At 50.2% G+C, this 134,065-nt stretch overlaps 11 protein-coding genes, 1 long non-coding RNA gene and 2 other non-coding genes across 32 annotated transcripts; 5 read left to right on the plus strand and 9 right to left on the minus strand.

The window, feature by feature from the left end:
- Window positions 1–14,073: 14,073 nt before the first annotated feature.
- Man2b1 (mannosidase alpha class 2B member 1) lies at window positions 14,074–35,113 on the minus strand. Of its 3 annotated transcripts, none has more exons than XM_052727008.1 (24): window positions 34,021–35,113; window positions 32,879–32,938; window positions 32,659–32,800; window positions 31,987–32,180; window positions 30,978–31,110; window positions 30,604–30,749; window positions 29,069–29,185; window positions 24,779–24,864; window positions 24,575–24,695; window positions 24,428–24,506; window positions 23,804–23,913; window positions 23,454–23,561; window positions 23,099–23,215; window positions 22,264–22,449; window positions 19,043–19,140; window positions 18,828–18,945; window positions 16,516–16,634; window positions 16,332–16,433; window positions 16,111–16,198; window positions 15,926–16,006; window positions 15,258–15,485; window positions 14,846–15,001; window positions 14,649–14,751; window positions 14,074–14,268 (listed from the first exon to the last, which is right to left on the minus strand). In XM_052727008.1, the coding sequence occupies exons 1-24, from the start codon at window positions 34,291–34,293 to the stop codon at window positions 14,159–14,161; spliced, it is 3,075 nt and encodes a 1,024-aa protein (XP_052582968.1). In that variant the 5' UTR covers window positions 34,294–35,113; the 3' UTR covers window positions 14,074–14,158. The 3 variants fall into 3 exon arrangements, with proteins under 3 accessions (XP_052582968.1, XP_052582967.1, XP_052582966.1); XM_052727007.1 differs by lacking the exon at window positions 32,879–32,938 and adding an exon at window positions 32,967–33,069 and having other exon boundaries at window positions 24,779–24,861; window positions 32,659–32,832; XM_052727006.1 differs by lacking the exon at window positions 32,879–32,938 and adding an exon at window positions 32,967–33,069 and having other exon boundaries at window positions 32,659–32,832.
- Window positions 35,114–35,228: 115 nt separating this feature from the next.
- Wdr83os (WD repeat domain 83 opposite strand) lies at window positions 35,229–36,642 on the minus strand. 2 transcript variants are annotated; one of them, XM_052727028.1, is made up of 4 exons: window positions 36,462–36,633; window positions 36,245–36,350; window positions 35,676–35,773; window positions 35,229–35,604 (listed from the first exon to the last, which is right to left on the minus strand). In XM_052727028.1, the coding sequence occupies exons 1-4, from the start codon at window positions 36,509–36,511 to the stop codon at window positions 35,538–35,540; spliced, it is 321 nt and encodes a 106-aa protein (XP_052582988.1). In that variant the 5' UTR covers window positions 36,512–36,633; the 3' UTR covers window positions 35,229–35,537. The 2 variants fall into 2 exon arrangements, with proteins under 2 accessions (XP_052582988.1, XP_052582989.1); XM_052727029.1 differs by lacking the exon at window positions 35,676–35,773 and having other exon boundaries at window positions 36,462–36,642.
- A 128-nt stretch (window positions 36,643–36,770) lies between these two features.
- Window positions 36,771–44,270, plus strand: Wdr83 (WD repeat domain 83). Its single transcript, XM_052727024.1, has 9 exons — window positions 36,771–37,001; window positions 37,081–37,201; window positions 37,285–37,390; window positions 37,668–37,716; window positions 37,799–37,925; window positions 41,774–41,841; window positions 41,939–42,047; window positions 42,138–42,252; window positions 43,959–44,270. The coding sequence occupies exons 1-9, from the start codon at window positions 36,899–36,901 to the stop codon at window positions 44,106–44,108; spliced, it is 948 nt and encodes a 315-aa protein (XP_052582984.1). The 5' UTR covers window positions 36,771–36,898; the 3' UTR covers window positions 44,109–44,270.
- On the minus strand, window positions 44,150–48,612 carry Dhps (deoxyhypusine synthase). 3 transcript variants are annotated; one of them, XM_052727019.1, is made up of 9 exons: window positions 48,302–48,610; window positions 47,728–47,892; window positions 47,131–47,252; window positions 46,955–47,051; window positions 46,782–46,868; window positions 46,210–46,315; window positions 46,029–46,132; window positions 44,449–44,574; window positions 44,150–44,375 (listed from the first exon to the last, which is right to left on the minus strand). In XM_052727019.1, exons 1-9 carry the CDS (start codon window positions 48,506–48,508, stop codon window positions 44,280–44,282), a joined length of 1,110 nt encoding a protein of 369 aa, XP_052582979.1. In that variant the 5' UTR covers window positions 48,509–48,610; the 3' UTR covers window positions 44,150–44,279. The 3 variants fall into 3 exon arrangements, with proteins under 3 accessions (XP_052582979.1, XP_052582981.1, XP_052582980.1); XM_052727021.1 differs by lacking the exon at window positions 48,302–48,610 and adding an exon at window positions 48,092–48,164; XM_052727020.1 differs by lacking the exons at window positions 46,029–46,132; window positions 46,210–46,315 and having other exon boundaries at window positions 48,302–48,612.
- Gng14 (G protein subunit gamma 14) lies at window positions 48,257–53,218 on the plus strand. 3 transcript variants are annotated; one of them, XM_052727030.1, is made up of 3 exons: window positions 48,257–48,382; window positions 52,532–52,624; window positions 52,712–53,218. In XM_052727030.1, exons 1-3 carry the CDS (start codon window positions 48,380–48,382, stop codon window positions 52,835–52,837), a joined length of 222 nt encoding a protein of 73 aa, XP_052582990.1. In that variant the 5' UTR covers window positions 48,257–48,379; the 3' UTR covers window positions 52,838–53,218. The 3 variants fall into 3 exon arrangements, with proteins under 3 accessions (XP_052582990.1, XP_052582992.1, XP_052582991.1); XM_052727032.1 differs by lacking the exon at window positions 48,257–48,382 and adding an exon at window positions 48,637–49,205; XM_052727031.1 differs by lacking the exon at window positions 48,257–48,382 and adding an exon at window positions 52,016–52,430.
- A 113-nt stretch (window positions 53,219–53,331) lies between these two features.
- Window positions 53,332–61,968, minus strand: Fbxw9 (F-box and WD repeat domain containing 9). 3 transcript variants are annotated; one of them, XM_052727017.1, is made up of 10 exons: window positions 59,634–61,968; window positions 57,930–58,069; window positions 57,727–57,855; window positions 55,953–56,065; window positions 55,776–55,867; window positions 54,501–54,649; window positions 54,302–54,415; window positions 54,109–54,198; window positions 53,940–54,005; window positions 53,332–53,860 (listed from the first exon to the last, which is right to left on the minus strand). In XM_052727017.1, exons 1-10 carry the CDS (start codon window positions 60,118–60,120, stop codon window positions 53,786–53,788), a joined length of 1,455 nt encoding a protein of 484 aa, XP_052582977.1. In that variant the 5' UTR covers window positions 60,121–61,968; the 3' UTR covers window positions 53,332–53,785. The 3 variants fall into 3 exon arrangements, with proteins under 3 accessions (XP_052582977.1, XP_052582976.1, XP_052582978.1); XM_052727016.1 differs by having other exon boundaries at window positions 59,598–61,968; XM_052727018.1 differs by lacking the exon at window positions 54,109–54,198 and having other exon boundaries at window positions 59,598–61,968.
- A 123-nt stretch (window positions 61,969–62,091) lies between these two features.
- Tnpo2 (transportin 2) lies at window positions 62,092–82,515 on the minus strand. 6 transcript variants are annotated; one of them, XM_052727011.1, is made up of 25 exons: window positions 82,382–82,515; window positions 80,875–80,986; window positions 79,077–79,152; window positions 78,843–78,992; window positions 74,935–75,041; window positions 74,718–74,851; window positions 74,550–74,631; window positions 74,355–74,477; window positions 74,135–74,253; window positions 72,393–72,453; window positions 72,125–72,290; window positions 71,831–71,983; window positions 69,322–69,547; window positions 68,955–69,126; window positions 68,473–68,559; window positions 68,292–68,399; window positions 68,051–68,209; window positions 66,113–66,200; window positions 65,819–65,917; window positions 65,261–65,356; window positions 64,888–64,993; window positions 64,595–64,694; window positions 64,443–64,517; window positions 64,230–64,357; window positions 62,092–64,154 (listed from the first exon to the last, which is right to left on the minus strand). In XM_052727011.1, exons 2-24 carry the CDS (start codon window positions 80,971–80,973, stop codon window positions 64,250–64,252), a joined length of 2,694 nt encoding a protein of 897 aa, XP_052582971.1. In that variant the 5' UTR covers window positions 80,974–80,986; window positions 82,382–82,515; the 3' UTR covers window positions 62,092–64,154; window positions 64,230–64,249. The 6 variants fall into 6 exon arrangements, with proteins under 6 accessions (XP_052582971.1, XP_052582970.1, XP_052582973.1 ...); XM_052727010.1 differs by having other exon boundaries at window positions 80,875–81,029; window positions 82,382–82,513; XM_052727013.1 differs by lacking the exon at window positions 82,382–82,515 and adding an exon at window positions 82,067–82,165.
- LOC128103005 (uncharacterized) lies at window positions 64,606–72,217 on the plus strand. Its single transcript, XR_008215611.1, has 3 exons — window positions 64,606–64,717; window positions 67,204–67,379; window positions 72,107–72,217. It is a non-coding gene; the product is annotated as an uncharacterized LOC128103005 (long non-coding RNA).
- On the minus strand, window positions 65,995–66,068 carry LOC128104864 (small nucleolar RNA ZL2). The gene has a single exon (XR_008216157.1). It is a non-coding gene; the product is annotated as a small nucleolar RNA ZL2 (small nucleolar RNA).
- On the minus strand, window positions 69,205–69,274 carry LOC128104854 (small nucleolar RNA SNORD41). The gene has a single exon (XR_008216148.1). It is a non-coding gene; the product is annotated as a small nucleolar RNA SNORD41 (small nucleolar RNA).
- A 5,927-nt stretch (window positions 82,516–88,442) lies between the features above and the next one.
- Trir (telomerase RNA component interacting RNase) lies at window positions 88,443–91,839 on the minus strand. 3 transcript variants are annotated; one of them, XM_052727026.1, is made up of 3 exons: window positions 91,425–91,834; window positions 89,074–89,151; window positions 88,443–88,854 (listed from the first exon to the last, which is right to left on the minus strand). In XM_052727026.1, the coding sequence occupies exons 1-3, from the start codon at window positions 91,758–91,760 to the stop codon at window positions 88,747–88,749; spliced, it is 522 nt and encodes a 173-aa protein (XP_052582986.1). In that variant the 5' UTR covers window positions 91,761–91,834; the 3' UTR covers window positions 88,443–88,746. The 3 variants fall into 3 exon arrangements, 2 of the variants coding, with proteins under 2 accessions (XP_052582986.1, XP_052582987.1); XR_008215610.1 differs by having other exon boundaries at window positions 88,809–88,854; window positions 89,074–89,267; window positions 91,425–91,837; XM_052727027.1 differs by lacking the exon at window positions 88,443–88,854 and having other exon boundaries at window positions 89,075–89,151; window positions 91,448–91,839.
- Window positions 91,840–93,393: 1,554 nt separating this feature from the next.
- Window positions 93,394–101,998, plus strand: Get3 (guided entry of tail-anchored proteins factor 3, ATPase). Its single transcript, XM_052727022.1, has 7 exons — window positions 93,394–93,572; window positions 94,312–94,459; window positions 99,822–99,970; window positions 100,052–100,202; window positions 100,822–100,929; window positions 101,010–101,207; window positions 101,657–101,998. The coding sequence occupies exons 1-7, from the start codon at window positions 93,412–93,414 to the stop codon at window positions 101,786–101,788; spliced, it is 1,047 nt and encodes a 348-aa protein (XP_052582982.1). The 5' UTR covers window positions 93,394–93,411; the 3' UTR covers window positions 101,789–101,998.
- Window positions 101,999–107,193: 5,195 nt separating this feature from the next.
- Window positions 107,194–112,107, plus strand: Best2 (bestrophin 2). The gene is made up of 9 exons (XM_052728868.1): window positions 107,194–107,345; window positions 107,443–107,537; window positions 108,497–108,730; window positions 108,805–108,959; window positions 109,253–109,330; window positions 109,831–109,983; window positions 110,071–110,151; window positions 110,293–110,447; window positions 111,580–112,107. Exons 1-9 carry the CDS (start codon window positions 107,194–107,196, stop codon window positions 112,001–112,003), a joined length of 1,527 nt encoding a protein of 508 aa, XP_052584828.1. The 3' UTR covers window positions 112,004–112,107.
- A 4,771-nt stretch (window positions 112,108–116,878) lies between these two features.
- Hook2 (hook microtubule tethering protein 2) lies at window positions 116,879–128,725 on the minus strand. Of its 3 annotated transcripts, XM_052728513.1 has the most exons (22): window positions 128,550–128,725; window positions 127,993–128,078; window positions 127,850–127,922; window positions 125,441–125,491; window positions 125,225–125,357; window positions 125,039–125,106; window positions 124,654–124,716; window positions 124,163–124,243; window positions 123,894–124,054; window positions 123,677–123,817; window positions 122,706–122,907; window positions 121,685–121,795; window positions 121,512–121,599; window positions 121,313–121,382; window positions 120,623–120,760; window positions 120,458–120,545; window positions 120,227–120,261; window positions 118,712–118,794; window positions 118,531–118,634; window positions 117,515–117,625; window positions 117,375–117,446; window positions 116,879–117,285 (listed from the first exon to the last, which is right to left on the minus strand). In XM_052728513.1, the coding sequence occupies exons 1-22, from the start codon at window positions 128,592–128,594 to the stop codon at window positions 117,136–117,138; spliced, it is 2,154 nt and encodes a 717-aa protein (XP_052584473.1). In that variant the 5' UTR covers window positions 128,595–128,725; the 3' UTR covers window positions 116,879–117,135. The 3 variants fall into 3 exon arrangements, with proteins under 3 accessions (XP_052584473.1, XP_052584474.1, XP_052584475.1); XM_052728514.1 differs by lacking the exon at window positions 127,850–127,922 and having other exon boundaries at window positions 128,550–128,707; XM_052728515.1 differs by lacking the exons at window positions 127,993–128,078; window positions 128,550–128,725 and having other exon boundaries at window positions 127,843–127,893.
- Between the last annotated feature and the right edge of the window lie 5,340 nt (window positions 128,726–134,065).

Genomic DNA, 134,065 nt, shown 5'->3' on the forward strand with positions numbered 1-134,065 from the left:
AGTGCTGAATTTTCATCCAAGATGTCAGAAAGAATTGTCGGACCTGCTGGCCTTGGTGTCACAGGCGGTCATAGCCATGTTGGGCCAGCTTGACACAGCCTGTGGCTGGTAGGAAGCACAGCAAACAGGGTAGCACCAGAGATGCCACTCAGGGCACTTAGGTCCCTTCCACCTAGACTAACCTATTATTCCTCAGATCAATTCCTAGATCTCTAGGAAGAGAAGCCGCGCTGAGATGACTGCCTTGACAGGAGCCTGTTACTGCCATCACCTTAGCAGTCCTTCAGGGGTTGGAGCAACGGGAACAGGCACAGGAATTGCCTCTCTGGTCCTGTCCGACCAACATTACTCTGAACTTCGACTGTCCATAGACGAGGATATTGCCCAAATTGAACAGGGAATTTCTGCCCTCGAGTCATCCCTTTCCTCCCTAGCTGAGGTAGTTTTACAGAACAGGAGAGGCCTGGATCTCCTCTTTCTACAACAGGGTGGCCTTTGTATTGGGCTCAAAGAGGAATGTTGCTTCTTTACAGACCACACTGGGGTAGTCAGTATGGTAGGTTAGAAAAGGACTAGAAAAAGAGAAAAAGAAAAGGAGAATAAGAGCTTGGGTGGTTCTAGAATTGGTTTTCCAACTCCCCTTAGCTAACAACCCTTCTTCCCTCCCTCCTAGGACCTGTTGTAGGCCTGCTCCTGGTCCTTGCCTTTGGGCCATGGGCACTTTCCTGGCTCACTCGGTTCATCTGAAGCCAAATAACAGACCTGCCAGCCAGGCAGATCCAGGTTCATTGCCACTGCTTTGATATGCAGGACTCCAGGGTTGAAATTTCCCCTGACGAGAGATGCCCCACACAGACCCCTTCACTCGGGGGAGGCTGCACCTGTGTGTGGGAAAAAGGCTCACTCAAGGCATAATTGGAGTGCAGCTGGGACTGCACAGGCTGGGGACCATGGTACCCCAAAATCCCAAGAGCCTGGTTTACATGCCCTGTTGCATAGCGGTTGTGCAGTAACAGCCTTGCGCTTACCCATTTCCGCTCCCTCAAAAAACTGCACGGTCCATTGATTCCCGCACTATGGGGACGCCTGTGGTGCTTGAGTCTGGAGAGACATTCCCTCTCGGACCCTTTTTTCACAACCTTTAGAGGGATAGGGCCTCTGTAATCCTCCATGCAAAGCCTCTTTCAGAGCCCTCCTTTTAGACCATTCGAACCTGGTTAATGTTGGCCCTTAGATATATTACTAAGAAGGGGGAGATATCAGGGACAAGGACAGAATCTCTAAGGACAGGCAACTAGATCATCTTACAGTCAGGTTGCCTAGCAATAGGACATTGAGGCAGAGCCCTTGACCCTTTCACCCTGTAAACATCCTATACAAACATCCTGATAGCTTGCCCCACCTTATGCAGATGACAGCTTCTTGCTCCCCCCCACCCTGCAGGAACTATATAAACCCTCTTGGAGAAAAATAAAGTTGCACCTTGATCAGAATCTAGACTTGGTGTATTTCCTTGTATCTCCTGTCCCTATCATTCCGTCCTTAGGGTGGTCAAGAACCCGATGAAGCCCTGCAGGAGGGGCAGGTAAGCACTGAACTACACTCACACTCACTTTATTGGTATAGAGAGTCTCATGCAGCCCAGGCTGGCCTTGAACTAATTTCAAGGGCTTGAACTCCTGATCCTCCTACTTCAGCCTCCCAAGTTCTAGGATGACAGAGTCCACCACTATGCTCAGCTTCAGGGTTACTTTTAAGAGTGTCCACAAACAACGAAGATTAGGAATAACCTCCTAGCATTAAACCAAGCCTCCATCCCTGGAGGACATGAGGTCCTCTTGCAAACACTATGAACTGTTCTGGATGACACTAGATGTTGCACCATCTGGAAGGTGGAAATATTTGCTTTCCCTTAGTTCGAAGCTGCTGTGGGAAGACACCAAGCAGAGCATCACCAGGTCACCTTAATAGCAGAAGTCCCCACATATCCCCTCTGCCTCCTAATCAAGAAAGGCAAATCTTCCAAGGTGTCTGGCAGGGAAGCAGGAGTGGCCACGTTGCACACATTCGAGTGACATCATACAGGAGCTTATGCATGAGCCACTGGAACTGGATCCCTTTCCCTGAGGGAGAGAAGGCAAAGTCTTGATGCCCCAACCCCTGCACTGGAGAGAACAGCCAACTCCAAGAGAGGGGAGAGGGGAGGGCTGCTGGTCTTTTCAGCTCAGGGACCAGACCAGCAGGAGTGGTCATTAGGCAGCAGGGCTCTGGGCTGTGCATGTCTCTGACAGGATTTGCACACCTGAAGAGCTAAGCATGCGTGGCCTGTGCCTCAGCTCTCCTCAGGGACACTGGTGCCCTGCAGTTCTCTGAGGGTGTTAAAAACAACCCCAAATTAGAGAGCTTGGTCTCTGATAAAGCTCTTTCTAGAGCTCGAAGTCAATATCTAAATTTCCATCTTCTATTACCTGTACTATCTTGTCACAGCCAGTCCACTGCCCCTGCTCTGTTGGACTGGCGGCACACTCTGACTCCATGTTCACCAGGAAGTCTGATCTGGCCCAGTCCAGATGGGAATCTCTCAGCAGACTTCCTGCACAACCAGCTCCCCCCCCACACACACACACATTCCATCTCACACTACATACACCTTGCTGAAGCTCAACTCCCAAGCTATGATGTGGAGTCTCTGATGTCTGGACACTTGCCTCTAGAGAACTGAGACTTGTGTGATCTTTTCCCATGAAAAATGTCATGGTGACTAATGGGTGGATTCCCTTCGTCCCTCGGAAGCTCTTATGAGCAGGTCTGTGACCCCTCTAAGTCCTGCACAGCCTGATTGGCTTCACTGGGGAGATGAGCACCTTAGCTGCCCCAGGTCACATATGTGGGACAACAATTGGTGGGAGTCATCAATGGAATTGTCGTGAGGAGCACAACAAAAGCATGGTGAGTGGCACTTGGATTGTTTCCAGGCCATATTCATAATAAACACAGGAGGAAATATAAATAAAACCATGACATTGTTACTCATAGACTGTCCCAACATTGAAGAAAAGCTAAGGATTATTTCAAGAAAATCCGCATGGTTTAAACATTGTCCATAGCATCCAACACCCCTGAAATCTATGGCCACTCCTCTCTTCTCATTGTGTCTTTAATATGGGAAATGGTGAGTGTGTGCCTAGCCTTGTGCACATGGGAAGCAGAGGCCTGGTGACATTGCAATTTGTCCTCATCAGACCCTGAAATAGTACTGCTACCCAGCTACAGGAGCCTGAAACTAAAGCAGAAACCCTTTGAAGGACACCTGGTCAGCCAGACCTCTAAGCACATGACCTAGCTCTTAGGATCCCAGCAAACAGCAGCCAGCCACAACTATCTGTATTTCTAGCACCTCTCTCAGGCATTCACCTGGTCTCTGTCAAGGCAGTGGCTTTTGCCTCCCTTTCTCCAGGATGGTCTGTCTCTATGTAGCCTCTCACGGAACCAGTGTGGTCTGCTTAGGAAAACTGCTAGGCCCTGTACAAGCATGCTGAGGGGACATCACAACCACAACTTAGACAATGAAAACCAAACAAACGATTTATTAAAACCAATACTTAAACTAACACAATATCGAAAATAACCAGAATAATAAAAACAGTTCCTCAGGGGATGGGGAGGCTGGCTGTGGGGCTGAGATGCTGGGGGTTCAAATCCGGGAGGGATTCTGTGGGGAACAAGAGAACTGGTGCTGTCTGCAGAGCAGATACTGGTGGTTCAGCAGAAGGGAAACGGGTGGCAGGGCCATTCCCTGGGGAGGGAGACCCACTGCAGCAAAGTCAGATGTGCAAAAGCTGCAATATCTGCTCACATGAGGACACTCAGTATCCACAGCTGCTAACCCGTGTGGTGACCCACCGCTGCTGCCACATCTCACGGGTGTCACAGAAACTTTTGTTGCTTGTTGTGGTCTCCAGCTCCAGTGTAGCTGTCTTCGTTGTTGGTTAACAGACTTCAAGCTCCAGATCTGTGCATGTGCAGCTCCCCAGATCTAAGGATGTGCTGCTGCTGCAGGCATCTCTAGAAGGGGAAGAGGCAGTGGAGTGCAGGAGGAGACAACATGCCCAGGACGAGACCTCCTTCTCAGCCTTTCCAAACACAGAGGAGATCATGTCGGCCTGGAATCCCAGACCGTATTCTACAAAAGGACATGTGTCCAGGCTAGAGTCCAGTAACAACTCCTGCAAAGAGGAGCCTCTCAAGGATCCCCCCAGCTCTCCAGGTACTGAATCCTCCTGACAGGGTGTCAAGCACCTACCTGAGGCTTCCTCAGTGCTGGCCTCTGAGTCACTGGCCACTTCTGCCTGCAGCTGGGTCAGGAGTTCGTTGACACGAATGACAACATCTGAATGGGGAATGTTGACAATCAAGTAGTTCTTCACTTGTTTCAGAATGGACAGGTCCTCAGGGAACTTCTCAATCCGTATGTCCAGGAGGGTGGAGATGGCTCTGGGTTAGGAGACAGACAGCCCAGTCGGTGGCCTGGACTCTCCTTTGCCACCCCTCTCAAGGCTCCATGCATGTGAGACTGCAAGGAAGAAGATCTCCAGCCCTTATGCAAATGAGCACAGTGAGCAAGGCTGTGAGGTCCATGTGAGCAGGGAGCTCCGCACACTCCTTTCTCAGGCTGTAACGGAGCACAGCTGACCAGGCCTGGATGACATGGGCTGAGATCAGGCTAGTGTCTCACTGGGGCACCGGAGGCCACAGGCTTCCTCCATATTCCCACTAGCAAGGACCCTACACAGGCAATTCTTCTACCCTCCAGGAAATACTCTGACATCAGTATAGAAAGCAGGAGTGTGAGACCCAAGCATCAGTCATCCCTGACCCTTAGAACCCAAATGTCCCGACTCTGGAGAGCCAAGGCCTTTCTCTTGTTGCAAAGTCCACTTACTCCATAACTTCTTCATCCTCTTCACAATCAGGGTAGAAGTATGCATACCTAGGGGAGACCAGGAAGGATGTCATCTGTAGAGTCTCAGGTTCCAATCCAAAAGACCTCTAGGGGGACACTGATACCTGGAGAGGAATCTAAGTCCAGCACCTAGACGTCCTGTCTGCTCTCAGAATTATGAATTCACCCTGATACAGTAGGTGCTTCAAATATGTTTGTGCAGTGGGTGATCACAAACATCTCTATACAGACATCCCAGTGCACAACAGGTTCCTTGGATTACCCTCCACGGGTCTCCACTCTGGACACATCTCTATTCGGTACTCCAATAGGAATTCTAGAACCTCCTTTACAATAGGAGAAGTGCTTTGATCAAGGCTCAGAAAAACTGGGCCAAGGATAGAGAGCTTCTTGAAGGTACAGAGAACATCCACACTCATTAGAGTCTCAGCTCTGGACACACCAGTCCCTAAGGCCGAGCCTGGAGGAAGCACTTTCTGACTTCATGCTGTTGGGTGAATACTCAACAACACTCTAGAACATAAGGAGGCTCAGAGGAAGGCAGAGAGCTTCCCATAACCAGGAGAGGATCTGAGGCCTCTGAGCTTGGAGGTGGGCACCACTTGGCACAGTGAAACAGGCACTTCCTACCCCACTGCTCCCAGGGATGTCTGGGTACAGGAAGCACCTCAGCTTTGCAATCTGAGTCCCTACTGTTGACCTGCATCTGTTATGTTAATCCTAAACATCCCTAATTGCCCTTGACCACCATAAACCTTAGACATGTCTCTCTTCTAGACTACTTTGTGTGTGTTCTGTGTGAAATATGAGCACAAATCATCTGGGTGTGTCAGGACTTCACAAGAACTACAGAGTGGGGCTTTTTTTTTCAATTTTTCATTTTTGTTTTGTTTTGTTTTTTGTTTTTTTGAGACAGGGTTTCTCTGCACAGCCCTAGCTGTCCTGGATATCACTCTCTAGACCAGGCTGGCCTTGAACTCAGAGAGATTCACCTGCTTCTGCCTCCGGAGTACTGGGATTAAAGGCATGCACCACCACTGGGGCTCAGAGTGGAGCTTTTTCATAGTAATTAAAATCATGTGCTTTGTTGAAAAAAAGTGCAACTGTGTTAATTCTTCCTTTACTCCTCTTTGCTGATTTCTTGATTTTTTTCCTACAGACTCCTTCAGCTCTATGCACCTAGGCATCGCTGATGTCACCTCCTTTATTCTGAAAGTTTGCCAGCAATGCAGGGAAAGACACTGGAGAGAGATCCAGACCCTAGGCTGGAGCCTTCAGCAGCTCCTCCCACTTCCCATCTTTCCCACTGGCTGCTGAGCCTCACCACTGCCCCCATGTGGAGGAAAAGGACACAGCAGATAAGAATCCCAGTAGAAAAGTCACCTTGGGTGCAGTGTCATCATTTACTGTAAACTTTCCTTTTAGGGCTGTCTCGGCTGTGTCTCCGAGGTCTGATAGGTTCTGTTTTTATTATTATTTGTTTCTGGAAATCTTAAAATGTCCTGTCTGATTTCTTGAATGATCCCCAACTGTTCATTCAACAACGCATCCTTCAGCCTCCAAGTATTTTTGTGGTTTGGGTCATTTCTCTCATTGTTGATTTCTAGTTTTATTTCATTGTGGTCTGATAAGATGTAAGGAATTATCTTAGTTTTGTTGTTTGTTCTCTGTTTTGTTGAGGCTTGTTTACTTTGGGAGAAGGTTATGTGTGCTGCTGAGAAAAATGTGTATTTCTTATCTGTTGGGGGAATATTCTGAATGTCTCCTAAGTTCAGCTCATTAATTTTGCCTCAAAGTTTACTTTTCCTTCTAGAAAGATAACAACATCTGCTTGTTTATATTTTTAATTTGCTTGGTATATTGGTCAGGGTTCTCTAAAGGAACAGACTGATAGAATGAACATGTGTGTGTGTGTGTGTGTGTGTGTGTGTGTGTGTGTGTGTGTGTGTGTGTGTGTGTGTAAATTATTAGAGTGGCTTCCACGCTATGGTCTAAGTAGTTACATAAGAAACTGATAGTTCTTCAATCCATAGACTGGATGTCTCGTCAATCCCAATTGCAGATGGAATCCCCAGGAAGTCCTAGAGAGCTGCTAGTCTTCAGTCTATGCTGGAATTCTGAAGAAGTAATACCAGCAAAGGAAAGCCTCAACAACAGGATAGATGAGCTTGCCAGCAAGAATGAGGGCAAACAGGCAAAAAGCAAAAGCTTCCAAATTCCATTTCCTATTCTATGGGCTGCCACCAGAAGATATGGCCCAGATTTAGGGTAGTCCTTCTGACCTCAAAAGGTCCAGATTTAGGGCAGGTGTTCCCACCTCTATTCAGAGAAACGCCTTGCGTGTGTGCCCAGATTCTTGGGTTTTAGTTGATTCCAGATGTAGTTAAGTTGACAACCAAGATGAGCCATCACACTTGGTAGTTTGTTTTCCATCCTTTGACATTGTGGATTTGGTTTCTTTGCTGGGTAAGTGTGTTTCTTGGAGAGAATGTATAGTTGGTTCTTGCTTTTTAATCCAGTCCATCAGTCTGTATCTTTTTAGTGGTAAACTGGGGCCATTTACTGCTGTGGAATAATCCTCTACACTATGAAAGTGTGTTGCTCTCATTGTTAATGAAAAGCTCATTGGCTGATAGCTAGGCAGAAAGAGATTGGGTGAGACAGCCTGAGACAGGGAGAATGCTGGGGTGGGAGTGGGAAAAAGGGCAAAGTCAGGAAGTCATGGGCAGACACACAGAAGCAAGACAGACATGCTGAACTGAGAAAAGGTACCAGGCCATGTGGCAAAGCATACTTAAGAAAGATGGGTTAGCCAGGCGGTGGTGGCACACGCCTTTAATCCCAGCACTCGGGAGGCAGAGCCAAGTGGATCTCTGTGAGTTCAAGGCCAGCCTGGTCTACAGAGGAAGATCCAGGACAGACACCAAAACTACACAGAGAAACCCTGTCTTGAAAAACCAAAAATAGAAAGAAAGAAAGGAAGAAAGAAAGAAAGGAAGAAAGAAAGAAAGAAAGAAAGAAAGAAAGAAAGAAAGAAAGAAAGAAAGAAAGATGGGTTAATTTAAGTGTAAGAGTTAGCTAGTAACAAGCCTGAGATATCAACTGAGCATTTATAATTCATATCCACTCTCTAAGTCTGTTATTTAGAAGCTGACAGGCAGGAAAGAAATGACCACGTACAATTTACATTTAAGGTTACTATAAGAAGGGACTTGGGCTGGAGAGATGGCTCAGCGGTTAAGAGCACTGGCTGTTCTTCCAGAGGTCCTGAGTTCAATTCCCAGCAACCACATGGTGGCTCACAACCATCTGTAATGAGATCTGGTGCCCTCTTCTGGCATGCAGGCATACATGCAGGCAGAACACTGTACACATAATAAATAAAAAAAAAATTAAAAAAAGAGACTTGCTATTTCCTCTAAATTTGTGAGGTGATGTTCTTCTGTTTTGCTGGATTATTGGTATTTCTTTTCTTCTCCCATGTATGCTCATGCATCACACGAAGACAGCTGTCCTCCATTCTTCCTGTGAGGTATTCCATTATAAACCTTCTTCAGTATCTGGCTTGGTTGTTGTGAATGGCCTTAATTTGTGTTTGTCTTGAAAGACCTTTATTTCTCCATCAATGTTGAAAGAGAGCTGTGCTGAATACAGAATTCTTGGGTCACAGTTTGCTTTCAGAGCTTGAAGTAACTCTTTTCATGTACTTCTGGCCTTTATGAAGGCAGATGAAAAGTCTGGGGCGATTCTGATCTTTCTGCCTTTGCCTGTGAGTTGTTGTCTTTTTTTTTTTTATCTTTTTTTTTTTTTTTTTGGTTTTTTGAGACAGGGTTTCTCTGTGTAGCTTTGCGCCTTTTCCTGGAACTCACTTGGTAGTCCAGGCTGGCCTCGAACTCACAGAGATCCGCCTGGCGCTGCCTCCCGAGTGCTGGGATTAAAGGCGTGCGCCACCACCGCCCGGCTGTCTTTTTTTTTAAACTGTATTTTTCTTTTTTTTTTTTAAGATGTATTTATAATGTATAGTGTTCTGTCTGCACATATCCCTGCAGGCCAGAAGAGGGCGCCAGATCTCATTACAGATGGTTGTGAGCCACCATGTGGTTGCTGGGAATTGAACTCAGGACCTTTGGAAGAGCAAGCAGTGCTCTTAACCTCTGAACCATCTCTCCCGCCTGAGTTGTCGTCTTTTTTCAAGCTGCTTTTACAATTATTTTTTCACTTGCATTTTTGACATCCTGACTGCTGTATGTTGTGGAGTGTTTCTTCTCTGTTTGTCTTTGGGGAGTTCTATACACCAATTTCTTTCTCTAATTTGAGGCCTTTCTTTCTATTTTCTTTTTTTCTATAATTTCATTAGTTTTTCTTTTTTGGAAAAAAATTTTTTTGAAAAATATCTTTTTTTTACTTAACTTCTTTATTGACTCTTTGGGAGTTTCACATCATGTACCCCAATTCTGCTCACCTCCCGGTCCCCCCATATCCTCTCCTCATCCCTGCCACAATCCTACCACAAAAGAAAACAAAACACAGTAATCAAGAACATTAAAAAACAAAACATAAAATTCCCTTTGCTTCTCCTTCTTTCCTCCCTCTCCATCACTCTTCCCTCATCCCAGTGGCATTGGAGGCCTCGGTGTGCCATAGCGTATGCCACTTTGTCCCATCAGCTTGACTGGCAAATGTTCATTGCAGTGAGTCACTGGTCTGGTTCAAGGCCTCTGGTTTCTGGTTCACCATCCTCACTGGATCCTCACCTGAACTCCTCTGGGGTATCCTGTGGCCTCCTGAGGCTTGGAGATCTTGCCAGTATTGTTCTATAGAACCAGTCCCTTCACAAGCTCCAGCAGGTCCTAGATGGGGTAGATGCTAGGGTGGGTCAACCCAAGGCCCAGCTGTGTCATTCTGGACCACTGGGGCCATCCTTTTTGGACGAGGTGGTGGAGGCAGCTCCCCTACATGCCTGCCCTCAGGGTGAGGGGAGGGGGCCAGCTCTCCCGAGTGCAGGGGCCAGCTCTCTTGTGAGGTGTGGGCCAGCTCTCTTGCTGCAGTGTCTGGCAAGAGGCAAGGCCAGCTTTCTCAGGGCAGTGAAGGGTGGGGCCAGTTCAGCATGTCACTCTGATTTCATCTCCCATGGTTCCTAAGGCCTCCTGAGGTGACACAGGCCACAGACATCAACACAGACCTCAGCTGCAGCTGGACCATGGACCCAGACATGGCCATTGGCAGAAGCTTGAGTCCTGATGACATCCTGGCTATGGGTAGAAGGAATGGCCACTCAGGTGGGAATGGTTCTAGCAGACATACGGCCATCGGACACCACCAAGGCCTCAGTTGCAGCCCCAGCCCTGGGCCTCTATGTGACCTTTGGTGGCAATATAGGGCCCGGACTTCAGCACAGACCCCAGCTGATGTAGGACCATGGACCCAACATGGTTCTCAACAACAGCTGAGTCTGGATGTCACCACTGCCCCAGTGGCAGTATGGCTCTGAGACACCAACATGGCCCTCGATCTCAAGTGTTTGCATGGCCTTCGATGGTAAGAGGAGCATCGGACATCAGCACAGAGCCTGGCTGCAGTAGAGCCACAGACCCTGACATGGCCCTCAGCTGCAGCTTTTCCTCTGTAGTTTACACTTTCACCCTCAATTTACAGTAATATGAATTCACTTTGGAGACTGTCTTCTCAAGATCCTGGGTACTTTCCTTAATTCTTACATTTGTTTGCCTTTTCTAGATAATCATTGGTTCTTTTCAAAAGCAAAACTCTGAGTTCTTCCTCAGACATTCAGCTAACTCTGTAGTTTTAGATTCTCTTTTATGGCAGCTGGTTATGGGTGATGGTTGTGACATATTCTTTCTGTTCCCTTGCTGTGTTTCGTGAATCCGTTGGAGTAGGTTTGTTCTAACTTCCCTTTCCCCCAAGCCTATTGGGATATTTTGTTTTCTTTGTCTCTTTCTAGAGGAATATCTGCATGAAGCTCAGCTAGGGGGACTGGTGAAACCAACCCACCCTTCCCCAGTGTGGACATTTGTATTCACTGTAGTCATCAACACTGCAGTTGTCTAACTTCTGTCCTGCTAACCAGTATGAAGTGTGATCTGCTTGTCTTTTATTTGATAATTTTTCCCACCATCACAGAAAGGAAAGGGAGATGAAAGGCTCTGGGAAAACAGCCCTTAGCTGATTGGGAATCACTTCCTTCTGCAGCCATAGGAAGGGAATCCTTTGTTCTTTTGGAGGAAAGCATTGCTAAACGTTATATTTCATATTGATGAATATATTCACCATCAAACTACTGTGGCCATCAATAAAATAATACACAAAATGGTACTTTTAACCTACCTAAAGGATAGCTGGATGCAGGTTGCACTGTTTGGGTCTGCCAAAACATATTGTTCCTATGGTTTATCTAAATGCATGTTTAAATATGTGTTGTTTGGAAGCAGCTCAGAAGTACAATGATTCTGTGAAGATCTAAGCTTCTCTGCCTTAAGTTCCCAGAAACTTCCCATACCTGTGCAACACACAGAAATGGAGGAGGAAATAGTCTAATGTACAAACAAGTCTAAATTAATGCTTCTCGAAGACACAGTGTTGTGGGGTATCCACCAGAGAAGACTGCTTGGACATGGGTTTAAGCCAATCAAAAACCTATATTGTCAGCCTGGGTGTTTGGGATCCCTTTGTAGCTCTGAGTTTTTCTCTGGTGACCTTTTTAAAACCACATCCTGGGTGGACACACTTCAGCTAGCAAGAACAATTAGCCAGAAGCAGAAGTACAGGAGCCAAAAAGCAAGGTTAGTCCATTTAGAACTTTCCCAGAACTATGGACTGCGATGGATTAGATGGTGCTGGCTACATTCTGAGTTTTACGGCCTGAATGGTACTTCCATCACAGAGTCAGGTGTGCTGAGGTCTCAGAGCCTGTTACAATTCCTCAGGATGAACTTTGGTGGGATGGAACTTTGGTTTGTCATAGAAACCCTATGAAGGAGGAGTGGACATTGTTTATCCCATGTCTCCCCTAGGGATGTCAGGCCTGATCTGATGGTTAAGTACAGGGAGCCCTACTTGGGCCTCCTAGCAGATCTGGCCTATTCCTTCAAGAGAGAGACTTAGAAAAATGGAGGCATGTTTTGTGTCATGGTCCACAGCAGAATCCACGGTGTTTCCTTCTACCTAACTCTAGTATTAAACTGCCCATTTCAGTGTTGGAAACATTACAAGGCCAACATGGATTTACCAACCCCTGGCCTTCCTGTCCACTCAGGTCCAGTCCTTGTCATCAGAAAGATAAGGAACAGCCCCTGTGTAGGCCTGTATCCTGGTGGCCTTCCTAGATTTTGGAATTCTGTCCAAAAGGCACACCCAGAAACAGCACCCCACAAGCTCCTCCTCCCTAACCCATTAGATCCCTGTCAAGCCCACTTTTGGTGGGTGACTGCAAATTGCCAGGCTACAGAGGGGCTTGGATGTTCTACCCTCCACAAGCCTTTGAGGCAGTGGTTGTCAACCTGTGGGTCATGATCCCTTTGGGGGATTGAACAACCTTTTCACAGGGGTCACATAAGATATCCTGCATATCAGATAATTATATTACAATTTGTTGGAGAACCCTGCATCTAAGGTTGCAGTTTACCGTGTCCGGATAGCTCTCTGAGCTCGGTGCAATATGGAGGACTCCCTTTGCAGCAGGACTCCCTCTCTACATTATTTGGATAGTGTCTCTAGGCATGGGTGCCTGACTTATTTGGAAGCTGTCCCTGAGCTTGGATGCCTGACTTAAGTGTGACCTTTGACACAGTTCCCTGCAAATGCTCTCCCCCTGCCCCCCATATGATAACTAGGTGTTGTGCTCCAGCTGTATGATAGGACCCTGCTGCCAAACACAAATTAGGTGATGCCCCAGCTGCTGTCCCCATCCTACATATTCCCCTCACCCTGAAATAAAGTTGAGCTGAAGCTGAGTCCCAGAAGCTGACTCCATCATACTCACGGGCCACACAAAGCCCTGCATGACACCTCTGCTCCCTCTGCCCTCGAAGACTGGTGGCCAATGGACCATGAGAAAAATGGAGACCCCACAATGATTCATAACAGTAGCAAAATTACAGTTATGAAATAGCAATTAAAATAATTTTATAGTTGGGATCACAACATGAGGAACTGCATTAAAGGGTTGCAACATTAAAAAAGTTGAGAACCACTGCTTTTTTCCACTGATTTTGTTTTTCAAGACAAGGTTTTTCTGTGCAGCCCTGGCTGACCTGGAACTTGCATGCGCTCTATCTATATATACATATATATTCATATTCATTCATTCTATAAGTTCTATAAGTTCTGTTCCTCCAGAGAATCCTAATACATTGATCCTACTCAACCTCCCTCATGCTGGAATTACAGGCTTGAGCCACAACACCAAGGCTTTATTTTTATTTATATATTTGTTTGTTTGTTTGAGAGACAGAGGCTCTCACTAACCGTGACCTAGAACTAGAACCTCCTGCTTCAGTCTCCTAGGTACGGATTACGCACCAGCTACAACATCTCTGTGCCAGTCCTCTGCATATATGTTATAGTGTTAGCTTGGTGTTTTGTGGGACCCCCCTAACAGTGGGAGTGGGGGTGTCTCTCACTCTTTCACCTGCTCTTGGGACCCTTTTCTTCCTACTGGGCTGCCTCACCCAGCCTTGATATGAAGGTTTGTGACTAGTCTTCTTGTACCTTGTTATGCCATATGGATATGCCTGGGAGGCCTGCTCTTTTCTGAAGGAAAATGGAGGAATGGATCTACAGGAGAAGGGATGGGGATGGCATTAATAGCAGGAGTAGAAGGAGGGGAAACTGATGCTGTGTCCTGCACAGGCCTATCCTCAGTGCTTGTTGAGACAGCTGTGTGGGGGCCTGTGTGGACAAAGGATCGAAGTGGGAGGAGAGGGAAAAAATGATGAGTGAGATGGGGAGAGAACATGCTGGTGTGGCAATTCCAGTGGGGAGGGAACCTCCAGACAGGGTCTGGGGTCAGGGCTGAGCGAGGGTCGGCTGATCTCCCTAGATCTGACACTCTAAGACCCTCCTCAAAAATAATGCACAGTCACTGGGTGACCTGAGTCTTAGTAGAAGGCTTTTAATGATGTTTGTGAGTGGTTACAGCAAGAAAAGGGGAGAGATCAGCCCCTCCTCCTGGCAGGCCTAGCTGAATTCTTGCCATTGAACCCTGGCCATGAAGGTACGTATTTCCATAGGCTGCAGTGTGACTGAGGTAGGATCCAACTTGGAAGGAGCAGGGTAGGAGATGGGACCTGGTGATCAGCAGAAGAGAACTCAGGCCTGGACACAGCCATACACACCCACCTCTCAACTCTGCCCCAGGGCCTCACATCCAGACCTTTAAACCACTTCCCTATACCTGAATACCACCTCAAGATTCCCAAAATCCTCCAACTCCATAGTGTTCATATCCCAAAGGTGACAGACACCATCCTAGAATTAGACACTGATGGAGATCAACACATCCTTGGGTTAAAATTCCATGCTCCAAACTCCAGGAGCATTGCTGGTTTGCTGAACTGCTCACTCTTTTAAGGCCCTGTCCTCAAGCTCTACATTGGCTCCTAGCCAACAACCCTCACACTCCACCCTCAGCTGCCAGCCCCAGGCAGGAATCCTGCCAGATCTTCACCAGTATTTGTTATCCACTTCAGCCTAGAAGCCCTGGACAGGGGCTGGTTGGCTGCCAATGTGGTCTCCTGCAGGTCGGTGATAGTGAAGGCCTGGAACAGGTTCTGCAGGGAATAGATGGGTCCAGGTGAGCCCCAAAGTCCAGTTTTTGCCTGTCTCTCTCTCATCCTGTCTCCTTCTCAGCTCAACCTTCCTCACCTGCAAGTTCAAGGTTACAGGGGAGCTCAGGTTGCCTTGTGAATCTTCTTTCACAGCGAACTGGTGCTCCAAGCGTAACAGCACCATCTTTGGTCCCCAGCGGGCTAGTGTAAGCAGATGTACCTGGGGAGGTAGGTCCTGGCGAAGTCCCGAGAACTGCAGAAAGAAGGGCTAAGTCTAAGGGGATTGGTCGGAGCCTGGCTGGCAATCAGCACTGACTTGCAGGAAACGAAGCTGAATGGGAAGGGGCATTGATGAGGCCGAACTCAATACTGAAGCATATTGCTTACAACACGGAGGGGCTCACTCCTAAGGGGTCAGACTTAAACTGAGGGTGAACTCAGTCCTGAAAAGAGGGGCTTCGAAGGCATCATTCGGGATCTGCCTTTCTGCTCTTCTCGCTGTCCCTCACCTGCATCCTTGGTGCTGCCCTGGAGGAATAGGGACTGCCATCACCCTGAGCCAGCACCACCTGAGGGGCCAGGACCTCCTTCTCCACCAGCAGGCGGTGCCTCTGGGCTGCATCACTAACAGAACTCAAAAGCACAAGGTGGCGCCCTCTCACAATTTTCCCGGTCCCTGAGTCCATGAGGGGTTCCGCAAGTCCGCGCTCATCATCTACCAACAGTCTTCTGTGCACCTGTGAGGAGTGGCCAGGAAAGAGTGAGGAAATAGCAAGTGATCCCAGTTCAGAAACTGGGTAGAGCCTTGCAGGAATTCCAACAGAAACTAAAGACCAAGATGGGAGTCTGCTGGTAGGGGACCCCAGCAGAAGTGAGGCCCAACTAACAAGAGTCCAGGACAAAGAAAGTAAGTGCTTAACAAGAGGATCATCACAGGACAAGTCAAGGCCTGAGCAGGGACTGGATAAGAGGAGGGAAAGTGGAACTTAGAAATACAATTCCAAAGCCAGGCACAGTGATGCAGGCCTGTAATCCAAGCACAAGAAAGGGAGGAGAGGGGAGAGGATGGAACCAAGGCCACAGGCAGGACATGGGTACCCAAAACAGCCTCCAAGCTTGGCTGGGTCTGGGTGGGCCTCATGGGAGAGACCCAGATTGGATGGGGCTCCCCTCTCACCATGAGCTCCAGTGAGCCATCCTTCAGACTGCTGCCCCCCTGGGAGCGGTCGGTCACCACGGTCAGCTGCATGTGCCCATCCTAGGTGTAAGGGTGACTGAGCATGTGGGTCCCTGGTGGGAGCCCACCCTGCCCCAGGTATCTGGGAGGTGCTTCCATGTCTGAGGCAGTGGCAGGACAGGTACCGAGATGTAGATTCGAGTGTTGACAGGATAGTAATTTCCAGCCACCGGTTCAGTCTGATTTAATCTCCAAGTGGGTCGATGGTCACGTCTGGGAAGAGGTGTGATATGATCAGATTTGGAGTCCTGCTTCCTCTTCATCATCCCACACTCATATCATCACCAAATCCCCATGGCCCTGAAATCCAGCACACCACAGACTCTCCCATGATACCCTTCCCCACCTCCTCTTCAGGATTTCCCTGCCGTTGCTGTCCGTGTAGAACTGTCCATTCGTTTTCATTGGGGTGTTAAAGCGGCTGATGACCTCCTTCCCCAAGTTATCTCTGTGCTCAATGGAAAAGGACCCTTGTGAGTCTCCTACACACTACTGTGTCTGCTCCCCACTCCAGAAAATATGCCACTTACTTCACTGGGATTGGTCCCACCGTCCACTCCAGCTCCAAGTGACGCTGTCCTGGGTACAGGCGAACCACTTGAGAACACCAGGCTGAAAAATTCTGGTGTACCTCCTGCACCAAGGCTGTCTACAGGCACATTTGGAGGGCTGGTGTGAGCCACGTTCAAATCGCTAAGAATCCCCAAAAGGGATATCCCACTAACATCCACCTCACAGACTAACTCAGTATGATGTTCTCACTGCTTCTTTGGTTTCATTGTATGGAAGATACATGTGGAGATCAAAGCATAACTTGCAGGAACTGGTTCTCCCTTTCCACCATGTGGGTTTCAGGGACTGAACACAGGTAGGCTTGGTGGAAAGCACCTGTACCCTCGGAACCTTCTCACCAGCTCCACCCTCCCACCCCCACTCCCCACCTCTACCCCTTGCTGATGGAATCCAGAGACTGGCCATGGCCAGCTCACCTCTTTTTTCACTCTGACACAGAGTCTCAAGTACTTCAGGCTAACCTCAAACTCTGCAGGAGTCAAAACTGAAAACTGGCCCTGAACTCCCGATCCTGCTGCCTCTGTCTCCCCAGTGCTGGGATTACAGGTGTGTGTTACCACGCCCAACAGGCCACACAGCCCTTGACGGAATCCACATATACCTGCTATCCACTATTGCCCCATCTTCCCTCTTTAGAACAGGATTCCAGCTTTGCATGTCTAGTCATCTTTGTGCTATCAGGACCTCTGTGGCCACAATCTGCCCCACGGAAAATGATCAAGGTAGTACGAACAGTGAATGACCCTTTCCCTCTCTCTGGCTCAAATACAGACGTGGTAGCCGGAGCCTGAGTGTCTGTTTGGACCATGAGGGGAAGTTGAACATTAAAGAAGTTTGAGGGACAAGAACCAGACAGAGAAATGTTGGCAAATGTGAGACCTCCACCTCCTTGGATGTCCAGCCAGACATTCTGTTAGAAGAATGTTTCTATTGTTGTTGTTGTTTTGAGATAGGGCCTCACTATGCAGACCAGGCTGACCTCAAACTCACAGAGATCCACTACCTCTGCCTCTCAGTGCTGGGATCAAAGGCATGCACCACCATGCATGGCCCAGAAGGAAAGAACCTTTTTGTTTGTTTGTTTTTGAGACAGGGTTTCTCTGTGTATCCCTTGCGATCCTTGGGCTCACTCTAGAGACCAGGCTGTCCTCAAATTTGGAGACCTGCCTGCCTCTGCCTCCCAAGTGCTGGGATTAAAGTTATGCACCACCACCACCTGGCCTCTGAACCATATTTTAATATAGGTATGTAGACATTTGCTTAAAGGGGAATCACATCAAATATGAGCCTAAGAAGCCTGCATCTACTCCTTTCCCACCCCAGAAGGAAACATCAGAAAATCATTAGGGGCCACTTGAGACTCTCAAGAAAAATTAAGAGTGAATTATCAAATATATACCCACATATAAATGTTTTTGTTGCAAACATGTTTTTGTTGCAAGCTTGTGTGTGTGTGTGTGTGTGTGTGTGTGTGTGTGTGTGTGTGTGTGTGTGTGTGTGTAGAAAGAGAGAGAGAAAGTCCCACTACATAGCCTAGGCTGGCCTTGAACCTGCGACTCTCCTGCCTCAGCCACCCCTGTGCTCTTATCACAGCCCCTCCCTGTCATGGTGGTATGGAGCTAGAACTCAGGCCTTTACTCATATGCAAGTGATCTAAACTACATTCCAAGACATAAACTCACTTTATAGACCTTGGTGAACTCTAAGCAATTATATGTTGCCACCCCCTTCATCTCTAATTTCCAAAGCGAGGAATGGACGTGAACATGTTGACAGAGATCTTTATAGAAGCAGGCTTTCTCCATCAGCAGTGAAGCCTGGGTCTTTACTCCATATGTAAAGGAGAAGTAAAGCCAGGCATCGTGACTCACTTCCACAATCCTAGCACACCAGAGGCTGAGAGAAGATCAAGAGCTTTGAGGCCAGGCTGGGCTACACAGGAAAACCTTTCTTGGGGAGCAGAGAGATGGTTCAGCAGGTACAGATACTTGCTGCCAAGCCGATGAACCACATTCTATCCTAGGGACCCATGTGGTAGACTCCCACAAATTGTCCTCTAACACATGTGCACACAGAAACACACATACACACACACACACACACACACACACACACACACACACACAAATAATAATAATATTTAAAATAATAATAAAATAAAGAAGATGAAATAGTTCCCACCAACACCCTACATATGGCACATCCTGTTCCCAGATTCCACATTCCCACCCCTACCCCTCAAACCCACTCATAATTTCTGGCTACAGACCTTCACCTGATGGATCCGAGCCCAGCGGCTTACAGGCAGTGGTTCAAGATGGCTGGGTCTGAAGATGTAGGCACCAGAGGCCTGAGTGCTCTCCTCATCACCAGTGCTGGCATTGTACCTGGGACCAGAGTAAATGAGCATCAGAGAGGGGCCTCAGCTCCTACCCGCCCCGGCTCTGTGCACCAACCAGCCCTGACATAGCAGCCCTTCCTCACCAAAAGAAGCCTTGGCTCACAGGGAGTGAGAGGTTCTGTTCCATGTTTTCAATCTTCATCAATAACCCCGTTTCAGAGTCAAATGTAGCCCGGATGTACTGGGTGGGGAAATGGAGCACACATGTGAACAAGGTTCTCCTCGGCAGTGAAAGCTCCAGCCCTCCCTGGAATCACTTCCTTCATCTCGCCCACTGTTGTGCCTGATCCAATAAGCAAACACTATTGTAACCACTGCGCCCGTCAACTTTAACCTCTGGCCACTTCTCTACACACCATGGTCCTCTAGGACTAACTCAGCCCTTTGCAGAGACCCTCAATTCTATACTGATCCAGTCTATACACCCCACAGCAGCAGAGCCAACTATGGTAGCCTAAAGTGACCCCAGTCCTCACCTGCTCAAGAGCTTGACCAGTGTATCATCTGACCCATGAGCCGAACGCCAGAACCCATAAGGCTTTCATTGACTCACAGAAATATTTTTATGTTGTAATAGTGATCATAGCTCAGTTGGCAGCCCTCGGCACCATATAAATATGACATGTGGTACATGCCTATAATCCAGGACTCAGGAGGTGGAGGCGGAAGATTAGGAGTTCAATGTCATTTTGAGCTATGTATCAAGTTCAGGGTCAGTCTGGGCTCTATGAAGCCCTGTCCCCAAAAATTGAAGAACATTTCCATTTCCTTTAAAATCTAAAGAAAAGTTGAATAGTAACAATGAACATGTCATAATGAGACTTGCATGGACATTACTTATCTTCACAGAAGTCTCATCCTATAACTTTTTGTGTGGTATGTCTGCCTGTGTACATGTTTGTGTGTGTACATTCATGTGATGCATATGAAGGCAAGGGGCTGAAGTTGGCTGGGTATCAATGATTCTCTACCATAATTTTTATTTTTTTAATCTTTTTCAATGATGTATTTATTTTTATTTTATACGCACTGGTGTGAGGTTGTCAGATCCCCTGGAACTGGAATTACAGACAGCTGTGAGCTGCCAGGTGGGTGCTGAGAACTGAACCCAGGTCCTCTGGAAGAGCAGCTGGTGCTCTCGACCACTGAGCCATCTCTCCAGCCCCTTTTATTTTTTTTTTTTTTTTTTTTTTTTTTTTTTTTTTTTTTTGGTTTTTCGAGACAGGGTTTCCTTGTGCAGCTTTGCGCCTTTCCTGGAACTCACTTGGTAGCCCAGGCTGGCCTCGAACTCACAGAGATCCACCTGGCTCTGCCTCCCAAGTGCTGGGATTAAAGGCGTGCGCCACCACCGCCCGGCCCCTTTTATTTTTATTGTTTGAACGAGGTTTTCACTATGTGTCTCTGGCTAGCCTCAACTCACTATGTAGACTAAGCTGTTCACCTTGTTTTTTGAGACAGAGTTTCTCACTAAACCTGGAGTTCACCAGCTCAACAACACTGGCTGGCCAGCAAGCCCCACCAATCCTAACTGTGCCCACAAAGTGTCAGGACTACAGACACACCGCACCACACCAAGGTCCACACCATCCTGATACAACTTTTAGTATGTTTTATGAAAGATGGAGCCCAAGAAGCAAATATGCCAGGTCTCAGGACAATCAGCTTTTCTTTCTTTCACTTACCTGGGTTTTTTTTTTGTTTGGTTTGGTTTAGTTTTGGGTTTTTTCTTTGTTTTGTTTTGGTTTTGAGACAGGGTCTCACTATGTAGCTCTGACTGTCCTAGAACTCACTCTGTAGACCAGACTGACCTTGAACTCACAGAGATCCACCTGCCTCTGCCTCTCAAGTGCTAAGATTAAAGGCATTAACCACTATATCTGGCCAGGACATTTTTTTAAGACTAATTATTATTATTTTTAATTATGTTTATAAGTGGGTGTGTGAACATTATTGCAGGTGCCTACAAGGCCAGAGGCATTGTTTCCCCCTTGACCTGGACTTACAGGCAGTTGGTTATGAGCTGCTAGACTTGGGTACTGGGAACCAAACTTGGATTCTCTGCAAGAACAGTGCATGCTCTTAACCTGCTGAGCCATTTCTCCAGCTGTGCTGGGTACTTTTATGTCAACCTGACACAAACCTTGGGTCATCTGAGAAGAGGGAACCTCAATTGAGAAAATACCTCTATAAGATATAACAGCAAGCCTGTAGAACATTTTCTAAATTAGTGAATGATGGGACAAAGCCTAGACCATGGCAGGTGGAGAAACTTCTGGGCTTGCGGTCCTGGATGCTATAATAAAGCAGGCTGAGCAAGCCATGAAGAGCAAGCCAGTAAGCAGCACCCTCCATGGCCTCTGCATCAGCTCCTGCCTCCAGGTTCCTGCCCTGCTTGAGTTCCTGTCCTGACTTCCTTCAGTGATGGACTGTTACCTGGAAGTGTAAGCAAAATAAACCCTTTCCTCCCAACTGGATTTGGTCATGGTATTTCATCACAGCAGTAAAAACTCTAAGATACTAGCTCTTCATTTATAACTATTTCTGAGGTGCTGGGGATGGAGCCCAGGGCTTCACAGATGCTAGGCAAGTGTCTGTCACTGAGGTACAGTCTGAGCCTTCAGCTGTCTCCTTATCAAAGAAGCCTTCCTGAAGCATGATCCTAATTATAATAAAAACCTGGAGTCAGATATTGAGGGTGAAAGCTAAAATATCAGAGAAGCAGAGCAGCCAGCCACCACAAACTTCTTACCTCTGCAAATCCTCAGAATGAATGGGGACAAGATGCTGTCTCCACCCCTCTAGTGCTGGGATTAAAAACTTGCACCACTGCTGCCTGGCTCTGTTTCTCTTTAGACTGGCTCAACCTTGTGAAGCCCAGGGTGGCCTTGAACTCCTGATCTTCCTGCTTCCTCCATCAAAGTGCTGGGATTAAAGGTGTGTGCCAACACTGCCTGGCCTCTATGGTTAACTAGTGGCTAGCTCCGCCCTCTGATCTCCAGGCAAGCTTTATTTGTCAGAACACAAACAAAATCTCACACATCACCTTCCATGTCCCCTGAACACCTACCTGCCATGGGCCCTGACACAGCTACAGCAATCTCATGGTTACACTAGGTTTACACAACTGCTCCAGAAAGGAGAGTGAGGCTCAAAGGGCACTTTCCTCACTAAAGAACACACAATCAGGAGAGACGAGTGTAAACCAAAGACTGACCCAGAACCCAAGGACCCAGAATCCAAGCAGTTTTTATAACTCTTTAAATTTGTCACAGAGGCAAGGAAGGAGATTCAAATAGAGTCTCACCTCATTTTCAATGGCCAAGACATAGGACCTGGGTCTCCTGGGGCTGGCCTGAAGGCTCTGGGCCTGGGAGTTATGGACAGTCACCTTGACCACAGAGTAGATGCTGAAGCCCAGGGCAGGCACTGAGGCTGAGAACACCAGGTCCCACCGGTACTTCTTACTGTAGGAGCTGGGAAGTATCACCACCTTGAGAGGGAGAGGACGCTAGTCAAGAGTCAAGAAGACACTTCTAAAGCCAGTCATGGGTGCAAGCATCAACCTCAGAGGGTAAGGAATAGACAGAAGAAGAAACCTAGGTGTGACTGGGAGAGGAAGAAGAGCATTTGCCTAGCACATTCTATACCTAGTTCACTGCAGAAGAAATAGGAAGGAAAGGGAGAAGAGGAGGGAGGGAAGAGAGAAGCGGAGGAGGGTGGAGGTATATACAAAGAGAGACTAGGAGTCTGGGAGGAGATAGGAAGCAGAGAGAGACAGGAGGGGGCTGAGAGGTTCAGGAAAGGAGACCTCCTGGAGGGAAGAGGCTGTCCATAAACAGAAAATCTGCTGGGGAAACAGTGAGGTTAAGGCAGGAAGATCACAAGTTGGAGGCTAGCCTGGGCTACACAGTGAAAGCCTGTTGGAAAGAAGAAAGAGGAGGGGGTCAGAAAGGGAGGGCAAATTCCAAGGGGGACATTTAGAAGGGCTGTCAACTTGTGGAAGGGAGTTGTTCATGATGTAGAGACACACAGAAGAGGAAGAAACTCACGGAGATATCTACAAGATCTGGGGGAAATGCATTGGGAAAGCAGGGGGTGGGGAGTGTTAGAGTTGGGGGGCTCTCATTGTGCAGGCTCACATTACTGGGCACAGTCTTTCCATTAGGGTCCTCCACAAAGAAGATGCCTTCACTGACTGGCAGTCGGACCATCTGATGCACCTTCCGGCCCAGGGGGTTGTAAACAGTTACCTGGAACTATGGCAGGAAGGGCAGAGTCACAACAGGCCTCCAAACCCATCTAGTGGAGCATCTTCCCACACAGTCCTGGCCTTCCAGGACAAGCCATGACCCTTGTGATGAACTATCCTGTCCCAGTTTCCCTGTACCCAAAATGGCCCTCCAAACATAACTTATGTAACTGCTCCATCCCCTTCACTGCAGGCTTCACCTTCTGGAGCTCTCTCTGTCCCACCTGCCTCCCAGCCCTACTCACTTGCTCTGAGTTCTGGCTGACTGGGCAGATGCTGATGTTGAGCTCGCGGCAGAATGAGAAGTTCTGTTTGTAGAAGCTGAGCTGTGCCAGAGCGTTGCTCACCAAAACCTGGTGAGGATCACCAAAAGACCTGCACCCAAGGTTTGCACCCCAGGAAGCCTGGTCCTGCCCTTACCAAAACCAAGTCTCTCCTACCTAGACCCAGCCCCATTTCCTGTAAGCTCCACCCCTTCTCTCCCAAGCACGGCCCCCTCCACCTCCCAAAACCCCACCCCTAAGAGTACTCTAGGGCCCGCCCATCACCCAGGATTATGCCCTTCTTAGTTCCTTCAAGGTCCTGCCCCTCACACCTCACAGGGTCTCCAGCCTGCTGCCAGCTGCCTTGCATAGTCATTTACAACGTTCTGCCTTGCAGTACCAGTGACCGCATCGTGGTGCTGGAGCACAGCCATTGCCTCCTCTGCCAACAGAACATCAGTCGGATGCCATCTCCCACAGAACTCTGAGCCCCACCACCAAGTACACACACACAAAAGCTCGGGTGCAGGTTAACAGGGTTCTTAGGAGATTTAAGAATGGAAGGCTGGAGCCATCAATGGCCCACTGGCTAAGAGCACTGACTGACCTTTCAAAGGACCGGGGTTTGACTCCCAATATCATATGTGTCTATATGTCTATAACTTCAGCTCTAGGGAATGTGACACTCCTTTCGGCCTATAAAGTCACCAGATATGCATGTGGTACACTAATACACATGCAGGAAAAACACATAAAAATAAATTTAAAAGAAAGAATCTCGAAGTCTAGGGATGTAGCTCAGCGCTCGGTGAAACAGTGCTGTCTGGCATTCAAGAGGTCCAGGGTTCAATCCCCAGCACCACCAAAAGTAAAGTGCCCTAGGGATGGTTTTGGTTTCTAGCTTCAACCCTTCTCTGTCACCCCATTCAATTCCACAGTCCACAGATGACACTCACTAAGGGGTGCACTGTCTCCTGTGCCATAGGGTCCCACGTTGGCTGCGGGACCGGCCAGTGCCTCCAGCTGGTTGCACACCTGAGGAGAAAGGGCTATATTAGGCAGCAGCTTCTCTGGGCCTCCTGGATCCCCACATGCTCACTCACCTGCAGGAAGTTGTAGCTGAGGCGCTCATAGCGTTTGAGGGCCGGTCTGCTAGAAAAATAGCCCGTCCAGAACATGTGGGGGCCATCAGCATAAGGAAAGAAGTCATCTTCCTTCACAGACCTGCACAAGGGCATTGAGAGCAATCACAGCCCACGGAGCACGCCAACCCCGCCCCAAGCTCCCCAGTCCCCTGCCCCAAATACCAGGTTAGATTGGCCTTGTTCAGCTCCCAGAGGTAACACGTAGGGGTGGAGTAGAGAACATGGACCTTGCTCCCCTCTGCCTGCTGCTGGGGAAAGGCGTGTGTGAGTCTCAGGATCTGTACCTTCCCAGGGCCCACAGGCATCCAATAGGTTGAGTTCTCCATATTTTTTGTTGTTGTTCTTTTTATTTCTCTATTTAATGTTTATATTTAATGTTTTGCCTGCATGAGTGTCCATGCACCACCTGCCTGCCTGGTGCCCTTGAAAGTCTGAAATTCCCTGGAACTGGAATTGCAGATGGCTGTGAGCCACTATATGGGTCCTCTGGAAGGGCAGCCAATGCTCTTAGCCTCTGAGCCATCTCTCCAGCCCCTAAACACCCTTTCTGAGTACAAAACAGTAGTCAAATGTGGGCATATGTCTTGGCCAAGACCAAACACTGTCCGTCACTCTTAAAAGATTTCAGGGATAATCCTATAATTCTACACAATTTTTCTTTTCTTTTTTTTTTTTTTTTTTTTTTTTTTTTTTTTTTTTTTTTTTTTTTTTTTTTTTAAATTTATTTATTATGTATACAGTGTTCTGCCTGCATGTATGTCTGCAGGTCAGAAGAGGGCACCAGATCTCATTATAGATGGCTGTGAGCCACCATGTGGTTGCTGGGAATTGAACTCAGAACCTCTGGAAGAGCAGTCAGTGCTCTTAACCTCTGAGCCATCTCTGCAGCCCTTTCTTTTCTTTTTTATTTGTTTTGTTTGAGGCAATCTCCCCATGTTATCCAGCTGCCCTGGCTGACCTAGAATTTTTGAGTTCAAATGATCCTCCTACCTGAGCCTCCCTGGTAGCTGGGACAACAAGCATGGGCAGCTGCACCTAGCTGGTTTACAAAACTTTTTAAATAATTCCAACAGGGAATTATTTAAAACAGGGAGAGGTTGGGCATGTGTAGCTCAGTTGGTATGGTGTTTGCCTAGCTCCTACAAAGCCAAGTTTAACCCCCAGGACACCTGTAACCCTAACCCTCCAGAGGGACAGGCCTAGCAAACGTTCAAAGTCATTCTTAGCTACACAGCAAGCAGAGGCCAGCCTGGGCTGCAGGAGATCCTGTCTCAAAAACAATTAATTAATTAACTAATTAATTATAGGAAAATTAAGTATGCCATTATAGGTAGAAATCATGTTTTTGGATTTTTTTAGCACTGTCAGACTACCAAAAGACATATCCACTTGTCTCTGCTCCCAAGTGCTAAAATGAAAAGCATGCACCACCATGCCTGGATATAAAATAATATATTTTTTTTTAATTTTAAGGGAATTGGAATTTCTGTCAGCTGACCTTAAACTAGAGATTACCTGGGATGCCCAGAATAATCACAAGGGTCTTGAAAACTGGAAGAGGGAGCTAGAGTGTCAAGCCCTTGCCAAGCATATATGAAACTCATATATGAATCCCAACAGGAACAAGAGGAAGAGGAAGAGGAGGAGGAGGAGAAGGAAGAGGAAGAGGAGGAGGAGGAGGAGGAGGAGGTGGGACTTTAACTCCAGCACTCAAGGGTACAGGCAGGTGGATCTCTGTGACTTCAAGACCAACCAGGGATATATTCTTTCTGTCTCTTAACAGAGAAGAAGAAGTGGTTCAGTGGTTAAGGCCACCAGCTGCTGTTCCAGAGAACCCAAATTCAATTCCCAACAGCACACGGCAGCTTACAATTATCTGGAACTCCAGGTCAGGGAATCCAATGACCTCTTCTGGACTCTGTACCAGACATGTACAAGGTACACAGATACATATGCACACAAAATACCATACACATAAAATAGCTAAACTTTCTTAAAAGAAGAAAGAGGAGGAACAGGAAAAGGACCATGTAGAAGAGAAGCAGGCGGGGGTGGACAGGAAGAGGAGAAAAGAAAAACTAGGAACAGAGAAGCAGAAATAACGAGGCTGATCAGGGTGGCGTGCACCTTTAATCCCAGCACTTGGGAAGTAAAGGCAGGAAGATCAGGAGTTCAAGGTTATCCTCAGCTATACAATGAGTTTGAGGCCCAACCTAATCTACAGGAAAGTTTGTCTCAAAAAACCTCAAGTGGCTAGGAAATGACTCAGCAGGTAAGAACGCCTGCACATAAGTGTGATGGGCTGAGTTCAATCTGCAGAACTCACAGACAAAACTGGGAACAGCCACCTATGAGCCTGTACTCCAGCACTAGAGGGGGCCCAGATACCAGTACAGTACAGGTTGGCTGACTGCCAGCCTAGCTCCAGGTTCAATTCCCAGGGGATGAGACAGACACCAATAAAGCAGGACACTAAACATCTTCCTCTGGCTTCCAAGAACAAACATGGTCATGTGCACCTGCACACACACAATTTTACAAAACTAAAACTAGGGGGCTGGAGAGATGGCCCAGTGGTTAAGAGCACTGACTGCTCTTCCACAGGACCTGGGTTCAATTCCCAGCACTCACATGGCAGCTCACAACTATCTGTAACTCAAGTTCCAGTGGATCAGACTCCCTCACAAAGACATGCAGGTCAAAAATCAAGGCATGTACAGATTTTTTTTTTTTTTTTTGGTTTTTCGAGACAGGGTTTCTCTGTGTAGCTTTGCGCCTTTCCTGGGACTCACTTGGTAGCCCAGGCTGGCCTCGAACTCACAGCGATCCGCCTGGCTCTGCCTCCCGAGTGCTGGGATTAAAGGCGTGCGCCACCACCGCCCGGCGTCGCATGTACAAATTTTTTAAAAATTTAAAAAAAAAAAAAAAAAAAGAAGAAAACTAAAACTGTGTTGGGCGTGGTAGTGCACGCCTTTAGTCCCAGCACTCAGGAGGCAGAGGCAGGCAGATCTTGGTGAGTTCGAGGCCAGCCTGGTCTATAGAGTGAGTTCCAGGCCAGCCTGGTCTACAGAGTGAGTTCCAGGACAGCCTGGTCTACAGAGTGAGTTCCAGGACAGCCTGGTCTACTGAGTGAGTTCGAGGACAGCCTGGTCTACAGAGTGAGTTCCAGGACAGCCTGGTCTACAGAGTGAGTTCCAGGACAGCCTGGTCTACTGAGTGAGTTCGAGGACAGCCTGGTCTACAGAGTGAGTTCCAGGACAGCCTGGTCTACAGAGTGAGTTCCAGGACAGCCAGGGCTACAGAGTGAGTTCCAGGACAGCCTGGTCTACAGAGTGAGTTCCAGGACAGCCTGGTCTACAGAGTGAGTTCCAGGACAGCCTGGTCTACAGAGTGAGTTCCAGGACAGCCTGGTCTACAGAGTGAGTTCCAGGACAGCCAGGGCTACAGAGTGAGTTCCAGGACAGCCTGGTCTACAGAGTGAGTTCCAGGACAGCCTGGTCTACAGAGTGAGTTCCAGGACAGCCTGGTCTACAGAGTGAGTTCGAGGCCAGCCTGGTCTACAGAGTGAGTTCGAGGCCAGCCTGGTCTACAGAGTGAGTTCCAGGACAGCCAGGGCTACAGAGTGAGTTCCAGGACAGCCTGGTCTACAGAGTGAGTTCGAGGCCAGCCTGGTCTACAGAGTGAGTTCCAGGACAGCCTGGTCTACAGAGTGAGTTCCAGGACAGCCTGGTCTACAGAGTGAGTTCCAGGACAGCCTGGTCTACAGAGTGAGTTCCAGGACAGCCTGGTCTACAGAGTGAGTTCCAGGCCAGCCTGGTCTACAGAGTGAGTTCCAGGACAGCCTGGTCTACAGAGTGAGTTCCAGGACAGCCTGGTCTACAGAGTGAGTTCCAGGACAGCCTGGTCTACAGAGTGAGTTCCAGGACAGCCTGGTCTACAGAGTGAGTTCCAGGACAGCCTGGTCTACAGAGTGAGTTCCAGGCCAGCCTGGTCTACAGAGTGAGTTCCAGGACAGCCTGGTCTACAGAGTGAGTTCCAGGACAGCTTGGTCTACAGAGTGAGTTCCAGGACAGCCTGGTCTACAGAGTGAGTTCCAGGACAGCCAGGGCTGCACTGGAAACCTTGTCTCAAAGACAAAGGAAAACTAAAGCTAAAGTAACTTTCTCTATTTCAGTTTTGTGTATGATTTTGTTTTTGAAACAGGGTCTTTGTGTGTGTGTGTGTGTGTGTGTGTGTGTGTGTGTGTGTGTGTGTGTCCCAAGCTGGCCTCCATCTCTAAGCAATCCTCAGTGGCCCTAGTACTGGGGTGTACCACTATGCCTGGCTCTTTTTCCTTTATCACCTAACTATCTTGGGCATTTGATTGCAGTGAAAGAGCTGGACAACACACACACACACACACACACACACACACACACACACACACACACACACACACAGAGGCACACTCACCTGCTTGTTGACCAGGCGGATAAGCTTGTCCATGTTCTTGAACCACATGTTGGCATTCTCATATTGGAAGTCTGAACCCATGGTCATCACAGTGTGGTTGGTTCGGTAATACTGTTGCTATAGGTGAGAAAGCAATCCTCAGGCCAGGGTGTCCTGGACTGTCCCTATACCTAAGTGTGCAAAAGAACACCTGGGGGCCTAGGGGTGTAGTTGAGTGTGAAAGTACTAGCCTAGCATGCTCAAGACCCCAGGTTGGATCCCCAGTACCAAAACAAAACAAAACCCACACTCAAGAATACATGGGGACTATGGCATGTAGAAGCAGAGGGAAACACAAAAATAACCAGTGAGGGGCTGGGGATGTGGCTCAGTCTGTAGAGTGTTGAATCTCCAGCACTGCAGAAACCAGACATGGTGGTGCACATCTATGTTCTCAGCACCCAGGAAATGGTGGCAGGAGGATCAGAAGCTCAAAGCCAGCCTCACCTACATAGCAAGTTCAAGGCCAGCTTGGGCTACAGGAGACCGTATCTGAAAATAACAACAAAAACAGCCAGTAGTTGTGAGGGACTCTAGGGTCCACTACTCAGATGAGGCTACAGGGCACTGAGCCATACTCTCTCATGCATCCTCCTCCTTCTCCTCCTTTTCCTCCTCCTCCTCTTCCTACTTCATGTTTATTTATGGAGTGAAGGACACATACTATGGTGTGCATGTTACAGCACCAGCTTGGAGACTGAAGAACAATGTACAGGAGTCACTTCCCTCCTTCCACCAAGTGGGTTCTGGAAATGAACTCAGGGTGTCAAGCTTGGCAGCAAGCACCTTTATCCACTGAGCCGTCTCACTGCTCCACTTCTTCGGTTCATTTACTTGTTTTGTCTGGAGACAGGGTCTCCCCCATGTAGTCCTAGGCTGACTTTGAGCTCACAGAGACCTGACTACCTCTGCCTACCCCCAGTACTGGGATTAAGGTGTGCACCACCACAGCTGGCCCACATCTGGTTTTCTTTTTTAAATAAGGTGTGTGTGTGTGTGTGTGTGTGTGTGTGTGTGTGTGTGTGTGTGTGTATGTGTTTACACATGTTGGTGAGGGATGCATTTGCCTCCACACACCTGCACAAATCAGAAGAGAGTGTCAGATGTCCCCCTACCATTCTCCACCTACTCCTTTAAGGCAGAGTCTCTCCCTGAACCTGGAACTTGCATTTTCTTTGCTAGCCTGTAATTCAGAAGCCCCAGTGAGTCTTCTGTCTCTACACCCCTTGGAGCTAGGGCTCCAAATAACTCCCATACAGGAATTTGCAGTCAGGATGACTGGCTTATAATGTGGGTGCTGGGATCTGAACTCTGGTCCTCATAATTGAGCAGCAAGTGCTCTTAAGTGCAGAGCTATCTCTCCAGCTCCTTGTGTATCCTTCTAAGGAAGAATAAATCCCAAAGGGAAATCCCTTGAAGGCATTCCCTCGGGCTTTGGGAAAGGTTAGGTGCCTGTGCCTGCATGCTATGGCCCATGGTCTAGATATCTGCGTTACCTGTAAAGAGGCCAGCTGCAGGAAGTCACTGACCAAAGTATCTGCATTGTACTCAGGACTTTCAGGATCCTCCACAATGGGATTGTCTGCACATAGCACATCCCAGCACAGGTTCTTCGGAGGGTCGTAATTATTGGGGAGCACACCTGTAAACCAAATTGGACTCAGCACCAGACCTGCCCTGGGGTCAGAGCCTGCCATGTCCTACCCAGAATAGAGTTCTGAATTAGAAAGGGCTAGTACAAAAAGAACACACAGAGCCCAGCTCAAAAATCATTAAAAATTCTAGGATAATTACAGTTTATCACAAAATCACACCTGGACCCTTCCAGCTTGAGGTCTTGTGTGACTCCCCTACCCTCCCACATCCTCACCAGTAAAGAGGTCAGCAATTGGGGGATTCAAGCTGGCACTGGCCCTCCACACCTCCTCCATCTTCAGTTCCTTCTTCCGAAAAAATTTATCTTGATAGTCAATGCGCCCAAGGAGGAAGCCATCAAAGCCCATCTGGAGTGCAGAAGAAGGGATGGAGTGAGCGAGTGCAGGTCCTTCTTGCCCAGTTGGGAAAGAGCACAGAGGAAGTACTCAACTAAAACTAGGTTTTGCCGGGGCTGGAAAGATGGCTCAGTGGTTAAAGCCCTATCTGCTCCTCCAGAAGACCAGGGTTCAATACCACAGCATGTATATGGCGGCTCACAACCATCCATTACTCCAGTTCCAGGAGATCCTACAACCCTCCTCTGTAGGCACTGCACACACATGGTGCACAGATATGCATGCAGGCAAAACACTCATATATAAATACATGGCATGACAGGGTCTCCATCTGAGGCCATGACAGGGTCTCCATCTTGAGGACTGAGGCCTCAAGCTCACAGTCCTCCTGTACCAGCCCCCCAAGTGCTGACATTGCAGGCATGGGTCCCACAAAGCCTGGATGTGTTCTTCTAAGCTTGAGAAGGGTCAGCAAAGAAGAGGCAGCTTTAAAGCCAAACCCTCTTCCACCTCCCTGGTTATGTCAAAGCAAAAAGGAGGCTTTTCCACTCTGCAGTCTGAGGTGAGAATAGGTCAGCACAGACATGAAGCTGGTTTTAAAGCAGGGTAGCGACACTGACCACTGTTCAGTGGTAGCCTCAACCCTAGCAGGTTCAAGGGAAGGGACCAAACCAATTGGAGAGAGGCAAAGCAGTTTAAACCTATGGTGCCCTAGGACACAGACCACTCAACTCACAGGAGTCAAATTCACCCACGAGGTGGGGTCTCAGCAAGTCAGGTGGGGTCTAGTCCCCGAAATTGCTAGAGAAGGGCAGGGTTTGAGGAGCTAATTGAACAGTTGAAGTTAAGCTAAGGGGCAGGTCCAAAAGAAAATAGGGTGGCTGGCACCTGGGCAAACAGAGAGGCCTGTTCTCGAGAGTGGCCGAAAGGGTCAATATGCCAGGCTACACGTGGACGGCCATTGCTACCGAACGTGTCTTGCAGGAAGCGTAGCCCAAGTGTCATCTGGTCCACAATAGCACCATAGTGGGTGGCTCCCTCATCATTCATCACCCAGCCACCATTGACAAACTCCAGACGCCCTGTGCAAGGAATGCAAGGGGGGAAAGGTATCTGTTAGGAACAGGGCCATCATGGGCAAGTCTAAGAAAACAGACAACACTGTTACTGAAGCTGGAGAGGAGGGGAGTTTCCAAGCCAGTCTGCTTAGATCTGCATGACTGGCTTCCTGGGAAGCCACTGTAGATGGGGCCTTGTGAGATACAGGTCTCCACATGAAGAGAGATTCTAAGCAGGTAGAACTATAGGTACAGTGTGAACACACTATGATATGATAAAAATCCCAGAGATGCTTGGTTGCCCAGGCCTTCCATTCCAGCATTAGGAAAGCCGGAGAATTTCTACAAGTTCAAGTCAGCCTGATGTACACATCAAGTTCCAGGCCAGGAAGGGCCATGTAATAAGACACTGTCCCAATAAATAATAGTAGTAAATAAATAAATAATCTCAGAGATCAAGCTGGACTGAGTTTCCTCCTTTCACTTCTTGGGGTATGCTCACCCTGGTGCACCAATTTCCGTACGATATCTTGTGTTGCATTTGTCTGCTGCTTCCACCAACGGGAAAAGAAAGCCATCTCCACGTAGATGAAGCGTCGGGTGGGATCCTCCAGTAGAGAGGGGATTACTGAGTCTAGGATAAACTGAACAGATGCATGCTGAATATCATTTAGGCCTGTGGACATGAAGGTCAGGCAGTGAGGGACCACTAGGAGACATACCTTGATACAAGAGTCCAGATGACTCACTGTTCTCACCCCAATGTCCAGGTCCCTGAAAAACTGAGAAGGGGCCCCTGACTGTACTCACTGCCATAATAGTACTGGTCCACTGTCTTCAGCCAGCCTACATCATCATGTGTATGAGGCAACAGGTGCACGTTGAGCATGCCTGGCTTCACTGTGGGACATGTCTGCACAGAGACCCCAGAACATACACATTCCCTGTCAGTAACCGAGAGGTGAGAAGCCAGCAGGTTGGGGGTTCTAAGGTAGAATCTTTGCCTAGCATGTTCAAGACCGTAGTCTTGACGGCCACCATTACAAAGCAGGCAGGGAGGTGATAAAAGCACAGGTCTTGAGTCTGGAGTGACAGAGATGTCAAAGAGCATAATCTGTCCCAGGCTGCCTCAGGTAGGACACAGAGTATTGTGCTCATAGACACAATTCCCACTTTGCACAAACCCCATAGAGCAGATTTCATAAAGTAACCACTTTAGTAGTAGCTGAGGTGAGCTAAGCATTCCAGACATCAGGCAACCAGCCTGAGATGTGGGGCAATATTAGCTCTAGTTGACAGACTGGGACACCACACCGAGGCATGGTGTAGAGAGGTGACTTGCACCCGGAGCCAGGAAGCTGAGAGGCCAAACTGGGACTCCAGGCAACCTGAAGGGAGATGAAGCTGGGGATAAGCGGCCCCGCTCACATAACTCTAGAAAGGGAAGAGGCGAAGTGCTTCCAGGTGATATAGTAGGGTTTGCAAGGCAGGCTTCCCATTAGAGCTGCCCCAAGCGGGCTTTGGGGAATGTACTGTCACCAAAAAGCGAGTCCATGCAAGTGGAACCATAGCAAGCACAACCTGTGCAAAGCTTAGAGCCCTGTCTCAAGTGACTGCTCATCCGTCGCCAGATTAATCACATTTAAGTGCATGCAAAGTCCTAGCACGCCAGCTGGAGTCACAAGAAGTGGATACAATCACATGCAGCCCTGTTCTCAGACGCACGCCAGACCTTTCCAGAGACCCAACGCACGCACTTAGACCACACCATCAGATCAGCAGCAGTCACCTATAGATCAGTGCCACCCACGCCTCTGCTTCAACTCTAGCCCAAGTACATTTCCGCCCTCAGGCCCCAGCTCACCTCGTAGCCCGCGGCCCAAGCGCCAGGTGTGGCCAATAACAACCAAAAGAGAAAGGAAACAGGCCGGACAGGCGAACCGAGGGTGCAGGAGCCCATCCAGAGCCACCCAGCACTCCCGCCACCAGCACAGACACCAGAGGCCAGCCTTAGTATTCCCATAGTTCCTGCAGCCACTTCCGCTGGCTTCCCTAGCCTAGCTAAGTACCAGCGAACGCTCCGCCCCCAGAACCCGAGCCAGCCAATCAGCGCGGAAGGGGGCAGGGCCTCGGCCATCTACAAACAGAGGCTGTGGAGTTATGTACTGAGGAATTGGAGCACAGGGAAGGACTGGGTCTGAATCCCACCCCCATTCCACTCAGGGCTCTTTTGGTTGAAGACTTTAGCTGTAAGGCTTTGATAATGAGTGTGAGCAAAGGATTCAACTTTTCCAGTAGACAGCAGTGTTTCCTAAGGAGTGGAAAGCGTAGATGGGATTCTAGGATATCACACTCTCTTTAGGGCTGGGTCCTGTAAGGGCCTAGCTTGGCTGGAAGCTGGAGTAGAAAACAGTTCTGGTTTGCCTTGTGGGGACTGGGACTTTAACAAACTGCCAGAGATGAGGCACGTAGCCGGGTCTGAACAGAAGCTGATCCTCTTATGAGCTGAAAGGGCCTTGTAGGGAAGGAAGAACCCTGAATCGTCCATACCCTTCCCAAACCCAACCAGTCTATTCACTAATCTGTTGCTCTAATAAGAAAACCCAGGGCCAGAGTTTGGTGTGTGGGTGTATAGGTGTAATCTCAGCGTGCTGAAGGCTGGAGCACCAATATTGCCATCCTAGGATATATGATTGATTACCAGCCCTGCCAGAGCTTTAGAGGAATACACAAATAAATAAAACCTAGAAATATAGCTCTACAGTATTATGTCTGTGTAAAACATATAAAGCCCTGAATTTCATACCCACCACCTCAAAATAAACAAGTAGGTTAATAAATAAATAAACAAACAAACAAAAAAGAAAACCAAAACCAAAATTAGTCAGGTTGGCTGGGACAACAGTCATCCAAGTGTGGAAATAACTGTCTCACCCCTGATGTAAGACATGAGCCTTAAGAAATATGAACATTAACTCGTTAAAAAAAAAAAGCTCAAGGGGGGGAGGGGCACACAGGCCGGTCTTCACTGGGCAGAGCACCCCATGAACAAAAGAGAAGTGATACATGCCATCCAGAGTGGAAAATTTTTTATCAACTGGTTTCAACAAGAAAACAAGCGAATACTTAGAAACATGAACAGTGTTTCTCATAACAGTAGCCAGGGGAGGGAGATAAAAGGGAAGTCTGCGGGTTTACCCCTTTGTCAAAGCAGAAGCAGGACCCCAAAGAAAGGGCCATCCTCCCTCTATTCAGCTGGGAGACCAGAGACAACACTCAGGCGAGTTTACAGACAGCAGCCAAGGGCAGGTTGGAGTCAGTCAAAGGCTAGGCCAGAGAGAAGGTAGACAGGAGTCCAGGATCCAAGCCTTCTAGTAGACATCACCACGGGGGCGTCATGGGCTGAGGATTCTGCAGATAGGACATCACTACGGCAGAGATTGAGAGCCTGAGACAGAAAAGAGGTGTCAGTCCTAGAGAGCAGGCATGGGACCCCATCCCCTTACTCAGGATCCTCACATGAAGCTACTCATCATCTGCTTAGTGTCCTCCGAGCTCCGGGAATTGGCAAAGCTGATAAAGGAACAGTAGACGGCAACCCAAGCACACCACTTCAGCTGAAGAAAGGTGGGTGGGAAGATTGGATCAGTGAGAAGTATGCCAGGAAGCCCCCACAACCCAGATCCTCAGATATCAGGTTCCACCTGCAGCTTGGACCTTGGCCCAGGAAGTACCAACCCTTCAGTACCAAGCCTACTCCAAGCTTCTGATCCCCATGTGTGTATGTATCTTGTATCTCTGACCCCACCACATTCCCAAACGCTAAGGACCCTGCCCTTTTTCCAAGAGTCCTCTGTAAATTGTTTCAAAATCAGGCCCCACCCTCAGATCCGCTCAGTTATGTGCTCATCAACTGCAATCCCAACTTCCCCTATGTTGGAAACCTCACCATAGCTCTGCTCCCCACTGACCTCAACCCCCTTCCCCACCTTCAGCACAGCCAGAGGACTCGCCTCTTTCTGAACCCGCCCCCAGGCCTCATTCTCAGGAGGAGCGACAGAAGCCTAGGGAAATTCAACCCCGCCCACCTTAAGCATGAGGCCGCACATGCTGAAAATCATGCCGAGAAGATTCATGTAGTCCGGAGTCGGGTCGTCCAAAGCTGGGTTGCACTCGCTCGGCGGAGGCTTATACCTGCGACATGTTCAAGGGTCAGGAGCGATCAAGTCCCACCTGGGCTGACAACTTGGCGTGGACCACGGCCACGACCAGAGATGCCTTGCCATGACTTGCTGGACTGCTCACCTCAGCACTTTGTTGGGTCTCCGTGGGTCGGACATATTGTTGGTGGACATAACGAACCAAAGACCACGCCGGACCTCTTTCACTGCTAGAACAGCAGCTTCCGGCGTGGGAATGAAGGGTGGCTTTTAAGAGTAACACCAGCAGTCTAAGGCTTTTGCTCCCGGGACTAGGACTGCTCTCAGCCAAAGAATGGAGAATAAGAAAAGGCCAGAATAGCTCCTGGAAAGTAGGCAATGTGGAAAAAACTGAAAGGGACCTTTAGTATTTCTAACACTGTCATTAACGCGATGAAAATTTGAACACGGAAGTGCCAAGCAGGAAATAAATCCTGGGGGACAATAATAATGTTACACCCGTGCAAAGGTTTTGAAACCCTGGAAGCAAGGCAGTCGATACAGACCTCAGCATTGCGGGTAGCGGACTAATACTTTTGAAATATGGCTTTTCCTGAGCCAAAACCGCGGGCCCCGGAGCTGCCGCAGAAACGATTGAAGACGGTGGACTGCGGCCAGGGCGCGGTGCGAGCCGTGCGATTTAATGGTAAGCGTCCTCGTCTTCATCCCGGGCCTCCCGCCTCCTAAGGCCGAAGGTCCCCTAACCCCCACCTGCTGTTCCCCAGTGGATGGCAACTACTGTCTGACGTGTGGCAGCGATAAAACCCTAAAACTGTGGAACCCGTTGCGTGGGACGCTGCTACGGACGTATAGTGGCCACGGCTACGAAGTGCTGGATGCAGCCGGGTGAGCCGGGGGCCAGGATGGGGTAAGGAGCGCAGAGGCTTGGATCATGCATTGATATTGACCTTCCCTTTCCTGCCCGCCAGCTCCTTTGACAACAGCCATCTCTGCTCTGGTGGTGGGGACAAAACGGTGGTGCTGTGGGATGTGGCAACTGGGCAGGTCGTGCGCAAATTTCGGGGCCACGCTGGAGTGAGTACAATCCAGATGATTCTCATTAACGCGTGCATTATGGAGGTCCATATTAGTGCGTAGGTGGTACGAGGAAGATCCTTCCATTGCAGTCTTCCGCCTGAGCCCATCTCTTACACCCAGGCAGTCACCAAGCACTGTCTTCCAGTTTCTCCAGAACCTTTCACCTTCCCTACCAGTAGTATGTGTTCTTGCTCTCAACTTGCACTAGGAGTCTCTCCTTTATCCCAATCTTCCAAAACTCCCCTCCTCTAAATTAGTAATTCCCGTTTCTCAGAAGGTGAACACCGTTCAATTTAACGAAGAGGCCACAATCATCCTGTCTGGTGAGTCTAAGGCCTGGACAGCGAGAAACTGGTTGTTGCCCAGAGACCCAAACCTGGCCTCACCTTCCTGTTGGCCTTACAGGTTCTATCGATTCCAGTATCCGATGCTGGGACTGCCGTTCTCGGAAGCCTGAGCCCGTGCAGACGCTAGATGAAGCCAGAGATGGCATATCCAGTGTAAAGGTGTCAGACGATGAGATCCTGGCAGGGTGAGTAGGTCCAGACGCTTACTCCTATCCTGGTTGGTACCACTGGAGATTATAGTGGCCATGGTTTTTTTTGAGACAGGAACTTATGTAACCCAGGGTGGGCTTCAATTCCTAACCCTCTTGCCTTTAGCTCCCAAGTGCTGAAATTTTAAGAATGAACCATGACATTCATGGTGCACATCTTTAATCCCTGCACTCAGGAGGCAGAGGCATTTGGATCTCTGAGTTTGAGGCCAGCCTGGTCTACATAGTTGAGTTCTAGGATGCCCAAGGCTATGTAGGGAAACCTTGTCTTTAAAAAAAGAAAGAAGAAAAGAAGCAGCAGCAGCACCACCACCACCACCACCACCACCACCACCACCACCACCACCACCTCCTCCACCACCACCACCACCACCACCACCACCACCACCACCACCACCACCACGCTGAACCCTAGCCTAGATCTCTTTTGTTTCTGACACAGGGACTCACTCTGTCCTGGAACTCACTATACAGAACAGGTTGGCCTTGTGCAATGCTCCCAGCTCTGCCTCCGGAGAGCTGCACCTCAAAGCCCGGCCCAGCTCAGATAATTAGGCAACATTTCATTCTGAAAGTCAAAATAAATATCTCAAAAAGCCAAGCACAGAGGTTAGTTTTGTTTTGCTTTTTTTTTTTTTTTTTTTTAAATTTTCTTTTTCTTTTTTAATTTATTTATTATGTATATAGTATGCCTGCATGCCAGAAGAAGGCACCAGATCTCATTATTGATGGTTGTGAGCCACCATGTGGTCGCTGGGAATTGAACTCAGGACCTCTGGAAGAGCAGCCAGTGCTCTTAACCTCTGAGCCATCTCTCCAGCCCCTTGTTTTGCTTTTTAAGATTTATTTTTGTTAACTATGGGGGATGGAGAAATTGGTCAGTGGTTAAAAGTACTGGCTGCTCTTCCAAAGAAACCAAGGTTCAATTCCCAGCACCTATATGATGACTTAAAGTTGTCTGTAAGTTCAGTTCCAGAGATCTGATGACCCTTTCCTAGCCTCTGTAGGCACCAGGCATGCACATGGTACGCAAACATACATGCAGGCAAAACACAAGTACACAGAAGACATTTGAAAAATAGATAGGGTATGTGTATCTGCATGGGGGTGGGCGGAATATCAACAGAGGTCAAGGGTCCCCTAGAGCTGGAGTTACAGGTAGTTGTGAGCTACCTGATGTGCCCAGCTTTTGGGGGGTTTCTTTTGTTGCTGTTGTTGGTTTGGTTTTTGGTCTTTCAAGACAGGGTTTCTGTGTAGCCCTGGCTGCCCTGGAATTCACTCGGTAAACCAAGCTGACCTCTTGCCTCCCAAGTACTGGGAGTAAAGGCGTGTACCACTTCTGCCTGTTTTGTTTTTTAATTTTACCTAATATTGTGTGTGTGCAGGCATATGTGTAGAGATCAAAGGACAGAGTCAGTTCTCTCCTTTAGTATGTTGAGGCAGGTCTTTCTTGCTGTTTCTCCATGCTATATACTCCAGGCTAGCCAGCCCTTAACTTTCCAAGAAATTCTTGTCTCCACCTCCCATTTCCCCAATAGGAGTGCTGGAATTTTAGATGCCTGCTCCTTCATACAGTTATTATGTGGGCTCCAGAGGTCAAACCTGGATCATCAGTCTTGCTCAGTCCCCTGATGAGCCGTCTCTCTGACCTAAAGATAGCACTTAATTTCAGTTTGGTGATAGGGACCTTTATTGTGGTTGACTCCATGTTGTGGCCCAGCTCAAGAACTTAGGCAAAGAAATGGCCTCCTGTGCCAGTCCACACTTTACACCTCTCCTTGGCCTACACCTGGTTGCCTTCTCTCATCTTCAGGTCCCTCTTCTGATGTTGCCTACTTGGACCTCTCTGGATCTCCCTTGCTCAGCACAGGCTCCTCCCTCAATGGTAGAAGCTGTTCAGGCTCTTCCACGGAAAGAGCTGCAGTTCCCAGTCCTGTCTCACAGGACAGTACTAAATGTACCACAGGGCTGGAAACATTGTTCAGTGGTTTAGAGCACTTGTTGCTCTTGCAGAGAACAGGGGGTTTAATTCCCAGTATCTACATAGTGGCTCACAATCATCTCTAACTCCAGTTCTAGGGAATCCAACATCCTCTTTTGGAGGTCCCCAGCCTCCCCAGGGAACCAGACACACACATGGTGCACATACATACATAACGCAGACATATATGTCATATATGAGATAAAAATACATCCAAAAAATTAATAAAACTTTATATAAATAAATGCAACCATGAGCCAGACATGGTGGCACACGCCTTTAACCCCAGTGCTTGGGAGGCAGAGATGGAGATCTCTTGAGTTCCAGGCCAGTCTGTTCTACATACCAGCCAGGGCTTCATAGAGAGACCCTGTCTCAAAAAATTACTAAGTGCCAACTATGGTAAGCTTGGTAACACACATCTCCCCAGCATCGAGAAAGTAGGGCAGGGGACCAAGAGTTAAAGGCCAGCCTGTCTAGAGCTGGGTAGTGGTGGTACACACCTCTGACTTCAGCACTCAGGTGGAAGAGGCAGGCTAACCTCTGACACCAGCCTGGTCTACAGAGCAAATTCCAGGACAGCCAGGGCTGCACAGAGAAACCCTGTCTTAAAAAACTAAATAAATAGGGGCTGGAGAGATGACTCAGCGGTTAAGAGCACTGACTGTTCTTCCAGAGGTCCTGAGTTCAATCCCAGCAACCACATGGTGGCTCACAACCATCAGTAATGAGATCTGTTGCCCTCTTAAACAAACAAGTCAATGAAAGTAGAAGTTGTAACTCATCTAATGGCAGCAGGAACAAGACAGTAGCTTTAGGTGGCAGACACGATAGGGTTGTTGGCAGTGAGAGGCCGGGCGAGGTAACAACCTTGGTGGAGAAGAGCCACCCACTGGCGAGCTGGAGAGCAAGCAGACCAGGGGAGAGAGGCTGAAGGGATGGCAGGAACAGCGTCCAAAGGGCTGCAGGAGGCATTTGAACATTTCTTTTTCGGAGAGCAGTGAAAAGCTGCATTTCTTTGAGGGAAAGACTGGCACGGGGTGGTTGTGCTCTGAAAGTTTCCTGGTGAGTCAGGTGTGAGAGGACACTGGTAATCCCAGCACATGAGAGGAGTCACATAGTAAAAGGAGACCAGCCAGGACTCCAGGAGATCCTGTCTCAAAAAAGGGTGGAAGCTGCTCGGTGGGCTTGGGCGTTAAGGATTGGAGGTCACAGGCAAAACCCTCACAGATACAAGATGGTAGTGGTGCTGGGGGTGGGGAAGGAGTCACAGCCTGAGAACACCGCTGCTTTGGTATCTGTAGTAGGCTGCTTTCAGGGCCGACCAGGGAAAGCACATTTTAGGCTGCTCCAGTCCTCTATAAAATAGCTTGCATAGAACCTGTACTATTCTGATACATGGTTTTGGTTTGCTTGCTGTGCTAAGGATAGAACTCAGGGCCTTGGGTATGCTAACCGGCCAGCATGGTCTACAGAGCGAGTTCCAGGACATCCAGGACTATACAGAGAACCCTGTCTTGAAAGATAAATAAATAAATAGATAGATAGATAGATAGATAGATACATAGATACAGATAATAATAACCTTAAAATATATTCATGAGCTGAAGTTGGTCAAATGTGCAGATATAGAACCCAGAGACAGGGTTGACTATTGTGCCAGTCAGGATGTAAAGAGCTCTGGGGGTTTGGAAAAGAGGGCATGGTCTTTGAGTGGGACCAAGGTGTCCCCTGGACACCTTCCTTGCTCACTTTTCTAGATGACCAGGATTGCATAGGGACACAGGCTGCCCCTGGAGCAAAGGGTTGCAATGCTTTAGGCTGGATCTCCTCTTTCTTGCAGCTCTGTGGACGGCCGCGTGAGGCGCTATGACCTAAGGATGGGGCAGGTCTTCTCAGACTACGTGGGCAGTGAGTGTGGCCCCAGGCCCAGCGAGACAGTCAAGGTAGGTGATGAGGCAGGCAAGAGCGCCCGATTCACCCGCCTGCCTGCTGTGCTCTCTCCCAGGCCCCATCACCTGCACCTGCTTCAGCCGGGATGGGCAGTGCACGCTGATATCCAGCCTGGACTCAACTCTGAGGCTTCTAGATAAAGACACAGGGGAGCTGCTGGGCGAGTGAGTCTCCACAGTTGGCCTTTCCCCCTCACCCCACTTCTGAGGCTAGGAGGAACAAGCCCCCCTGATTCTACCCACCCCCACTGCTAGGTATGTTGGCCATAAGAACCAGAAGTACAAGCTGGACTGCTGCCTGAGTGAACGTGACACACACGTGGTCAGCTGCTCTGAGGATGGGAAGGTGTTCTTCTGGGACCTGGTAGAGGTGAGTCTTCACCTTTCACTCCTTGCCAGGGCATCAGCTATGTGTTCACCTCAGCCACTCCTAGGTCTGAAAAGAGCAGTGGTGTTGGGTATTTGAGCTGGGACCTCTGGCAGGGGGTGGGGGGGTGAGGGGTGAGGGTGGGGGGTGTAAGGGTAGGGGTAGGGGTGAATTCCTCCTGCCTCAGCCTCGAAAGCTGAAGGAGGAAGGAAGGAAAGCAGGAAGGGTATTTCAAGAAAGAACACAGCATATGCTAAAGGACTTGGAGAAGGTGGTGGCTGAAGCTGGTTCCGAGTCAGACAGGGCTGTAAATGCCAGACTGAGCTACTGAAACAAACCCGAGTGAGAGGAGCCAGTGCCAGCTACCAAGCCTGCATCACTGAGGAAATCTGATCTGCATTAGGTTTCATATGGCTTTAACCCCCGGATCCTGACATGCCCCAGGTGAGAGACAGACCACTGGCTTAGTGAGGTCAGGGTTCTAGGGCCTCCAGGAAGGAGACATCAGTGCTGGAGCCTAGTCAGCAGAATTAAGCTTGGTAAGAGGATTGGGGAAACTAGGGGACCCTGGAGACCAGCTCTTGCTTTGGGAACTAAGGTAGCAGGAATGGTCTGTCAACTTCTGAGGCTCCTGACTAAATTCACCTTGAAGAGCACACAAAAGGATATTGCTGAGTACAAAGAACTAGGTTAGGAACTATAGTGTCGTAACTGTGGGCTGACAAGGGAAATGACAGTCATTGGGGCTGACAAGTAGTGCTCAGAATGTCAGGAACAGTGAAACTTGGAATGAGACGTGTCTGGAGCAGGTGGTAGCCAAAGGATCAGAGCAGGTGCCTCTAGAGTCTAAAGACAGTGTCAGGGGGTCCCGAGAGGAGTGAAGGTTAGGCATGTAGTACATGCATGTAGTCCCGGCAACTGGGGAGGCTATGGAGGAAGACACTAAATTCCAAGCCAGCCTGTAATCCCAACACTATATTGCAAATAAAGAAGGATTTGCTGAGCCAGGCAGTGGTGACACACACCTTTAATCCCAGCACTTGGGAAGCAGAGGCAGATGATCTCTGTGAGTTCAAGGCCAGCCTGGACTACAGAGCCCTTTGAAAAAAAAAAAAAAGAGGGAGGTATAAGAAACTCCCAAGATACTTAGCACCTGGAAGTAGAGCTCCAGAGGGGTGCAGTTTGGCCAGGTGATATCTGTAGTATCTTAGAAGCCATTACAGGCCAGTAATGGAACAGTGTTAAACACTTGCCTAGCATGTAAAAGCCTGGAGTTCCATCCCTAGTACCCCCAAAAAGGAAACATTCAGGTGGGGTCACAAGGAAGACTGGGCCAGGGCCTTTTTTCTCTTTTTTTTTTTTGTTTTGTTTTTGTTTTTTTCGAGACAGGGTCTCTCTGTGTAGTTTTGGTGCCTGTCTAGAGCTCACTCTATAGACCAGGCTGGCCTTGAACTCACAGAGATCCATCTGGCTCTGCCTCTGGAGTGCTGGGATTAAGGGTGTTTGCCACCACTGCCTGGCTTGGCCAGGGCCTTTCTATGTCCAACGTTGGGAGTCTTTGGGCTGAGGGTGTGGCTCAGTGGCAAGATTTGCCTAACATTCTCAGCACCACCAAAAGAAGTCAGAAAAGAGGTGACTGAGGACTTCAGGCTGGATCTCAAGGAGACAGCCTGATCACTAGTAATTGCTCCCCACCATTCATTCCTTAGGGTGCCTTGGCACTGGCCCTGCCCGTGGGTTCTAGTGTGGTACAGTCACTGGCTTACCATCCCACGGAACCCTGCCTGCTGACAGCCATGGGGGGCAGCATCCAGTACTGGCGAGAAGAGACCTATGAGGCAGAGGGTGAGGCAAGCTGAGGCTTAGGGATCTGACACCAAGCCAAAGGACCCAGACCAACTCAGAAGACCCAACAAAGACCGTTTATTCTAGAGACGCTGCTGACTAAGGAGTGGGCGGGCCCAAGGAGGGGCTGGTGTGTAAAGTTAATAAATAAAGGCAAGAACCCCAGTCTTTACCAATCTTCTGGTTTAGTCCTCATTCTTCTCAGCTGTGAAGGCATCTGCCTTTTGGGCGAATGTCTTAGCCACCAGCAGGGGGAAGACCAGAGAAGCATCAGCATAGACCTGTAGAGAACCTGGGTGAGGGATGGGACCCACGGCCACAGCCCATGGACTCACCCTAGGCAGCAGCTTCTACCTTTACTGGCTGTGCATCCATCCGGATCTTGCCCCAAGAGACAGCCTCATCTGGCCGGGCTCCTGAGTCTGAACCATCAAACTCCTGGGCTGTGTTGATATAGACAGCGTAGTCAGCCCCATTCCGCTGTGGGCAGAGGAGAGCCTGGTCAGAAGCCATAGACAGATACCAGAGCCAAGGAAGCTGGGGTATGACACAGTGGAAGGCCTTGAGAGCTTCTAGGAAGGGCCCATCAGTGCCTGAAGTTAGTGGGCAGGTGAGATGGTCCATGTTTCCAACACAACCACCTCTGGGTACAAGCTATCCCTCCCTAAGCCAAAATGTACCACCTTCTAAGCACCCGTGTGACAAGTCAGTTAAACCACAGGCAAAGTGAGAATAGTGTATATAGGGCTGGAGAGACAGCTCTCCTGTCAGAGTATTTCATGCTCTGACAGAGGACCTGAATTCAATTCCCACATTCACGTCAAGTGGCTCACAATCATGTGTAACTCCAGCTCCAGATGATCCAATGTCCTCTTTTGGACTCTCATGGACACCTGTACTTCACTCACAAGTGCACACAGGCACACATATATACTCATAATTAAAAATAAAATTTTAAAAATGTGTATGAAATTACCTTCAAGCTATATGCCATTCACATTTAAATCCTGGACATGTTTTTCCTTCTAGGTTTCTGACCCAAAATGTGTATGTAAATCTAAAATTTTAAATATAAAACAACAAAACACCAATCCAATACACTGATGTTACCAAGCATTTTGGTTAAGGGACATTTGAGCCAGCTGTGCTGACACAGGCTTGTGGTTCCAGCTACTGGGCACGGCAAGGCAAGAAGATCCTTGATCCAAGGGAGTCAAGACCAGCCTGCGCAACAAAGAGGCCAGTAGTCTCCATGAAAAAGGGTAGCTGAGCTATAGTCAACACCCTGTGCTCAGCAGTGGCTGCAACCACCATCTGCAGATCAAACCTCCTGTTCCCACGGCCCCATCACTCACACCCACAGCCAGCACAGGCCTCTGCAAGCCCCCGGAGTCCTGTCCTCACTTTCTTCTTCTGTTCCACAGGCCCAGCTAGCTCTGCAGCCTAACCTCTGGGACTTCACTCCACTCCACACTGTTCCTTGGCTACTTCAGGTGCCTCGGGGCCTCTGTACTGGCTGTTCACTCACTAGGAAGGCTCTTCCCATAACATAACCATAAGGCCTGTGGGAGGAACCTCTTGAAAATGTCTGTGCAAGGTCACATTTCTCAGAAGCTTTTTCCAACACTCCCTTTATTCAACAGCATTCCTTTCACATTATAGCATTCCAGATTGGCCTTGAGCTATGTACAAGCCATCCTCCTGCCTGAGTCTCCCAAGTAGCTGGGACTATAGTACCCTGCCTGACTGACATGACTTACTTATGTCCTTAGAGTCACTGCCACACAGCGTGCACGTCACTACTGGCCGACCGCCTCACACCAACGTCACTCCAAAGAGGACAGAGATTCTGGCCCATCTAGTCCACTGCTGTAGTCCATGCCTAGCATGCCATGTCTGCAATGGAGACACTTGCCAGGGGCCACCCCACTCACCATAAGGTTAGCGTTGGCGATGTGGTGCTTGACCATACCTCCACCCAGGATGATCATGCCAGAGCGCTTGGCAAAAATGGCCTGCATGTTGATGAGTCTCAGGTCTGAGAGAGAGGGCTGAGGTCAGGCACTGGTCTCAGTGGGCCCTTCTCCCTCTTCTCCCAAGGTCTTAGCACCTCACCTTCAACAATGTCCAGAACTAAGCCTGGGTTTTTGTAGGAATGGAAGAAGATCATGTCACCCAGTGAGCCATCTGTGAGTGCAGGGCTCAGCACAGGAATGTGGTTCTGGTGTGGAGACAGGACCAGTTAGCAGCTACAGCTCATAGCCCAGAAAAACTCTGATTCCCAACCCAGTGATATCCCTCCCTCTCTACCTGAACAAGCTGCTTATTTCTCTTGTGGACGTGAGGCTGATGAGAGGAGAGCCATGCACACCTCTAAGAAGGTGTCTGGCACACTGAGCTCATTATTTCCCAGACTCACACTCCACTGTCTCTGGGAGCATGATACCCTGGGTCAGGCCCCAAGGGGTTCTTAAGCACTACACCTAAGTGGTCCCAACAGTGTAGGGGCATAGCTAGGACATTAGAGCCCTTCATTCAACAGATAGATTGCCTAGCCTCTCTGTGTTTGACACTCCTCATCTAAGTCTAGGAAGACTAAGAATAATTATAGAGACTCCCAGGTGGCTGCAAAGACAAAACAAGTCAGCACATGCCAAAGCCTAAGAACGTCGTCCCCACCAACCCACCTTATGGGCCCAATAATACACAGACTCTGGGTTGTTAATCTCCTTGCCGAGCCGGGAGATCATCTTGGAAGGTGTCCACTTCACACCCTACAAGGAAGAGAACATCAGCATTAGCCCGTATGTCTTCTGACTCCAGCCACTGTGCAGGTCCTCCAGAACCCTTCCAACCCTACCTCTGTGTTCTGCTCCAGCACCATCTGGTCCAAAATGGGCATGAGCCAGTCCTCAAACTTGCAGTAATTATCGTTTGGAACCAGCAGGTTCCCAATCCTGGAGATGGGAGGCTCCTGGGCATCAGTCACCAAGACTCTCAGCCCAGCTCCCCTGCCCCCACTGCTCAGGGCCCCACCTGTTGATCCCATTCTCTCGGAGCTCCTTCCCACTGAGGCTGAACTCGCCAAGATATGTGGGTGCCAGACACTTGATGAGGTCTTCTTCCACGCCTCCAGCAGTAGTCACCAGTACATCCACCTGTAATCACAGGCAACAACACTAACCCTCATTCTAAGCAGCACTCCTAACATCAGCCTGAGCTCATTTAGACCCAAAGCATGCAACAAAACTAACTCAAGCCTGTTCCCCTGCTTAAAGCAGACCCATAGCCAGAAAAAGTGCACACTCCTGTGATCTCAGCATTCAGGAGGCTAAGGCATAAGGCATGTCCAAAAACAAAAATCCATCTCCTCACATCCTTTTTTAAAATTACTTTTTTTTTTTTTTTTTTTTAATGTGTACTGGTGTTTTGCCTACATCCCTGGAAATGGAGTTACAGACATTTGTAAGGCACCACATGGGTGCTGGGAACCAAACCCAGGTCTTCCACAAGAGCAACAAATACTCTTAACCTCTAAGCCTCTTCAGACCCCTCTTCATTTCTCTTAAATGAAGAGTAGCTTTACCATCCACTAGCCCAAGGAGGTGGAAGCCAGACGTAATGTGGACCCACCATGTTGTGCTGCACGAGGTAGCGAATGGTCTCACGGATGCCCGAGCTGATTAGGTTGGATGTGTAGCCTAAGAAAATGGTGCAGCCTGTGAGTGGGCGGCGGCTCTGCGTCAGGTCTTCGTGATGGTCTTCATCTGGTGCTAGCGGCTCCAGCTTCTTCTCAATCTGCGCATGAGGGCACAGGAAAGTCACACTGACTCCAAACCTCAGTCGAGGAACCCCAGACGGATTGGATTCCAGAGTCTGATTGTACTCAGGGATACAGGTCTACTTCAAAAACAAAGCACAACCCCTGTGCAGGTCCTAGCCTCCCTTTCCCGGTTCAGGTCTGTCACTTAGGATTTGTTCCCTTTTAGGAACCAACCACATAGCGTCTTCAAGTCTCCTTCCACTGGGAAAAGTGAACCCAGGGCTCTCCCGGCGTTAAGCTCCTCCTACAATGCCCTTCTAACCCCAAGCACCGCCGTCCCAGAACGCGAACTTACCAGGACTCCGCCCCGTCCAGACACTCACGCGCGGATCTGCGCGGCGGTCCCGCCCTCCCGTCCCGCTCCTGGGCAGCCCTGCGCCTCACCATGGCGTTGACTTGCTGCACCGCGCGTCCAAAATTGGTAGCCTGGAAGCCGGTGGTGCCGAAGGCCTCCAGAAGTGCATGGTAATCTACGCCGCGGTTGAAGTCGTACCCTTGAACCTGGGCGCTCTCGGGCGGCAGCGCCGAGCTGTGCTTGAGCACGGCGGCCAGCGCCGCGGCGGGCGCCGCCCCCTGCGGGGTCCCCTCCATGCGCCCGTGGCCGCTCTCAGATCGCAGCCACCTCGGTGCCTCGGGACCCGCTGAATCTCTCTCAGCGTGGTCGGCCCAGCCCAGGAAATGGGACTCGAGAGCTGGGGAGGGGGAAAAGGGAGAGGACCGGAAGTTATTAAGTCACATGACCCTGCATAGACCCTGCAGTCCTGGTAGCGGCCATTTTACTCCTGTGTTCCGTACATTGGCTCCTATGAGCGAGATGATTGTTCCTAAGACGGAGCCTTTGGACAGCATTAGGACATCAGGCAAAATGAGTTAGTTGCAGCATCTTGTCAAATGGAATAGTGATTCCTTTTGGTGCCTCCCAGAGTCTCCGCAAACTTCTTTGCCTCTTCTGACACTCCAGCCACAGTTGTCACCTCCCACTGGATCACGGGCCTCTTGTGGGAGGCAGGGATGACTGCCATCATTTACCCCAAGAAGCCACAGGAGCACTTTTAATTCTACAGTTTGTGTGGTCTACACTAAATAGTGCTCTTTGCTGGGCACTAAGATTCAGCAGTGAACAAGACCTCTGCCCTCCTGATGTCCATAGTCTGAACGATGAAACAGAAAACTGTGGTTAAGCCAGGCTCGGGGCACACACCAGACAGCAGTCAGGAGGTGCAGACACTAGCCGGCAGTCAGATGGAGGCAGAAGAATCTCAAGTTCCAGGCCAGCCTGAACTACAGAGTGAGACCCGTTCGGGCTAGGGAAATAACTGTCAGCAAAGCCCTGGCTTTGCAAGAGTGTGGGTTGGATGTTCAATTCCCAGAATTTAAAAAAAAGAAAAAAAGGGTGTGAGGGCGGTGCCAGTAATTCCAGCTCTGGAGAAGTAGAGACAAGCAGGTCCCTGGGGGTAGGGCTTGCAAGAGTGCTGAGTGGCCAGAGGCACATGGTAAAAGGAAAGAGCCTTGGACTCCCATAAATCATCTTCTGACCCCCACAAGCATGCCATGCATGCACATGCTCATACATGCACAAAATAAAAGGTCTGGGGACCAGGCAGATGTCTCCTGAGGAATGACATCTGAGGTTGTCCTCTGGCCTATACACACACACACACACACACACACACACACACACACACACACACAAAGGTGGATGGAGGAGTTGGTAACCTTAGCTGAAGGAAAAAGTGACTGGAGAAAAATGCCAAACACATGGCATTTTGGCCAAGGCCAGAAGACCTAGATTTCAGAGACACTACTCCTCCAGAGACGCATAGATAGAGCCCACTTCAGGTAATCTCTATATGCTAGGACTGCCCGATACCATGTGTGGCCGGAGAACTGCATACATGTGGGAGTGGCATGTAGAAGGGCAAAGTGGCTGGATTCCCAGGTGAGAGTCTGATGACCCTCACCCCCTTCTTCTGTGAGGGAACAGGTTCAATCTTGAGGGCTGATTGTAGGTAGTCAGAGCTGCTCTGATTAAGATGGGAATGGCTGTTATGATCAGATAGACACTCGGGGACGGTGACATGCATGCAGAGAGAAGAGCAGCTGAGGACACAGCAGGCAGACGACCTCTGTGCTGGGGAGATCATAACTCACCAGGTAAAGGCCACTGTCAGGAGGCCTGGCTACCTGAGTTCAATCCCCAAGACCCACATGGTAGAAGGAGAAAACGGACTCCACATTCACCTCCCCTCCCCCCAACACACACAAAATAAATACTTTTGTGACAGTCTCACCATGTGATTCTGACTTGCCTGAGTGGCTGACAAATCCAGCCACTTTGCCCTTCTACACGCCACTCCCTTCTCCTTACTATGTAAACCTGGCTGGCCTCAACTCAGAGATCAGCCTGCTTCTACCTCCTGATAGATAATGGGATAATGAATGCAATTTTAAAATAATTTTTAAAAAGAAGTTGATGAAACAACAATCTCTAGAGAAACCAAAACCAGCACCTTGACCTCCAGCCACCCAGCCAACAAATAATTCCTGTGTCAGTCTGTGGCATTTGTTATAGCAGCTCAAGGCTAATACACTGCTGGCTGGCTGACTGGCTGGCTGGATGGATGGATGGATGGATGGATGGATGGGATGGATGGACAGACAGACAGACGGATGAACAAAGGAACAAATAAACAACAGTGTCAGGGTAATCCCTTCGGGATAAGGAGGAAGATGATAAGAGGCTGGGTGCCGTGGGAGCATCTAGAGTCCCAGCTACTCAAGGGGATGAGGCAGGCGGACATTGTAGCCTAGAGAAAGATGAGTCTAGATGACACACAGCCAGCCGCTCTCTGAATGATAATAGTGGTGTTGATCATATAAATAACAAAGGAAATTCCAAGAAGTAATCTGGCAGCAGCATCCTGTGGACTGTGCAAAGGATGAGTTTACTGCAAGAGACTGCAGAGCAGGTGGAGAGCCGTTTCTGATTTTCTTGACCAGTCCTTCTGTGGCCCAGGATGCTCTCTAACTCCCGGCCCCCAGTAAACAATCTTTCCACCTCAGCCTCTAGAGTAGCTTAGAATACACATGGTGCCAACCACCCCACCCCCCACCTCGATTGGTTTTGTTTGAGACAAAGTCTTACTGTGTAGCCCAGGCCAGCCTCCCGGGTGACAGGATCACAGGTGTGCACCACCAAGCCCAAAACAGCCAGGGCAGGGCAAAGAAAAGCTGGCAGATGACACAGAGGGACTGACTGTACCGGTTCAGGCCAGTGGGTCAGGGTTGGGGAGGAAGACCACTGGCATGAACAATAAGAGCAGGAACCAGACTGAGAACTTCACTTAAAGGCTGATAGGGCCAGGTGGTGGTGGCACACACCTTTAAACCCAGGAAGGCAGAGACAGGTGGATCTCTGAATTTGAGGTCAGCCTGGTCTACAAAGCAAGTTGCAGGACAGCCAGAGCTACACAGAGAAACCCTGTATCAAAAAAACAAAAAAAGCAAAAACAAACCAAAAGGCTGTTATGAGGGTACCTGAGGCAGTTAGATATGGAGGCTCCTGAAGGAGAGGGATGGAGGCCTTGGAGATGGGTGCCCGAGCAGCTGGGATGCAGGTCTGGGGATGAACATGGTGAGAGGTATAACACACAAGAGTGATGTCAGGCTTGAGGGCAAAGTCAGCCTGGGCTTCGAGAGACTCAAAACCCCATAAAATAACATTTTTAAAAATGGAGTTGGGCCGGGCGGTGGCGGCGCACGCCTTTAATCCCAGCACTCGGGAGGCAGAGCCAGGTGGATCTCTGTGAGTTCGAGGCCAGCCTGGACTACCAAGTGAGTTCCAGGAAAGGCGCAAAGCTACACAGAGAAACCCTGTCTCGAAAAACCAAAAAAAAAAAAAAAAAAAAAAAAAAAAATGGAGTTGGGAGCCAGCTGTGGTGGCGCACGCCTTTAATCCCAGCACTTGGGAGGCAGAGCCAGGCAGATCTCTGTGAGTTCGAGGCCGGCCAGAGTGAGTTCCAGGAAAGGCGCAAAGCTACACAGAGAAACCTTGTCTCAAGAAAAAAAAAAAAAAAAAAGTGGAGTTGGGGAAGTTATTAAAAAGACAGTCTGGAGTTCAGGAGAGAGCCGAGCCAGGGTACAGCCAGCCTGCAAAGGATGGCAGAGGCAAGGAGGGAGGTCTGCTGGGGACAGTCCACAGATATCTAGCAAGTCAGAGTCCCACATCCTTCAGGCCTGCAGCCAAGCTGCCTAGTGCCCCAGGAGATCCAAGAAACATGTGACACCAAAGCAGCCACTGGGCCTCCTGGGGACCGGACCCCCTGTCTCAGCAGCTGCTGCTGTTGTTGCTGGTGACATTTCACTGGATCCTGGCTTCAAAGTCTCTGCAGGGACTGGAAAGGGGTGGGGGTTGGGGGATTGAAGTGTTGAGGCCAGTATTGAGAAGGGAGCCAGAGTGGGGTAGCTGAGGCTGGAGCAGGCAGCCAAACGTGTTCAGGAGTCTTCAGCTGAGGTATCTGAACGTGCGGGAACCAGGAATAGCCAGGGACCCAGAAGGAGTTGCAGAAGCTTGGAAGCTCAGGCTTGCACAGCCCTGCTCACCTTTTTTCCCAGATGTCCAACAAGGTGGCCATTGGCAGTGACATTGGACAGGCCCGCCGGGCGGTAGAGCAACTGCGGATGGAGGCAGGCATCAACCGCATACAGGTGAGGGTCGGGACAGCCTTGGGGTGGGCACAGCTGGGCAAGGGGGCAGGTGGACACCCAGAGGTGGCTGACTTGGTTGGTCTGCAGGTGTCCAAGGCAGCCACAGATTTGCTGCAGTTCTGCACAGAGCAGGCCAAAAGCGACCCTTTCCTTGTGGGCATCCCAGCTGCCACCAACCCTTTCAAGGAAAAGAAGCCCTGTGCTATCCTATGAACCCATGATAATGCTACTGCCCCGTGACCCTGGATACCACAGGAAGAAGGGCCTCAATAAACATGATTGCTCCTGTGTTACAACTTGTGTGTGCTGAAGCGGGAGGCTGAGGGGTACCACAGCTTTTGGGGATCAGTGCACACCTGTCAGGCTTCCGTCTATGCCCATTTCCATAGTCATAGCCGCACACATCTGCGCACCTAGAGCCCTACGTGAAGAGACCTGCACTATGGCCCCCTGCCACAAGCCTACAGGGTGGTTGGGGCAGGTGTCTACTCCCTCCATATAGACCTACACTGGGAATTTGAGTCAGAGTCTACATGCCACATAGCCCACAAGCACCTCACTAAGTTACATCAGACCAAGTGTCCATGGTCCTTGAGTGCACACTGAGCAGCAGGCACCCCAGCCCTAGCATGCTACCCTTCCCACTCAGTCACATGTACAACCCCAAAAAGGCACAGACATGCGGTCACAGAAAGCTCACACTCCAGTTACCAACAATTGCACAGTAGGTCGTTTATTTCTCTTTCACTCTCCTGTGGGAGAGAGGCACCCAAATCCTGACAAAACAGGGATCATCCGGGCGTGGGGGTACACCTGTTATCCCAACACTTGGAGATTTAGGCAGGAGGATCAGGCTTCGAGACCTGCCTCAAAAACATAGTGGGTATGAGGCCAGTCTGGGTTACATGAGACCCTGTCTCAATGAACAAAACAAAACAATCCAGGGGTGGAAGGTAGGGAATAGGCCCCTGGGTGGCTAAAACTAGAATGTCACCTCCACAGGCACGGGTGTGGGCCCAGCCCTAGGTCTTCCTGTGCCCCAGGCCTGTGGAGCAGGGCAGAAGCAGCACCAATAGCAGGAAGGTCCTCCAGAGCTGAGGCTTAGGTGCAGCCTCAGCAGGCAGTATATACCAATACCCATCCACAGCCATGTACAGCTGTTTAGGCCAGCAGCCTCCAGACCTCCAGTGACAGTCCACCGGAGGCAGCCACCACCACGTTACCCTCAGCGCAGATCTGGGGAGCAGTGACAAGGGATTTAGGGGATGGTGGGGGCTCTTGGTAGGCCAACAGGCTATATGGGGCAGGACCTTACCCCATTCAACACATTGTGGTGGCTTCTGGTACAGATGGTCCTGGGTGGGTCTGTGGGCACGTGAACCTGAGAAGGGTAACGGGCAGAGGTCAGGGTACGTGACCTGGCCAGTTGGGTGTGTGTGTGTGTGTGTGTGTGTGTGTGTGTGTGTGTGTACCAGTGTTCTCACCCGAATGGTCTTGTCAGTAGATGTTGTGTACAAAGTCCCCAGCGAGTGTTTGATCCCTGTGACCTGAGACTGGTGACCCACATCAAAGGACTAAGGGAGAAAGGATGGGTGACATTCAGGGAGAGTTCTCCCATGGTTAGCCCTCCACCCCCTCGGCGGCACAGGGGAGGCACAGACAGGGGTCCTAGCAGACCCGGACGAGCTGGAAGCAACCATCTCGGTTGGCGAAGACGTGCAGCAGGCCCTGGTTGTCACCCGCCCAGAGCTGGGGCTCCTGGTAGGACATGCAGAGCAGATAGGAGTCCAGCTGTGGGAAGGACAAGGCACAGAGCAGCTCAGAAATGGCAAGCCGCATTGCAATCCCCTCAGGGCCACTGGGAAGGGCAACCTACCTGCAGCCGCTGCAAGACGCTGTTGGCTCGGCGATCAAATACCACAAGACTGTGGTCCTCACTGCCTGAGATGATATGCCTATCATCTGCCAACACCGCTAGCACAGCGCTCGAGTGCAGCCTCCGGCTCTTCACCAGGGCCAAGCCAGCTGGAGTGAGATGATGGGCCAGGGGAAAAGGAGGATATCAGAGCCCTTCAGAGACTCAGGCCCACCTGAGGATCTGGGCCACCATCTCACCTGGAAAAACCTTCCACCTGCTCAGCTTCGCACCTGATCACTCCCCTCCCCTCAGCAGCCACCTGAATCGGGACCCACAGGCTTTTGTCCTTTCCTGGCCCCTGCCTCCATGCCACTGTCCCTTCCGACCCCATCAGTCCCTCACAACACAGAACCAAGCACTTCATTCCACCCAAGCCTAAGTCCATCTCAGGATCTCTTCAGTTTAGTGGAGTACGATGACTCAGTCATGGCTGGGGTGGGGATAAAGCTCAGCAGCTAAGCAATAGCCTAGCAAGCACAAGGCCTTGGCTTCCATCCCAGGATGGGGGCAGGGGAGATTAATCATCAGTCAGGCCTCATGGTGCAGCCCTGTAATCCCAACTACTCAGGAACCTAGAAGCTGAGATAGGAGGATTAATATATTAAGTGGAGGCCAGCCTAAGCTATAGAGTGAGTTTGAGGCTAGTCTGGGCAAAGCAGTGAGATTCTATCTCAAGATGAACATAGTTCAGGGACAAGGCACTCGTCTAGCATGAAGGAGGCACTAGGTTCAGTCTCTGCAATGAGAACAGCGTATCACAGTGCAGTCAGATTTCTGTCACCCACCAATGTTCTTTGTTCGAATGACTCAGTGTTCGTTTTTTTCATTTTTGAGATTCCTTTTTTATCTTACATGTATGGGTGTTTTGCCTACATGTGTCTGTCTGTGCATGGCATGCATACACTGCCCATGGAGGCCAGAAGAAGGCAATTAATCCTCTTAAACTGGAGTTTCAGGTGGTTGTGAGCAGTCATGTGGGTGCCTCCCAACCCAACCCAGGTCCTCTGGAGGGACAGCCAGTGCTCTTAACTGCTGAGCCATCTCTTAAGCCCCTGCCCCCCACCCCAACCCCAGAGTTCTTTTCTGTTGTTGTTTTGTGTTTCTTTTGTTTTGTTTTTGAGCCAGGGTCTCACTGTGTAGCCCTAGTTGGCCTGGAACTTACTATGTAGACCATGCTGGTCTTGAACTCACAGATATCTGCTTGCCTTGTAAGCACTACAATTAAAAGCTCACCTCTGGGATCATAGATGGTCACTTTCTTGTCATAGGTACCAGTCACCAAGATGTCAGGTTGGTAGGAGAGGCACAGCACTGCCGCCTTGCCCCTGGGGATACACGGCACACAAGGCTGGGGTGATGGCTTGGGCAGGGCCCTACCCACCCAGGCCCCCTGCCCGGGCCCCCTCACACTTGATCTCGCCAAACTGCTGTCCATCAGCTGCCATGTCCCACAGCTTCACAGTGCTGTCCCAAGAGCCGGAGCATACATGGTGGTCCTGTGCTGCTAGCGACCACACCCAGCCCTGTGGGAGCAGACACAAAAGACAACACACTTTAAGAGCTGTACAACAGCTCATGGCTTTCTCCTCCCCAAAGCCCAAGAAGAAGTCTGGACCTTCCTGCTTTTGCAGAGAAGGATCCAAGAGATGAACAGATTCACTCAAAGCCAAACAGCATTTCCCCCCTCATGCCCACTTCCACAAACACTTCAGTAATGAACATAATTCCCACTCTATGTAAACATCCCTTCCCACAGACAACAAAAACGAAGGGTCAGAAGGAGGAGAAAACAACCAACGAACTCAACCAATCCCAGTGTGGGAGGTCAGGGTCCGGGTCTGCAAGCCTGTCAGAACCTGGGGACAAGAACACACGTCCCCAGCGGTGTCTAGAGATCTCTCTCTCTCTCTCTCTCTCTCTCTCTCTCTCTCTCTCTCTCTCTCTCTCTCAGTGCCCCTCACCCTCTCTTTGTGCTAAGATAGAATCCAGAGCCTCAACACATTCTAGGCAAGTGCTGTATCACTGAGCTACACTCTAGCAGTTTTCAATAGCTTGTTTTTGTTCTTCTGCTCTTGAAAGAGTCTGACTACAGTCCAGAGCTCATTATGTAGCTCAGGTTTATTACAAGATATCCATGGAGTTTGCTTACAGGCTAAAGGAACACACAGGCTAGCTTCAAACTCAGAACAACCCTGTGCCTTTAGCTTCCTGACAGTGTTGGTATTACAGGCATGAGCCATCACGGTCTAAGTCAAGGCCTTCAGAGGCCCACATTAATGGAGGTTTGAGGCCTCAAACAACTGGATTAACAATGCAGCCTCAGGGCTAGAAAGATGGCTCAACATTTCTGAGCTTTCAGAGGACCCAGGTTTGATTTCCAGCACCCACATGGCAGCTCACAACCACCTATAACTCTAGTTCCAAGGGACCCAATGCCCTCTCCTGGCCTCCATGGGCACCAGATGTACACTTGATGCACAGACTTACCTGCAGCTAAAACACCCACACACATAAATTTTTAATTAAAAAAAGAAAAGTGCAGCTTCTACTCCAGAACCTAACTAACCAAATGCCTTCCCTTTTCTATTTACAAAAATAGGGGGGGACAAAAAACAACCCAACCCAGTTCCTACCTTATCAGTTACTATGTATAGTGAGCTGGCATCTGGCCAAGACATTCCCTGCCAAACCCTTTGAGAAGGGTACAGTAATATATGCTGTTTGATAAATGATGCAACTTGGGTACAGAGAGGTTGACTGTTCCCCCACCCAAGAACACATAGCCAGGACATTTGAACTCAGCCCGCAATCTGTTGGTCATGGGCACAGATCATCTTAAGGATGGGTAGAACTGTCATTTATCAGCCACTTCTCATGAAAGGATAGTCATACTGAAGGCTAGCTGATCCCCAATGGTGGCTTTATAACTGTTCTGCACTGGGCCTCTTGAGGTATACCTGACAACTTATTGAGCACCTATTGTGCACCAAAGACTGAATTTATGGCATATGCATATTAATACTTAACCCAGCTTCATCTTACCACCCACTGGACAGGGAAAACTGAACTCACCAAAAGTTACACCACCAGCAGGCATAGAGTCAAGTCTATGCAACCTGCCATCAAAACCCAACCCGAGCTACAGCGCCCTCCCAGCCTCTTTAATGCCCCCAGGATTGCTCACCTTGTGTGTGCTGTTGCCCTGGGTACCCAAGGCCTTCACCAGAACTCGGCTAGGCTCCTTTCCTAGATGTCGTAGGTCCCACAGGTTGACATTGCGATCTCGGGAACCTGACAGACACAGTGCCCCACCCTGGCAGGAGAGCATGGAGATGTTGAGGTTCCCCACCCTTCACCTCGCCTGGCCTCCCACCTAAGCCCCCTCACCTGCAGCAGCAACACTGCATCAATGGAAGCAAAGTGACCATCAGCCAGGCAGAAGTACTCAGTTCGCTGTCCATCCTCTGCCCAGCGGGCCAGATGCTGCTCCAGCTCGATGCAGGCAGCTGGCCAGTCAAAGTCCTCCTCTGTGGGGCACCATGAGCAGGATAGTCAGTGGGCATCAGCTGAGAGAGTCCAGCCCTGGCTGCCAGGGAGCCCAACCTTCACCAGACCTGCATAGAATGCCAGCTGGATGCTATCCCCCACCCTAAGCAGGCACAGACTCTGGCCTTGCCTCAGACTATCTGACCACCCATCTCCCATGGAGGACTAGGAATACTTACCCAACTCTAAGAAACCTAAACTACACTTTCCAACCTTCATCCCACGACCGACCACAGGTGACAAGAGCCTCACCCTCAGTCCTCTTCAGGGCCTCAAGACTAAACCAACCCTTCTGGCCTCAGCCACCTGACCCAGACTCAGGCACACAGAGATCCGCCTGGCTCTGCCTCCCGAGTGCTGGGATTGAAACTGTGTGCCACCACCGCCCAGCCGGGACACAGTTCTTAAACTTCTAACTATAAACCAGGAAGCCACAGAAGCCAAGGAGTGGAAAGTATGGCTTGGCAGTTGAGAACTTACCTAGGAAGCACAGGGCCCTGGGTATTCCTAATAGATCCCCCTCCCTCCCAAGACAGATTCTAAACCCCAGGTCACCCATTCAATGGCTTGGATGAGGTTCAAGCACCAGCTTTTATCAAAGCTGTTTGGAAATCTGACTGGGGGTTGGAGGTCAACTCCCTAATCCAGAAGTCTGCACAATCAAACTCTTCCAGGTCAGAGGAATCAACCATTCAGCTTGCCATGTGTCTGTCTCAAGAGCCTAAGGACCCAGTAACATTAGGATCAACACTATCTCAAAGTTGTGTTGAGGATGTAACACGTGGTAAATAAAGCATTTGCCTAGCATACCCAAAGCTCTGAGTTCCATACATATAACCCTTTTAAAAAAAAGTTTAAGAAAGACAAAAACTCAAAATCATCAATTTCAAGTTTTCTTTTCCTCCACAAACCAATGAACTCAGGGGCAGAAGGAATAACACAACAGCTTTGCAAAGCTGACAGGCTAGCCCAGCACTTCTAAGGCCAAAGAAGGAGAATCGGGAACCTGTCTCAAAATAAAAAATAAAAAAGATGACAGGCTACACTCAGGTATCAACTTTTACTGGTATCAACGATCCCAACTTCTAAATCCCGACACTAGTTCAGGTTTGGGAATCTAGAGATTCAGAACCTCTGCTTCACCTATCCTGGGGGCTTTGTTAAGCCAGTTGCTGCTTGTGTCTCAGGCTGTATCCAGAGCCTGAGGATTCTTTGGACCCATTTTCACTCCAAGTACAATCCAAAAAGTCCTAGAGTTATCCCCATCAGGGCTAGGGCCTTAGTGCTAACAAAGCCCAAAACGGGGAATCTTTAAATTCTAAGTTTAGAGAGCCCAGGTTCAGAGCTCTGCCTGAGGAAGCCAAGTATCTGACTTGTGGCAGATTAAAGATTAGGCAAGATCCGAAATTTCCTCCGCCTCCAGTCAGAGCTGGGACAGCCTCGAAGCCTGCACCAGAAGTTGTGCGCACCCTCAGACCAGGTACCTCTTTCTCCCATCCCAAGCCTGACCTGGGCAGGAGTTCCTGTTCCCCGGGGTGTGCGTACCTTCCACCACTGGGTAGGGTGCGCGTACGCGGCGCTGAGCGCGTAGCCTCCAGGTGACATGATCACGCACAAGGTCGTGCAGTGCTTGGCACACGCACGGCAGGACATGGAGCACGACCCGCGCATCCAGGTAGGCGCAGATCTCCAGCAGCAGCTCCGGGGGAAGGCTCAGCAGGCCCGGCAGGCGCACGGCTGGGACTCTAGAGGCAGCCTTTCGCTCGGGCGCGCCCAGGGAGGCGGAGAGCGTGGACTGCAGCGACGAGCGCCGCGGGGTCAGGCTAGGTTTGGGTGGGGTAAGCACACGGGCTACGTAGGCCTCGGCCTGAGCGTCAGGGTCCGGGTCTGGCTCAGGGTCCGACTCATCGTCACAAGAGCGAGGATCCCCACACCGCCCTGAGGGAAGCTCCATGGCGACAGGGTGGGTGCGGCTGTGCCAGGTTTGGCTACCACTGGGCCGCGTCTTGTTTCCTAGGCAGCGCGAGGTCATTTCCGGCGCTTTTTAGGTGACGTCAGAAACCACTGGAAGCGGGATACTAGCACGGAAACGGAAAGTCTAAATCGCAAGTGGGTCACTTCTTTTGGTTGTGCGACTGTCATCTCAAAGGAAGTCTTTTGTTGTTTTTAAGGATTTACTTTTACTTTTATGTGTTTGGGATCCCTTAAAGCTAAAGATACAGGGCGGCAGCCGCCTGGTGTGGGTGCCGGAAACGCACCTTAGGTCTTCTGCAAGACCAAGTGCTTTTTTAGACATGGTCTCACCATGTAACCCAGGATTGCCTCGAATTCAGTGATCCGTCTGCCTCTGATTCCCGAGTGCCGCAGTTAAAGGCATGCACCACACCTTGCCGAAAGTGCTCTTAACCACTGGACCATCTACCACTCCAGCCCAGCCAGTTTATGCTTTGTATGCATTCGGAAGCCTGAGGTCGAAAGAGGGTGTTTTCTTCAACCTACATCTTAGTTTTTTGTTGTCGTGAATTTTATTGTGAGGTGTGTGCTTCTACATGCCACAGCATACATGTACTGGCCAGAGAACAACTCTGTGGAGTCAATTCTCCTTCACCTTTAGGTGGGTCCTAGAGGGAATCAAACTTAGGTCACCAGGCAGCAAATGCCTTTATGTGCTGAGTCATTTATCTTGAAACAGGTCTGTCACTGATACCCATTTCAGCTAGGCTGGTTCAAAGAGTGGGCTTTAGGAATACATCCATTTCTGCTCCTCAGCCCTGGAGTTAGATATGCTCTCCTGTCCCCAACATTTATGTGGGTGTTGGGAATCCTAACTTACATTTTCAACCGTACCCAGCAAGCACTTCATCAATTAAGCTTCAAGAGATTAACTTTATTTTTGGGTTGATTGAAAATGGCCCAGGAACTCTGGCTCAGGTTGCCCCAAATAACATTAGATCAGACACAGATGTGAGCAATAAATGGTTATTAAGGACTAATGTATAATTTTGCATCTACAATGTACAGCTCCCCACAAATTCCTAATTGGTCATGTAGAACCTTAACACATAAGTGATTTTTTTCCCCCTTAGTTTTAAGGGTCTCATTCATGTAGCCCCATCTGGTCTCAAACTCACTATATAGACGAGGCTAGCTTCAAACTCAATAGATTCACCTGCTTCTGAATTCCGGCATTAAAGGTGTAAGCCAACATAGCTGGCATAAAAGGCTTTTCTGAGAACTTCACACTGGTCTCGATTTACAACAATCCTGCTTCAGTCTTCCAAGTAGCTGAATTATAAGCATGCATTGTCACATTCAGTTTTGCTTTGTTTTTCTTCCTTTTCTGGTTTTTCGAGACAAGGCTTCTCTGTACAACAGCCCTGGCTGTCCTGGAACTCACTCTGTAGACCAGGCTGGCCTTGACTCTCAGAGATCCACCTGCTTCTGCCTCCCGAGTGCTGGGATTAAAAGCAGGCCCCACCACCGCCCAGCCAGCTATTCTTATTTTAGTATCTCCAAGAATTTCTAGCCTGCCCAGTGACCCAAAGTTGTGTCTGTTGTAAGGCTTTGCAGTTAGGTTTAATGCATGGCAGCCCTTTACTGGGTTATTAACCACAGAGAACATCTAATCACCCTTTCACACTCACCTCCCCACACTACAAAGACGAAAACAGGTTTCCTTGGTCACTCAAATTTACTGGGAATTAAAGCCAGGGCTTTAGGTCTCTAGCTAAGCTAGCTACTAGCCCCTTTTTGAGACATGTCTCAATCAACCCAGTCTGATTTCAAACTTGATATCCTCCTCTCTCAATCAGGTAGCCCACCAGGACCAACTGAGTCCTGGAGAAAAAAACCTCAGATATCCTGCTCTATTGTTCTCTCCTCATTCCTCCCAGAGCCAATGGATTCTCCCACCACTACCCCCACAGCACTGGAGTCACATAGAAGCCCACATCCACACCACTCTACCACCAAAACCAAGGACTAGGAAACCAGACACCAAGGGTTTCACAAGAAACTGACCTTTACTCAACAAAGTTCTACACAAGTGGAATCTCACGCCACCTAGGCGCCAGTCCCCAGCACAGCACAGTAACAGATGGATAGACCTGGGAGCCCACAGGGTAATGGTAATGAAAGACTCAGGGAAATGGGGGGGGAGGGGGAGCCTGCAGATCAAGGTCAGTCTGTGTCCGCAGCCCTGGGCAAAGAAGGTTAAGAAACTGAAACTTATTGTGCAAAAACCAACTAAAAAATAAATTAAAGAATTAAATAATTTCTTTTAAAAAATAATAAAATAAAATAAAAAAAGGGAAAATACAAGAGTTGGGCTCCCCTTTCCTGAAGTTAGTTGGAACCCCCACCTTGGGCAGAGGGAGACACAACTCCATCAGACAGTCAATCCATCAATACACCCCAAGATCCAGCAGAGGATGCTCCAAAGAAGTGGAATTACCAGAAAGCTAATGGTATTTTTCTTTAAAAAAAAAAGTTTTTTTTCCCTACAAATGGCTTCCAGAGACCTGCTCAAGTTTGAGGCTGGAGGGGATTGGGACCACTAGCTGAGTTATGGAATGTGCACTAAGTGTCCCTGGGAATAGAGGTAGGGCCTGACCCTACTTGAGAGAAGACACATGGCCTGGATGGGATAAGGTCCAGGTCCTCAGAGGGATGATGGAGCAGGCCTTAAGATGCAGAACTCCAGTCAAAGCCCAAAATATAATGGGCTCCCAAAGAAGTAGGAAGCAAGAAAGGGGATGGAAGAAAAAACGTTCAGGGATCTTGCAAGGCTGATTTCCACAGCCAATTTGGAAATAATCACACACACACACCCTCCTCTCAGAAAGCCCCTCCCATTTTGATGGCATCCCCCATCAATTTCTTCAAGGATTTTTAGAGTCAGTGTACCAATCTGGTGGGGGGGGGGGGGGTCTGAGTCCAGTGGACACTGTGATGAACATTAAGTCCCAAAAGGGACAAAGTTTGAGGCCCTGGTATATATACTCTGCGCCCCCAAGCCTTCAAAACTTGCTGGACCCAGTAAACCTTTGTCCTTTGTCCTCACCAATCACATGCTGTTGCCCTAGCTCTTGAGAAGGGAGTTCTCAGGAGCAGAGAGCTGGACTATCCTTGAAGCTGTTTCAAGAGAGATCCAGGAAATCATGCTGGCAGCTCTGGCTGCCCTTAGCTCTCTTAAGGAAAACTAGTCCCAGGCCTGTGCCTTTAAATACCTTTGGAGCACAGGAAAAGCGTCTAGGGTAGCCTCAAGCTAGTCCCCACTGCTCCAATGGTCCCCCCACCCTGCTGCTGGCTGGGATGTGACAAAGATGGGGACACACTAGATGAGGCTGCCATGAAGCTGGCAGGAAGTGTATGGAGCAGGTCCAAAGTGTGCAAGTGCTTGGCAGCCCCAAAATGACCGCCCTCCTCCCTTGGCCCTGGGGGCCCAGCTGAGGTCCCCCAAACCTCCCAGCCCTCCCAATCACTGCCAATTCCGGCAAAACAGCGGAAGCTTCTTATACTTTAGATGCAAGGTACACAGAAGGCCATAGGCATAATTTGGGGGTTCACTAATTCTACTGTCTCCATGCAGTCGAGGAAATGGTGGGGCGGCTGGCCCAGCCTAGCTGGCTGTGGTGCCCGCACATGCGTGTGTCCACATGTGTACATGTGAGTGTATGCTTCTCTACAAGGAACCCCCCTCCCCACCTGTAATTCCCTTGCCTTATCTGACACCGGATTCGGTAGGCCTTAGGATTCCTCCCTCCCACATGGCTGGCCCAAATGGGCTGCCTGAGATGACCCAGATTAGAGCCCAGAGAACTCTTGCCCACCAAGAAGTCCCACCCCCCTCCCTATTTGTAGGATGAGCATGGAGTCCCCACCCACCTGCCCACTCGTCAGGCCCGGTGGGGCAAGTGGACCAACAGATGGACAGATGCACAGACTAGGTAGCATCTGGATTTAGGTCCCACTCACTCCTCCCTAACCCCCCTGGACCAGGGCACAGTGACTTCTGGAAGCAGCACATTCCCCAGCACACCCTCCGACGATGACGCAGACAGAAACCTGCAGGGGAGAAGGAGAGTCAGGGCCTTCGTCCTTTTCACTCTGACAGGCCTGAGCACTGGAAGCCCTGCTCACCTGGTGGTCTCCACGTTCACCTAGACCCCGTAGAAGGCTGCCAGCCTCTCCTTGAGCAGCGGTGGGAACTGCTCTGAGAATTGCTGCCAGTTTTCCTCCCCGACTTGGTCTTTGAAGCCATGGAGGATCTGCAGTGAGGCAGGGGTCAATGGGCTAGGGCAAGCCTCTGGCGTCTACTCCCCAGGACTCCCATGGGACCAGCAAGAGCCTCACCTTATAAAACATGTCCCGAAGGTCATCCTTCGGGCTCACCCAGGAGGCTACAGCATCGCAGAAGAAAATAAAGTCCTGAAACATGACGGATCCCATGTGAGGGGCCGCCCAAGCCAGCCCCCGCCCTGCCCTCTGAGCCCCGCTGCCCGGACCTGCACAACACCCCCAGGATTGACACCAATCATCATGCAGATGCCTCGGAAGGCAGAATCCTTCTCCTCGTTGTCCCGGATGTTCCTAAGGGACGTGCACCTGGCCATGGAGGAGGGCAGCAGGTCAGTGGATGCACTTGGGGCTGGGCAAGCACAGATGAAGGATGGATGAAGGGAACAGGGTGGGGGGGTGTCCGTGGGTAGAGGTCTCCCACATGCATCCATGGGGGTGGCGCTGGGGAGCACAGCTGTCCTGCCCACCCCCAGCAGGCCCCACCCAGGCAGGCACACACCAAGGCCGGATGAACTGCTGCAGCATGGGTGCCACCTCCTGTGGGCACACGTAGCCCAGGCGGCCGATGGTGATGGCTGGAATGGCAGAGGGACTCGTCAGGCGACCTGCAACCCCGAGTGGCCCCGGGACGGTACGTGGCGGGGCCTCTGACAGGAGGCACCGAGCCCCGCCCCACAGGCCCCAACTGAACGACCCTGTGGCTAGCCTGGGCCTTTGAGTTTGGCCCATCCAGGTGTCCTCCCTGCCCAGCCTGGATCTCTTCCCATATATTCTAAAGCCAGGACTCTTTCTTGGGCTCCTCCCAGAATCCCATTTCAAGTACTGACACCCTTCCTAGAACTCTCCCCTCTCAGCCTAGGCCTGGTACTCACCTGTGTTTTCCAGTAGTGTCTTGGGTGTGTTGGGCCTGTTAATGATCTCCACCAGATTGTTGAGGACCATCTGCACATAGGGTTGCATCTCTGCCCCTAGGGACCAGCCATTCAGAGCCCTGCATGGCCCACTCCACCCACAAAGGCCAGCTGGGTATGGCTGACTTCAGTCCATGTCCCCAGTTCCATGCAGATGGGTGCACCACAAAGCCCGAGTAAACCAAGAGCCTCCTCGGGATGCTCCCAGTGAAGTCCACAGACACAACAGACCCACCCAAAGGACTCTCTCAAATCACTACCCACAAGGTGAGGAGGCCAAAGTCACCCAACTGATCCCACTGGGCCTTTCAGGAAGACAATTACATGAGATGGTCCAGCAGAAACAGACCATCTACTCCACCTTTTAATTATTTGATTTCACCTGTCAGGGAAATCAAAGCATGTTCTCGTCCCTGGCCAATCAGAGGCACTCCCTTAGGGTCCTTTGAGAATCAAGCTCTGGCCCCAGGATAGAAACAGACCAATGAAAAGGTAGTCTGCCACTTTCAGGGCACTCACCCATCTGCATGCAGATCTCCCCAATGGCCCAGGTGGCATTGTTACAGACGGAGATGAACTCTGGGTTCAGGTTGGTGCCCAGGATAGGCATGAACTCAGCTAATGGAAAGAGAAGAAGAGCAGAAAAAGACTGAGCAGAAAGACCATTGAGGCCACGCTCCCAGAACTGGCTGGGCAGCCCATCAGACAGTACAAATACATCCCAGTCCAGTCATGGGCCTCCCAGGGCATGCCTCCATCACTGGAAGCCAGTCAGTACGGGAGCCATAGGATAGGGCAAAGTGGGTAGCCTACCGATACAGGGCTTGACGTGGATAAAGCAGGCTTTGGTAAGGTCTCCCAGAAGGGCAAAGGAGCTCTGCCGGACCTCAGGCATGGAATCCTGGAGTTGAGAGAGGTGGCAAAATGAGAGGGCTCCCACTCCTTCCATCCAAGCCAGCTGAGGCGGCACAGTCCCTAGAGCACATCCCGACCACAAGCACAGGCTGAGGTGCAGGGCTGTCCCTTACTGTTAGCCGCCTCCCACTCTCCCATAGCCTGTCGTCAGGACCTTACTTACAAAGCTCCAGAACCCTGTTCCATCCTCAGCCCCCAAACCACAAAGTAACAGTTGTATATTTAATATAACACTCCTAAGTTTTCTTTGACAGGGTCTACTGCACAAACCAGGCTAGCTTCTGTCTGTGGCGCGAGTGTACATGCGCATGGGGTCATCGTCCTCACTTGCCACCCAACTTTATTTTCAAGGCATAATTTCTTTCTAAACCTAAGCTCACTAAAACTCAGCTAGACAACCTGGCCAGAGAACCCCAGGGATCCTGTCTCTATTTTCCCAGTGCCGGAATCACAGGGACCTCTGGGTAACTGCACCCGTTATTTTTATCTTTAATTATGTGTATATTCTGGGGAAGAGTTGTACAGGTGTCCCTGGAAGGAGTCAGATTCCCCCAGAGCTGGAGGGACAGGCAGTTGTCACTGTCAGCTACCTGATGTAGTGCTGGAACCAAACCTGGGCTCTCTGGAAGAGCAGCACCACATCAGCCCCTGCCCCCCTGGCAACGGAGATCAATCGAGGCTCCTGTTCTTGTCTAACAGGCACTTTACTGATGAAGCCGCCTCACTACACAGCTCTGCTCAGCCTGGACCTCAGTGCTGGGATTGAAGGCGTGTGCCCAAACTTTATTTTTGAGATCAACCTGTACTACATTTCCTGACAAGAATTATATTTATGTGTAAACAGAGTATGAGTGGATACCCGTGCATGGGAGGACAGGCAAAAACCAGGTGTCATTATTTTAGTGGTGGAGGTTGCTAGAGCCTTACAGCATGTAGGCAAACGCTCTCCCACTGACTATCCCAGTTTTCCACTTTGTCTTTTGAGACAGGGTCTTTCATTGGCCTGGAGCTCTCTAATTGGAATACAGTGGCTAAGCAGCAAGCCCCAGGAATCTGCCTCTGTCTCCCCACAGCTGGGATTACAAGCATGTGCCACTAGATACAACTGTTTAAAAAACAAAACAAAACACAAAAACCAGTTTGTGGAGCTCATCATGTTTACAAGGTATGTTCTCACCCTTAGAATTTGTATTTATTCAACCTTTGTGTGTATGTGTGAGTAGGTACAAGTGCCATGACAGACATATGGAAGTCAGAGGTGAACTTGTAGGAATTGGCTCACTCTTTCATTCATGTGGGTCCTGGGGTTCTCTGGCCAGGTTGTCACAGACTTGGTGGTAGGCATCCCTACCTGTTGAGCTATCTCAACAGCACAGAATGATTATTTGATTTTGGAGACAAGGTTTCACTATTTAGCCCTGACTGGCCTAAAATTCAGAGACCCACAAGGCTCTGATTCCTGAGTGCTGAATTTAAAGTCATGTAATCGTCATGTAATGACCAGTCTTAAAAAAACAAAAACATGTATTTATTTTCGTCTTAAGTGTATGATTAGTTTTGCCTGCATGTACATCTGTGCACCATGTGTGTGCTTAGTGTCCACACAGACTAGAAGAGGGCATGCAATCTCCTGGAGCTGGAGTTATGGATGGTTGTGATTTACCATGTGGGTGCTAGGAACCAAACCCAGGTCCTTTTCTTTGACATTCCCTCGGTATAATCAGGGTCCTGACTAGCCCCAGGGTCAACTGTAGCAGCTGCTATGTAAACCGTTATGGCCTAGAAAAAGTCTCCTTGGCCTGCTTAGGTGTGGCCTGACTTGGTGTGTGCACTCACCTGCATACACTGGAAGAGCAATGTCATGATGTTACTTCGGGCTACCAGCTGTTCCACATGGCCACCCAGGCCCTCAGCCAAGCCACTAAGTAGGTCCAGTGCAACGATCATGAAGTCCTTGTCAGGGGCCTCGTATTGTTCAGGGTGTTGTGTGTACATCTGGATACACAGGGGGCAGGTGAGATGGGTAGGCTATGGCCTGGGCAGCAGAGCAAGTGTGCAGGGGGCCCAAGGTGCTCACCATGGCCTGGGCCAGTGTCTTCTGCACCAGGGTAACACAGCGCTGGTAGACAGGCTCACAGTAGGGCAGGAAGCCACTCTGCAGGGCAGTGGCCACAGATGACAGACACTGGCAGAGGAAAGGCAAAGGGTGAGTCCTGGCCAGGTGGAAGGACTCTGAGGGAGGACCTAAGACCACTCACCTCCAGCAGGGGGAAGAGGTCCTTGTCTTCATCCTTGAGCTCATTCCACTTCTGGATCAGTGGAGGCATCAGCTTCTGAATGTATTCCTGGAAAGGGAGTGGGAGGTTGGGCTTCCTAGATAGGTGTGGCAGCCTGCCTCAGTCAATGCTGTCCCATAAAGGAAGGCATCCAAGCTCCTGACCATACTTCAAGATCTCTAAGCCCTTCTGATGCTTCTCATCTGTCTGTCCCTAGTACTTCCTTCCCTTCCTCCCACTCCCAGAAACCTGAGTAGGGCCTCCTGCTTCCCACAGGCCCTTGCACTCCCAGAGCACAGCACTGACCATCTTTCACACTAGACTAGAGGCAGAGTAAGGGCAAAGCTAATTAAAGTGCTTCAGCCTGCCTGTCAAGGTTGTGGTCATGTCCTGGCATGTGACACAGGGCAAAAACCAGATGCCGAGGGACCCAAGGATAGGGCAGAGGGTCTCTAGAGTCTCACCGGCTGATTAAGGTGGTGGCCCACAGAGTCGGCCAGGGTGCCAATGGCATCATAGAGGATGAGCAGGTTCTTGTGCTGGTATTTGCCAAAGGCAAAAACGAGAGTGTCAAGGATATAGCTGAGGTAGGGGACCAGCTCTGTGCATGCCTCCTCCTCCAAGGTAGCAAAGGCACTGGTGAATGAAGACAGAAAGGAAAGCTTAATGACTCCAGCAGATGGAGCTGACCCAGGCAGCTGGAGAGGATGGACATGGGATCAGCCAGTACGAATACGACAGAAATCAGTGTCTTGTCAGCAGTCACAGGCGTCATCACTTCCCAGGGTGAGGGGCCACTGTAAGGGACAGGGGTCAGGGGTCAAGACTCACCTGCAGGCTGCCTCCTGCACCCTCTTGTTGCCATCCAGGATACGCTTGAGCAGCTCTGTCATCAGAGGCTTGAGGTGCATGTCAGGTGGTTGGCTGACTACCCAGTGGGCATAGCGGCTCAGCGTCCAGCAGGCAATGGAGCGGACCAGGGCCTTCTTGTCTGACAGGCACTGGATGAGGTGTGGGATCAGCTCAGGTAGATAGGGCACCATTCCCTGCATGCAGCCTGCAGTAACCCAGAGACAGGAGGGCTTAGAGAGAAGGCGGGGCTTAGGCATATCCAACCCAACATGATAGGTGGAAAAACTGAGGCTTGGAGGCATTAAAGAGCCCATGAAAGACAGGAGCAAGAGGAGACACAGCAGATACAATGGAGCTGGAGGTGGTTCAATTTTTGGCTGGGCGGTAGCTCAAACCTATAATGCCACCACTTAGAACAAGGCAGGAGGCATGCCACAGTTCAAGGCTAGCATATCACAGAAAAAGCACCCACACACACAACCTTCAAAATAACACAGGACTAATCAAAATGTGCAGGATTATTTAGATGGATAGGAAATGCTTCTTAACTTGAAACCCGAGGTATTTGTGTTTTTCTTACTCCCTCCCCTCTCGCTTACTATTTTTGTGTAAGGAGTGTGTTGATGTGCAGGAACCCATGGAGGTCATAAGAGTGTAACTCCAGCAACTGGAGTTACAGAAAATTGTGAGGGGCTAGGTGGGTGCTAGGAATGAAACTCAGATCATTTGGAAGAGTATCAAGCACTCTTAACCACTGAACCCTCATTTTTTATCTTTATCATTATTGTGTAGTTAATTATTTACAGAGGTTTTGTTTGTTTTGCAAAACAATGCCTTTAATCCCAGCACTTGGGAGGCAGAGGCAGGTGGATCTCTGTGAGCTCAAGGCCAGCCTGGTCTACAGATCGAGTTCCAGGAGAGCCAGGGCTACAAAGAGAAACACTCTCTAAAAAAAAAAAAAAAAAAAACCCACAAAAAAAAAAAAAAAAAAACCTTAGGCCTCACACACATTAGGCGCCCACCCCGCCCCCTCTTCTTTTGCCCTGACCTTTCTGGAACTTGATGTGTAGACCAGCTGTTCTTGAGCTCAGAGATCTGCCTATCTCTAAGAACTGGGATTAAAGGCCTTTAGACACACCTCTTTTATCACCTTGGGATCAACTTTCTAGCTCCCTCACGGGACTACAGATCACAGTACACCTAACAGGACTGTCTCAACATACACACACAGGTGGTAAGGTGATACTCCCTGTACTCTGGAAGTTTAGGCAGGATGGCCATATGTTCAAGACTTGCGTGGCATGTATAAGAGATTGTGCTTCAGTCAGGTGTGGTTATATACACCTGTAATCCTGGCATTAGGAAGTCTGAGACAGGATATCACAGCATAACAAGACGCTATCTCAAAACACAAAAAATAACCATGCACATATGTTGCATAGTATCTGAGATGTCACAGTCACCTAGGAAGTAGAGGTCATGAAACCATTTCTGGATGGAACCTCGAGCCTTCTGAAATCCATACTAGTGTTGTACTGATAGACTATCCTACTCCAAACCCCAGGCCTCACTCACAGGTATAAAAAGCTCTCCAGATTGAAAGCTCTTACAGAGTTTAGGTGACAATTCTGGGTGGTGAGATGGTCACACGTGGCCACAGTTCATACCCTATGTCTTGTGGAGGAAAAGCCCGAAAGCTACGCCAACTTCCAGCCACACTGTGGGTTGTTTCGGAGGTCTCCCTAGCTCACCTGAACTCCCTATGTAGACTGCATGGCCTCCCACTTGCAGTAGCCCTCCTCAGTTCTGTAACTCCAGGTGTACACACCACTGTGCTCTTTACACCATGTCAAATTTAAAGGAACTCCAAAACTAGACACTTCTTAATTCTGGTGGGCAGCCGAACAGCAAGAATGTACACCAGGGCATGAGGGAAGTGGTGTCAGCCTGTGGAGCTCAGTTTGCCCATGTCTGAAGCCTGGGCTTGGCCCTGGATATGTGGATGGAATTCCCCAAGGACAAGGGGTACCCCAGTGGGATGGGTACTGAGGAAGGACCTGAAGTGGGCACTACACCTGCTGTCCTATGCTTGAACCATCACAGAATCACCTGCTTGTGAGAACCAGGAAGAGGGCTGGTGTGTTGAGAATTTCCTGGCAAGGGGCAGAGGTGGTGGGTGGGATCAGGGTGTGTCTTTCAGGCCAAGGGGAAGACAGATAACAGAGCTCTTTGGAAAGAATGAGGAAACCAGGCAGTAGTGGCACACGCCTTTAATCCCAGGAGAGTCAGAAGCAGGCGGATCTCTGGGAGTTGGAGGGCCAGATAGGTCCACACTCAGAGAAACATTGTGCTGAAAACCAATGAATAATTAGATAAACTTTGAGAAAGTCAAGGGTGAGGAGCCCTGGCCTGTGTTGTGGTGCTGCATTCATCACTGGCACTGCCCAGGTCAGCCCAGGTAGACGCTCATCAAATGTTGCAGACTCACCCTCGGCAATGGCACCCAGCACCAGGATCCCTGACTCCTTGACCACCCACTCGGGGTGGAACAGGAGGCCCTTGAGCAGGGGAAGTAGATGGGGCAGCAGCTCCTCCCGGAAGACGTTAGCAAGGACATCCAGCGCAGCTGCTGAGCACTTCCCTGAAGGGGGACAATGGGACTCAGGCTCAGAGAGGCCTGTGGGGCAGGTATTCAGCCATAGGACTAAATGTCACCAATTCTTCACAAACTGCTCGGCACCAGCTTCTCACCCTCTCCCTGCAGAGGTGGCCTACAACCTACTCAGATTCCAGTCGGACAAAGCATCGTCATCATCATCATCCTCTGCATCCTCAGAGCCATCAGGCCGCTCAGCCTCGTGGGGCAGTGTCACTGTGCGTGACTTGTGGAAGCGTGGCTTGATGTCCTGCTCGCTGTCAGGTACTGCCTCGTCCTCCTCCACGTCCCCCTAGGGACCAGTCCAGGAAGACTTCTCAGCACTGCCTGGAGACTCCAACCCAACACCCATGGTCTTGGCCACCCATAGCCAACTGTGGATACCCCAGCTGACCTTAAGCAGGATAATGTCAATTTCAGAGTACTTCATTCCATTCACGAGGATCGGGATCAACCTGTGGGGAGAGAGACTGTTGGGACTCTAGCTGAGGTGCCCATCCTGAAGAGGAAGCAGGCGTGGGCAGGAGTGCTGAGTAAGGGACAGACTCTGCTCAACATACCCATCTTCCTGTGTCCTGTATCTGCTCATCCCTTTCAGGGAACTAACAACGTAATTTCCAGCCACTATGATTAAGAGACATAATCTTTCCCCCCACTCCTTTTCTTTTTTTTTCGGTTTTTCGAGACAGGGTTTCTCTGTGTAGCTTTGCGCCTGTCCTGGAACTCACTTGGTAGCCCAGGCTGGCCTCGAACTCACAGAGATCCGCCTGGCTCTGCCTCCCGAGTGCTGGGATTAAAGGCGTGCGCCACCACCGCCCACCCCCCCACTCCTTTTCAAATAGGATCTATGTAGCCACTGGGACTAGAGAGAGATAGCTCAGTAGTTAAGATCATCAGTTGTTCTAACTCCAGCCCCAGGAATCAAATATTCTGGCCTTGTGGGCACTGTATACACAGATGCACATTTAAAAAAAAGGACATCATGAACTTTTTGCCTCAACCTCCAAACACTGTGACTACAAGTGTTTACAGCCACATCCAGCTGTTCCAACTATCACTTTTAGTGTTAAATACCACCACATAGTTCTTGACCAAACCCAATAAATGCCAGAACCCTAGAAAATGCTGTACCACAGCATTACACAAAGCACAAACATCTGACCCAACATCCAGGCATTGCTGAGATGAAGCTGCTGGGCCCGAGGCAGGAAACGAGCAGGAAAAGCAGATACACACCGGAGTACTATAACCTTCGTCACAAAACTGACTTAACCATCCTGCCCCTCAACAAGGGTGTCTCAATCCTCCTCAAAATTCTCTGTCCCTCCAGCCACACCTCCTACTTGTTATCAATAACTGGAGATAGGCCAGTCATCCAGACAGATCAAAGAAAAGGGCTCCACACAGCCCTAACACCAGCACTTAAGAGTCTGAGGGAGTGAGAACCCGAGTCCCAGGCCCATTTGTCTCGAAAACCCGAAAAGGTTCCTCTGTTTTTCTAATTAAAGTATCACTCAAGCATCTGAACTCCTAAACTGAAGAATGCCAGAGCCTGCCAGGTGGTAGTGGTGCACGCCTTTAATCCCAGCACAGAGGCAGGTGGATCTTTTGAGTTCAAGGCCAGCCTGGTCTACAGAGCGAGTTCCAGGACAACCAGGGCTGTTAACACAGAGAACCCTGCCTCCAAAAACAAAAACAACAAGGAAGGTCATGCCTGAAGGGAAAGTCAGGACAGAGGAAGTGGACACCTTTCCTGTCCTGGGCACCTGGGCATGGCCAGGCTGAGGCCTTGATTTGCTGAAAGATTGTTTTCTCATCTTTCTGCCTCGTTAGTAGCTTTGTTTTGGTTTTGGTTTATTTGGTTTTTGTTATATAACCCGGACTGGCCTAGAACTCACTATGTAGCCCAGTCCAGCCTCAAAACTCTGTGGCAATCCCCCATCTGAGCCTCCCAAGTGATGGGTATGAGGCACCACACTTTGTTTCTGTCACCTAATGTTTGAAGCCATTAAAAGTTACAATCCCATAAAAATCAACGTACACAGGATTCAAAATAAACCGAAATATACTACATGAGCTATGGTAAGCAAATGCAGTCAGGGGTAGAGTCTGTTGGCATGGGGCTAGAGCACTCACTGGACCAGATGGGAGGCCAGGACTTCCTTGCAGATGGGCTGCTCAGCCAGCGTCAGCCAGAACTCACAGGCCTCCAGGGCCACATTCTCGTCATGATCCTGGGTCCTCTGCAGCATGTACTGGGGCAACGGGGAGAGGCTGAGACCCAGCCCAACTAAGAGGGGTCCCCCAACCCCCTCCTGCCACCCATCTATCTGCCCTTAGTGCTGGCCATGCACACCTGGATGATGCTGTGCATGTGAGGGATGAGTCTATCAATTCGCACTTCCAAAAGCATCACTAGAGCACGGCACACGTTCTTCCTCACCTCAGGGTCATCATCCACAGCCAAGGCAAACAGGTGCTGTGAGAAAGCTCAAGGTCAGCTGCCTGAGGGCCCTCGGCTCTCCCTATGCACCCAAGCCCAGTGACCCACCTCAATAAAGGTATCGATGTTGTCCATCAGTGCCTGGGCCCGGTCCATGATGAACTGGTTCACACAGGCAATGGCATGGGACCTGGTAGTCAGTGAAGGCACGGATCACTTCTGAACTGCGCATGCCTACCAGCTCTAAGACCCCTGTGCCCGGGGAACTTCACATACCGGATCTTGGGGCTGCAGTGCTTGAAAAACTGCAGGAACTTAGGGATCATGATGTTCAGGGGCCTGTTGAGAGCATCACTATCCAAAAGCTCAGAAGAGTCTTCACAGATCTTCTGCAGGGCTCCAAAGGCTCCCTGAGCAGAGGCAGAGAGAGCTATTGAGTCCTACTCCAAAATCCAGCCCTGCGTGGGCCAGGCCACGGCCTGCTGTCACCCACCTCACAGGTGTTATAGTCCTCCGAGTTCAGCAGGTTGCACAGCTGGGGCAGCAGCTCAGGCCACATCTGCAGCTCACCCTTGGAAGCGATGGTGGTGATGAGAATGCCTGGGGCAGCCAGGGAAAGGAGGCTGCTCAGGCTGGGCAAGGGCCTAGTGCTCCCTCCAACCCCCCACCAAGGAACAGGCTCACTGGCTCCCTCCTCTCCCTTTGGGGTGCTGGAGATGAAACGCAAGCCACATGAATGCCGAGTAAGCACCCTACTGTGGAGCGACAGACCCTCTTCGGCAGTGCGAGGGGACTCGGCACACATGCTTGGAGCTCACTGTGACCCACCCCAAACCACCACTCTTGGAACTGGAGGAAGGTGGAAGGTGAAGCTGCCCAAGCCAAAGATCTGGGTGGCCACAAGCCAAGGGCTGAGAGTACATTGTCTTTCAATTATTTTTATTTCATACTTCCGAGGATTGAACCCAGGGCAAGCATTTTTGCTGTTGAGCTAAATACCCAACCCAGCTTTTTTATTTTAACCTTCTGAGTTAAGGTCACAAGTTGCCAAGGCAAGACCTAAAACTGCAGGTCCTCTTGCCTCCACGCTTGAGTAACTGGTTATAGGCCTGTGCCCAGCTAGAGAGGAGTAATTTTAAAATGGGGACGTGTGTGCAAGGACCTGAGGGAAGTTAAAACAGATGAAGAGGAGGCGGCCTTCAGTCACCTGGGGCAAAAGTGTCTTGGCTAGAGTACGGCAAGCCTGGTGTAGTAACAGGACAAAGGCCAGAATGGGGGGAGAGAGGTTGTGGGCAGGAAGTGGGGCCAAGTAGTCACATCATGAAAGCTCTTTTATCTCAAGAGACAGCCTTACCGACTAGTAGAAATCCATGGATGGGGACTGGGGAGAGGGCTCAGTGGGTAAAAGTGCTTGCTGGGCAAGTATGAAGGACCTGAGTTCAGTTCCCGGCCCCCAGGTAAAAAGCCAGGTGTGGCAGCACGAACTTGTTATCCCAGAAGTAATCAGTCGAAACAGGAGGGTCTCTGGGGCTTGCTGGCTACCAGCATAGCTCCAGATGCTTTTGAGTAAAAGAACAGAATAGCTGATGCCCTCCTCTGGCCCGTCTATGTGGACAGGTGTGCACACCTGTCCACGTGCTCATGAGCATGCACACACACACACACACACATAGAGCAACAGAACGCTTGTCTAAGGAAACAAATATACTGATATTAACTAATGTTCACATTACAATAAACTGACTTAGAATAATGAAATCCACAGGTATTAAGCAAAAGGCTTCATCTGAGGCCTGAGGGCAACGGAGCTGCCAAGCAGGGTTGGATATGGTGGCCAATGCACACACCATTCATCAACACAAGATGGCAGTGTTTCACAAAGGCAGAAGCTGCCACTGCCCACTCTCAAATGATGCCAATCCTAAATTTTTTTTTAAAGATTTATTTATTTATTATGTATACAGTGTTCTGTCTGCATATATGCCTGCAGGCCAGAAGAGGGCACCAGATCTCATTATAGATGGTTGTGAGCCACCATGTGGTTGCTGGGAATTGAACTCAGGACCTCTGGAAGAGCAGTCAGTGCTCTTAACCTCTGAGCCTTCTCTCCAGCCCCTCCCCCCTTTTTTTCCCCAAATTCCCTAAAATTGAAGTCTCTCTGCCATCCCATAATGGGACAGCCCCCATTCACGGTGTTGGCCACACCACAGCCTCTCTTGTACCACATGGATCTCAGCCTTCAATGGAAGGCCTTGGTCAGGCACTATAGTAGAGATCTGTAATGCTAGCCCCTAGAAGGCTGAGGCAGAAGATTCCAAGTTTGAAACCCTAGGCTGAGCAGCAAAACCCTGTTTCAAAAAAAAGTACCAGAGCCCTAAAGCTCTTCCAAAGTTTCTTCAAGTACAGATATCCTCAGAGATGCCAAAATCAAGTGTGTTACAGGAAGTGGCACAGTACTTGCACAGAACCTATGCACATCCTCCTGTAGATAACGGGAACACTACATCAACTGAGTTATGTCCCCAACCTCTCACAGACTTTAAATCACCTCTATGTGACTCAAAATTCCTGTAACAATGTCAATAATACAGTTATAAAAGTACACTGTGGGCCAGCGAGCTAGCTGTGCATGAAGGTGCTTGCCACCAAGCCCGACAACCTGACTTGGATATTCCTGGGACCCACATGGTAGGAGAGAACAATTCTCCAAAGTTGTCCTCAGACCTCCACACAGGATTAGTGGCACTATACACCCCACGCTACCCTACAGAAAACTATACTGCTAAGGCAAAAATGACAAGAAACAAAATCTGGACATGTATAGAGTTTGTAGATCTGGAATTCACTATGAAGATCAGGCTTGCCTTGAACTCAGAGACCCATCTGCTACTACCTCCAAAGTGTTGAAATTAAAGGCATGGGCCATCATACCTAGTCATTTTATTTACTTTTTTTTTTTGAGACAGGATCTCACCTACGGCTGGCCTAGAACTATTTAGACCAGGCTGGCCTCTAACTCCCAATGAATGCTGATATTACAGGCATGTGCTACCACACCCAGCCTTTATTTTTTAAGGCTTCCCTTCCTGGGGTATAAATAAATAGCTGTCTTTTCCTTAAAATACTCTATAGAAGGGCCAGAAAGCTACTTTAGTGGTTGAAGGCACTTACTTGCAGCCACCCCTGATGGCGTAAGCCCACATAATAGAGAAAAACAACCTCCAAAGTTGTCCTCTAGTTTCTAGGCACAGCACACAAAAAGTAAAAATAAACCAATTTAGTTGACAGATTTCAAGAAAATAATGGCGAGATAGAGATAGAGAAAGAGAGAAGAAAGAAAGAAAGAAAGAAAGAAAGAAAGAAAGAAAGAAAAGAAAGGAAGAAAGGAAGAAAAGAAAGGAAGGAAGGAAGGAAGAAAAGAAAGAAAGAAAGAAAGAAAGCTGGGAAAACGACTCAGCAGGTAAAAACACCCACTGTCCAGGCCAGATGACCCAGACTTGCTCCCCAGAACCCACATGACCTGGATGCAGTGGTGTGCACCTGTAATCAGAGCCCACGTGACCTGGATGCAGTGGTGCACATCTGCAATCCCATCACTTCTACTCTGAGATGGGAGGAGATGGAAGGAGGACAGGAAGCTATCTTGCCAATAAGCCTGGAATACACTGTGTAGCAAAAACAAGAGACCCATCTCAATAATGTGGAAGGCGAGAACTGACTCGCCTTCAATGTTTTTCTCTGCCCTCCAGACTCAGGTATAGTAGTGTGTGCTCTCCCTCACAGAAAATAACTAAAAATGTTAAAGCATTGCTAGGAAATCACCTATTAATCTTTGTAATAGTAATCAGGGCTTCAGGGAGAATGGCCTGAGTAAATCTTAGTGCTCCTGCTGTCATTCCCTCAGGTGTTTCCTCCTGGACTCACAGCAAGGAGCCTCCATTAACTAATTCTCACTGAATAGAAATCATTTGAGGGGTACTCCTAATGACTCCATGTGGACAGAGGAAGCAAGTATTACAACTGCTGAACCTCAGTCACAGAGTTTGAGACTATGTCACAAAATCGTGGACACTGAGTTACTGAGGCACTCAGGAGGCTGAAGCAGAAGGTTGGAAAGTTTGAGGCCAGCTTGGACTACCTTGTCTCAAAAAGAAAAAAGGGGGGGAAAAAAAGACTGACCTGCACTGCCTGGCTTGTTTCCAAGCTGTTACTTGCCAGGCAAGTCCCTTTATCATCTGTGCCTCAGTTTCCTCTCCAGTCAGATGGCAGTAGTTAACAGTGCTATCATCACAGAGGGTACTGGAGCATTCAGTAAGCAATACCCTGAACACGTTGAATAGCTTCTTGGCCCAGAGCAAGCTCTTAGTGTGTCCTTGCTGACGACCCCCACAGCCCCCTCACCAATGGTGGCTCGGATGAGAGAGGAGGCATCGCCAATGTTGTTGAGACACTCCTGTTTGATGAAGTCAGCCACAGGAGGCGGGAAGCTCTGGTAATGTGCCTTCACATTATTCTTGAGGATGAGGCCACTGAGAGAGCGGGTTGGCTCATCTGTAGGAAAAGTGCTAAGGTCAGAGGACTGTGGCAGTGAGTAGAAAAGCAAGATCTGCACAGCGAGAGGGACAGAGAACATACCTTCTGACTTGAGTCTGGTCAGGACGAAGATCAGATAGTTGTTGAAGTCAGGAAACTGGTTCAGTTGTTTAAGTTTCTGCCAAGCTGTTAAGGGACTTGGAAAGGCAGGTGTATTGGGGCACCCCTGTGATCCCAGAACTAGGGAAGCTGAGAGGCAAGATCTTGGCTCAAGAAAAAAAAAAAAGAAAAAAGAAAAAAAGAACTTGAGAGACAGTAACCTTTCCTAGGCAATATTCTCTCACTGCCACATTGCTCAAAATGTGAGTGACCAAAGCATTTAGGCAGCCAGCTCCTGGGATGTCACTGATCAGTCACTATCCCTACAGCACCAAAGGACCTTTTCAGGAGGACCAGGTTCACACATGGACTAGGGCACATGTCTGAGCTTCCTGCATCACCTTTATGTCCTTGCAGAGCAGGAATGGGTTGGACAAGACTGTCAGCTGCTACTCATCCCTGACTTCGGCACTCCAATAATGCCTGCTTTTCTCAGTCAGAGTGCAAGGCTACCTGGGTGTGGGGCGTGCCTATAATCCTAGCACCAGGGAGGCCGAGAAAGGAAGATCACCCCGAGTTCAAGGCCAACCTGAGCTACATATTCAGTTTTTATTCTGTCAGAGAGACGCTGACTCAAAAAAGCAGTCCAGGGATACAGCTCAGGGGTAAAACACATGCCTAGCATGTGTAAGACCACACAGTCTCCGGCTCTGAGGCAGAGAGAGTGAATGGCTGAGACCCAGGGAGTAGGACTGGGATGCAGCTCAATGATAAAGCAAGTGGCCAGCATGCTCCAGGCCCTTATGTTCCATCGTCAGCTCTGCAGGAAAAGGTGGGGACTTGCCCTATTTTCAAGTGAGACAGGGTCTACAGAAGACCAGGCTGCCCTCAAACTCTGAGATTCACTTGCCTCTGCCTCTCAAATGTTGTGATTAAAGGTTTATGCCATCGTGGCCATTTCATTTAAAAATCTGAACTCATTATTCTAATTTGCTTCTCTGTTGGCTGTGATAAAACACTGACCAAGACCAAGGCAGGAAGTAAAGGGTTAGTTTTAGCTCATCATGGAGAGAAGTTCCAAAGCAGAAACCACTGTGCAATGCTGGTTACTGGCTCCTTCCAAGACTCACATTCAGCTACCTTTCTTATACAGCCCAGGGCCACCCACCCTGAGATAACATCCACAATGGGATGGACAGGGCTGGACCGGCAGGCCTGCCCACATCAATTATCAATCAAGAAACTGCCCCACATCCATTCCCACAGGCCATTCTGAAGGAGGCAAGTCTTCAAGGAAGGTCCCTCTTCATAGGTAGTATATCAAACTGACAACAAAACTAACCAGGATACTTATATATTTACACAAGCAACTAGGAAAAAAAAAAGTTTTCAACCACAAACACACATGGTGCAACTTCAGCATCCCTCCCCATCTACCCTCATTCTGACAAGGCAGACTGGACTAAAATCTGAGATGGCTGGGCTTCTCACCCTGGTTCCTAGCTGAGGCTTTGCCAAAGCATTTTCCCTTTCTAAGCCTCCAGGTCCTCTCTGTAAAGAGAGTTAACAGCATTCACTTTAACAGTTACAGGATTAAGTGCTCAGTGAACATCAGGCATTCCCATCATTTTCTACACCTCTGGAAATGGAACCCAGGGACATAAGCCTTTAATTCTCCGCTCATGTCATGTTCTCTCTTGCAGCAGAGTCTGGGGATCAAGAAGTAGTCCCTCCCTCTCTAGTCTTCAGGAGGTTCAGACATCAGCCCTGTTCCAGCAGCCCCGGAAGGAAAGAAGGATACATCCTGCACAATGCGCTGAGTAGCTGTGTTGGGCGACTGCGAGTCTTTGAGAAGCTGCAAGACCTGCTGCAGGCCCTGCTCGTCTGGCTGCCAGTCCATGGCGCAAGGCGAACTGCAGGGGTAGGAGCCTGGGTCAGCGCTGGGTCGCCGGGGTTCTGTGTGAGACCCAAGTTGAGTCCCCAAGGCAGAGGCGGATGCACGCAGATGCAAGCGCTCTCCGCGGAGAAGCGGAGGCCTCGGATCCGCGCCTGTCCCTGTCCAAGTGCAGGGTCCCCGCCAGCTAAGCCATCCTCGGCCACGCAGTCGCGGGCTCGGGGGTGAGAGTGGGGGGAATATAAAAGCGGGCCATCAGGACCGGTGGCGGGGGCGCGACGGATCCACAGCGAGCCTAACGTGGAACCCTCTTCCTAGGGCGGTCCATGCCGCCGCCGCCGCCGCCCCCGGTTACGGGCCCTACGGCTTCCGCCTCCCTCGAGGACGAGGGCCCCGCCCCAGCGGTCTTCCAGGTGAAGGCTCAGTCCACGAGGATTCCTTCCCCCAAAATCCAGCCTTCAAGCTCCGCTAGATCTTTGCCGCCTCCTAGGTTCCTGAGTTCCTCTAAGTCCCTAAGCGCCTAGATCCTTCTCATCCCTGCTACCTCCTCTAAACCTGCCTTACAAGCTCAGCAGACGCATATGCCCCCCTTTCTGGTCTGGACGCGGTCCAGTGACTCCCCTTAACCAGAATACAAGCAATGCCCGACCGCTCTCCAATGTCTCTTTGAACGAGAGCCAGTCAAAACCACTCAATCCGCGACCAAAGCCCCCAGAACCTGTGCCCGCTGCCAACCCCAACCAGGTCTGGCCAAGCCTCTCTCGCTCTCACCCTCCGCCCAAGTCAGCAGTAATTCCTGATGACGGATCTCTGGCAGCCCCCCTAATCAAGTTCCCTTTAGGCCCCGACCACTTGGGGTCGGAGACCCCCATCCGTCCAATCCCTGCAGCTTCCCCTCAAGAGTCCCGCACAAACACTCACCCAGAGCGTTACCCTCAACGGATCCCATCATCGCCTCACAGTCAGACCCAGGAAAGCCCTCTGGGCTTAAGTCTGACGCCCCTCCCTATCAGGACCTAACAATCTCCCCCCGCCCAACTTTCAAGGCTCTCTCCCAATCAGACCCAACCAAACCCCGCTGAAACAGATCCACACACACCCGATCCTCGCGACGTCCCCCGACGATTTCCCCCAATCAGGGCCCCTCCAGCCCGACCCCAGCCGCCCCACTGGCCCGCATCTCGTGGCACCCAAACCTGCCCGGGCGCCGAGGCCCCACCCCCTGAGATCGGCTCAGCTCCCCCTCCCCCGCCCGGCCCGTTCTGCCGGCCACGCGAGCTGGCCCAACCCGGTTCCCCGCCTCTCAGCCGGGCGCGACCCCGACGCCTGGGCGGCGCGCGGCGCAGGCCCAGAACCCAGGGAGGTTCGAGGAGAGCTGAAGCCAAGGGACCCCGGCCAAGCGAGGCCCACCTACCAGGCCCCAGGAGGCAGCGACGGCGCCTAAGTGCTGCAGCTTCTCCAGAGGCTCGCGCGGAAGGAGGGAGCCAAAGCCTGGGAATAAAAAAATAAACGCGGCCGAAATGAATAGCTTCGGCTTCCGTAGGCCGTTCAAACTGGTCTAGCCAAGCCAATCGGAGGGCGCAGCAGTCACACGTGACCTGGCAGCGCGACCCCGGCCATGGTAGGTCACGTGACGGAATAAGTGCTGCCTCTAGGCCTCTCTAGCCGTTAGGTCCTCCCAGCATCTCGTTTTCTTTTTCTTACTGCGGCTTTCTTCTTCTTTTCTTTTTAAATGTGTAGCGGTATTTTACCTGAACCATATGTGTGTAGTGCCGTGGAAACCAGAAGAGGGCATTGGACCCTCCTGGAACTGTGGTTACAGATGGTTGTGAGCCGCCATATGGATGTTGAAATCAAACCTGGGTCTTCTGCGAGAGTAGCCAGTACTCTTAACCATTGGGCTATCCCTCCCGCCCTCCTGACTGCAGCTTGTTGCTGGAGCTAGAAATTTGCAAGTGCATGGGTGCTCCCGGTGTGTAAATTGGGCCTAAGAATCCCTCAACCACAGCTAACTTCGCCCTTACTACACTCCCTAAGAATTAGACGGTTCTCAGCTCGGCGTGGCGACTCCGAAGACTGTAACCTCAGAACTTGGGGAGAGGGAGAGCGGAGACAGGGAGTAAGGCAACAGTATACCCACTGGTACCATGAAAGCCTGGGCTACAACCACGAAACCCTTTCATCAAAAACAAACCCCGTCTTGAAAAAAAGAAAGAAAATAAATAAATAAAAACAAATTAAAATGGCTGTTTCTCTTCAGCTCCCCTAAACAGCATCCGATCCACACGCGAATAAAGAGCAGGACAAGAAGCCGCTTGGGGTGGATTTTATCCCTGAGACACGAACAACTCTCTGCTCTTTGTTATTGTTCAATACTGTAACGCTTTTACATAGAACTGAAAAAAACCTATAAGGCTATAACTTTTTAAATTTTATGTGGATGTTTTGCCTGCATGTGTGTCTAGTGGCGGTGAAAGACAAAAGAGAGTTGGATCTCCTGGAGCTAGTGCTACCAGACAGTTGGGCTGCGCTGGCACTTGAACCCGGGTCCTGTGGAAGAGCAACAAATGCTCTTAACCGCTGAGTCAACTCTCCAACCCCTGGCTACAACTTTTTAAATAAAATCATCTAGTAAATTCGAACAGGAGACCTAATCCCTTCCCCTACCTGAAGATAAAAGTGAGATGAAGAGCCCTTGCCCAGAGAATTCAGGCAAGGGCAGGATCATGAATGCTTCTGCCAACTGAATCCAGTAGAGCACTGTTTTTCCTTTTCAACCGCAAAGCATGGTAGTCTAAATTGGAGACCCCGGTGCTTTCCTCTAACTTCCTGTCTTCCTCCCCTTAGACCTGTCGCTGATAAGGGGCGCGCTCTCCTGCCACTCGCCTCCATTTCAGTGGATATTTTACAATTTGCTCCATTAGAGATAATCCAAGTTAAATTTAGCCGACAGGTCGTAAATTAGTCTTTGAAAATTTGGCTTTTAGCACAGCACAAAACTGACCGTTCGTTGTCTTCACGCCCTGCCTAAACCAATATTTACTAAACCAACTAGGACTCTAATCCCAAAGGACAGCCGAGCCCTGTCCTAAATTTTATTGACTTTCAGGTGAGGGACAGGTCTAAGAATGCCTCAACTTGAAGGGAAACTTAGCACACGTCCCCATTAGCATAATCAGTCCCAGCAACGTTCACTCCATGAAAAGCAAGAATTGGAGTTTCTTTTACTCGGTTTTAGGCTCGGTTGAGAGAATCAAAGGAAAGCTCCCAAATAAACTAGCTTAAAAACTCTCAATATAAACAGAAACCCTCCTTAAAAGACACGTGTGGCAAGACGCACTACACATGCGCAGAGCTTTCTCGCCCCGCCACAACTCATACACATCCGTGATCCCTGAAACTACAAGTCCCAAGGTGCCGTGCGTTCAGGACGCCAAACACCATTTATTCTTAGTGGGGGGCTGGTCCCTCAGAGTTGGAAAGCTGCAGGGAGGATGAACTTTTTCATCTTTTTTGGGGGGGGGGCGGGGGCGGGGAATGTTTTATCAAACATGGGCATTGACTCCAAGTAGAAGCCATGTGGAGCGAATATGAAATACAGACCATTTAATACATTTTAAAAATGTGTTTGTGTTTGAATGGCTGTGACAACTTGCACAGTTGTTTCTATCTGGTCCTAGGGACTGAACTCTGGTCTTCAGGCATTTGTGTATGCTCCTTGATCCACCCTGCATTTCACTGGTCCACTTATTAAATTTAAAATCTCTTTTCCTGAGGCAGGGTCTACCTGTTGCCCAAGCAGGCCTCCAACTTGCAGTCTTCTTGCCGTAGGCACAAACGATAGTGTGACCACTACAGGTTCAGTAGCAGTCTCTTTCCTTTCTCCACAGAGATTTGAATCAGGACAAGTGTCCTGGCTTCCCCCTTCCCCCTCCCATTTTGATTTGGTGTCTTCCTGTATTGCCCAGGCTGATCTTAAACCATCCACCCACCTCAGCCTCCTGGATAACTACAATTGAGCACCACTATACTGAGCTCTCCTTTCCGTTTTTAGCATTTATTCCCTGCCATGAGGTTTCCAAATAGTATTTTCCTAGGCAATTCTCACAGTGGCCCTATGCACTCAATATTGACTTGATTTCAACTAAAAGCATTCAGCTCCTGCCCAACTTTGAATCTGACTGGAGAACATAAACTGTTTACAGAAGTCTCTCTGCCTGAGTATCTCATCACAGTTTTGGTTTTTAGACTGTGTAACTCGGCCAATTGGTGGTAGCGTACACCTTTAATCCCAGCACTCGGGAGGCAGAGGCAGGCGGATCTCTATGAGTTCAAGGCCAGCCTGGGCTACAAAGTGAGTTCCAGGACAGCCAGGGATGTTACACAGAGAAACCTTGTCTCGAAAAATTAAAAGAAAAAAGGAAAATAAGAAAGAAAAAAAAAAAGAATGTGTAACTCATGGTCTCTGGACTGGTCATCAGCATACATGACACTTTGGGTTCCATCTCAGTCATTCAAAGAGAGTGTCGGGGAAAGGTTGGAAAGAAAGATGGCTCAACAGATTAAGGCACTTGCCACCATGCCAGACAACCTGAGTTCCATCCCACATGGTGGAAAGAGAACTGACTTAAGGCAAGTCCACTGACTTCCACATGTGTGCCATAGTAGAAATATGCACACACACAAATAAGTGTAATTTAAAAAAAAAAAAGTTACAAGGGCTGGAAAGAAGCCTCACGTACTGCTCTTCCAGAGGACCTAAGTTCAGTCCCTAGGACTTACAGTCAGGCAACAAGGAACCACTTCTAACAACAGCTCCAGAGGAACTAAACCTAGGTCCTCTGGCAAGAGCCAATGCTCACAACCAGTGTGCCATCTCTCCAGCTCCAGTCAAATTTTTAAACAAGGCCCCCAAGATGTAGAACAATGTTAGTGTGCCTGCCAGTGTGCACTGGAAAAGAGGTTCCATCCAGAACTGTAAAACAGCCTGTAAATATAAGCTAACTTCTCTCAGAGATGCAATGAACGCAGTTTTAACCAGTTATAGCCAACTATACATGTATCTTCTTTTGCTTTTTGCAAGTGATGGGGATCATATATGTGGACACCATCTCAAATGCCAGGGAAATGCCTTGCATCACTAAGCTACACTCCAGCCCTGGCTCTTTACAATTTGAATTTAAAGATGCTTCCTAACTTTAAAAATAGACAAAAGAAAGCCAGGTGTGGGGCTGGCGGCAGTGGCACACATCTTTAATCCCGTCATTCAGGAGGCAGGGGCAGGCGGCTGTCAGTTCAAGGCCAGCCTGGTGTGCACAGTGAGTTCCAGGACAGCCAAGAATACACACAGTAACCCTGTCTCTAACCTACCCCCCAAAAAAACAGGTATGTTGGTATACACCTTTAATCCCAGCTCTTGGCATGCAGTCTGGTGGATGTCTACTTCTCCGAGGCCAGTCTGGTCTACATATTAAGTTCCAGGACAGCCAGGGCTACATAGAGAAAATCTGTCTCAAATGGCTAAAAATAAACAAAGACCTGAGCCATAGAAACGCTGAGTGATGGGCTAGAGAGATGGCTCAGTGGATAAGGGCACTTAGTGCTCTTCCATAAGACCAGAGTTCAGTTCCCAGTATCCCTGTCAGGTGGCTGACAACCGCCTCTAACTCCAGAGGATTCAACACATCTATACATATATGGCAGATAGACATACAAACGAAAAAAATTAATTTTAAAAAGGTTTAAGTGATTTATTTATATAGAATCATACCGCTAACAGGCACAAAAACAGGGAAAAAGAGGGCTGTGACTCATCCAAACTTGTACTTGAATTTCCTTTCACATCTCCTAGGTCACATACCTGGTTAGACTCTGTGACGGGAAGGGCCTGGATTTCAACTCGCTCTGCTTATTGACACACTCCAGAATAGAGGCCAAGCTGCCACAGTGGTGACCTACTTGTGTCTATGTGTGCTTAAGATCCAACTGTTGCTGGCTTCCAAAGAGGCAGCCACACAGTTGACTCCGTTAGTTTGTGTTTCCTCCCCTATTCACAACCCACCCACCAATTCCTCTGAAGACCTATGAACCCTAGAAGATCATACCTACTATTACCTCTGCCTGGAGCACTTTCAAGGACCTTCCACACTATCTTGCCACCTTTGGGATCTAGAGCAAATCTTCTCAAGCTGTCAACCCTGACCAACTTTATTTTTTGTATGTGGTTTTTGGAGAGAGTCTACATGAGACAAGGATTACCCTAAACTCCTGATCCACCTGCCTCCACCTCCCAAGCACTGAGCTCATGGCATGAGTCACCATGCCCACTCCTACATCATATGTGTTAACTGAGTGAATGAACATAGTGCCTTCAGATTGCTTTGTCAGAATGGTCAGGGGCACCACCTTAACACTCCAGGACCAGAGCTATCTGTCCTTCCTCAGGTCCCATCAGAACTTGCTGTTGTACAACCTGTCTTTATAGTGTCTTGAGACCTCTACTGAGACACTTCCTCACCTCCCTCCCTCCAGACTTTGATCAAATGTCACCTAAGGAGGCTGGAAAGATGACTTAGCTGTTAAAGGCATTGATGCTCTCCCAGAGGACCCAGGCTGAATTCCTAGCAACTACATGACAGTTCACAACCAGCTGTAACTCTAGTTCCAGGGGATCTGCTGCTATCTTTGGTCTCCACAGGTACCAGGCATGCATGTGGTATACAGACATGCATAAAAGCAAAAAATAAAATTTTTTAAAAGTGGCGTATGGGCTGGAGAGAATCTATCAACCATTAAAGGCTAGGTTCACAACCAAAAAATATAAAAAGAGGCCTAAAACAGACATCCCCTCCCCAACAAGCCTCTATCCTATCCTTGTTAGTAGTCACCACCCAAAAAGCCTCCCCGCTTTCTTCCCATCTGTCTCCTCTAAGGACAGGGAGAGTGTTGGCTGGTTGATGCTCTGATCCCCAGAGTCCAGAACAGCCTTGGCATATGGTGGTAAGTGCTTGGTCACTATCTGGGGAAGAAATAAAATAGCAGCTCTGAATTAACCAAATCGTAAGATTAGTGCACAGCACACAACGAGGTGCTGGAGACTGGACAGTGCCTTATGTGCACCAGACAAGCACACTCACACTTAAGTACAAGCCAAGTCACAGTAAACCGAGACTGTGAAGGACTTGGAAGGTAGTGCATGTCCATACCATGCTGCCAAGGGAGGAAACAAACCCGTGCAGCACATAAGACCCTGTCTCAAAATAAAAACACAAACCAGACAGGACTCTAAGTGCCACAGTTACTAAAGAGGGAAGAAAGATGTCTTGAGGGTACATGACAGGCCGCATGGTCCCTGGCTACAGAACTTCCCTTCACCTCCTCACAATGGGTCCACTCCAGCACTGGTAGGTGTGGCAGCCACCAGTGGGGACAGTCTTAGCTGGGAGACCGCAAAGACGACAAAGCAAGCACACAGCTCCAGCACTAAATCAGGTTCTTTACTTCTCAGAAGTGACTGCTGAAAGGAGAAGGACAGCAAGAGAGACAGAGCCAGAGAAAGCGGTGGTGGGAAGAAAGGGGACAGTAAACCACTGGTCTAGTGAGTCTCAGGAGGCAAGTGCTCAAGGTAAAAAAAAAGAGTCCTGGAGAATGGTCTGCGGCCACGGGAAGCGCCTTGGTTTCCTTCTGTGTATCAGTCCTCCAGGAAGGCCGCTGCCATTACCGCCTTAAATAGTTATGTACATTGCAGAGAGTCCCAGGCAGTGAGCACCTGGGAGGGGGTCATTTCACCAGGGGTCGAGTTTTATCATCGTCACCGCACTGGTGGGCTTTGTACTTTTTCACTTCTGCCATGTACTTGGCCCATGCGTCACCTTTACTTGTTAATACCTGTGGGGTTGGAGGAGGGGAGGACTGGTTGGAAGACAGATGCCAAGAAGCTGGGGACAAGAGTCAGGAACATCATGACAGCTCCCCCACCCCCGATGTCACACTAAAATGCAGAGGCAGGTTATCTGGGGACCTACCACCCTACCAGGCCCACCCATCCAAAGCCTGAGTCTGGAAGGAAAAGGCAGTTAAGGTGGCACCCCTAGCCAGCCCACTCACCTCATCCTCCGTCTTCTGCTTCTTGGCTACTATTCCTGTCTTGAGGGCTAGTTTGTTCCCGCCTCTGCGCTTGCCCACCTGGGTGAAGGGACAGAAGACTGCAAGGGTTACAGGAGCCGGGCCCGCCCTTGGCGGTGCTGAGGCCCACTACACCTTCCTATCGACGCCTCGCCCAGCTCCTCCAGCCGGCCGACCTGCGCAGCAATCAGAGAGGAGCACACTCGACTCAGCGCCTGCCCTGGGCTGCCATGCCCAGGCAGTCCTGGGCCCCAGGCTACCCTCCCAGGGGGGCAGAGGAGTGCTCACCTTACTGGGGACTGGCTCTGTCCTCACTCTTTCTGCCCAGGCCTCACCCTGTCCTGGCAGGGACCATACAGGTAACAATACCTTTATTGAGCATTACTACATACCAAGCCTTATATGCCACCCAAAGGGTGCTGTGGTCATGTTATCTCCTCTCACATTCAGTTATGCTGTTTGAAAGTAATAACTACCCCATTTTAGAGAAAACACAAGTGTCTGGGAGGGGCAGGACAGGCTGTCAACAAGAGAGCAATACTCATGATCAGATAGTGCAAAGCCAGTCAGAGCATCCTGAATCACAAAGTATCCTTAATTCTCCTGTCCTGATCTGGCCTGGCTTTTTTAGGGGTGTAACTATAATGGCTACTCATGAACAAATGAAAATAATAGTAACACTACTGCTGCTCCCATTCCTGGAAAAGATTTCAACCTCTACTCTTGACTGTCACTTTCTACTTCCTCTAAGAACAGTCTTGCTCTGGATTTTCACCCTGGTATCCCATCTTCTCCCCTTAACTGGGGGGCCTCTAAGACAACATCCTGTGCTCACCCTTCAACTAGGCATCAGACACTGCTGAGACTACATCGCCCCACTCACCACTTTTTGTGAGATGCTGCAGATGGAATCTAGGATCAAGCACTCCAAGCATCTAACAGAGCTAAATCCCCACACCTCTTGTTTGTACTTTAAGCTGGGTCTCACAAAGTTGCTCAGGCTGGCTCTGAATTCATTCTGTACTTGAGGCCCTCCAGTCTCAGCTCCCACACAAACACACCCTTTTTGTGTTGTTTCTAGAAACAGGTTATTGCTATATAACCCTGGCTGAATTCAAACTCTGCAACCCTCCTGTCTCAACCTCTACAGTGCTAGGATTACACGTATGTACCACCCTGTCTGGCTCATACACCCTTTTAAGAGGTTAAGAAACTTGAGCCTTACCCCAAACCACAGAGCTGGATCCAGGATTTGACCCACGATCTGCTATTCTCAAACCAATATTTCTTCCTCCCCACTACAGGGCCTCTAATGCAACGCCTGAGACAAAGCAAGCTCAAAACTAACAAAAATTATATGTCCAATTGATTTAACCTAGAGCTCAACCGAGTACTCTCGGCATTTTCAGCTAGATCATTCTTTGTTATCCCATGCACTGTAGGATATTGAATAGCATTCCTGTACCTACCCATAGATGTCACTAGCATCTCCTCTCAGAGTTTTAACAACCAAAATGTCTACAGACTTTACAAAATACATGAGGGTAAGGAGACTTGTCCCCAGTAGAGAACCACTGGTCTAGTTCTTTCTCTAAGAGTGTGTACTGACTTTTCTATGGGATACTCATATCAAAAGGAAAAATGATGTTAATTACTAGAACTACAGAAAATCAGAGTAGGCAACCCAGGCTCCAAACAAACAACGTTCTGTTCTGTCAAATTCACCACTGATTACCCATCACAAGGTAAGGTGCTCAATAAACGGACAACAGTTAAATGATATAGAAAGAAATCGAATGATCTTCCTAAGGTCACAAAGTCAGTGACTTGCTTTTTGTTGTTGGTTAGTTGGTTTTGTTTAATTAGGACAGGCTCTCACTTTCGAATCCTCGGTCTTCTTGAATCCGGAGTGATGGTATTGCAAGGCGTGTGTCACCACGCCCGGCTACGGTCCGTGGTGTGAGTCTAACGAATACAGCAGACTCGGAATTTGAATTTGTCCCCTCCTTTTCCCTCAAATTGTGTGTTTGGGTCCCCACTATTCAAAGTCAAAATCAAACAGGAATCCTAGCATCTAGGGCTCCCTATCCCCAGAGCGCTGCTTCCAATGCAATTTCCCGGTTCCCAGGTCCCGCGAGTAAGACCTGGGGCTTCCCACTACCGCCCAGAAACACCCCTCGTCCGGAATCCAGGTTCAACATTCTCAGCAAGCGACCGGGACCGTCCGGGCATCCCGGCTGAGGACTGCCTGGGACCAAGACACCCCTTCCCGGGCCCGACTCCCCCTGCCAATACGGGCCCCGGGGCCCGCCCCCACCCCCGCGGCTCCTTACGAAGCTGAGTGTGGGGCCTGGGCCGCCCTTCCTCTTCGGATTCCCTGGGCCCGCCGCGGCGGAGGCCGATGGGTCGGGTCGCTGCGGGCCCGGGGGTGGCTCCTCCTGCCGCTGCCGCTGCTCCTCCTCCATCTTCCGCTTGAACAGCTCCAGGAAGCTGCCGTCGTTGGCGAACAAGTTCACACCGCCGGACACCGGACTTGAGCCCGATACCTCGTCGTCCCCGCTCTCGGGTGACGTTCCTGGCCCCGACTCAGCCCATCGGCTCCTGCCGCCGCCCGCCGGGCCGGGCGCCTCCCGACCCGGAGGCTCCGCCCGTCTCCCTCGGGCAGCCATTTTGTCGCCAGGTGCCGCGCAAGGGACTTCGGGAAAGGCTCTCAGACCGCGCGCTTGGCGCGGGACTGGCTTCGTCTGAAGCACTGCATGCTGGGAAGAGAGGAGTGATCCCAGAAGCCAACGCAGAGTGGGCGGGGCTTGGGTGGGGCAAAGGTGCTCTGACCTGGCGACCAGTGGGTGGAGCCCAGAAGCCGGGTGCCTTTCCTTCTGTTCCTCGGATTTTCCTAATCCTGCCAGCACGAGTTCGTTAAACAGACAGAAGCATAGAACCATCATCTGGGACCCGAGTTCCCTCTAAAGGCTGAGAGCACAGTCCCAGTCGACCACCAGAACTCTGTAATTGAAAAGATCTTGTTTGGCGACTGCGTGCTCTATTGACTCTTGGGAACTTGGGTGGCCTCTAACTAGGTCTGGAAAGCATATCTATCTAACTTGATACCTCCTATTAGAAATGGAAGATTCAGCCGGGCGGTGGTGGCGCACGCCTTTAATCCCAGCACTTGGGAGGCAGAGCCAGGCGGATCTCTGTGAGTTCGAGGCCAGCCTGGACTACCAAGTGAGTTCCAGGAAAGGCGCAAAGCTACACAGAGAAATCCTGTCTCAAAAAACCGAAAGAAAAAAAAAAAAATGGAAGATTCTCTAGGTTGGACATCTATCTCGGAATTTAATCTCTTACCTTTAAATAAGGAAACTGCTGGCTACGTGCAGCTAGATGCCCCGTCTGAGAGTAGTATTTTAGAAGCTGAGCACTCAAATGAAGCTGAAGAAAATTCTAGGCTGAGTCCTTCTCTAAGAGTTAATGTTCTGCGCTGAGTTCTGCACCAAGGGGACTAAGAACCCTTGTATTCCTTCCAGAGAACAGGGATTCAATTCAAACAGCGTTTGCTGAACTTGGAGCACACACGTGTACAAGGGGGGAGCACAACGCCAAGCGCAACCAGAGTTTCGGAAACTAAAGTTCTCTCTACAAGGACGACTGTTGCAGATATCATTCCTGCCCAGCATGGGTATTCCGAGCACAGAGGCAAAAGTCTGCATACCCTGCCACAAATGGAGTCTTTTTGCCTTTTATGGACCCTCAGCCAACTAACCAGTTCGTTCGTGATTGGCTTGAGGCAGGAGCCAGGTGGCTCACAACCAACTGAGTAAGTGGCGGACAAGAAGAGATGTTGAGGTACAAAATAGAAAGTAAGGAGGAAATGATCATCAGGAAACTGAGCCTATAGAATCGAGCCAAGAGACACCTCTGCTCTAACTTCAAAGAGCTTAGACGGGATGTTTGGCTGGTTGCTAAGGAGAGAGAGGTTGCCGCCTACAGGGACTTGAGCGTGACTAGTGGAAGTGAAACAAGCTACAGCCAATGAAAAGAGTACCGCAAGACTTAGGATCCAATCACTGGAAGGCAATGATGTGAGTCATACCAATATACTTACAAGACAGGGTCATTCTGAGAAAACTACAGACAAAAGATCACCAAGGTGAGTCCTCGACGCATAAAACGGTGAAAATATAGCGTCTCTTGTTCCTAAATGTCAATGCAGGAGTAGAATAAGTCAGGCTTCCCGCCTCCACAGGGATGTGGCAGATTCGTTTCCCCTGTAGGTGTTTAGGACGTGGTGCGTCCCGCTTGATCACGTGACCCGGCTCCAAGATGGCGGCAGGGGTGGCCGGGTGGGGGGTTGAGGCAGAAGAGTTCGAGGATGCTCCTGATGTGGAGCCGCTAGAACCCACGCTTAGCAATATCATCGAGCAGCGCAGCCTTAAGTGGATCTTCGTCGGGGGCAAAGGTGGCGTGGGTAAGACCACCTGCAGGTAAGGAGGCTCTGGTGGGGCCAAGAAGACGGGTGGGATGTACCACCGGACGAAGGGGAGGACTGGGGCCGGCTTTTTCATCCCGAGCGGGGCAAAGCGAGCTGAGCGGGGCTCTTCGGGGTTGTACTCTCCGGAAGTTACTGCAGCTTGCCGAAGATACCTCCTGAATGCAAGCCTGGCGTCCTGAGTTGGATTATCCCTCTTTGGGTCTTGTGAATCCAGCGCGTGGTGTGTGCAGAGGAGCATTTAAATAATCGCAGTTGCCTGGACAGTACCCCCTAGGAAGTTGATAGTAGAGGGGACACTAATACAAGCTATTATAGTATGACGAACCTTCCATTTGATGCCCAGCGCGGGAAGGAGTAGAAGGGAGTGTAAAAGGCACATGGTTACAGTGCCTCAGTCCATTGAGAGGTGAAGTACTTGTCCCTGAACGAGGGAGGGAGGGAGGGAGGGAGGAAGAGCAATCTGTGCTGGTTGGACAGCTGGACTGTGCCACTGCATACCAAAAAAGCAGGCACTCTAACAGGCCGAACCAGTCAACTAAACATTGCACACCAGTCCAGTCCAAATGAAAGGATCAGGTGGTGATCTCTGCAGATGTTAAGGCATGCTCCCATGCTTGCTCTTAAGGTCCCTCTGATCCAGGTCCCTGCGGCCCGACCTTGCATCTCCTGCTATAAACCCCACTACCAAGGCTGGCTCCTCACTCCTCGTCTTCCTTCCTTCCTTTGTGCAGCTGCAGCCTGGCGGTCCAGCTGTCTAAAGGACGTGAGAGTGTTCTAATCATTTCCACAGACCCAGCCCACAACATCTCAGATGCTTTTGATCAGAAGTTCTCCAAGGTGCCTACCAAGGTCAAAGGCTATGACAACCTCTTTGCTATGGTAGGTAAAGCTGGAACTGGCTCTGGCTGAGGTTCCCTTTTTTGTTGGTGTTGCTGTTGTTGTTTGTTTGTTTGTTTGTTTGGTGGTTCGTTTTTTGAGACAGAGTTTCTCCGTGTAGCTTTGGTACCTGTCCTGGATCTCACGATGTAGACCAGGCTGGCCTTGAACTCACAGAGATACGCCTGGCTCTGCCTCCCAGGTGCTGAGATAAAAGGCATGCACTAGCACGGCCTGGCATTTTGTTTTGTTTTGTTTTAATGACAGGTGTTTTACACAGCATGCACACCTGATACCCATGCAGGCCAGAAGAGGGCATCAGATCCTCTGGGACTGGAGTTACAGATGGTTATGAGCCACACCATCTGGGTGCTGGGAATCAAGCCCAAATGCTCAGGAAGAGCAGCCAGTGCTCTTAACCACTGAGCTCCAAGCAGAAGGTCTTCTAGGGGCATACCTACCAGCAGCCACCAAGCCATTCATAGTCTACATACTCATCTCTTTGGTGTCACCCTTTCCCTGCATACTCCCAGAGGGACGTGTGGGAAGGACACCATTAAGGAACAGGAAGGTGACCAAATGGAGCTAAGCAAGCAAAGGGAAGGGAAGGAGTAGGAGGAAGAACCAACCAGAGGTAGGCACTGTGGGGTTTTGCTGGCCAAGCAAGCAGTTTGGCTTTGAGTCTAAGTTTGATAGAAGGCTTTTGGAGCTGGAAGGTTTCTCCAGTCCTGCCTGGCCCTGCAGTTGGGATGAATCTCCCCCTCCCGCGTCCCGCAACTGCTTGGTCCCAAGTAAACACACTGAGGCTTATATTATTTACAAACTGTATGACCTATGGGTCAGGCTTCTTGTTAGCTAGCTCTTATATCTTAAATTAACCCATATGTATTAAATTATGCATTGCTACATGGATTCGTGGCTTACCAGTACTTTTACATCTTGCTTCTCCTGGCGGCAGCTCTCAGCTTCTCTTTCCAGACTCCTTTCTCTTTCCTCTCTCTCTCGGATTTCTTGCCTGCCTCTAAGCTGCCTTGCCATAGGCCAAGTCAGCTTATACAACATATATTCACAGCATACAGAAAGACAACCCCAAGCAGGCTTTTTTTTTTTAGAAAGCTATTCTTTTGAAGATTAACTTTATTTTTAGTTATATGTGCAGGGGGCCAGAGGTATCAGGTTCCCCTTGAGTTACCGGCAATTGTGAACTCCCACCCCTATGTGGGTACTGGAAATTGAATGAGGGTCCTCTCGAAAGCAGTACACACTCTTAACTGCTGAGCCATCTCTCTAGCCCCATACTTACGTTTTTTGTGGTGTTGTTAGTGGTGGTGGTGGTGGTGGTGGTGCTGCTGCTGCTGCTGCTGCTGCTGCTGCTACTGCTTGAGATGAAGCCCAGGGTATCCAGCATGCTAGACCATTCCCAGCTTTCAAGTTCATGCTTTGTAAAGGGCTGGGCATGGTGACGCATACCTTTAATCCCAGCACTAGAGAAGTAGAGGCAGGTGGATCACTATGAATTTGAGGCCAGCAGGGCTCCATAGTAGGACCCTATCTTTAAAAATATTATAGTGCCTGGCCCGGGGTGGTGGCACACGCCTTTAATCTCAGCACTCGGGAGGCAGAGCCAGGCGGATCTCTGTGAGTTCAAGGCCAGCCTGGGCTACAGAGCGAGTTCCAGGACAGCTAGGGTTACATAGACAAACCCTGCCTGGAAAAAAAAATAAATAAATAAAGAAATCCATGTCTGGCTGTCATATGGAAATTAGATTGCAAGTCAAGGGTGAAATCAGGAAGAGTAGCAAGAAGGCTGGGGGTTTACATAGGTCACATCTTCATGTTTTCTCTCTCTCTCTCTGTGTGTGTGTGTGTGTGTGTGTGTGTGTGTGCATACACCCATGCCCATGTGCCATTATGGAGGTATCAGGACACCTCCAGGTACTGGGATACTGGTGTTTGCTCTTCCCCCTTGTTTGAGACAGAGTCTCTCGCTTACAGCTGTATGCACAAGGCCAGGTGGCCAGAGAGTTGCCAAGGGTTCCCCACCTCTTATCTCAACATAGCAGCCCTGGGATTATGGAGTCATGCTACCATGCCCACCTTTGCACGGGTTCTGGAGACCCAAATTTTGGTCCCCACACTTACACAAGTGCTTTATCCACTAGGCCATCCTTTTTTTTTTTTTTACACTTTTATGTGTGTGTTCGTGTGACTGTGTGTGGCATGTGCTGCTTGCCTGCAGTGCTTAGAGAGGTATGAAGAAGACTTCAGATTCCTCTGGAACTAAAGATACAAGTAGTTGTGAAATGCCTGATGTGAGTGCTGGGAATCAAACCTACGTTCCCTGCAAGAACAGCTAGTGCTCTTAACCACTAAGGCATCTCTTCAAGCCTTGTTATTCTGAGTTTTTTGTTTATTTGTTTGTTTGTTTTGAGACTGAGTCTCATGTAGTCTAGTGTGGCCTCAACCTTGTAGCCAAGGACAACCTTAAACTTATGGTCCTCCTCCAAAGTGCGGGGATGACAGGCATATGTCATGGGGCCTGACAAAAACTGGTTTCACTTCATTTTTTTTTTTTTCTCGTGCATTGATGTTATGTCTGCATGTACATTTATGCACCAAGTGGATGTGGTGCCCTCAGGTCCAGAAGAGGGTGTTGGATCCCCTGGGACTGGATTTATACGTGGTGGTGAACCTCCATGTGGTTGCTGGGAATTGAACCTGGGCCCTCTGGAACAGCATCCAGGACTCTTAACTTCTGAGCCATCTCTCCAGTGCCTAAGATTGCTTGGTTTTGGTTTAATGAGGGTAATAGTAACTGTCATGATGAGAGCTGAGAAATGGGAACCTCACAGGAGAAAAACAGGGAGTTGTTGAGACAGAGTTTCAACTATACTGCCCATACTAGCCTTGAACTCCTGCTCAGTCTCTAGAGCAGCTGAGTCTGCAGGAACACAGCACCACACCTGGCTTTTGAAGGGCTTGTCTGAGAAAGATGGTGGTAGGGCATATTTGAATGTGACTGGAACTTGCCAGAGCAGAGAGAAATAATTTGGCGGGGATAGTTCTTGAAGGCTGAGCTCTGTCCAGCATACAGAGCCAGGACCTCGACTCTGCCAGGGATGCAAATCAAAAGGAAGTATGTGGCGCCTGGGGTTCTTCCCGGGACAAATGAGGTGTTAAAACCAGCAGCATTTCATCTTTTCTTTCTTTAATTTTTATTTATCTATTGTGTATATTGTATACAGTGTTTTGCCTACATGCCAGAAGAGGGCACCAGATGTCATTACGGATGGTTGTGAGCCACCACGTGGTTGCTGGGAATTGAACTCAGGACCTCTGGAAGAACAGCCAGTGCTCTTAACCTCTGAGCCATCTCTCCCGTCCCTCATCGTTTCTTTTTCTTTTTTCTTTTTTTTTTTTGGTTTTTCGAGACAGGGTTTCTCTATGTAGCTTTGCGCCTTTCTGTAGCCCAGGCTGGCCTCGAACTCACAGAGATCCGCCTGGCTCTGCCTCCCGAGTCCTGGGATTAAAGGTGTGCGCCGCCGCCGCCGCCGCCGCCGCCGCCGCCGCCACTACTGCCGCCACCACCACCACCACCACCACCTGGCCATCTTTTCTTAAGTTTTTTTCAAGAAATAGGGATTGAACTCAGGGCCTGGTGCATACTAGGCCAGATTCACCACTGAACTCCCAGCCCTTTTCTTCTTTGTTAATGTTGCGTGTGTGACTGAACGCTTCTTTTCCTCTCCCTTCAGTGGAGTCCAGGATAGAACTCAGGCTCACAGAGCGAGTTTCTCTACTTGTTGAGCCTTCTCAGTTTTGTTTGTGGTTTTGCTCTTGTTATTTTCAGTCTGGGTCTCACTAAGTTTACAGCCAGCTTTAGCTCACTCTGTAGCATTGGTAGATCTTGCAACCTTTCTGCCTCATTCTGCTGAGTACTTGGGATTACAAGTCTATACCACCAGGCCCAGCCAGGGCTTCCTTTTCTTGCAGAGGCCGGGCCTTCCACAGTGAATGAGACAGAAGACATTTGAGGAGGGAGTAGGGGTAGCGGGCAGAATTGTGTGGCTTTTTGGAGATCTGTCGTTAGGAATGGGGGCAGGTATGACTGATAAGTATATTTTGCCCCAAAAACAGCAATACCAAACAGCTAGGGAAAAGCGGAGTGGGGAGCCTGTCAACAGGAAAGTAAAAGGAGAGTTGGCAGAAGCCTCCCATGTAGCCTAGACTGGGTAAGGGAACAGGCCAAGGCTGGGGCTGTATCTCAGTAATAGAGCTCTTATCTAAAACCTGCCAGTCAGAGGCTGGGGCCATGGGGTCAAGTACTCAGCTAGAATCCACCTTTAAGGGGCTTAGGAATTGCTTAGTGGTAAAGACTCTGCTTAGAATCTCGCAGTGAGTGGCTGAAGGCATAACTTGATGGGAGCACAGGCCTAGCCTGTATAAAGCCCTTGGTTCCGCCTGCAACACTACCCCCAACCCCTCCCTCCCCCCACGAGAAAAAAAGAGAAGAGAATACTGACCAAGAGGGACAGCAAATGGACGGGGATAGGAAACCAGATCACAGTGAGCTGCAGATAGCCGGGCCGGTAGAACCACCTGTAATCCCAGCATTCAGGAGCTTGAAGAAGGCCAGCCTCCACAACATAGTGATTACTTTTTTTTCTCTTTATTTATTTATTTATTGAATTTATTTACTATGTATACAGCATGTATGACTGCAGGCCAGAAGAGGACGCCAGATCTCATTACAGATGGTTGTGAGCCACCATGTGGTTGCTGGGAATTGAACTCAGGACCTCTGGAAGAGGTCTTAACCTCTGAGCCATCTCTCCAGCCCCTACTTTCTTTCTTTAAAAAAATAAAAGAATCTGCCAGGCTTTGGTGGCACACGCCTTTAATCCCAGCACTCAGGAAGCAGAGGCAGGTGGATATCTGAGTTCAAGGTCAGCCTGGTCTACAGAGTTGGTTCCAGGACAGCCAAGGCTACACAAAGAAACCCTGTCTTGAAAAACCAAATAAATAAATAATAGAATTATATTCAAAGATGGCCCACATTAGAGGCATGATCTGAAAAATAGTTGGAGCTAGCTGTGGTTGTATATTGGGAAGGCAAATTTTGGGTGGCACACAGCTATGCAAATCCTGCAATGGGCATGGGTTTCAGCTTATCTTTGGGGCCTCCCCTAGTCCCAGTTTGCAATTTCTTACTTGATTGTGAAGGTTAAACTATTGATGGGACAGACCCAGGATCCTATGTGGTTGGAGCCCTACATGGGCTTCCTCTGGCCTGCACCTAGGAGTTGAGACCCCCTCTGGGAGTCGGTCATCGCAGCAGCCTGAGTCTGGTCCCCTCGGCCCCCAGGAGATAGACCCCAGCCTGGGCGTGGCAGAGCTCCCCGACGAGTTCTTCGAGGAGGACAACATGCTGAGCATGGGCAAGAAGATGATGCAGGAGGCCATGAGCGCCTTCCCTGGCATTGATGAGGCCATGAGCTATGCTGAGGTCATGAGGTAAGCCTGGGAGGGCTTGGAGGGCTGCCTGCCTCCCCTGGGAGGGCCTCTGGTATGAGCCTGACCCTCATCTCCCCTCAGGCTGGTGAAAGGCATGAATTTCTCAGTGGTAGTGTTCGACACAGCACCCACCGGCCACACACTCAGACTCCTGAACTTCCCTACCATCGTGGAGCGAGGCCTGGGCCGCCTCATGCAGATCAAGAATCAGATCAGCCCCTTCATCTCACAGGCAGGTGCCACACACTCCTTCTGTTGGTGTCTTGCCGGGGCCATGTTCCGTGTGGCAGAGCAAGAAGCATGGTCCCCTGTCTCCCCCGCTGTGAAATGGACTGCCTCCCTCCAAATTTCACCCGCTATGTGACCTCAAGTCAATCTTTCACTTCTCTGGGTCTTCCTTTCCTTCTCTGTCAGCTGTAATGCTCATTCAACAGCACATACACTTAAAAAAAAAAAAAATGGAAGGACCAAGAATGGTTCTGTGGATTGTCTATAGTATGACACTTGCCCCCACTCCCGTGTCTAGAGCATGCATAGTCTTTCCTCCAGCCTCACTCAGATAGTAGTGTCTGCTAGGTATCTACTTAGTGCTTAGCACCAGTCTGTAATAAAACACATGGCAGCTCACATAGCAAACAGCTCTTGGAGGTAAGGTGTGGAGATGGAAAAACTGAGAATTCAGGAGGTCAGATATCTTTTCTTGTTTGCTCACAAAGTGGGAGAACTAAAATTACACAGACCTACCCCATGAGTTGGCCCCAGGGCCCACACCTTTCATGGAAATGCTGCAGTATTCAGCAAGCCCCTGATGGGCCCAGGAAGGTGACAAACCTGTCCCCTCATCCCCACAGATGTGCAACATGCTGGGCCTGGGGGACATGAATGCTGACCAGCTGGCCTCCAAGCTAGAAGAGACATTGCCTGTCATCCGATCCGTTAGTGAGCAGTTCAAGGACCCTGTGAGTTGTGACCCAGCAGGTGGGGAGAGGCTCATGAGGATAGCGAGATCCCTTCCTTACTCTTGTCTTGTGCCCCACAGGAACAGACGACCTTCATCTGTGTGTGCATCGCCGAATTCTTGTCCTTGTATGAGACAGAGCGGCTGATCCAGGAGCTAGCTAAGTGCAAGATCGACACCCACAACATCATCGTCAACCAGCTCGTCTTCCCTGACCCTGAAAAACCCTGCAAGATGTGTGAGGCTCGCCACAAGATCCAGGCCAAATACCTGGACCAGGTGTGTCCACCTGCCCAGCCCCAGCCCAGCCAAGAATCCTGTATCTTTTACTGTTATTATCTTTGAGGGCTGGAGCTGTAGCTCAGTAGAGAGAGACAGAGGGACAGAGGAAGGGAGGGAGGAAGGGAGGGACAGAGAGAGTTCATTTTGGTCTTGCTGTGGATAGTACTTGAGGCTTTTTACATGCTTAGCAATACTCTTCTGTAGAGCCATGCCCCCAGTCCTGTCTGACCCCTGTGCCTCCTGATGACCTACCCTCTTCCAACTCCTGGTCCTTCTGTGTCTAGAGGACTGAGGCTGGACTGGGAAGCATGACATCTAGTCCAGTCCGGGACTTGCTAGCTCCACTCCCACATACTATATCAAGAGGCCTCTGCCCTAACCTGCCACCCCCTTGGAAACCCCTTCTGCCCTTAATCTCTGCTTTCTGCTCTCTAACCTGGTTACAGATGGAAGACCTGTATGAAGACTTTCACATTGTGAAGCTGCCACTGTTACCCCACGAGGTTCGGGGAGCCGATAAAGTCAACACCTTCTCTGCCCTGCTCCTGGAGCCCTACAAGCCCCCCAGCACCCAGTAGCGCCACTGTTCATCCCAGCTGCTGCCACTTCACAGCCTCCTCTTTCTCCGTGGGGCAGAGTTTGCACAGAGTCCCCCACAGTACAGGGGGAGCCACTTAGGAGGTGGGAAGTTGGGAGGAGGTCTGTTCCCCCTGGTGGGGCCTGGGGAGGCTGCAATGCCCCCCACCTCTCCCTGCCTCACACTCCTCAATAAAATAATCTTAAACAGCTGTTTGTTAATGGAGGCATGGGTCGGAAGCACCTATGGGCGGCCGTGTAGATCATACACTACACAGGAGTCTTTGTCTCCCTCTCGTACACGGGTCCAGCCAGAGCACCCCCAGGATGATATGTGTTTGTGGTAACACCTGTGGAAAGAGGCTATCTTGGGTAAAAGAGAAGCCTGGTCTTAAAGAGATCCTTTCTAGGGCTTCAAAACCTATAATGAAAGCATTTGCTCCCTTAAACTCAAGCGTGTGCCAGGTGTGGAGACAGAGGCAGGTGGGATCTCTAAATTCAAGGCCAGCCTGGTCTATAAAGCGACTTTGAGGACAAGCATGGTTGTTACACAGGTGAAACCCTGTCTCCAAAAACAAAAAAAAAGAAGTCAGAGTGTGGGAATCTTGAGGCCCTGTGGCCAGCCTCAGGCTAGAGAACGGATTAAGCAGGCATTGAGCCCAACACCACCTGCTGTTTAGTTTGGGAATTTGTGGGCGCCCTGGGCAGAGTCTGGTCCTGCCAGACTGGGGATTAAGGATCTGCATGCATACCCCTAGTTCCTGCCTTCCTGGGATGCTTTCGGACCCTCCTGGGGTGGGACTAATGAGGTTGGCAGAGGATGCTGGGGGTTCCCTTAAGGCTGGACCTGCTTTCAGAGAAGGCTTCCAGAAGCTCCCCCAGTACAGGCCTTCAGCTGTTCCGAGCTTTACTCCTATAGCCCTTAAATTGGGGACCTGAACTGTGGCACGAATTTTCACACGCCTTTGAACAAGTTACTCAGCAGACCCGTCCCCTGCCCTTCTTCCTGCACCCGCTGAACAACCACTATAATGGACACCTGAAAGACTGGGAATAAAACATGACTTCTGAGTGTTTTCCAAGTTCCAAGCCACAGCTGCTTGGTGTGAGGGGACAAAAAGGGGTGCTGGAAGACATGCATGACTCAGAAATGTTCCCGGTACAACCAGAGTAGGCATGTCCGGGAATGCATGTAAGGGGAACCCATTCTCGCGCCTAGACTTGCCCTCCACTGGACTGGGTGTGCGCGAGCTGGTATGGGCACGTTGGAGTGACAGATGTAAACAAAAGGAAGCAGCCATAGGGAAGAAGGACCACAGACTCTAAGCCCATCCTGCCTGGGTTCAGAACCTAGCTGCTGACTATCTTCAGAGTCGTGGTTTGCCTTTGAGGCTGGTGGAAATAACAGGAACCATCTCAGACCTCAGTAAGAGTCATGTGCTAGTGGCATGAGAGGGCGTGTGAACCAGGCAACCTGCCCTCCCGACTATTCGGGGGAACTGTGGGAATGTGTGTGTGCCGGGGGAGAAGGGATAAGCTGCAGGGAGCGCAAGGACACCTGCTAGGCAGTCAGGGCAGCCTGTCCAAGAACAGCCTGTCCAGTACCCCGGCCTACAGCTGGCAGTGTCGCCCCAACCAGCTATCCTTGCTGGAGTTTATAGGCTGCTGGGCAGCTGGGCAGCGGAGACATAGGTCCAAGGGTGACCAGCCCGAGCTGGTTCCTAATTTACCCAGGTGGGGCAGACATCTGCCAGCCTGGGAACACTGTGTCCTGGCCAGATGGGCCTCCCAGTGGTGCTGCACTGGGTCATTCCCACTTGTGCTGCGAGGCAGGTGGATACCAAGGGACTCATGGGGACCTGCGAGTGCCCCTCCCAGGTCAGACCCCTGAGCCTCTGCCCCTCTCATACCCATGTATCTGGACATGCTTGAGGTTGGGGGTGGCAGTGGGAAGTGCTCTGTGTGCCAGGCTGGGAGTGGCTCTCCTGTTGGTGTGTCTCTGAAGACAGAACATCTGTCTTGAGTCAGTACCAAACATAGGGACAAAGATTTATGTCCCTGGTTGTGTGTTCAGGGCATTGTTGAGTATGAGACCTGAGTATATGTCTGGGTGTTTCTGTACACAGCACATAAAGGAAGAAGCATTGAAACAAGGCCTTTTTTTTTTTTTCATTTTAGACAGAGTTTATAACTTAGATTGTCCTTGAATGCATACCCTCCAAAATGCAGGGATTATGAGTATATACCACCATGCCTGCCTAAATACATTAATGTACAAATGTATTAATGTCACTGAGGATTTAGTTGATGAGATGTTAAGGAAAGGTCCCTGTTGTCATCCCCCTGCCATGCTAGGGATGGAACCCAGGGCTTCATAATTGCTTGGCAAGTCTTCTACCATTAAGCTACTCTTGCAAATTGACAATCGTTGGGAACCACCAAGGCCCTGCTCTGACCCTAGGACTGTATCCCACTGTGTTGAGGAAGATCTCCCCACAGTTCTCATGCAACTTTGGATGAGTCTTTGTTCAGAGGAAAGGGAGACTTCAGACTGAGTATGAATGTCTGTGGCTGTGGATGGGAAGGCATGGGGGCATGTGTGCTCTTCTGAGTCTTTGTCATGTGATGAGAGCTTACAGGAAGGCAGGCCCCTGGCCGGCTGCTTCTGCCCTCCTATAAGGCTGTTTGGAGCAGCTGGTGTGGGTTCATGAGCTGAGGACTGATTGCTTCCAGGTTTCACTTGCCTTACAGCCACTTGCTCCAGTGGAAAGAAGGGGGTGGGACTTGTGTGACTCTGAACATTGTGTGTGTGTGTGTGTGTGTGTGTGTGTGTGTGTGTGTGTGTGTGTGTATGTGTGTGTGTGTGTGCACGCACGCTCGCGCACACGCGAGTGCAGGTCAAAGGACAGCTTTGTGGAGTTGGTTCTCTTTATATGAGTTCCAGGGATTAAACTCATGCCATGTTTTTTGTTTGTTTTATTTTTTATTTTGTTTGTTTTTGTTTTGTTTCTCGGAGGCAGGGTTTTATTGTATCTCCCCAGGAGTCCTGGAACTCATTCTGTAAACCAGGCTGGCCTTGAACTCACAGAGATCCGCCTGCCTCTGCCTCCCAAGTGCTGGAACTAAAGGCATGAACCACCACTGTCCAGCATTATTTTTAATACAGAATCCTACCATGTAGCAAACTGAGGCTTGCCCCAAATCACTATGTAGCCCAGGTTGGTGTCTTTATTTCCTCTTGGTGATCCTCCTGCCTCTGCCTCCCCCCAAAAATGATAGGATCATAGATATGCACCTTTATACTTTTTGGAGGGGGGTCTGGAACTCTCTATGTAGACCCGTCTATCAGGCTGGTCTCAAACTCACATATTCTGTCTGCCTCTGCCTCTCTAGTGCTGAAATTAAAGAGGTGGCTTCCTTCCTTTTTTTTTTTTTTTACCCCCTCTACACAGGGTTTCTCTATATAGCCCTGGCTGTCCTGGAACTCACTCTGTGATGAAACTCTAGATCAGGCCAGCCTTGAACTTAGAGATCTGCCTGCCTCTGCCTCCCAAGTGCTGGGATTAAGGCATGTCCCAACACCACTGGGCTGTTTATATTTTATTGTGTGTTTTACCTGCATGCACATACATACACTCCATGAATAAATACCCAAGAAGGCTAATGAGAGCATAAGAAGCCTTGTAGCTGGAGTCACAGACAGTTGTAAGCAACAATGTAGGCGCTAGGTACCAAATTCTACAAGAGCAGTATGAGTTCTTAACTTCTGAGCCATATCTCCAGCCCTATTTTTTTCAATTGTGGGTACATGTCTCTATGCCTGCGTGGTATAGAGTATGGGTGCCCTTGGATCCCCTGGGGCTGGAGTTACAGATGGTTGTTAGCCAACAGAGTGGGTGCTGGAAACAAACTTAACAAGAGCAGTATACACTCTTAAGCACTTCAGCCCCTCTATTGGCTTTTTAAGATTCAGTCTCACTCTATAGCCCAGGCTAGCCTGGAACTCATGACAGTCCTCCTGTCTCAGCTGCTGGCATACCTGGCAGATCCTGAAAGTCTGTGTGTGACAGTGTGAATTGCCATTGTGGTAAAGTCAAGCTGTGTTAGGGGAAGCTAAACATGTGCTTGGGTCTACATCTTTGTGACAGCCGCTGAGCACAGGTAACTGAAAGGTGACCCAGTCTTGTTGGCTCTGTGTGTGTGTGTGTGTGTGTGTGTGTGTGTGTGTGTGTGTGTGTAGGAGGGAGCTTCTTCCCTCTTCCAGCTGTAGGTTCCTTCTCCCTACTAGGGAGCCAGACAAAGAGGAGCAAGGAAGTACAAGGCAGACCACACACACACACACACACACACACACACACACACACACACACACACCACCCCACCCAACCCCACCCCCCTGCCCAGGAGACAAACTGGCAGACCTTCTCCAAACAAAGTTCTGAGGCTGGAGCTGAGCTAGAGAGGATAGACCTGGGAGGGGCTGCCCACGTCCACTCCCCAGCTCCCTTCCCGCACAGAGTCTGGCTTCAGCCTCACCCAAAACTGAAGCCACCCTCCCATTCAGTCTCTGTCCCTGCCTGTCCCTGTACTGCCACCCTCAACACAGGTGAGAAGGACCAGGCCTGGGAGAAAAAAGGGCCCTACAGTGGCAGGCTTTGGGCAGGACTCCTAGGGGACAGGGGGCAAGGCTAGGAGGAGCAGCAAGAAAGGAGGGGAGGCAGGAGAGAGCAGAGGGTCTGGGGTAGGCCCAGACGGGTCAGAGCCGGAGGATTAATCGTGGGTCGGAGGAGGCTGGTTCCTAGCGGAAGATAGGAAGGCTGTGGGACAGACTGGGGACCCGGAGCCTTAAAGACTGCATTCAGAGCAGTTCTGAATATGAGGGGGGATAGTAGCCCCAGACTAGGAGTCAGCTAGGGTAGACTGTAGGCTCAAGGCGGTGGAGAGAGGAAACCAAAGGTGGGCAATGAGCTGGGCGGGGTGGGGTGGGGTGTTGAAGCTCTGAGAATTTAGAAACTGAGGACTCGGGAAGTCAAGGCGGTTGAGCGTTGTGCAGGTGAAGGGCTGGAGGGAGGGTACGTGGGAGACCATTCAAAAAGTGACTAGATTCATCCAGGGGCTTTGGAGGTGGGGGACCTAACTAAAAATCCAAAAGGCTTAGACCAACAGTCTAGGGGAGGAGAGAGCCAGACTGGGAGAAGGGAACTCGGGAGAGAGCCAGGACCGGGGCGGGGGACGTGGTAACAGGACGCGGGTGGGGACCGCTCTAGTGCAGTGAACACAGAGCATGTCCGCTGGTACCTGCAACTGAAACTCCCAGGACCAGTCCCTCCCGGTCTTTCTCCCTTGGCTCACAGGTCAGGGCTCAGGGTAACCCCCTCTCCATTGACCACACTGGCCCGGCACAGCAATGACCGTCACCTACACAGCCCGAGTGGCAAATGCCCGCTTCGGCGGCTTCTCGCAGCTACTGCTGCTGTGGCGCGGAAGCATCTACAAGCTCCTGTGGCGAGAGCTGCTGTGTTTCCTGGGGCTCTACATGGCGCTGAGCGCCGCCTATCGGTGAGAAGGCCTGGGGTGGGGCCTGGGGGTCTGCGCCCTGCGGAAGGGATTGGGAGTGGAGGAGAGACCTGTAGCCACTGCATTCCCTACTCCGCAGCTTCTTACTGGCAGAAGAGCAGAAGCGCTACTTTGAGAAGCTTGTCATGTATTGCGACCAGTACGCCAGCCTCATCCCGGTCTCTTTCGTGCTTGGTGAGGTTGCGTCCCGAGTGTCCCATTCCTACTTAAGGGAGAAATCTGTTTTTCATCCATGCCTTTTGGAGACCCCCATTCCTACCCTCACTCAAATCTAACCTCCAGGGCTTCCCACTTCTGAATCCTCACCTCGAAGATGCCCATATGACCCTACATCCTGAGACACTGGATATCACCTGGTTACGGTACACTCTGAGGTGCCCCCGTGGGAGCTCCACCTCACCCACAGACTTATTGGTAGTTGTGTTTGCATCAGATTACTATCCTCTCACACATCCTGAGAGCCTTCCCTCCAGGGACCAAATATGACTCCATTCAAATCCAGCCTGGCCCCTGGCCCACAGAAAGCTCATGTGACCCTCCCATCACATGGTTGGGATGAACAGCCTGCCCAGGTCCCCCCCTCTTACATAGGGCCAAACTCTTTCTTTCTAGGTGTGTATTGTTTGTTGGTCTGAGACAGGGTCTCTTACTATGTAGCCTTGGCTGGCCTGAAACACCTTATGTAACTCAGGCTGAGGGAAAAACTCTTTCATAACCAGGGTTCAGGGACTACAATGACTGTTGCGGTAAATCTATGTAGTTGTCCCTGGTGTTCGTTCATTCCACGTCCACACAGTAATGTCCCACCTTGTTTCCAATCCAGATATCCCAAGCCCAGTGATTCCCTGGGGTCAGAGAAACATGTTCCTTCATGCGCCTAACATGGGCCCTAGGATTCCACATTCATATTGGGATACAATCCCCCATCTCGGGGTACCCCAGCCTGCTCCAATCTCTTTGACTTCAAGGGCTGAATACCCACATTCTTAAGCCAAATGGCCCGTGTGGTCAGGGTGACCAGCCTTTTCCAGGTGCCTCTGATGGCACCTCTGTCATCCCAGTTTCACGGCTTGGGCTCGCAAACTCTTGGCCCCTGAATCCCTGCTGAGCTTCCATCTCCGGCTTGCCCTCAGGCTTCTACGTGACTCTGGTGGTGCATCGCTGGTGGAACCAGTACCTGTGCATGCCTCTGCCGGACGCACTCATGTGTGTGGTGGTCGGCACCGTGCATGGGCGCGACGATCGAGGCCGCCTCTACCGGCGCACGCTCATGCGCTACGCAGGGCTCTCCGCGGTGCTGATCCTGCGTTCGGTCAGCACAGCAGTCTTCAAGCGGTTCCCCACCATAGACCACGTGGTCGAGGCTGGTGAGTCTCTGGCCAGAGGATGGCAGGGTCAGACAGGAGAGCAGTGAGAGTAACCTCGGGTCACACCCCTCCAGGATTTATGACCCGCGAGGAGCGCAAGAAGTTCGAGAACTTGAACTCATCCTACAACAAATACTGGGTGCCCTGCGTGTGGTTCTCTAGCTTGGCGGCGCAGGCGCGGCGAGAGGGACGCATCCGCGACAACAGTGCCCTTAAGCTGCTGCTGGAGGTGGGCCTGAGAAGAAGTCATTCTTATAGAATAACAGAGAAATTGTGCACCTTGGAGTGGGTCGAGGGCGGCTGACCCTGCATCTCCCACAAGTCTGTATTCCAAACACCCTTACCAATGCACTTATTTCCACGGCGGCAGCCCTGTAGCGCGTGGTACCCCCACCCAGTTGTATACCACCACCAAATACTCGCCTAATTCCTAATATATGACCCTTCTCTATCTGAGTACTCATATGTAATCTCTACATGAATTCAGTGTTCAACCCCTACATGACCAGCATCTGCCCATAGGAGCTGAATGTGTTTCGGAGCAAGTGTGGGATGCTGTTTCACTACGACTGGATTAGCATACCCCTCGTCTACACCCAGGTAACTTCTCCGTGCCTCCATTTACACTCAGCATAGGAATCTCTATTCCTCTTTTTTGATGTTGTTTTGTTTTGTTTTTCAAGACAGGGTTTCTTTGTGAAACAGTCCTGGCTGTTCTGGAACGAACTCTGTAGACTAGGCTAGCCTCGAACTCACAGAGATCCACCTGCCTCTGCCTCCGAGTCCTGGAATTAAAGGTGTGCGCCACCACGGCCCGGCCTCCCTATTCCTCTTAAGGGAAAATGGAAGTCGGTCATAATGGCACACATCTGTACTCACTCCCAGCATTGGGTAAGCTGAGGCAAGAGGACCCCGAGTTTGAAACCAGGCTAGGTTACATAGCGAGATCCTTTCTCAGTTGAAAAGAGTGTAGGAACTGAAAGCCAGCTAAAACTCAATCATCCTGAAGTTCATTGCTGGTCCTGATCTTTCCACGACTCTCTGAGGCACATGGGGTGGGGGGTCAGAAGTGATCTCGTTTCCATTTGCCTGGCCCCCAGGTAGTGACGATCGCAGTGTACAGCTACTTCCTGGCTTGCCTCATCGGCCGTCAGTTCCTAGACCCCGCCCAGGGCTACAAAGACCACACCTTGGACCTGTGCATTCCCATCTTCACCTTACTGCAGTTCTTCTTCTATGCTGGCTGGCTTAAGGTGGGAGGGGTCGGAAGGTGTGTGGAACGGAAGAGTGGGGTATGAACAATTCTCCAAGCTCCACCTGCCTCTCTTCTCTGTACTCAGGTAGCAGAACAGCTCATCAACCCTTTCGGAGAGGACGACGACGACTTTGAGACCAACTTTCTTATCGACCGCAACTTCCAGGTCAGAGTCTCCTCCTGGCGGCCTAGTTTTCTAAGTGGTCCCGGACTCGCCAAGTCCTCCCCCTAAACACTCCTCTCCTCTCTCTTGGATCACGCTCCATGAGGGCTCCACCCACCCCACCCTGCGTCTCCACATCCTCAGGTGTCGATGCTAGCGGTGGACGAGATGTATGACGATTTGGCTATGCTGGAGAAAGATCTATACTGGGATGCGACCGAGGCTCGCGCGCCCTACACCGCGGCCACCGCTTTCCTGCTGCAGCAGCCCTCCTTCCAGGGCTCCACCTTCGATATAGCGTGAGCTAGCGCGGTGGGCGGGGCTTAGGGCTCTGCTGGCCTAGGAGGGTCTATGGTCTGTGGGGTTAATCCGGGGACTCCAGTAACCGAGCTAGGCAATTTGGCCCAGGAATGTGGCATAAACCAGGAACCCCAGCACTCGGGAGGTGGAGCCAAGGGGATCAGGAGTTCTGCTACGTAGGGCTGTGACTGGGGTGGGAACAGGTCATCAGTTGGAGACTGGGGGCAGATCTAAAGACTTTCAGAGACAAGATGCGGCCACGGTTGAGGTTGTAGCGCCAGAGGATATGGCTAGGTCTTTCAGAGTGACACAAGGAGTCGGTGGTGACAGGTAAATCTCAGGCGCTTCGGATCCGCTTTGGGGATCAAGAAGAGGGTAGGGTCTAGTCTATCATGCAAGAGGTCTTAACCTCCATTTCAAAGTCGCTAAACAGTGATAGATAGATAGATAGACAGACAGACAGACAGACCGACCCGGATTTGATGGCACACATCTGTAGCCAGTCCCAGGACAGGGGAGACAGAGGCAAAGGTTCCTTCACCAAGTTTGAGGCCAGTCTGAACTGCATAGTGAATCTCAGGTCAGTTAGAGCTACATAGTGAGACTTTGTCAAAACAAACAACAGCAAACACACACACACACACACACACACACAGAGAGAGAGAGAGAAAGAGAGAGAGAGAGAGAGAGAGAGAGAGAGAGAGAGAGAGAGAGAGAGAGAACGAGGACGAGAGAACGCATTCCTTCTTTGGAACCTCTCATGAGAATTCCTTTTCCTGAACCTACCCTCCCTCTACTAAAAAATAAAACAACAACAACTAAATAAATATCACAAAACTAGACAGGGGGTGGTGGCACACGCCTTTAATCCCAGCGCTTGGGAGGTCTGCAGGCGGATCTCTGTGAGTTCGAGGCCAGCCTAATATACAAAGCGAGTTCCAGGTCAGCCAGAACTGCTGCACAGAGAAACCCTGTGTCTACAAAGTTAGTCCTAGGACAGCCAAGGCTACACAAACAAAGCCTTTGTCAACAAAACAAAACAAAAACACGGGAAAGCTAAAATAAATAAACTAATAAATAAATCAACGCAAAAGAGCGAGGCCTCAGTGCTGACCCCTTGTCCATCTGCAGGCTGGCTAAAGAGGACATGCAGTTCCAGCGGCTGGACGGCATGGACGGCCCTGTGGGAGAGGCTCACGGGGACTTTCTGCAGCGCCTCCTGCCGGCGGGTGCGGGCACTGTGGGTCCTCTGGGGCGGCGCCTGTCGCTGTTAAGGCGTAAGAACAGCTGCGTGTCAGAGGCGTCCACCGCGGCCAGCTGCGGATGTGCAGGCGCAGCGGAGAGCGGAGGCGTTGAGTGCGGTTGTGGAGAGCCATTGCTCGACCCCAGCCTGCGGGAGCCGGAGCTCGAGCCCCTCGCATGTCCTGAGCCGCCTGCCCCCGTCCCAGGGCCGACTGCTGAACCTTTCACCATCGTGCCCCTTCCAGGGCCCCGAGCGCCGGCACCGCCTTGGCTGCCCAGCCCTATTGGAGAGGAGGAAGAGAGTCCGGCCTGAGACCTGGGACCAGGACCCCTGTGGACACCCAATCCTGCACAGGGCATGCTGGCGACCACCAAGGTCTGCACAAGCCAGCTAGGCCTGCACCAAGATGACCTGCCCGTTTTGACCGGCCATGTCTCCCACCGGGGCTGATGGTGTTAGGGGTCCATACTCTCCCGGCTGCTGTTGCTTTTTTTTTTTTTTTTTTTTTTTTTTTTTTTTTTTTTTTTTTTCCCTACTCCCAGCTTCTTTAAGTGGCTTTGCTTCCCAAGCACCACCACCTGACGGGCGGCCTGGGTTGTTCCCTTCCAGTGGAACTGAGTGCCTACCTCATGAACTTGTGAGGACTAAAACAAAAATAAATGATGACTTGGAAGAGGTTGGTTTACAGGTGTTCAATAAATGGTTAACATTGAAGTGGTGTCTCTAGCCAGATCATTTATAAGATTTGGAAAGTCCTCTGGGCTTTTTTTGTTTTGTTTTGATACAGGGTGTCACTGCAGCTGGCCTGTACCTCCTGACTAGGCTGTCTTGGAGCTCACATTCACCTCCCTTGCCTACCTAGTGCTGGGCTTAAAGGCAGGTGACACCACACCTGGCCTTCCAAATTTCCGTGCTTTTTTTTTTTTTTTTTTTTTTGGTTTGTCAAGACAGGGTTTCTCTGTGTAGCTTTGCGCCTTTCCTGGATCTCGTTCTGTAGACCAGGCTGGCCTCGAACTCACAGAGATCCACTTGCCTCTGGGAGGTGCTGGGATTAAAGGTGTGAGCCACCACCGCCCAGCAGTACCTTTGGTTTTATTCACTGGTGAGAAAGAAATGCTGCCTGGTGTACATGAGAGCCCTCAGCATGAAAGACAAGCAGCGGGAACACTGAGTTCCATCACCAGGCCCACTCCTCAGTACGTTAGCCACTGCTTCAAAGTAACCATTTTCCCCTTGCTCCAAGCACCTGCACCCTCATATATTCTCTCCGCACTCCAAGTCCTGTGTGTATGGTGCTGGGGGATGCAACTCAGGCCCTCTTGCACACCAGCTAAGCCAGGCAACTGCTCTGCCCACTGTGCTACCCCAGTCCAGACATGCCGGGTTTGTTTGCTTTAGTAATTATTTTTCTTGGTTTGACAATTATTTTATGTGTATGAGCATTTGCCTACATATAAGTCTGTGTACCACTTGCTTGCCTGGTTCCTCAGAGTCCAGAAGAGGATGTTGGATCTCCTGGAACTGGAGATACAAACAGTTGTGAGCGGCTATGTGGGTGCTGGAACTCACACTCAGGTTCTTCAGCCCTGAACTGCTGGGCCATCTCTCTGCCCCTTTTTTGTCTCTTCAAGATGGTGCCCACTATGTAGCTCTGGCTGTCCCAGAACTTACTACGTCTTGTGGGCTGCAAGAATGTTATAGAGATTCAGCTGTGTATTAAAGCGGTCCGTCAAATGGGAAGCCATTTATCACGGGAATATTTGGTGTTTTACAGCCTTAATATTCAGCTGTGCCTTGCTATGAAATTCTTGTGTGCCCATATATTACTAGACCACTTGGCAAACGGTTCAGCTTCTCAGACCTGCTGAACCTCTAGGTAACTAACTCCCTCACTGAGCCTAGGAACAAGCAGGCTGCAGATGCATAGCTTTGCTTCTTGTGCAGATGAAGCTCAGACCATCCCCTTCCTTCAGGCCTAGGGGCATGGCAGAGAGATTGACTGAGGACAATAGGGCTTTTTGCATAACCAGGGGCAGTAAGGACTGAAGCAGAATTCCAGAGGCAGACAGAACGTGTACCCAGAGAGAGGAGAATACAGAGATTCTGTAGAGGGTAAGGCAGATCTCTGGTAGAGTTTATCAGGGCCAGGCGTAAGGAGTCAAGAAGAATAGATGGAGGACGAAGGAACAGAGGACGAAGATGAGATCAAAAGCATAAGGGCTTAGTTATCACCAGGGCTGTGAGGGGACAGAAAAAGTGGGTACAAAAAGGAACTGAGACTCAGGACGGAACTGAGGCTATAGAGTTTTGTTATAAAGGAATAAAGTAAATGGACAAAGGAAGAACGTAAGTGTACATAGATCCCTTTCCCTCAGATACCCCACACCAGACGCAGTGTCTTCCCCAGGACTCTGGGAGGAATTTTCTCTGGGCTGGAACTAGGATGTAGACCAGACTGTCCTCAAACTGCTTCTGCCTCCTGAGTGCTAGGATTAAAGGCACGCACCCTGCACCCAGCTTCCCTGTTTTATTTCTTTAAGATTTATTTCTATTTTGTGTATGTGTTTGTCTGCATATGTGTATGTACCACACACATGCCTGGTGCCCCTGGAGACCAGAGGAGGGCATCAGATTCCCTGGAACTGCAATTACAGATGATGATGAGTGCCATATGGGTGCTGGGGATCAAACCTGGGTCCTCCACATGAGTAGCAATGTAACTTTATATACATTGAATATATATATTGAAAATAGGTCCTAACCTTATTTTTTTCAAACGTGTGTGTGTGTGTTTGTGTGTGTGTGTGTGTGTGTGTGTGTGTGTATTTGTGCAAGGAGTTAGAAGTCAATTCTCTACCATGTGAGTCCCAGGAACTGAACCTGTGTCATCAGGCCTGGTGGCAAGCTCCTTCATCCACTGACCCAGAGACTCACATAGCCCAGGTTGACCTTAAACTCACTATACAGCCAAAGATGACCTTGAATTCTTGGTCTTGCCTCCACCTCCCAAGTGCAGGGCTTTTCTTTTCTTCCTTCCTTCCTTTCTTTTTTTCTTTTTCTTTTCTTGATTTTTCCAGACAGGGTTTCTCTGCACAGCCCTGGCTGTTCTGGATCTCACTCTGTAGACCAGGCTGGCCTCAAACTCAGAAATCCACCTGCCTCTGCCTTCTGAGTGCTGGGATTAAAGTCATGTGTTACAACCTCCCAGCTACTTATTTTTTATTTTTTAAAGCTTGTAAGTCTTAGGTGACCTTAAACTCAACAGCAATCCTATTGCCTCAGCCTCCTCAGGGCTAGGACCACAGGCATGGACCACTGCTTTCCAGGTCTTAACTGAATTACTCTTATATGCCATTGACTTTTGACATTTAGAAGTTTAGCAGGGACCCTTTCCACAAATCAGCTCCCAGTGGCTCCCCAATCTGGGCCACATGTGTCCTTCCAGGATATCAATCCCAAACCATACTCACTGGGATTCTTCTGCTGTGGGATAATGCTTTTGTACACTGATTTAATAAAATGCTGATTGGCCAGTAGCCAGGCAGGAAGTATAGGTGGGATAAGAGAATTCTGGGAAGAGGAAGGCTGAGTCAGGAAACGCCAGCCTGCTGTCCAGTGAACAGCTTGTAATGGCAGACAGGTAAAGCCACGGAAAACATGGAGATATATAGATGAACAGAAATGGGGCTGAGTTTAAGTGCAAGAACTAGTCAGTAGTAAGCCTGAGCTAGTGGCCGAGCAGTTTTAATTAATATAAGCCTCTGTGTGTTTACTTGGGTCTGAGTGGCTGCAGACCGGGTGGGACACAGGAAAACTTTCGGCTACATTCTTCCTTCCTCTTAAGCACACCACCCAGCAGCAAACCTTAAAGGCTCTAACCTGACTCTCCACAGGTCACCCTGGCCAGAGCCAACATGTCACTTAGATTAGTGACCTCTGTTGTGGGCTCATCCCTTCAGCCTTACCCCCCCCCCCACCACAGCCACCAGAGAGCACCTACAAACACCCAAGCATGTCACGTGCTTCCTCCCTTCAAGTCTTCTAGGGCTGTTACCTCACTTAGGACCAAAGCTAAAGCCCTCGCTCCTTCCTCACACCATTCCAGCCACACCAGCCTCTACCCACCAAGAAAGATCTCATCTCAGGGTTTGCATATGCTAGTCCCCCTGTCTGGACTGCTCTTCCCCAGGGGTCTAGATGGCCTCACCCTAATCTCTGCCTGATTATATGTTGCTGAAATGATGTTACCTTCTCTAGCTAGGACTACCTTTCTGGACTTATTTTTTTCTTTTCTTTTTTAAGATTTATATTTATTTATTTGGAGACAGGGTCTATTATGTGGCTCTGACTGTCCTGGAACTCAGAAAACCACCTGCCTCTGCCTCCCAAGTGCTGAGATTAAAAGCATTTACCACCATGCCTGGCTAGAAACTCACTGTTTTTGACTAGGTTGACTGGCCAGTGAGCTCTCAAGCTTGACCTGTCCCCCAACCCCTCAAAGTGGGGATACAGGCACATGCAGGCACCGTCGGGTGTTTTTGTGGTTGGTGGAAACCTAACTCAGCTCATGCTCAATTAGACACAGCAGTCTCTCCAGCTTCTTAAAACAAATGATAACAACAAAAACACCATAGGATTCACATCTGTCACTGTGTGTTACTGGTCACTCATACTTTAGTAAGAATGAAAAGCAGGAGCCGGGCAGTGTTGGCACATGCCTTTAATCCCAGCACTCAGGAGGCAGAAGCAGGCAGATCTCTGTGAGTTCAAGGCCAACCTGGTCTACAGAGGGAGTTCCACGGTTACACAGAAAAACCCTATCTCAAAAACAAAACAAACAAAAACCCCACAAGAATGCAAGACAAGGACTGGAGCGATGGCTCAGTGGTTAAGAGCACTGGCTCCTCTTCCAGGGACCAGGGTTCAACTCCCACATCATGGCTCACAACCATCTGTAACTCTAGTTTCAGGGAATCTGATGCCCTCTTTTGGCCTCTGTGGGCACCAGGTACACACATAGTACACAAACATATACAAGGGAAAAACATTCATACCTGTAAAGAAAAAAAAAAGTTAAAAAAAAAAAAAAGCAAAAGAATCCAAGACAAGACAAGGCTTTCTTAAAAGCAATGGCCTGTGACCCTAGCTGACATTTTATTCCTCACCATGATGTCCAGAGTCCATTCATGACAGATTTAAAGTCTTTATTCTTTTAAAATATAAAATCAGGCTTTTTCCAGGTAATACATGAGGCCCAGGAGAAGAATCAAGGAGAAGAATCACATTGTTATAAAGAATAGGCCTACACCTGCTACCTGCCTCTCCCCTTCTTTCCCATTTAAGGAAGCAAAGGGCAGAGGCCATAGCCTCAGTCAGGGTCAAGGCCCCAAGCTGGGTACCACATGAGCTGGAAGACTCCAGCAGGCAGCGGAAGTTGAGGTCTGTCAGTGCTTGTCAGTGGGGCGAAGGCTCAGAGAAGCCAGGCGTCCCAGGGGTCCTCGGCGTGCATTGGTGGCCAGTCTTTGCTGTGCCAGGAAGGACTGGGCGTGGGCAGGACCCTGCTCTTCCCCAGCCCGTTGCTCCAAGGCCATGCCCTAGAGAGGCGGTATGATTGACAGGGAGTAAGTGAGCCTACCTAAGCCATGTGAGCCCGATCCACCAGCCATGGAGGCTGCCCACTCACCATGCTGTACCAAGCACTAATGAGCAGCTTTTCCTCCTGCTCCCGCTGACTCCGACTCTTCTCATAGTCCACCTGCCAGGGAAGCAAGAGTCAGGGGCTTGGGTGTGCTGAGGGCCCCATGGAGGGACGAGACTACCCACCTCCAGGTGCCGTATTCTCATGTCTCGCTCCCAGAGCTGTGACCTCAGGGTGTGGAGTTCCTGGGACACCCCAGGGGGTGGCTGCTGCTTGGGTTCCAGGGTCTGAATGACCTAAGGATTAGAAAAAAAAAATCACAAGAGAGTGAGCATGATTAGAATGATAGTGACTTTCTGTAGTCCTGGGGACTGGTTGAATTTAAGGTCTCACACATGCCAGGCAACACAGCTATATCACTAGCACTATTTTGTTTTGTTGTTTAAGACAGGGTCTCATTCAGATTAGGCCTCAAACTTAAGATCCTCTTTCCTCTGAGTCACACTTGGATCTTTTTCTTTCCATCTATCTATCTATCTATCTACCTATCTATCTATCTATCTATCTATCTATCTATCTATCTATCATCTATCTGAGACAAGGTCTCTGTATGCAGTCTGGCTGATCTTGAACTCATGGAGATTTACCTGCCTCTGCCTCCCTAGTGCTGGAATTAAAGGAGTATATATCACCATGTCTGACTCTTTATTTTCCATCCTGCCTAACCTTGCAGAATAGTTGGGAACACAGACAGACTTGAACTACTCAGGCCCCTTGCTTTGGCTTTATATTATATATTTACTTATGTTTTGGAATGCTAGGGACTGAACCCAGGGCCTCCTGCCTGCTAAGCAAGTACAGTCAGTGAGCCACATACCCAGCTCCCAGCTAGTAGATTATAGACAAGCACTCTATCACTTAGCCACATTTCCAGAAACTCATTGGTAGATCTAAGACAGAAGTTCTACCACTGAGCTATGCCCCAAAGCTTCTCTGCAGACCCCTTGACACACGGAGTACAAGGGACAGACAGCCCTTGGCAGCAGCACCATGCAGAAGCCTATGATATATCATGGTGTGGTGTGAAGGGTGTGAATGCTGAGGGCAGGGATGTACAACTGGCAGGAGATGTGAACTGATGGGAAGCACAGGAAGTAGGACCTGAGGCAGGAGGGGCCCGGGGGACACCGAGCATCCCTACCGTGCGTGCCTTATCCACATAGCGGCGGTAGCGTTCCTCCATGGCCTGCAAGTCTGCATCCTTCTTTTGCAGGCTGTTCTGCAGCTCCTCAATCCGACGAGCCGCTGCAGAACAAGGTCTCTAAGTTGCATGCTGCGCTCTAGGCTCCCTCTAGCCCTGGCTACTGCTGAACCCCACTTACTACTGCTGTCAGTGGGAGGCTCCAACTCCTCAATGTATTCGCGCTTCCTCTGAAGCTCCAGATCAGCCTCATGCAGCTTCTGCCTGTGGGCATGGAAGAAGTGGATAACCTTGGACTGGCATCCCTGCCTGTCTGTCCGTCTTTCCATCCATCCATCTGTGGTATTGGGGATATGACCCAGGGCCTTGTCCATGCTACACAAGTGCTCTACCACTGGGCCACACCCCAGCATCTCACTGAACTCTAGGCCGAATCTCTATAGCAGATACACTCTCCAGCCCACTGGCTTCTCTTTTCTCCTAGTGGTGTCCCAGTAAGTCAGAAGCTTCATTATGGCCACTAAGACCTCCTTGCTCTATCTAATTATCTCCCCATTCCATGGTCCCCAAGTTGGTCTGGTCCGGTCCTCATCATCCATTCCTTCTTCCCTGGCCATCCTCTTCTACTTTCAATACCTCAGTTTCATTCTCCACCCAACAGCCAGGGTTGGTATTTTGTTTGGGGCTTTTTTTTTTTTAAGGATTTATTATTTGTGTGTGTCTGTATGGATCTGAGTGTATACCACATGCGTCTGTGCCTGGGGAGGGAAAAGAGGGCATTGGGCTCCCTGGAGCTGGAGTTACAGGTGATTGGGAGCTACCTGACATGAGGACTGAGATTCAAACTCAGCGCCTCTGGAAGACCAGCAAGTGACCTTAACTACTGAGCTCTCTCTCAAGCCCCAGGGCTAGCTCTATTTTTTACTTCTTGTGGTACTAAGAATAGAACCCAAAAGCCTTGTGGATACAAGGCCAGTGCTCTACCACTAAGTCAGAGACATGGCCACTTGGCTGGGGGTTTGGCCCGTGTCAGAGTAGGCAGTCCCTGTGTGTGCCTTCACCATTTGCCCCTCCCTTGGCTTGAGATAGTCTCACATAACCCAGGATGGCCTTGAACTCCTGCCCTCCTCCTTTCTCTCCTGAGTGCTGGAATCACAAGCCCATACCACATCCCCTACTTTTTCTAAAAGAGATTCTGAGCCAGGCATAATGGTACATGCTATGAACACACAGAAGGGAGGTTGAGGCAGGAAGATTACAAGGCCTCGGCCAGTCTGGGCTACAGAGAGAACCTGTTTCATAATAAAACAAAGGAAAAGGTTAAGATCACTGCTGTTCCTGTAGAGGACCCAAGCATGGTTCCCAGCACCCAACTGTCCTTTAACTCAAGTTCCAGGAGATGGGAGGCCTTCTTCTGAACACCATGGGCATATGTGGTACACAGACAAATCACTCACACACATAAAATAAATAAAATTCAAGCAAACGAAAGATCATACTTGAGAGTTTACACCTGTAGCCTCAGCGCTTGGGAGGCAGAGGGCCAGGAGGGCAGGAACTCAAGGCCAGCTTCAGTTATATGACATCCTGTCTCAAAGACTGAACTTGACCTAGCTGACTGGATCTCCTCACCCACAATTCTCCACACCTTCGCCCGAGGGTTCCCACCCCAGGGGTGACGGCTCTCTGCACTTACAGATGATCCTCCAGCTTCCTCTTCAGCAGGGTGGGCTGGGGGAGAGAAGCAGGCAGGGAGTGAGGGATGGGGGACAGGTCTGAAAACCTGTGCGGGTAACGATGGGGTGCCTCCCTGGACCGTGGTACTCACAGTGGCCTTCATCGGGCATCGGGCAGCAGGGGTTTGGGGAGAAAGGAAGATTACTGGGGGGCACTACGAGGGCCAGGCAGGGAGGAGGTGGGCACTCACGTCCTCAGCCTTGGCCCCCTGCTCCTGCAAGGCTTTCTGTAGATCTTCCACCTGGGCCCTCAGCTCAGACAGCTGCTGCTGGTTCAGCCTGGTGGGGAAGGGCGCTCAGTACTTGCGCTTGGTCGCGTCTGCAGATCTCCTTTCCAAACTAAGCAGGGCTCTTACCGGTGCTGCGCCTCCAGCCCATGGCGTGCACGGTTGGCCTCCTCCAGGTGGCGCTGTAGCTCCTCCTGTCTCTCCCGGTCCGCGGCCTCCTGCTGGCACAGTCGCTTGTTCTCCAGCTGAAGCCGCAGGAGCGTCTCCCTGAGAACAGGTGACACTCTGGGTCGAACGTTGCCTTGGGAAGAGCCCAGCCTGCCTTCGGGTAGGAGTACTGAAGACCCGGCTCCGGGGGCTCAGGCTCTGGGGGCTGACGTGGGCTGGCTGATGGAGGACTAGGGAGGGAAATCAAAGTGGGCGGGCTCCAAAGAGGTGCGCGGGTCGGGGTGGGAGGATTAGAACACTTGCATCCAGCTGTGGAAACAGTAAGAGCTAGGGTGGGGTTACCAGAGCAGGGTAAATGGAACTGAACCTAGTAGGGGCTCCAGTGATACCAGGGCAGGAACCTGGGTCTCAGATCAAAGTAAGCAGAGCTAAGATGCAGGAATTTTGCATCTGAAGCGAAGCTATGTGGATTGGACTTAATTTGTGCACTGAAAAGCCTTTGAAATAGAAGAGCCCGTGGCCAGAGCAGAAGCAGGAACACGGAAGCCTAAACCAGGCAACCAAGAGGAATGGTAGGCTTGCACTCTGAGAGTGGGGCTGAGCAAGAGCCTAGCCTGGATGGGTCCAGAGCCTTAAGAGGTCCCTGCATACCTGAGCTCCGCAGGTAGAATCTCTGCGGCTAAGTTTTCAAGGCCAGAAGGGGTAGGATCCAGCGAGACGTCTGAAGAAAACAAGAAATCTTCAGGTTTCTGTGCACCCGCAGTCTCTATCCTGGGGTTCTCTTTTCAAGGGTCATCTTTGGGGGCTAAAGTACAGCCCCAGACCACCCCAACCCAGATCTGAAACTCACCAGCTTGAGTCAATCCCCTCGGCTGCAGCTGGGCACAGCGGAGCTCCTCATTGGCCTCCCTCAGGGAGTCTCTCTCCCTCAAAAGCCGCTACAGTGACAGGATGCAAGATGCCCGTTGGACCTCCTGGGGGATGGGCTATCCCAGGACACACGGGGCAGAGCCTGGGCCTCACCTCCTTCTCCTTTGTCACCAAGTCACACTTTTCCTCTAGGTTCCGGCATTCAAACAACCATTTCTCGGCCTTCATGGCCTCTTCCTGCCACTGGCCCTGCAACTCCTGCACCTGCGAGAGAGGAGTGGGCTGGAGACTGGCAGATGGAAGCCATCAAGCCTGATGACCTGAGCTCCAGCCCTGGAACCCACAGGGGAGAAAGACAAAACCACCTTCTGCAAGTTGTGTTCTGAACCCTGCCTGCACACTCACACACATACACAAAATCACACACAAAATAAATAAAATGTAACTTAAGAAAAGAAGGGAAATTAAACGCTGGAGAGATAGCTCAAGAGATAAGAGCACTGGCTTCTCTCTTCCAGAGGATAGGGGTTCGATTCCCAGCACCCATGTGGTGGCTCACAACTGTCTGTAACTCTGGTCCAAGGGGATCTGATGCCTTCTTCTGGCCTCCATGAGCACCAGGCACACATGTGGTACACAGACACACATGCAGAGGAAACACCCATACACATAAACTGTTTGGGGTTTTTTTGTGTTTGTTTTTTCAAGACAGGGTTTCTCTGTGTTGCAGCTCTGGCTGTCCTGGCTGTCCTCAAACTCAGAGATCCACCTGCCTCTGCCTCCCAAGTGCTAGGATTAAAGGTGTGCTCCACCACCAACTGGCTCTTATTTATTTATTTATAAATTTATAAGTAAATTTATGTGGCCGGGCAGTGGAGGCACAAGCCTTTAATCCCAGTACTTGGGAGGCAGAGGCAGGTGGAGGTGCAGAAGACCCGGTAGAACTAGAAGAGGGGTGGAGCCAGAAGAGGGGTGGAGCCAGAAGGGACTTGGTGGTAACAAGAAGTCAGGAGGAAGGTGCTCAAGAGAAGTAGTGGGGCTTACAAACCCAGCCAGGGAGGGGTGCGCCTAGAGGGCATGGCCTAGTAATACAAGGGGGACGGCTACAGAGCTGTGCTGGGAGTGGACTAGAGTGACGGGTCCAGCCGTTATGGGGTGGCGCTCCCTGCCTTACCTGCCTGCGCTGGGTCTCGAGCTGGGCACGCAGGGATCCCGCACGGCGCAGCTCCTCTTCCAGCTGCCGCGTGCGTTCCGCATGGCCCGCATTGCTCTCCTCCAGCTGGCGCACCTGCCGTCTGAGCTCCCGCAGCTCACCCAGGCGGCGACGGCAGCTCTGCAAAGTGGCCTCCAGCTGCCTTGCACGTTCGGAGGACTGCCTGAGAAAGGCATGGGGAGTGGAAATTTCAGAGGTCAGCTGTGATGTTGGGCAGGGAAGGGTTTCAGCCTGAGGGATTCGGGGTCAAGGTGAAGGTGTCAGCCAGGTCTGTAGTTCTGGTAGGGGTCATTAGGGTAACAGGTTATAAAGGAAAGGTTCTCCGAAGTGGAACTGCACAGACATCGAAGAACTATGAGATAACAGAGTGAGTGATAAGGACACTTTGGGGTCATGGGGAGCTTCGAGGAGTCTTCAGAAGCGAGGTGGGATGGTTCACTGGGTGTGTTAGCATTCTAAGAATATACACGGCTATAGGAGAGGTCTTTGGAGATACAGAAGGCACAGCAGGTTCACAGGGGCTGTGATGATACAGTCTTAGAGGACATTCTGGAACCCAGGGGCATGATGGGATCCAAATGGTGCAGTGGGGTCTGCAGAATACTAATGGAGGGGCTGCATTTGTGCTGTCGGGTGTTGGCTAATGACACTGTAAAACCAAGGGGCTCCATGGATCCAGGAGGTCTCTCTGTAGTGGGCCTTAGTATAGCTGGAAGCACGGCCTCCTTTGGGCCATATGGCCCAAGGTCATGGGAGAAGCAAATACCAGGACACCTTAGTGGCACTGTGTGGTTCAGGCTAGCATGTTGGAGACCAGGAGGTATGGTGTGTAAGTGCACTTAGCATTTGGGACTTGGAGGTGCCACAGCACTGGAGAGCATTCTGTGCCAACGCTGCAGGTGTGTGGTGGGCATTCAGGACCTGCTGCCTACCGAAGCTCGTCCATCTCATCCTTCAGCGCTTGTGCCTCCTGGGATAGGCTGCTCAGGGCTTGGTTCTGTTGTTGCAGTTCAGTGACCTCCCGCTCCAGCTCCATGCAGCGCAGCCGTTCATCTTCACGGCTGCTCTCCAGCCTGGGGTGTCGGGGGAGGCACATGAGGGTGCCCTTTGGCCCCAGTGCCCTGCCCCCCCCAACCCAGCTGACCATACCTGAAGTTCTCCTCTTGCAGCTGTTCCAGCTGTGACTGCAGGAGCAACAGCTTCTTAGCAGTGAGGCCTGGAGCACTCTCCACTTGCGAGCGGCCCACCCGCTCCCGTAGGGCAGCATTCTCTTGTGCCAGATTCTGCTTCTCCTCCGAAAGGAGCACAAGCTGTGGGCGGGGAAGACAGGTGAACTGGAGCATGAACCAGGTTTTATGTAGGTAGGTTTATGCACGAGGCCCTTTTCCCTCCGCCTCACCCCCCTCCGCCTCACCCACCTGCCGTTCTAGATCCAGGTAGTGTTGCTGAAGTTCATCACCCTCCTCTACCTCCTCACTCAGGAAATAGTATCTTCGGGACTGAGGAGATGGACAACAGGTGGGAGATGAAGGAAGGGCTTGGGGCTCCAGAAGGGAGGAAGTAGAAAAGCTGTGATTTCCAGGGGCTCTGGGAGGGGTCAAGGAACCCCAAGATCTAAGAGTGGGCTGGGGTCCTAAGAGGATGGAAGAAGAGTAATTTTCTAACCCCTGAGATGGGGCAAGGCAAGAGGCTAAGACTGGAGAAACAGAGATGGTCATTTAAGCTTGAGAATAACAAGCCCCTTATCAGATGCTCTCCTGTGATCCCAGCTACAAGGAGGCTGAGCCAGGAAGATCTAAAGTTCACCCTTGCTGCCTGGACTACATAAGGACAAGCCTTTCCACCTTAGCAGGCAGAGAATCAGGGGCAGGGCGGGGTCACGACCTTTAGCAAGTTCCTCTATCTTTACCTGTGTATCAAAGTTCCCATAAGTCTCCGGCGACAGGGAATCAGGAGTGTCTTTTGTCATGAGCTGTGGAAGGGGGCATTGTGATGAGCTAGGCTCTCTGATACAACCTTTAAGGCTTCTGCAAATCAGCCAAGGAACCTCTCCTGCCCCTCCCCAAGGCTAGTTTAGCCTCATGACTCCTGCGCAGAGGCTCCCTCCAATGCAGAAAAAGGTCAACACTTCTGAGGCTACAGAGTTCTGACTTACAGCCGACATACACAGATCTGGAACTTCTGACTTCTAGGCAGAGGACAGACCTTACCAGGCAGGGCAGGGGCTGTGCCCAGTTGCCCAATGTCCCCTCCCCTGACACTTCTGGATTGCCCCAAGGGATGCTCTCACCTACCTCCTGGATGGCTTCCATCACTACATGTTGAACAGATTCCTCCAGTGTCATAATTCTCTGGATATACTCTGGGGACAAAGATGGAGGCAAGAGGCTGAGAGCAGACGTGGGTTGGAGAGAAAAGGACATTCCCCCAGGTACCCTCTGGGGGGGCTCTGACTTCCTCCCCTCTAGCCCTTCTCATACCCTCTTTTTTCTCACAACTGATAGCACAGCCCAGTACCAACTGAAGCAGTTTGCCAAGCTCTGCAGGATCTGCGAGTTCACCAATGAGGCTCACATCTGGAAGGTGCTGTTCTGATACAGGATGCCCCAGAACCTGAGAACACAGAGAGGAGATGTCAGGACACATAGACTGAACTGTCTCCCAACCCAGCCCCCAAACCCCTTTGCAGTACTCACATCCTTTGAGTAGTCCATCAGGCTCTGTAAGATCTTCTCTAGTTTCCTGACCTGGTGAGGCCAAGGAGTTATCTACACATGGAGGTCTAGAGCAGTGCCCCCAAATCTGTCCTCACTCTCTCCCCCTTCAATTTCCTTTCCCTGCTTATCCCCTAGTTGTTTGGTCCTGTTCTAAATATCCTTCTCTAGGGCTGACCTGCATGCCTGTACTCGGTGTTTACCTCACCATCTTTATTCACAAGTCCCAGAATCCAGTGGTTTCTCACTACCTGGCACTACTAATGTCATATCTCACTTGGATGCCTGTACCCACTGCTTCTCATCTCCCACCTTTGTGTGTGTGTATGTGTGTGTGTCACACACACACATATACACGCACGCGGGAGCAGTGGGGTGGGGGTGGGTAGGAGTTCTGGTGATCAAACCCAGGGCCTTAGGTATGGTAGACACGGGCTTTCCACGGAGCCACTCCCTACCCTCCATAGGATCTCCTCAGCAGGGCTCTCCCACCGAGCCCTGCTCCTGCCCCTCACTGCTGGACTCCAGGCAAGCTGCTGCCCCACTGAGCTGCTTTCCCAGCCCTTCATCTCCTACTCTTTTTTTTTTTTATTATGTATACAATGTTCTGCCTGCATGTATGCCTGCAGGCCAGAAGAGGGCACCAGATCTCATTACAGATGGTTGTGAGCCACCATGTGGTTGCTGGGAATTGAACTCAGGACCTCTGGAAGAGCAGCCAGTGCTCTTAACCTCTGAGCCATCTCTCCAGCCCCCTCATCTCCTACTCTTGCTGCCTGCACCCCACTTCCCCCCAAGAAACTAGGGGAGCTTCTAAATGGCTGAGCCAGGTTGTGTCTTTCTTTTGCTAAAATCATTCCCTGTTTTTCCATAGTACTTAAAAATAGAATAGAAAGGCATAGTGGCCTCTGCCTTTAATCCCAGCACTTGGGAAGCAGAGGCAGGTGGATCTCTGAATCTGAGGCCAACCGACCTACAGAACAAGTTCTGGACAACCAGGGATACACAAAGAAACTCTGTCACAAAAAAGCCAGAGAGAGAGAGAGAGAGAGAGAATCCATTCTGCCTCCCTGGCCTGCTAGGCCCTTGGTGATCTCTGGTCCTCCAGGACTTGATCCATGCCTTTCTTCTGACCTCTTCACTACTCCTCAGCTCATTCCCACTTTAGGGATCTGCAATCACTGCTCCCCAGGCATGGAAAACCATTTCTCCAAGTCTCACAGGGAGATAAGCCCATCTCAAGAAAGCACCCACCCATCTCCTTTGTTTTTGTTTTTGGAGTTTCTCTCTGTGTATCTCTGGTTGTCCTGGAATTCACTCTGTAGCCCAGGCTGGCCTCGAACTCACAGAGATCCCCCTGCCTCTGCCTCCTGAGTGCTGGGATCAAAGGCGTGCGCTGCAACCTCCCACTGTTGCTGCTGTTGTTTTTTAAGATTTATTTTATTTTATTTTTTGTTTATTTAGTTTTGGTTTTTCAAGACAGAGGTTCTCTGTGTAGTTTTGGTGCCTGTCCTGGAGCTCACTCTGTAGACCAGGCTGGCCTTGAGATCCACCTAGCTCTGCCTCCCGAGTGCTGGGATTAAGGGCATGTGCCACTGCCACCCGGCTTATTTTATTTTTTAAATTACTGTGCGTGCGTGCGTGCGTGCGTGCGTGCGCCTGCAGAGGCCAGAAGTGTCAAGTCTCCTGGGGTTAGAGTTACAGGTGGTTCAGAACTGCCTAATATCCTAATATCTGTGCTGGGAATTGAACTCAGGTCCTCTAGAAGAACAGTATTCATAACCACTAAGCCATTCCTCCACCCAGTTTTGTTTTTTGAAACAGCATCTCTTGTGGCTCAGAATGACTTCTGGTTTGCTATGTAACCACCAAGGTTGACCTTGAGTTCCTGATCCTCTTGCCACCTAAGTCCTGGGATCCCATGTATGCCACCTGGCCTGGCTACCACTCCCACTATACCCCCTGATACTAGAGATGGAACCCAGGACCTTGTGTAGGGTGAGAAAATTCTCTATTGCTGAGCTACATTCCTGGCCCCCTTTTTAAAGTTTTGAGTCAGGATCTTATTAAATTGCCCAGGCTGATGGAGAATTTGCCATCCTCCATACCAAAATAGCTGGGATTATAGGCATTTGCCAACATACCTCTTGGAAGTTAACATTTGTTTGTGTATATGCTTTTTGCCCACATCACAAGAATGATGGCAAGTTTTTATCTTACTGTGGGTGCTCAATATAAAGAACAAAAATAGCTTGCTGATCACCAGACATCTGGACCTTTTCCTGGCAGGTCTGCCTGTCCATTATGCAGGACATGTGTCTAGCTGTCCCTTTACGATCACCTCATAAGTCCATTCTCTAGTTATTCCCTAGTCATGAGTCCACCTGTCACCTTCGACCTCCAGCTGGGACTTGGGTCCTCTGTGATGCCCTGGAGCCATGCGTCGCTGAACCAGGAAGGGTCTCTAGGGGCGGAAAGGTGGGATGAGCTGGCTGGGGAGCCCTTGAGGATCCTCCCACTCAGCCCCAACTCACATCTGATTCAGCACATGGGCTATGGCGAGTCCGCTGCTCAGGTCCTGGGGGCTGGCACAGGGAGGTGGAACTTGGAACGTCTGCAACTAAAGGGGGCCGGAAGGGGCAACAGGAAAATTCAAGATCTGGAACACTTCTTTTGCAGACTTCGCCCCAGGCATCAGACACTTTACAGGGTTGGGAGGGCACTAGCCTGCAGCTCCACTACATCAATTCTGCGGGGGCGTGGCTTCTACACACCTGGGCAGGAGGGGGCGTGGCCTCATTTCACCAATCGGACAAACCCTGCAAGTCTAAGTCAGGGCGTTACCAGAGTCACCTGGTCCCCACTGCTAGCTAACATGTGACCAGGCCTGTGCCCCAGAAGGGCAGGGCCTCACCTGTTCTTGCCTCTCAGGCCTACCCACGTGACAGGGGCAGGTGGTCGGGTCAGAGTCCAACGGCCCAGCAAGCCTACGACCTATTCCTCCTTCCAGCACCAAGACAGAGGAGAGAGGACCACGACAGGGCAAGAAGAGAGGGCACACACCTGACCCAGCCCCGCCCCCCAGACCTACCCAGGTGAGCAGAGACCCGCATAGCTCGGCCTTGTCCACACTCATGGCTCCGGATCGAATTCGATCCGGGCCAAGGAGCCCCGGAGCGCAGCAGCAGCCTCCGGGTCCGCCACCAGCGAGCGCCCGAAGCCCAGACCTCCCGCTCGGCCTAGAGCGCCGCCCCGCTCCACCCCGCCCCCTAGGCAAGGCTCCGCCCCAGACACGTGATCTCTTCCAAACGAGCACTTGCCTCTCCCCCTGCCCCCCGCCCCCTCGCCATCTTGGGTACGGGACGCAGGCGGGCACACATTCTGCCGCTAGGTGTCGCCGCTTTGACCCAGCCGTGCCGATGGGAAAGTGGTGGCCTCGGCTCCTCGTGACCTCGGCTCCTCGTGGCCTCTCTTCTGGGTGGAGTGGTCCTCATGATCCTGCTAAGGCGGATCTGCGGCACCCAGTTTCAGGGGCACATTCATGTTCTTTCCTCAAAGCTGAAAGAAATCCTCCTGTTTAGCCGCGTTATGACCCGAGCCTTTCTTTATATGAGCGGAGAGATATTAATAAATGAGGCTTCCCCGGAGCAGTGACGCTGGATCCTTCAAGAAGGAACGGGTGTGGTCAGGAGCAGGAAGGGTCCCGCAGGCACATATCCTGAGTAGAGGATATACCCACTTGCCCAGCCTGGAGTCGCCTTCCACTGAGCTCCCTGCTCCTTCCCGGCCGCCAGTGCTTCCAGCATCTTCTTGTCTGAAAATACTTGGCCAGACCAAAGCTGCGAGTCTTCTGAAACCCACCAGGGGGCGCGCAAACCGCAGGTAAACCTTCAGGGAAAAGGGTGCGTCCACCGGTTGAGCCAGCTTAGATGATCGCTGAGGGCTCAAAAGAAAGAAATCAATTGCTAACAGTAGTCTCACGACGTCATTTGTGGAGTGCTTACTATTTGCAGTCTTTACATTAAGCTCTAGATAGATTCAGACAATTGAATGTCCTCCACAATCCTAGGAATCAAGGGCTACTTTAATTCCCCGGTTTTTGTTTGTTTTCTTAATTTTAGAAACTTTGTTATTTTAAAAAATTGCAAATTCCACATTTTGTAGATGAGTAAGAAACGGCTACAAAGTACACGGGCTTTGACGCCGGGTAAAGCCCCAGACCGCGCCCTTTGACCCCTGGGTCCACTGAAAGCCCCTCCCCCGCAGGCGGGTGGGGTAATATTCTGTAATTAGAGGCTATTAGATGTACCCAGAGGGAGGAGCGCAGCCAGCTCTGCTTTAGGGCGGGTTCAGGGGGAGCCGGGGATGGGGGGGATGTTGAGCCCCCGGATTCAGCGTACTGAGCATCCAGCGACCCTGTCCCAGTGGGGTGAGCCCAGTGACATCAGCCTCCCGCCCTCAGTCTTACAAGAGAATTGTCATTCTACCTCAGACACTCGATTACAACCCACTCAGACTCTCAGCTGCACACACCAGAGAGCTTGGAGGCTGATTCACACTTCCACAACCCCTCATGTCTTGTTTTCCAGACTCCAGTCTCTGGGAACCTGTGCAGAGGGATAGAGAGGAACTTGCTTTAGGACTGGACTGGCTTCCCGTGGGCATGGGAGCTGCTGCTGGCTCCCCCATCCTACATCCACCAGAGGAGTTGATACCTCAAAACAGAAACAAAGCTATGCTGTCCAACACACACACACACACACACACACACACACACACACACCACAGCCAGGAGCCATGACTATTACAAGAATGTGTGGCTAACATCTGGGACACAAAAATTTGGAGTGAAGAGTTGCAGGGATTTTGAAGTTTAGAAGAAATCTGAGAATCCAGATATTTATGTATGGGAGGATGACTTACTATTTATTTATGTATTTGGCTTTTCTATTCATTTTTTTTTTTTTTTTTATTTTTTGGTTTTTTGAAACAGGGTTTCTCTGTGTAACAATTCTAGCTGCTCCAGAACTCACTCTGTAGACCAGGCTGACCTCAAACTCACAGTGATCCACCTGCCTCTGACTCCTGAGTGCTGGGATCAAAGGTGTGCACCATCACTGCCCTGTTGGGAGGGTGACTTAAATTGTTCCAATGTTGGTTTGATGTTATAGGCATCCTAGATGTTCATGAAGTCAAGACTTAAATGAAGCTAGGGAGCAGAGGCCAGTGGATCTCTGAATTCGAGGCCAGCCTGGTCTACAGAGAGAATTCCAGGATATCCAGGGCTAAGCAGAGAAACCCTGTCTGGAAGAAACAAACAAATAATAATAATAATAATAATAATAATAATAATAATAATAATAATAATAATAATAATAAAATTTAAATATTTAAATGAAGATTAGAAGCTGAGTGGGATGGTGCCTACCTGTAATCCCAGCATTCTGGAGGCAGAGGCAAATGATTACTGTGTCAAGGTCCATATAAGGGCCACATAGAGAGCCCCTATCTCAAAATAAGTAAGTAAATACATAAACAAAAAAATAAATGAAGGTACTTCATTCTCTGTTAGGGAAGGAGCTATAACCTTTCTCTTGGGTCAGCAGGGAGTCCCACCTTTTAAAGGGAAGAAAAGGAGGCTGTGATGTCTGCAGCTGGGAAGACTTGCTGTTTTTACAACCAAGGAGCCATGCTGTGGACATAAGTACCTTTAATTCTGCAAAAGGAGCCACAGCCTTTCCTTTGGGACTGACCTCATATTTAGAAGGATGGCAGCACATTTTAGATATGGTGAACCTCCAAGTTTGCAGAGGTCTGAAGGCCCCCCACTTGTAGGAACCGAGAGGCCCTGCTCTGCAGGTTTGGATCAGTAACCTCTAGCTGGTTTGGGGACCCCACCTCCTCCTCCTCATTTTCAAGGACAGCTGGGCCCAGCCTGGGTTGTACTGCTGGGAAGTGAGTGACTCAACCTCTCCCCAAGGTCACAGCTGGACCCCAGCCCATCCCCTTCAGCCTGCACATCTGGACATTGATCCAGTCATCACAGCTGGGATGGAGACCCTGGGTTCTACAACCAGAGGACACCACTCCCTCCCCCTCCCCATTGGATATGGAAAACCCTTTGTGTGAATTCCATTTACCATTACCATGGGAACACTGACAGTCTTTCTGCACTCAATTACTCCTGTTCTGCAGGAGCCTATCCTGCTCCCACCCCACCATTTTGTGTTCCTAAGTCAAGGGAAATGTGCTCATATCTGTGTAGGTGTGAGGTGGTGGGTTTATGGTTGGGTTAGCCTCCACCTGTGCCTTGGGACCGTGGAGTTTGTACAACTGTGTGTGTGTGTGTGTGTGTGTGTGTGTGTGATTTGACGGCTGTCAGGAAGTTCAGGGCATCGATTTCTGCACAGCACACAAGTTCAGAAGATGGCTGTGGGGGCTGGAGATGGCTCAGCAAGGTAACTCCACTTGTTGCTCCTTCTAAGGACCCAGTTTGGTTCATGTGGCTCATAACCATCCATAACTTCAGTACCAGGAGATTTGACATACTTAGGCACATACTTGGTACACATGCATGCATAGGCCAACACTCATACTCATAAAAATTTTAAAAAGAAGCCGGGCGGTGGTGGCGCACGCCTTTAAACCCAGCACTCGGGAGGCAGAGCCAGGCGGATCTCTGTGAGTTCGAGGCCAGCCTGGACTACCAAGTGAGTTCCAGGAAAGGCGCAAAGCTACACAGAGAAACCCTGTCTCGAAAAACCAAAAAAAAAAAAAAAAAAAAAAAATTTTAAAAAGAAGATGGGCTGTGGTGGCACACACCTTTAACTCAGGAGGTAGAGGCATGCAGACCTCTGTGAGTTCGAGGCCAGCCTGGTCTACAGAGTGAGATCCAGGACAGGCTCCGAAGCCCCACAGAGAAACCCTGTCTCAAAAAATAAATAAATAAAATAAAAAATATTTTTAAAAAATCTAAAAAAGAAACTTGAAAATTAAAAAAAGCTAGGAGTGAGTGGTGGGTGTACATGTAATATCTGCAAGTTCGAGGCAAGTTGGAGGTGAGTCTGGACTTTGTAAGACACTCACAAAACACACAGTAAACCCAGGTCAGCTTGGTGTAAGCCTTTAATCCAGCACTCAGAAGGAAGGAAGTAGGTATCTATGAGTTCAAGCCCAGCTGGTCTACATAGTAAGACCCTGTCTCAAAAACAACAAACCAAAGATTATAGTTAGCCAGCCTTGGTGGCTTAGACCTTTAATCCCAGCACAAGGAAGGCAAAGGGAGGTGGGTTTCTTAGTTCAAGGCTAGACTGACCTTCTTAGCAAGTTTCAGGACTACAGAGTGAGATCAGCCAGGGCTACAGAGTGAGACCCTGTCTCCAAACACACAAAAATTCAAGTTTAGGGGTACCAGGGAGCCTCATTCACACTCCCTTGTATTTCTCTGCATGGTCCAAACAGAGTCCACACCACTGTTCTGTTCTGACTCTGTCTTCCTGGTCTGCCAGCTACAGGCTTCTCAGTGTGAGGCTTCTTTTGGGTCTGTGTCTGTTATTCTTTGTGTGAGGACAGTTGGTGCCTCGGGTTGGTGTTAGGATCTATGTCTGTAACCATATTCTACTGCTCTTCTTGCTCCACAATTCAGTAGAATCCATGTTTCTGAGAAATGCCATTATTTTATTAGACACTCCACTTGTTTCCAACTCTTGTTTTTCTGTGAATAATGTGCCCTCATCGTGAGTCCGGGCTTTACCAATCAAAGTATCTGTGTATGTCACCTGTGATAACTCGGTGATGACATGGCTGTCTCTACCATGTGTCTCAGCCATAATTTCCATGTGAGGGGTGCTTGTGGGACAGTCCAAATCCCAGATGACAGAGGCTGTTATACTTTGCCTCAATGGTGTGGCATATATAAACTGTGTGTGCATATGGTTATGGCCGATGTGCTGAGAAACTGCTTCTAGGTATAAGTCCCTGTGAGCCTGTGTGATTCTGTCCGTGTTCGCAGGGCTGCCTGAACAGGGGTTTCTGCTAGAGTGCAGCAGGTGTATCCTGTCTGTGTGACACTGTGGGTCAGAGTTGTTTTGTGACCTTGTGTGTGGATGAGGGTGTCAAAGTCACATCAGACAGCCAAGTCAGTGGAGGCAGCGACATGAGCACCACTGTCGCTATCCGCAACTCCCCCCCCCCCCCCCGCCCCGGGGAGAACTCCACCCCGCACTGCGGGGGCGCGTGCGTCGTTCATGACGGAGTTCGTTGCGTGCGTGGAGCCCGACGCGGTTGTGCGTGCAAGTGCAAGCCGAGGGTGGGGTGGCTGTACGCGTGCAGGAGCGCGCGGGGGCCAGTGCTGCGGAACCAGAGACTTTGGAGCGCAGGTGAAACTCCGAGGGGACTGCCGTTAACCCCTTCCTGCCCGATCTGAAACTCGGGGCCCCAGGGCCGAACGAACCGGTGCTTCCCCAGCTCGCTGGGCGGGGCAGTCCCTGCTGGGAAGACCTTCCTCCGGAGAGCTGAGACAGCCCCCCCCCGTTGCCATGGAAACAGCTTCCTGGATCAGCCGGGCGCTTGCTTCCTCCCGCTCTACCCTTCCTCCCTCCGACCATG

The sequence above is a fragment of the Peromyscus californicus genome, unplaced genomic scaffold, assembly GCF_007827085.1.
Source record: "Peromyscus californicus insignis strain IS unplaced genomic scaffold, ASM782708v3 Scaffold_8__1_contigs__length_139910024, whole genome shotgun sequence".
Taxonomy (NCBI): Eukaryota; Metazoa; Chordata; class Mammalia; order Rodentia; family Cricetidae; genus Peromyscus; species Peromyscus californicus.

Bases quoted from the DNA above. Each gene is read 5' to 3' on its own strand.
- Best2 (XM_052728868.1), top strand. From the start codon at position 107,194: ATGACCGTCACCTACACAGCCCGAGTGGCAAATGCCCGCTTCGGCGGC. The intron at 109,331-109,830 runs GTAACTTCTCCG...CCTGGCCCCCAG, and splicing joins TACCCCTCGTCTACACCCAG to GTAGTGACGATCGCAGTGTA. The intron at 110,448-111,579 runs GTGAGCTAGCGC...GTCCATCTGCAG, and splicing joins GGCTCCACCTTCGATATAGC to GCTGGCTAAAGAGGACATGC.
- Trir (XM_052727026.1), bottom strand. From the start codon at position 91,760: ATGGCTGCCCGAGGGAGACGGGCGGAGCCTCCGGGTCGGGAGGCGCCC. The intron at 89,152-91,424 runs GTAAGGAGCCGC...CCCTTCACCCAG, and splicing joins CAGGCCCCACACTCAGCTTC to GTGGGCAAGCGCAGAGGCGG. The intron at 88,855-89,073 runs GTGAGTGGGCTG...CCAACCCCACAG, and splicing joins AGCAGAAGACGGAGGATGAG to GTATTAACAAGTAAAGGTGA.
- Fbxw9 (XM_052727016.1), bottom strand. From the start codon at position 60,120: ATGACCTCGCGCTGCCTAGGAAACAAGACGCGGCCCAGTGGTAGCCAA. The intron at 58,070-59,597 runs GTCAGGCTTGGG...GGTGCCCCACAG, and splicing joins GAACAGGAACTCCTGCCCAG to AGGAGGACTTTGACTGGCCA. The intron at 54,199-54,301 runs GTCTGCTAGGAC...TTTCTCCCTTAG, and splicing joins GTTGCTTCCAGCTCGTCCGG to TCCTTTGATGTGGGTCACCA.
- Gng14 (XM_052727030.1), top strand. The intron at 52,625-52,711 runs GTGAGGGTCGGG...GTTGGTCTGCAG, and splicing joins CAGGCATCAACCGCATACAG to GTGTCCAAGGCAGCCACAGA.
- Hook2 (XM_052728513.1), bottom strand. From the start codon at position 128,594: ATGAGTGTGGACAAGGCCGAGCTATGCGGGTCTCTGCTCACCTGG. The intron at 125,107-125,224 runs GTATGAGAAGGG...CTTTGTCCCCAG, and splicing joins CAGTTGTGAGAAAAAAGAGG to AGTATATCCAGAGAATTATG. The intron at 124,055-124,162 runs GTGGGTGAGGCG...CCCCGCCCACAG, and splicing joins ACCTGGATCTAGAACGGCAG to CTTGTGCTCCTTTCGGAGGA.
- Dhps (XM_052727019.1), bottom strand. From the start codon at position 48,508: ATGGAGGGGACCCCGCAGGGGGCGGCGCCCGCCGCGGCGCTGGCCGCC. The intron at 46,316-46,781 runs GTGGGTTGGTGG...TCTCCACACCAG, and splicing joins TGTATTATTGGGCCCATAAG to AACCACATTCCTGTGCTGAG. The intron at 44,575-46,028 runs GTGAGTGGGGTG...CTCTGCCCACAG, and splicing joins TCGCCAACGCTAACCTTATG to CGGAATGGGGCTGACTACGC.
- Man2b1 (XM_052727006.1), bottom strand. From the start codon at position 34,293: ATGGCCGAGGCCCTGCCCCCTTCCGCGCTGATTGGCTGGCTCGGGTTC. The intron at 18,946-19,042 runs GTGAGGAAGGGC...CTCTGGTCCCAG, and splicing joins GTGAGCCAAGGCTTCTTTTG to GTACAATGCCAGCACTGGTG. The intron at 15,486-15,925 runs GTGAGAGGGGAG...CACTCCTCACAG, and splicing joins ATGGCTCACTGGAGCTCATG to GTGCACAGAAGACTGTTGGT.
- Wdr83os (XM_052727028.1), bottom strand. From the start codon at position 36,511: ATGTCCACCAACAATATGTCCGACCCACGGAGACCCAACAAAGTGCTG. The intron at 36,351-36,461 runs GTGAGCAGTCCA...AACATGTCGCAG, and splicing joins AGACCCAACAAAGTGCTGAG to GTATAAGCCTCCGCCGAGCG. The intron at 35,774-36,244 runs GTGGGCGGGGTT...ACCTTTCTTCAG, and splicing joins TGTGCGGCCTCATGCTTAAG to CTGAAGTGGTGTGCTTGGGT.
- Get3 (XM_052727022.1), top strand. From the start codon at position 93,412: ATGGCGGCAGGGGTGGCCGGGTGGGGGGTTGAGGCAGAAGAGTTCGAG. The intron at 94,460-99,821 runs GTAGGTAAAGCT...CTCGGCCCCCAG, and splicing joins ATGACAACCTCTTTGCTATG to GAGATAGACCCCAGCCTGGG. The intron at 99,971-100,051 runs GTAAGCCTGGGA...ATCTCCCCTCAG, and splicing joins AGCTATGCTGAGGTCATGAG to GCTGGTGAAAGGCATGAATT.
- Tnpo2 (XM_052727015.1), bottom strand. From the start codon at position 80,973: ATGGACTGGCAGCCAGACGAGCAGGGCCTGCAGCAGGTCTTGCAGCTT. The intron at 74,632-74,717 runs GTATGTGAAGTT...ACTGACTACCAG, and splicing joins CACTGCAGCCCCAAGATCCG to GTCCCATGCCATTGCCTGTG. The intron at 66,201-68,050 runs GTGAGTGCACAC...TCTCAACTCCAG, and splicing joins TGCTCTTCCAGTGTATGCAG to GATTCCATGCCTGAGGTCCG.
- Wdr83 (XM_052727024.1), top strand. From the start codon at position 36,899: ATGGCTTTTCCTGAGCCAAAACCGCGGGCCCCGGAGCTGCCGCAGAAA. The intron at 37,202-37,284 runs GTGAGCCGGGGG...CCTGCCCGCCAG, and splicing joins GAAGTGCTGGATGCAGCCGG to CTCCTTTGACAACAGCCATC. The intron at 41,842-41,938 runs GTGAGTGTGGCC...GCTCTCTCCCAG, and splicing joins CTTCTCAGACTACGTGGGCA to GCCCCATCACCTGCACCTGC.